The following is a 144,179-nucleotide window of genomic DNA, read 5'->3' as shown; positions in this document are numbered from 1 at the left end:
GTGGGTATAGGCAGTTTATCAGAGCTTTTGAGAAAAATTTTTGCTTCAAAGAATGAATAGCGTCACCATCCCTTCCTCTCATATGCCTGCCTTAAACATGGATGTGATGCGTGGGAACTATGACAGCTAACTTGTAATGACGAGAAAAATGAAGAAAGAACTTCAGTGATGCCATCCTGACATCAGTGGGCAGCTAAACTAATACCAATGGCACCAATCTTTCAACCGCTTGTTACACAAGAAAAATAAGTCCCCTATTTGCTTAAGCCACTATTAAGTGTCTTCTGTTACTTATTGCTGAAAATATTCCCAATACAATTTATAAAAAGCTTTAAAGATTTTTGAAATGTTTTACTTTTCAAACTGGTTTAACCCCACACTATTTTGTAAAAGACACATTCTGTTATCTGAAAGTGAATCATCTTACCTCATTCTTCCACAGGTGATACCGCAGGGCAAATGCAGTAAAGTCTCTTGGAACACAGAAAAACTTGCATTCTGAAGTGGAGCCATGAGAAGTATTTTTGACTTGTTCAAAGTCTTTATTAATCAATTCCAGAATCAAAGGATCAATAAGGAACACTGGTACATTTTGGCTGGATGTTAGCATAATAAATTTTTTAACTGCACGCTGTTTGAGAGGAAAAGAATCCCCTTAATTCTTCTAAACCAATACAACAATCTACCTTATTAAATTTTTATTCATTAATTTTATAAGAATATATATGTTTCACTCAGTAGATTCATAATATAAGGTAAAATATGCTATAGCAAAAACATATGCAACACACTATAGAGAATAGTAAGCTACTAATTAACTGTACATCCAAAGAATAACAAAATCTTCACAGAGGAAGTCGTATCTGAAATGAAAACTCTGGGCTTACAAATTATTCCCTAGGTATTAACTAAATCTTTCTGAGCCAAAGTGGGAGAGGAAATATCAGATGTCAGTTTTTAAAAACTGGTCATGTCAACCTTTTCAAAATCAAAAATCAATTGTATGTGCCCCTTTTCTTCATATTTGTAATACTGCTTAATAATTTTTCTAAGCAAAAGATTCAAACTAAAATATATTGCCTGCTTGACTATTCCCATATATAGTTTGATTTTCTAGTAATAATGTAATATTTTAAAATATAATTCTTTTGGGCAGTAAGTAGAGTCCCCTACTGAAAATGTAAATTTCAAAATTAGAATAGAAACACAATAATCACACTCAAGAGTAAGTAACACCAAAGAGCAGCAAAGATAAATAGAATAACTGGTGTATGTCACTGCTTAAAAACATACTTCAATGAAAGTAATAATCATTTCAAAGGGATGTACGCCATCAAAAAGGTGCCTCATAGAATTAAGGGTAAACTCTTATTCACAAAATCTGAAGAAATACGTAAAATATATACAAGATATAAATAGATAGGATATTAAGAATTTTAAGGATAGAAAAAATGACCATAAAAGACTCTCTCTCTTTTTTTTTTTTTAAAGATTTTATTTACTTGACAGAGAGAGACATAGTGAGAGAGGGAACACAAGCAGGGGGAGTGGGAGAGGGAGAAGTAGGCTTCCCACGGAGCAGGGAGCCCGATGCAGGGCTTGATCCCAGGACCCTGGGACCATGACCCGAGCCAAAGGCAGACGCCCAACAACTGAGCCACCCAGGCACCCCAACTAAATTGAATTTAAATGAAAAATGAGATAAAGCTAGTAGTAAGTCTCTTACCATTTGTTTTTAGTTCTGAGTATGCAAATACCAAGACTACAATAATCTGTGCTCTAGAGGAGTTTATTATCTCTTAGTGGGAGAAACAACTAAGTAAAAAGTTAGAGAAACAACTCATGCTAAAAGATTCAGTAACTTAGATAAAATGGACAAATTTCTTTAAAAACACAATTAACAAATGACCACAAGATGAAACGAAAAATCTGAATTGCCCTATACCTATTACCAAAATTGAATTTATATATATATGTTATATATTCATATGTATTTGTTATACATAGATATATATATTTGTTATATACCAAAACAATAGCAACAACAAGAAAAAACTCCAGACTCAATGGTTCACAGGTAAAATCTATCAAATATTTAAGGAATAATACCAATTCTACAAAAACTTTATCAGAAAACTGAGCAGGGAGGAATCCTTCCTAACTCGTTGTATGAGGCCAGTATAATCCAAATACCAAAACCTAACAAAAATATTACAAAACAGAAAATTATAAACCACTATAAAGATACTAGAAAATAAATTCCAGTAGTCTAAAAAAAAAGATAAAAAAAAAAAAAGAAATATCCTGACCAAGTAGGGTTTATGGCAGAAATGAAAGGTTAGTTTAGCATTTGAAAATCAATCAATGAAATTCACCATATCAAAAGAATAAAGGGGGGAAATCCTATGATAATTTCAATACAGAAAAAGTATCTGACAAAATTCAATACCTATTCATGATTAAAAACTCTCAGCAAACCAGGAATAGGATACTTTCTCAATCTGATAAAGAGTATGAACAAAAAATCTGTTTCTGAGTTGTGGGAGTTCTTTATATATTCTTGATACCCTGTCTTTTGTCAGATACGTGTTTTGCAAATATTTCTTCTTCTGTGGCATTTCTTTTCATCTTCTTAATGGTGTCTTTCAAGGAGTAGAAGTTTTAAATTTTGATCTTCTAATTTATCAATTTTTTTTTCTTTTATAGTTGTTGCTTTCTGTGCTTTACACCAGGAGAATAAAAGAAATTATTTTGGAAGAAAGATGATGATGTGACAGACACCTGCGCATATAAGGTGCTTAATAAATGTTTGTTGAGTGAATCTCTTTCAGCTTAGTGTTAAATAGAAACATGATGAACACGTTTATGGCTTCATTACAATTATTGATATAAATATAGATTAGGGCAGGGTAGAGGAGAGATTCTCTAACTCACCTTCTAAATATGCCTTCCAGGTTGTTATCAATGCAATCATCAATGCTCCTTGGAAAAAGATGTCCAATTGACTCTAAATCCAATTAATTCTAAATAAACATGACTATTATCATCTGACCTTCATTTTGTTTGCAAGAAAGAAAAATGTCTTGTTGAAAACAGGGTATACTAAGACTATAATAGTCTATTCATCTAAAAGGGCTTGGTGGGACTTGTTCTTAGTGAAAGGCTAGCTCCTAATAATCATTCCCTTTCCTAAGTGCTCTCAAGTCATTGTTTAATAACTCATTCTAGAATTTTTTTCAGGGCTCAGTATCACACTTACTGATCAGATTTCACTTTTCCTTCCTTTTAAAATACTATTACAAAGTATTTTAGTACTTCTCCCCTTCCACATGATTCTGCAATTATAAAGACTAATTCTTAGCACCATGCAATGTAATTAACAAAGAGAACTCACTGAATGTAGTGAGCTGTTCTTTAATTTTTGCTCATTTATCTTGGAAGTAAACCCTTTAAAAAAAAAAAGTTATTTTCTCCCACCTCAGGATCCTTCCCTGAATGAAAAAGATAGGGCTTCCTGTTCCCCTCAGACTTCCCTAAGTCCACAGAGCAAACATCTGCTATTTTTAATAAATTAAAAGTTCATCTTGATACTTCATAACTGAGGAGCCTGGTATAGGATATCCCAGACTTTACTTTTTAAATAGTAGTTCAAAACCAATTGGTGCCAGCAAGGACCTAAAATTATTACTACTTCATTGCTGCTTCATGATTTTGAAAACCCACTTCCTATCTTAGAAGCTTCATGTCCTGGTTAAAGAGATGCCAAAGACTGAGGTCATCCACAAGAAATAACTAGTCATATCCAAAATACATACAAATAGGATAAATGTAATTTTTTATTAGTAACTAGTAACCTAGCATTGTTTTTCATTCAAAATTTGCTTAGAAAAAAGGTAGGAAAACATTTTTATAAATGTATAGGCTCTGAAATTTATAAATCAAAACAGGGCTATATCGTACATACTGCTAGTTTTCCTTATCTTAAAAAGGAAACCAGCTGAATAGATTTTTATTCCTAATCATTATTTTCCCTTATTCATAGTTCAATTCTGATTCATATATTTTTTCATTTGGGGATGCACCATAGTTCAGTGAGTGAGAATTTTGAAGGCAAACACTTAGGAATCTGGACTCAGCCACTTATTAGCCAACTAACCTTAAACCCTTTAAGTGAACTAAGGATAACAATATGTACTGACTTCATAAAGTTTCCATAAGGACTAAATGAGATACTGCATGTAACACACTTGACACAGGGCCTACCCCTTCCTCTCCACCACCTACTCCCACTGCCCACCAAGACAGCTATTATCATCATCATCATTCAACAAATACTTATTGAGTACGTAAACAAATGAACCAAATGAACACTGTAAATGAGGAATTTCATTCGTGCTTATCATACATACCCACTGTGTGCTATCAAATCCATTTCGGCTTCCTTTAGATTTTGATAAACCAGCTCCATTCTAAGAAGATAAAAAAACATTTTAGTAAACTCAAAGCTATCTTTCTCTGACTTATTTTGCTTGGCATACAGAGAACAAACTGGTTGCGGCTAAAGGGGAGGAGGTGGAGGGATGGGCAAAATGAGTGAAGGGGAGTGGGAGATATAGGCTTCTAGTTATGGAATGAATAAGCCACAGGGGTGAAAGGGACATCATGGAGAATACAGTCAATGGTACTCTAATAGTGTTGCATGACAGATGGTAGCTACACTTGTGGTGAGCATAGTGTAACTGTTGAATCACTGTGTTGTACTAATGTACTAACTAATGTACTAACTGCTGAATCACTGTGTTGAAACTACTGTAACATTGTGTCAACTATACTCCACTAAAAAATTAAAATTAAAAAAATATTCAGGTCTATAGAATCAGAACGAAGAAAGCATTATCAGTTTTCATCTGATAAGCCCCAAAATACTTTTTTTTTTTTTTAAAGATTTTATTTATTTATTTGACAGAGAGAAACAGCGAGAGAGGGAACACAAGCAGGGGGAGTGAGAGAGGGAGAAGCAGGCTTCCCACTGAGCAGGGAGCCTGATGCAGGGCTCGATCCCAGGACCCTGGGATCATGACCTGAGCCGAAGGCAGACACTTAACGACTGAGCCACCCAGGCACCCCAGGCCCAAAATACTTTGAAAGTAATAGGAAAAAGAATGTCTGATGGTCTAGAGACAATAGGGAGAATGTTTTAAGCTCAAAGAAGATCCAGAGAAGTTTCTTATGCCTTGAGTAAGTTCTTTACCTATAAGATATAGCTGGGAGGATGCTGAAGAACAGTAAGAATAGCTTTATCCTAAAAATGAAATATGCCCCAAGTTCCTAAAAAGGAGACTCATCTCCCCACTAAACTGCAAATTTAAGGGTAGGGACCAAGTCCAATCCTTCTCTGTATTGACAGTGCCTAGTATAGTGCTTGGTAATGAGTAAATGTTTAATGATGGTTTGTTAAATGCAGGGAAGGAGAGTGGAAAAGAGGACGAGATATATTGAGTAATTAAGGTAAAGCCAGAACTGGTCTCTCCTCATAAGCTCTGCAACTTAGACAATAACATTTTCATACCAAGGGATATTTGAGATTAAACCACGAAGAGACAGCTTTGTAATCTTCATCCTTAAAAAGAGACAGCAAACTGTAACACAGCCCTTGTTGCTCACCATAGCCCTCCATTAGTAGATGAGAATGAATTTCTGAGCTGTTTGCTTTCTTTGCTGGATCATTCTCATCAATATATAAATATGATATTATTTCTCCTATCTTAAAACAAACAAACAAACAACTCCTCTTTTCCCAACGAACAATTTTCTGTCCTCCTTTAAGCAAAATCCTTAATGGGTTGTCTGTTCTCACTGCTTCCGATTCCTCTCTTCCCATGAGCCCACAAGATTAATTTCACTCTTCCAAGTATTCATCAAGATCACCAATGACCTCCACGTTCCTAAATCCAATGATCAGTTATTACTCCTTGTCTTATTTGATCTATCAAGAATTGTTGATCACTTTTGTCTCACTCAAACATTTCACTTGGCTCTCAGAATCCCGACTACTTCTGTTTTTCCTGCTACTTCTCTCTGGCTGCTCCTTCTTTTTCTTATTTGCTAGGTCTTCCACCTCCAATGTATTGGCGGGTCCCAAAACCCAGACCATGAGACTTTTCTCCCTCTTTTTACTCTATGTTCACTTTCTTGGTAACTCATTAACTCTAATGGCTTTAAACACAATCTATACGCTTACAATTCATATTTCCAACCAAACCAGTCCTTTGAATTCCAAACTTATTCAACTATCTATTCACTTTCTTCATCTCGATGTCAAATAAGCATCTCAAACTTAACATGTATGAAAAAAATTCCAGATCTCTAACCATCCCTCAAGCTTGCTTCTCCTAGTTTTCCCATCTCAGTAAACAGCAACTTCCCTTTTCCAATTATCTAAGCCCCAAATACTAAAGTTATCCCTGACTCCTTTCTGTTTTTTATACCCAACATCTCGCCCATCAACAAATTCTGACAGCTCTACTTTCCACTTTTCATGAACTCTGCCATTAGCTCCCTTGTCCAAGCCATCACCGTCTTATGTAAATTACTAGAACTGCCTTCTAAATGATCTGTGTTAGCCCTTGACCCAATAATCTGTTCTCAACAGAGCATCCACTCTACTACTTTTTTTAAGTCAGATCATGTCACATATCCGCTCAAAACTTTCCTATGGTTCCTAATTTCACTTAGAATAAAAGCAAAAATCCTCTATAGCCATATTCATCTCTTTGCTGTTCTTAAAACTGCCAGGCATGTTCCTGCCTCAGGACTTTTGTGCTTCCTTTGGTCTCTAGGTAATATGCTCCTCTTCTAGATATCCACATAGCTCATCCTTTTCAAATAGGCTATTTCCTCTATTTGCAATGGCCTTCCCATCCTTCTTTACCTGGAGAACTTATACTCATAAAACCAACTCAAAATATTATTTCACCCATTAAATATTCAATCATAACCTCCCTAAGTAGGTTATTCAGCTGTTTTTCATTCCTTATAAACTTTGCACTTATCCAAGCTTGAAGGGCCAAGGATAAGGACATAGGAGGATCCAGTTTTATAGGGGCCTGAAAATTATACAATTTTGGTGGTCCTTTTTAAGAAAAAGAATGCAAAAATATCTTCTGCAAACTTTACCAAAATATATAGCCCTGCAGTTTAAATTTCATTTATCTTAATGGCTAATCTATCTCTGGTGAGGAACAGTTACTGGCACCCAGTGGCTACACTGTAGCTGTTTCGGAGGAATGCAGTCCCTATCAAGCAATGATCCTAGAAATAGAGAACCAAGAGACTAAATAACCTGACCACTCTTTCCTCCTGGTCTCCAACCTCTGGGTGATGCTTCCCATTGCCTAACCTCAACTAGAAAAGGCAAGGGAATTCAGCTAATGCAGTCCGTAGAGGTCAGCTTCCTGAGGCCCACAGTATGGGGAAGACAGGATCTTGAGAAGCAGAGACTATCTACCATACCATGGTAAGAAATTTGGATCTTATTCCACAGGTATGCTATGCAGAGAATAAGTGGATCAGATCTTAAGAAAAATAACTGTGACAGCTGTACAGAAGAGGATTACAAAAGCTAGAGACTAAAGAACAGAAGAGTTCTTAAACTGTAACTAGTAAAGTAGGCAGAACAGGGTTTATCAATTGTGCTTTGAAGAAGTAACATATTGTCATTTGCTTGTGTGTCTCTTTATAGGTTTCTCTCCTTTCTTTTTTTTTTTTTTAAGATTTATTTTAGAAAGAGCCAGAGAGCAGGGGGAGGGGCAGAGGGAGAGAGAGAATGTCAAGCAGACTCTGCACTGAGTGCAGAGCTGGACATAGGGCTTGATCCCTGAGGATCATGACATGAGCTGAAATCAAGAGTTAGACACCTAACCGACTGAGCCACCCAGGTGCCCTAAGGTTTCTTAACTCCTCTCCTCTTCAATCCCAAATTTCCCCAATTTGTGACTTCTTAGACAGCAAGGATTACACTTGACTCATCATCTTGGCTCACAGCCTAGTACTGTGTTTGGCACACAGAAAGCACTCAATGAACACTTGAGAGAAGGAAGGGGAAAATGAAGGGGGGCGGAAATCAGAGGGGGAGATGGACCATGAAAAACTATGGACTCCAGGAATCAAACTAAGGGTTTTAGTGGGGTGGGGGGTGGGGGAATGGGTTAGCCTGGTGATGGGTATTAAGGAGGGCACATATCACATGGAGCACTGGGCGTTATATGCAAACAATGAATCATGGAACACTACATCAAAAACTAATGATGTAATGTATGATGACTAACAGAACATAAAAAAAAAGAAATAAATGGCTGAATGTTCTAAAAGAAATGCTATATAAAATAAGGAGTTTTCAAATAAAATTTTTAAAGCCTAAAGATACTCCTATAGGATAAAGTAAAAATTATGTGAAGTGAATAAATAAATGGAAAGATGGAATCAGATACCAAAAAGGAGGGTAGAAAAAGTCTGGTGGCTACTGAACTTCACTGATAAATGAGTCAAATTAAGATATGCCATTAAAGAGAAAGTATTTGGGATATAGGAGGTGAAGATTCAAGGAAAAATCCTTTCATTTTTTTGAAAGACAGTAACCGACAATCAGTTTCTTACAGAAACCAAAAACCAGAATTCTTAATCTAGCATGATCATTACTCATGCCTATAAAGAATCAAACAGTAAGACTTAAAAAACTGATCTTTTTCAATTGTTTATAAATTTGCAATCCTGGGGCACCCAGGTGGCTCAGTCAGTTAAGCATATGCCTTCAGCTCAGGTCATGATCCTGGAGTCCTGGGATGGATCCCCACATCCGGCTCCTGCTCAGCAGGGTGCCTGCTTCTCCCTCTCCCTCCTGCTCCCCCTGCTTGTGCTCTCTTTCTCTGTCAAATAAATAAATAAAATCTTAAAAATAAATAAATAAATTTGCAATCCTAAGGATCAGAAACACTAACCATGGTAAATTCACCAACCCTCCAGGCAGCCTTCCCCTTTGGTATCTCAGTGCCTTTCCTTCCAGTACATGCACTGTTCTTTTACTTACTCCCAAATCACTGAAGTTCTTAGTGAATAAGACTCATAAATGTGATCTGAGACAGTGGGAAAGCTTTATTAATATGACAAAATAATTTGGCAGAAAACCTAAAGTCTAAAGTCTGGGAATACATGGAAGTATTTTTTAAATATCCCTCAATTCTAATGTAAGAAATTTTTTCACATTTCTCCTGAACAATGGTGGTAATTGGCGGGGTGGGGTGGAGGAAAGGACAGGAAGAGAGGGACAACAGCACTTATCAAAGTTTATCCTACTAGATCAGATTATCAGAGGGAATACTCTTCCTCCAGCAATGACCCATATATTATCCTTCAGAGCGTAAGAGAACCAGCCAATAGTCAAAGAAGATTTTTTTTACAATCATGTTTCTTGCATGATTTTAACAAGCAACTGACCAACTCAAAATATTTCAAAAATCTTTGTTGCACATGATCTAAATGGCTACCAGATTAATTTCCATTTCTAATAATGGCATATGAAATTGTTCACTGTGAATGACTATTGCCAAACTTGAAATCCAAACTTTCCACTCTCTCCTGGCCTTCTAACCAAACACACAGAGGTTACTACATATAATGCAAAGAAAGATATCCTAGCACAGAACCCTGTAAGTGGCTTTCTAGGTAATGAGAATAGCTGAATACTGCAGGCACTGGTTGTTGCTTATGGTTCTAAGTCAAGAACATCACTAAGGTTTGGTTCACTCAATACTTTATACAAATAGTCTGTTGGCTTTGTCTTCCTTCCACTGAGGCAGCAATATTTTATAAGTTTCTACTGTGATTCATAATACCTTAAAGCAATTTCATTTCATACCTTATAAATGCTATAGTATTTTGTTTGAACGTATTTGTATGATACTCTATGAACGAAGACATTTTAGGACCTGAACTCAGCAATCTTTAGCAAGAAGCTTAAGATATCTGGGCCCCAGATAACTCATTTATGAAAAAATGATAAATGTAGGCTCATGAGAAGCCTGTAATAATTAAATACAATTTTATTTATCAAACAGCAATGTAAACCTTAAAAGGACTAGAATAGGTAAACTATTAATAGCTATCATCTACTGAGCATCTACCATGTATCAAACACTAAGTTAGATGCATTTCATACATTATCTCAACCAGCAATGTTGCTATTAGCCCCATTTAAAGAAATTGAGGGTTCAAAAAAGTTAGGTGACTTGTAGTAAGCCAAACAACCAAATGAGGATTTGAACTCAGGACTATCTAGGCCCCAAACTCAAGAATGAATGCTGTTGCCTCTTCTATCAAATTATGAGTTCCTTGAGAGTAGGACCTGTGTTCTATTTATCTCTGTATTCCTGTAAAGTGGCCTGTATATAACAAGTAATCAGTAAATACAGATTGAATGAACACACAGAATTATAATCACACAGTCCTGGTTGGTGCAGTAAAAAAATAATGAACAACTGACATTCCCTAGGGGATCCTACAGACACCCCTTCCTTTGTGCTGCAAACTGTCAGCCAATTACCTAAAAATTGGAGCTCAAAGAAAATGCTCACAAGGCCATCACACAAGTTTATTTCAAAGATCTAGAGGGTTGTTCTCTGGAATCTGAAGAGTCAAGTCCACCCATGTAGGTAGTTGTACCCGACCCAAGAGATATAATATACTAATTCCTTCTCTTCAATGCTATCAACTAACTAGATTATTCAGACCTCATTTAGAAAATCATAGAAAGGCTAAACTTGTCTAACCAGCTAGGGCCAAGAGAATTCAGTGGTGAGGCCCTAGAAATGGTCAGAAGTAGGCCTCCTTAACTCTAAGATAGCAATAACCCTTCTTCTCTAACCAATGATAAAAGAGTACTCTCTCCTGAAGAGCCTGAAAAGCTCTGCAGTCCTTCTCAACATTTACTGCTGCAGGCATTTACTACTACAAGTAGGCCGTGATCACAGATAAAACCAACTTTTCATTCTTGTCCTAGCTTTAATACATAATCTCAAGTGTCCTTCTAAATTGCCTTGAAATTCAAACATGACCTAAAATTATGGTTTTTACATTGATGTTGCTGACCTATAAGTTGGTGCTGATCACAGCTACCATTCTGTAATCTTCTGCTAACAAATCAAACTAACTTAATTGAACTACAAATCATTTTATTTGTGTGAATTTTCTTTATCTAACAGAGATTGAGAATATGAGAATGTTGAACAAATGAGAAATGCTATTCAGATATAATCAGTAAACAAAGTTTACAAAACTGAGTTCTCTTCCTATGTCACAAGAAACTATACTAGAATACTCAAGATGAATCTGTACTTCCCTGAAGTTTAAGTGAGATCTTGAAGTTTAATAAAAAGCCAAAAATTATATATCTTCAACAAAATTGAAAAAAAATTTAAAAGTTGAGAGCTTCAGGGGCGCCTGGGTGGCTCAGTCAGTTAAGTGTCTGCCTTTGGCTCAGGTCATGATCTCAGGGTCCTGGGATGGAGTCCTGCATTGGGCTCCCTGATTAGCGGAGAGCCTGCTTCTCCCTCTCCTTCTGCTCCTCCCCCACACCCTGCTCGTTCGCTCTCTCTCAAATAAATAAATAAATAAATAATCTTAAAAAAAAAAAAAGTTGGGGGGGCGGAACAAGATGGCAGAGGAGTAGGAGACCTGGATTTCGTCTGGTCCCAGGAATTCAGCTGGATAGGGATCAAACCATTCTGAACACCTACAAACTCAACAGGAGATCGAAGAAAAGAATAGCAATGACTTTCTGAACAGAAAAGCGACCACTTTCTGGAAGGTAGGATGTGCGGAGAAGTGAATCCGAGGCGATATTTGGGAGGATAGATGGTGGGGTAGGGGGCCTCCATGGGCCGCTTCTGGCAAGTGAAAGAGCAGTGGAGCACAAACCTCGGAACTTTTAGAAGTCGGATCCGCTGAGGGACATTGCTCCAGTGGCTAAGCAGGGTGTGGAACCCTCGTGGGATAGTGTGGTCTCAGGACCATCGAGGTCACACAAAGACCGGGGGTGCCTGAGTGTGGCAGAGCTCCCAGGGATCAGAGCAGGGAAGCCGGCTGCAGAGACAGAGCCGAGGAGCGGGCTCTCAGCTCGGGGTTGCCATTAACCGTGATTCGCGGCACAGTCAGGCCACTGCTCTTCCAGCAGGGACCCAACAAGCGGCAGATCTGGGGAGACTCCGCTTCCTCCCCTGGGAAGGAGCTGCCTGGGAGCTCAACGCAAGGATCGGCTGGGTTTGGAGACTCCACACGGGGTCGTGTGCCAGAGATAGAAATGCTCGGTCACAGGCCGGGTGAGCAAAGAGTGCAGCCGGAGACCAGGGAGATGGGAGTGTTTACTGCTTTTCTCTGGGGGCGCACGGAGGAGCAGGGCCCCAAGTTCTCAGCTCCTCCGGGGCGGAGATTGGGAGGCTGCCATTTTCACTCTCGTCCTCCAAAGCAGAACGGAAAGCTTGCAGGGAACAAAAGCTCCCGAGAGCAAACCTGAGCACATTACTTAGCCCGGACCGGGCAAGGGTGGGGCAATTCCACCTCTGGCAAAGACATTTGGGAACCACAGCAACAGGCCCCTCCCCCAGAAGATCAGCGAGAACAGCCAGCCAAGACCAAGTTTACCGATCAATGAGAACGGCCGAGCGCCAGCACTAGGGGAATACTGCACATAGAATTCACGGCTTTTTTCCCCACGATTCTTTAGTCTTTCAAAGTTAATTATTTTTTAACTTTTTTTTTTTTGAATTTTTCTTTTTCCCTTTTTCAACCAACATCTTATCAATCCCTTCTTTGAAAAAACATTTTTATTTTTCATTTTTAGAGTCATATTCTATCCCTTCATAGTAGTTACCCATATTTTTGGCATAAGTTGTTCTCTCTTTAAAATTTTGAGATACACTTTCTTCTAACAGATCAAAATATACCCTAAATCTCTAGTGTATGGCCTTGTTCTAGTCTCCTGCCTGATCACATTCTCTCCCTTTTTTTTTTTAATCCTCTTCCTTCTTTTTTCAAACAACTTCTTATCTTATCAGTTCCTTTTATAAAATCTTTTATAATTTTCATCTTTAAAGTCATATTCCATCCCTTCATCGTATTAACCCTTATTTTTGTACATATATAAGTTTTTCTTTCTTTAAAATTTTGGGAGGCACTTTCTTCTAACAGACCAAAATACACCTAAAATCTAGTGTGTGGCACTGATCTATGCACCAGCCTGATCATATTTCATCATATTCTGGGTTTTTTTTTTTGTTTTGTTCTGTTTTTGTTTGTTTTTATCTTTTTCTTTTTTCTTTCTTTCCCTTTCTTTTCCCCCGGTTTCAGGTCTTTTCTGATTTGTTTAGAGTATCTTTTCTGGGGACGTTGTTACCCTGTTAGCATTTTGCTCTCTCATTCATCTATTTTCCTCTGGACAAAATGACAAGACAGAAAAAATCACCTCAACAAAAAGAACAAGAGGCAGTACCAACTGCCAGGGACCTACTCAATACGGATATTACTACGATGTCTGGAACTAGAGTTCAGAATGATGATTTTAAAGATACTAGCTGGGCTTGAAAAAAGCATGGAAGTTATTAGAGAAACCCTTTCTGGAGAAATAAAAGAACTAAAATCTAACCAAGTCAAAATCAAAAGGCTATTAATGAGATGCAACCAAAAATGGGGCTCTAACTGCTAGGATAAATGAGGCAGAAGAGAGAATTATCGATATAGAAGAGCAAATGATGGAAAATAAAGAAGCTGAGAAAAAGAGAGATAAACAACTACTGAATCACGAGGGCAGAATTCGAGAGATAAGCGATACCATAAGACAAAACAACATTAGAATAATTGGGATCCCAGAAGAAGAAGAAAGAAAGAGAGGGGCAGAAGGTATATTGGAGCAAATTATAGCAGAGAACTTCCCTAATTTGGGGAAGGAAACAGGCATCAAAATCCAGGAGACACAGAGAACCCTTCTCAAAATCAATAAAAATAGGTCAACACCCCGACATCTAATAGTAAAACTTACGAGTCTCAGAGACAAAGAAAAAACTCTGAAAGCAGCTCGGGAGAAGAGATATGTAACCTACAATGGTAGAAACATTAGATTGGCAACAAACCTATCCACAGAGACCTGGCAGGCCAGAAAGGACTGGCAGGATATATTCAGAGCACTAAATGAGAAAAATAAGCAGCCAAGAATACTATATCCAGCTAGGCTGTCACTGAAAATAGAAGGAGAGATAAAAAGCTTCCAGGACAAACAAAAACTAAAGGAATTTGCAAACACAAAGCCAGCCCTACAAGAAATCTTGAAAGGGGTCCTCTAAGCAGAGAGCCTAAAAGCAACACAGACCAGAAAGGAACACAGACAATATACAGTAACAGTCACCTTACAGGCAATACAATGGCACTAGTTCATACCTTTCAATAGTTACCCTGAATGTAAATGGGCTAAATGCCCCAATCAAAAGACACAGGCTATCAGATTGGATAAAAAAAAGACCCATCGATATGCATCTGCAAGAGACTCATTTTAGACCCAAAGACACCTCCAGATTGAAAGTGAGGGGGTGGAAAACCATTTACCATGCTAATGAACACCAAAAGAAAGCTGGGATGGCAATCCTTATATCAGACAAATTAGATTTTAAACCAAAGACTATAGTAAGAGATGAGGAAGGACACTATATCATACTTAAAGGGTCTATCCAACAAGAAGATCTAACAATTGTAAATATCTATGCCCCTAACATGGGAGCAGCCAATTATATAAGCCAATTAATAACAAAAGCAAAGAAACACATCGACAACAATACAATAATAGTGGGGGACTTTAACACCCCCCTCACTGAAATGGACAGATCGTCTAAGCAAAAGATCAACAAGGAAATAGACTTTAAATGACACACTGGACCAAATGGACTTCACAGACATATTCAGAACATTCCATCCCAAAGCAACAGAATACACATTGTTCTCTAGTGCCCATAGAACATTCTCCAGAATAGATCACATCCTAGGTCACAAATCAGGTCTCAACCAGTACAAAAAGACTGGGATCATTCCCTGTATATTTTCAGACAACAATGCTTTGAAATTAGAACTCAATCATAAGAGGAAAGTCAGAAAGAACTCAAATACATGGAGGCTAAAGAGCATCCTACTAAAGAATGAATGGGTCGGGGCTCCTGGGTGGCTCAGTTGGTTAAGCGACTGCCTTCGGCTCAGGTCATGATCCTGGAGTCCCGGGATCGAGTCCTGCATCGGGCTCCCTGCTCAGCGGGGAGTCTGCTTCTCCCTCTGACCCTCCTCCCTCTCATGCTCTCTGTCTCTCATTCTCTCTCTCTCAAATAAATAAATAAAATCTTTAAAAAAAAAAAAAGAATGAATGGGTCAACCAGGAAATTAAAGAAGAATTGAAAAAATTCATGGAAACTAATGAAAATGAAAACACAACTGTTCAAAATCTTTGGGAGGCAGCAAAGGCAGTCCTAAGAGGAAAGTATATAGCAATACAAGCCTTTCTCAAGAAACAAGAAAGGTCTCAAATACACAACCCAACCCTACACCTAAAGGAGCTGGAGAGAGAACAGCAAATAAAGCCTAAACCCAGCAGGAGAAGAGACATAATAAAGATCAGAGCAGAAATCAATGAAATAGAAACCAAAAGAACAGTAGAACAGATCAACAAACCAAGGAGCTGGCTCTTTGAAAGAATTAACAAGATTGATAAACCCCTGGCCAGACTTATCAAAAAGAAAAGAGAAATGACCCAAATCAACAAAATCATGAATGAAAGAGGAGAGATCACAACCAACACCAAAGAAATACAAACAATTATAAGAACATATTATGAACAACTCTATGCCAGCAAATTAGATAACCTGGAAGAAATGGATGCATTCCTAGAGATGTATCAACTACCAAAAGTGAACCAGGAAGAAACAGAAAACCTGAACAGACCTATAACCACTAAGGAAATTGAAGCAGTCATCAAAAATCTCCCAACAAACAAAAGCCCAGGGCCAGATGGCTTCCCAGGGGAATTTTACCAAACTTTTAAAGAAGAATTAATACCCATTCTTCTGAAACTATTCAAAAAAATAGAAATGGAAGGAAAACTTCCAAACTCGTTTTATGAGGCCACCATTACCTTGATCCCCAAACCAGACAAAGACCCCATAAAAAAGGAGAATTAGAGACCAATATCCTTGGTGAACACGGATGCAAAAATTCTCACCACGGGATGCCTGGGTGGCTCAGTCGTTAGGCGTCTGCCTTCGGCTCAGGTCGTGATCCCAGGGTCCTGGGATCGAGCCCCACATCGGGCTCCCTGCTCAGCGGGAAGCCTGCTTCTCCCTCTCCCACTCCCCCTGCTTGTGTTCCCTCTCTTGCTGTGTCTCTCTCTGTCAAATAAATAAATAAATAAAATCTTTAAAAAAAAAAATTCTCACCAAAATACTCGCCAATAGGATCCAACAGTACATTAAAAGGATTATTCACCTCGACCAAGTGGGATTTATCCCTGGGCTGCAAGGTTGGTTCAACATCCACAAATCAATCAATGTGATACAATACATTAATAAAAGAAAGAACAAGAACCATATGATCCTCTCAATAGATGCAGAAAAAGCATTTGACAAAGTACAGCATCCTTTCTTGATCAAAACTCTTCAGAGTATAGGCATAGAGGGTACATACCTCAATATCATAAAAGCCATCTATGAAAAACCCACAGCAAATATCATTCTCAATGGGGAAAACCTGAGAGCTTTCCCCCTAAGGTCAGGAACGCGGCAAGGATGTCCACTATCACCACTGCTATTCAACATAGTATTAGAAGTCCTAGCCACAGCAATCAGACAACAAAAAGAAATAAAAGGCATCCAAACCGGCAAAGAAGAAGTCAAACTCTCACTGTTTGCAGATGATATGATACTTTATGTGGAAAACCCCAAAGACTCCACCCCAAAACTGCTAGAACTCACACAGCAATTCAGTAAAGTGGCAGGATATAAAATCAATGCACAGAAATCAGTGGCATTCCTATACACCAACAACAAGACAGAAGAAAGAGAAATTAAGGAGTCGATCCCATTTACAATTGCACCCAAAACCATAAGATACCTAGGAATAAATCTAACCAAAGAGGCAAAGAACCTGTACTCAGAAAACTATAAAATATTCATGAATGAAATTGAGGAAGACACAAAGAAATGGAAAAACATTCCATTCTCATGGACTGGAAGAACAAATACTGTGAAGATGTCAATGCTACCTAGAGCAATCTACACATTCAATGCAATCCCCATCAAAATACCATCAACTTTTTTAAAGAAATGGAATAATCCTAAAATTTGTATGGAACCAGAAAAGACTTCAAATAGCCAGAGGAATGTTGAAAAAGAAAAGCAAAGCTGGTGGCATCACAATTCTGGACTTCAAGCTCTATTACAAAGCTGTCATCATCAAGACAGTATGGTACTGGCACAAAAACAGACACATAGATCAATGCAACGGAATAGAGAGCCCAGAAATGGACCCTCAACTCTACGGTCAACTAATCTTCGACAAAGCAGGAAAGAATGTCCAATGGAAAAAAGACAGTCTCTTCAACAAATGGTGTTGGGAAAATTGGACAGCCACATGCAGAAGAATGAAACTGGACCATTTCCTTACACCACACACAAAAATAGACTCAAAATGGGGCGCCTGGGTGGCTCAGTTGGTTAAGCGACTGCTTTCGGCTCAGGTCATGATCCTGGAGTCCCTGGATCGAGTCCCGCATCGGGCTCCCTGCTCGGCAGGGAGCCTGCTTCTCCCTCTGACCCTCCTCCCTCTCATGTGCTCTCTCTCTCTCATTCTCTCTGTCTCAAATAAATAAATAAAATCTTTAGAAAAAAAAAATAGACTCAAAATGGTTGGAAGACCTAAATGTGAGACAGGAGTCCATCAACATCCTAAAGGAGAACATAGGCAGCAACCTCTTTGACCTCAGCCGCAGCAACTTCTTCCTAGAAACATCGCCAAAGGCAAGGGAAGCAAGGGCAAAAATGAACTATTGGGACTTCATCAAGATAAAAAGCTTTTGCACAGCAAAAGAAACAGTCAACAAAACCAAAAGACAACCGACAGAATGGGAGAAGATATTTGCAAATGACACATCAGATAAAGGGCTAGTATCCAAAATCTATAAAGAACTTGTTAAACTCAACACCCAAAGAACAAATGATCCAATCAAGAAATGGGCAGAAGACATGAACAGACATTTTTCCAAAGAAGACATCCAAACGGCCAACAGACACATGAAAAAGTGCTCAGCATCGCTCAGCATCAGGGAAATCCACAAATCAAAACCTCAATGAGATATCAACTCACACCAGTCAGAATGGCTAAAATTAACAAGTCAGGAAATGACAGATGTTGGCGGGGATGCGGAGCAAGGGGAACCCTCCTACACTGTTGGTGGGAATGCAAGCTGGTGCAGCCACTCTGGAAAACAGTATGGAGGTTCTTCAAAAAGGTGAAAATAGAGCTACCATACGATCCAGCAATGGCACTACTGGGTATTTACCCCAAAGATACAAATGTAGGGATCCAAAGGGGTACGTGCACCCCAATGTTTATAGCAGCAATGTCCACAATAGCCAAACCGTGGAAAGAGCCAAGATGTCCATCGACAGATGAATGGATAAAGAAGAGGTGGTATATATATACAATGGAATATTATGCAGCCATCAAAAAGAATGAAATCTTGCCATCTGCAACGACGTGGATGGAACTGGAGGGTATTATGCTGAGCAAAGTAAGTCAATCAGAGAAAGACATGTATCATATGACCTCACTGATAGGAGGAATTCTTAATCTCAGGAAACAAACTGAGGGTTGCTGGAGTGGTGGGGGGTGGGAGGGATGGGGTGGCTGGGTGATAGACATTGGGGAGGGTATGTGCTATGGTGAGTGCTGTGAATTGTGCAAGACTGTTGAATCTCAGATCTGTACCTCTGAAACAAATAATACATTATACGTTAAAAAAAAAAAAGAAGGGCGCCTGGGTGGCTCAGTTGGTTAAGCGACTGCCTTCGGCTCAGGTCATGATCCTGGAGTCCCTGGATCGAGTCCCGCATCGGGCTCCCTGCTCGGCAGGGAGTCTGCTTCTCCCTCTGACCCTCCCCCCTCTCATGTGCTCTCTCTCATTCTCTCTCTCTCAAATAAATAAATAAAATCTTTAAAAAATAAAAAAATAAAAAAATAAAAAAGAAGAAGAAGGTAGCCGGAGGGGAAGAATGAAGGGGGGGAAATCGGAGGGGTAGACGAACCATGAGAGACGATGGACTCTGAAAAACAAACTGAGGGGAGGGGAGGGGGGTGGGAGGATGGGTTAGCCTGGTGATGGGTATTAAAGAGGGCACGTTCTGCATGGAGCAGTGGGTGTTATATGCAAACAATGAATCATGGAACACTACATCAAAAACTAATGATGTAATGTATGGTGATTAACATAACAATAAAAATAAATAAAAAATAAAAAGTTGGGAGCTTCAGCATCTATTACTCTAACTACACCTACTATTTTTAAATAAAGAATTTTTTTCCTGTTGGCATAAACTACTCGTATTCCTTACAGATACTATTTTATCTTCACACTAATAACATACAAGAAGCATCTATACTTCCAGTAGCATCCATCCCCAACAAATTATAAATAAATGGAAGAGAGGAACCATTTCTCATTGCTTCTATCACCCTGTCAAAATGCCTGGCAAATGGCGACTTTTAAATAAAGTTTTGAATTAATAAAATTTAAAGCTCCATTTTATAGAATGCAAAATTACTTGATTAGGAATAGCTTAATGTAATTTCCATATTTTTTAATAAAAGTAACCTTTGGTATTTCAGAACTTAGATATCATCATTTCTACCTATTTTAATAGTGAACATAAAAAACAAGAACTCTAATACAAATAATACAAACTTTGCAAATTTAATAGTATACAGGTTTACTGAACTTTATTTAATTTTATGCCTTATTTTGTTCAATTCTGCTTAATGAATATGGTGCTTATTACTAAGGCAATTTGTATGCCATGGACATGATATAACAAATACTACTTCTGATTATAAAATTGAAGATAATAATAAAAATAATAGCTCATAGGGGTGCTTGGGTAGCTCCAGTTGGGCTTGTCCCAGTCTTAAAGACTAATATGCATTTATTTTCTGTCAGATCTGCAAGTCAGCCAGGAAGCTATGCTTTGGTCTGCTTCATAAATCCCATCCAGGGCCCAGACTGGAGGGACAGGATCTACCCAGGGCACATTCTTCTCCTGGCAAGTCAGGGATGAACAAAGGGCAAGTCATACCATAACAGCCCCTTTGAAATTTCTGCGTATGTCTATAACATTCCACCAGCCAAAGTAAGTCTCATGGTCAAGGTCAACTAGGACAGAGAAGTATCCTCCCCTAGAATGGGAGGGAGAAGTACACTGTACTAAAATAAACTAATTTGCCTAATGATGAGAAAAGAGAAAAAATATTACCTTTGCTGATAAATAGTGCTTGTAGTAGTACAACTGAAACAGTAGAAATGCAGAACTTGTCAAAGTTAAAAGCGCCAAAATCACGTTCTTATTGATTCTACTCATTAGTCTAAGGTGCTCACTTGGTTGTCTTTTGAGAATAACCGTGTTCGTTTCATCTTTTTTGAGTAAGAAGATAATCTTGCTTTCTGTAAACAAAAAAGATATTGTAAACAAAAAAGATATTTCTAAAGAAACAAAACCTACTTTTAATTTTTCCACCTCTAATAACCAGCACTACAACAAAGAAAAAGTTACCTAAAGTTCTACGGAACATTCTTTGATTTACTAATTTCCTCTCCTAAATAATTAGATATGAGACCAAACATGAAAGAACAAAAATATTTATCATGGCATTCTACAAATAACAACTGCAAATAACAAACATAAATGGGATATCTGTAAAACCTGACCAGCAGAGATTTGGGGGCTTTTCCTACAGTTTCTGATTCAGTAGATGTGGCATGGGGCTTCTGAATTTGCATTTCTGACAAGTTGCCAGGCCATGCTGATGCTGTTGACCATATTAAGAACCACTTCCACAGAAGAAATTGAGAAAATTTTTGGTCAAGAAACATCATCTGGGGTGCCCGGGTGGCTCAGTCGGTTAAGCGGCTGCCTTCAGCTCAGGTCATGATGCCAGGGTCCTGGGATCGAGTCCCGCATCGGGCTTCCTGCTCAGCAGAGAGCCTGCTTCTCCCTCTCCCTCTGCTTGCTGTTCCCCTGCTTGTGCTCTCTCTCTCTCGCTCTCTGATAACTAATCTTTAAAAAAAAAAAAGAAAGAAAGAAACATCATCTGTATGATAGCTTTTTGTTGTTTTTTTGTGATCTAGGATATGGTCAGTTTTTATAAATACCCCATATATGTTTTCAGTTTTTTTGCAAATGTAAAGTGTAAAGATAAAAATTTTTATTCTTTCATCTTTGGTTGCATCTATTTAAGATAAGAAATTTAATATGTTCTACTTCTTTGTACCTCCTATGCACTATTTGATTTTGGTTAAACATATTATATTTAGTTCTTCAAGTGTTCATCTTTATTCCTTTAAATATACTAACACCTCCATTACTTGATGTCTAAACTTTTGTCCTTTGTTCTCCAGCTGACAAATAAGAGGAAATCAGCAAATTTATACTTACTCTCCTGCTTTTTCTCCTCCTTCATTCTTGACTTTATTAGTTATATCTACCATGTAACAGTTCTATTATACTCTGTTACTACAAATCTCACAGTTAATTTGTTCTTGTTCATCCTACCTTCCTGCCAATCCTTTTGCTGAATCATCTCCATTCATCTACTGGATGGCTGATATTCATCTTCTTATACTTTATCAAAAAACTTATAGATACTATTTACCTTGAGTTCTTACATTGTTCAAATACACTTGTCAACTGATAGTTCGGCTGAGATCATACTTTCTTTCCCCTGATGACTTATAGGCTTTGTACCACTGTTCTATAATGCTAAATATCCCCTTGACAATACCTGATCCTTCCCCCAGGACTCCCCTACAGGTAAATTGACCCTCTTAATGGTGTGAACAGAGAATGCACTCTTTACCTCTGAAATCCAATTTTTTAAAAACTAGATTACATATTGATGTTGATGACTGTACAGTTGACTCTTGAACACGGGCCTGAATTACATGGATCCACTTATATGTGGATTTTTTACAGTACTGTAAATGTATTTTCTCTTCCTTATGATTTTCTTAATAACATTGTCTTTTCTCTAGCTTACTTTATTGTAAATATATGATATATAATACATATACAAAATATGTGTTAATCAATTGTTTATGTTATCAATAAGTCTTCTGGTCAATGGTAGGCTATTAGTAGTTAAAATTCTGGGGAGTCAAAAGTTAACACAGAGATTTTCAACTGCATGGGGGGGGGTCGGTGACCCTAATCCCCACACTGTTCAAGGGTTAATATATACTAATTTTTATTACATGCCCTTTTGATCTGTAGAACTAAGATTTCTTTAGTGGGAAGTTTCTTAAGTTATATGTTTGAATATTTTTCTCGTCTAATGTTGAATTCTCTATTTCCAGAACACAATTGGGCTTTTGTTTCATCTCTTTTCATTCTCATTTCACTTTGTTCAACTTTCAAAAGCCTGTCGTCATGGCCTTTTCTGACTTCTCAACAATGTTAATTCTTTTTGCTTCCAATATGGCCATATATTTCTGATTTTATTTTTCTCCTTTTCTTTCTTGAGCTCTGCCAGAATATGATTTATCAGATCCTGTTGTCTTACTATTTCTCCCTGGTCAATAAACTTTGTCTATTATTTTCAAGAAGGGATTGTTTCATCAAATTTGTTAGGCCAATACAGTTTTCTCATGGGTTCTTTTTCACTTGTTTTTCCCTGTTTCTTTTTTCCTTTTTTCTTGCAGCATTTTTGTGTAGATACTGTGCTTGTTTCCTTTTTATTATTTACCTGTGAACGATGTGAACTCTACTAGGATCAGTTATTTGCAAGAGGACTGTGGAAGGAAGAAGCAGGCTTGGTTCTAGACCAGAAGATAGTCACTGATGTACAAGAAAGCATTTATGACAGAGTGTTTTGCACATGTGTGTGTGAATGAGAGAGAGACAAAGAGAATGTATCTGAGAACAAGACAGAGAAAGCTGTTTAGCCATCACTTCTTGCCTCACCAAGAAAGTGTGTTCCGCAAAGATGGCTTATCTGTGTTTTCTCATTTGCCCTTCCTTTCCTGCTAGTTCATGCAGCCAAACAATCCAAGGACGCTCTCACTGCCTTCCTATACATCCTGACCCACTATAAACAGATGATCTCTCACACGTTGCTCTGCAAGCTTTGAGATCTCTTCCTACTAGCATCCTCTTTTAATCTCTTTCTGCTTACATTTGATAACCATTTCTCAAATATTTTGATTTGGGGTTATAGGATTTCTGGTCTCATCAAAGATGTAATCTCTGTCTCTCATTCTCCTTGTTGTTTCAGGTAATTTCAGATAGAAGAGGGCATAAATGTCTCTACTCTGCCATCTTAAAAAATCAAAAGTCTTGGTTTAGAGTTTTAAAACAATACAAAGGAGCTTCCAGAGCCGAAGCCTACATGAAGCAAACACGATATTATATAAAGTCAACAAACTACTTAAGAGAAATGATACCAACAGTAATATAGAGCAAAAACAACTGAATAAATCACAATCATGTTCTGTTTCCTCAAACTATAAAAACTAGCAACATATATAAAATAACACTGATGATGATATTAGTTTTTGCTGTCAGTTAAAATCTGTTAAAATAAAACAAATACTCTGATAAAAGTAGCTCACAAGATGACAAGAAGAATATCCTTCATTTTCAATATTTCAGCTCAGTTTCTTGTAGTTATATTAAATGGTGCATCAACATATTGTATACTGATTCCTATGTAATTTTCTAAAGTGGCATTCAGAGTGTGCCGTAACTGAGACTCTTCTATGCCTGAATTAATAAATAGAAAGAAAGCATAAAAGGCCTATATACACTACTATAGAAACATAAGGTCCAAATTATTGTCTTGTTCTCTTGTTTGGACATGTCTCTAATCTATAATTAATTCTTAACATAAAATAAACCTCCAACACATATCATCACTTAACTCTACTATTATTATCAAGATGATATCCAATTAACTTTACTTATTTTCTATAAATGCCAAGGCAATTCAATTGCAAAAGAAGAGTATTCACCTGTCAAAACATTCCTTTTCACTAGCACAATCTCTTTATTAGGAATGTAGTTACCACTTTAAAATGAAAAATGTGATACTTAAAAAAAGAGAGGCCAAGACTTAGTGATTTTTCCTCTAAAATATCTCTGGCATCAATTCCCTCTTCTTTCTTCACTGTCATTCTAATTTAGACTCTAACTGTACCTAATACGCTAATTTTAACTGAAGCCCCAGTCTCCACTTTCTACCTACCCATAACCTCACCTACACAGTGACAAATATACCAAGTTGATGATAGATGAATTAAGTTATGCCATGATAAAAATTTTTCAGTGACTCTCTACCACCTACAAATGAAGTTCCAATTCCATACAAGAGTATTCACAATCCGACTGAACACAGGCAAATTCTGTAGGCTTCTCCCACTTCACACACTCTTGAAATTTTTGCCCAAGAATTCCTGGAATACATACCACACTTACCTGCCTCTGCTTTTGCTCATCCCTCTTGTGTGAAATGCTCTCATCCATTTCCATAAAACTAGCTCAACACCTCTTTTCATAACTCCTCTTGGGTAACCCTTTTATAAAGTCTTTCATGCTCTTCCGAGTCAAAATTAATCTCTCCTACCTCTAAACTCCTAGTTTTACCTTCCTGCTGGGAATATTTACTGTCTACCTTACAAGCACAGATGCCACAAAAAGCTAAGAGCTGGAGATAAAATGATAAATAAGATACAGTTTCCTATTTTCTAAGAGTTTAGAGATGAGTAGAAGTTTTCAAAAGAAGAACGGTGATGTTGATGGTGATGGAAGGTGTGATGTACCTAAAGAATAGCATGGAAGTTTTTTCCAAAATGCACAAACCCCATTCCTTACCACCCCCACATCTAGTTTGTGATAGACCCTATCAGAGGCAAATATGGGGGCAATGTAAACAGTGTAATTGTTATGAAGGAGTAGGCACAAATTACTACGGGAGCACAAGGAGAGGCTTTTACCACCTTCCATTTTGAATTATACTTATTAGTACCTATGAATCATTCCCCCTACCAGTCTAAAACTGGCTGAATTAATATAAAGAAATAACATGTATGCTAAGTATACTCAAATACATTGCACAACGCTCAAGAGTACACAAAATTATTTTTTAAAGTTTCTATTTTAAAAAGTACTCTGTCCTGCAGGAACTTCTATGTTAAAGCAAAATATGAAATATGAAAGAATGATTTTTTTTTTTTAGAATTTAAAGCCCATACTTTGTTCCAACTCCTGAACAAGAAACATTTAAAAATAACATATGGAGATCTATGGCAAAATAGAAGCAAAATAAAAACATTCTTTGTGTATACATTTCTTTTTACATGTTATATTTTACCTATCATAATAAAAGTTCTGGGGAGGATAAGTAATGTATTTTTTTTACTTATACTTAGGGAAAGCTTCCTAAAGAAGACAGTATATCATGTCTAATGAAAAAGAGAACAAGTATTGCAGAGATAATAAATTAAAACGAGGGGAAAATAAAGGGAAAAAAGCAAATGTTTTCAGAAAAATATATAATGCGACACTAAGAGGAGTTAGGAGGTTTAAGTAACTCAAGTACCTTCAAGTTCTAATGCAAATATGAGAAGCTAATGTAAGTATGGTATATTACAGCACAGAATGTGTCTCAGATGACATGGAAGCCTGCCATCACTAGTGCCATAAACTGAGAACTGGCAATGAAGAAAGGAATGGGTATATCTGCTTCCCAACGAATCTTTAATGGGTTATACGTGTCAGAACTATCAATCCTCTCGTTCTTTGGGCCTGGGGTAGCCAGAGCCCAAAACTGGTCATCTCCAGCCACGAACGAACACGTTCTTATATCCTTTATTATCAATTTCACTATGTGTCAAGACATGAAAAAGTTTGGGAAAAAACTGGTGGTAGATCAAAGCTATACACAAATGTGAAAGGAAATGTACAGGATGCGGAATTCAAGACAAGTTCCCAGGCTCTCTCTACAGCCAAGAGCAGCATTTCATGTTCTTTCGGCTTCCCATTTGCCCGTTTTACATTATTTGGTTTTTTTTGCAGATAATGGCAATGAAAGACTCTGACACCTGGCTTACCTGACATCCCATGACCACCACCACCACCACGCCTTTGAGAATCATCAGTAAGGATCTGTCTGAAAGAATGTCTAACTGCCTGACTTTTTTATTCCACTTTTCCCTACTCCTGCCTTCTGGATCATCTCTCTTGACATTAGAGGCCCTCCGACAAGAAATATCAGCCCTGACACCTAATTTAGGTTCACAGATGCTGTGTGCTAGCCTGTTCCCCTCAATGCTGCTAGGTCCCAACTTATTCAGGGACATGAGAGAAAGGAGAGGGAGACATGGGTGGTATGAATCAGACAGAACTGAAATTCAAATATGGCTTGCACTGCAAAATAAAACAGGAGGCTAACCTACAGAGAAGAGGGCAGTGTAATTAGGCAAAGGCACGATTACAGAAATGAGGCAGCATTTTAGAAAGCACAAAGAGAAAATGCTTCTACAAATGTATTCAAGGTTAAGACATGAAAAAAAATCAACATTTCCAGCTGCTATAAGCAAAAAAAGGCCCAGTAGCAATAGATGCTACCCAATCTTCCCTAAATACTGCCGGTCTTTCATATTGGTCATTTCCTTTTCTTTCAGGGCTAACTTCTTGAGTTATCTGTAGCCTGGGGGTTAAGGTTAGATTGCACGGGGTTAAGGTTAGACTGCACGGGGTTAAGAATTCTCTTTAACTGCTTAACACTCATTTACTTCTTTTTTTTTTTTTTAAAGATTTTTTATTTATTTATCTGAGAGAGAGAATGGGAGAGAGAGAGCATGAGAGGGGGAGGATCAGAGGGAGAAGCAGACTCCCTGCCGAGCCGGGAGCCCGATGTGGGACTCGATCCTGGGACTCCAGGATCATGACCTGAGCCAAAGGCAGTTGCTTAACCAACTGAGCCACCCAGGCGCCCCAACACTCATTTACTTCTTAACCCTCTGCAATATAACCTCTACCTCAACATGCTGACACCTGGGATTTAAAAAAAAAAGAAATTGGTCTATTTAATGCTCCAGAAAAATTGCAAATATATAGTGACTCCGTTCTAAATGACTAGGGAATGATAAGGTTCTGCAAAGAGTGTCTGAAATGATAAACCTAGATAAGAAAGTCTACCTAAGAAAGGAAGTGAAGATAGGAGGGGACTGATATTACAAGGGCAAAGTAAAAAGGTGAAGAAAGCCATGTCGTCTAATGTGCCTACGATACTCTCCTGGATATAAAATCCAGATGGAAGTTCTCTTTACATTCTCCTGTTCTTAATCATTTTATTAGGGATACTTCCCATAATCTACTGGTTAATTACGACTTATAAATATTCCAGCTGACTGCTGGATATGTCTTCTTGAACATTCCACTAACACCTAAAATGAATCACTGTCCGCCTTCACACCAGATTTCTTCCATGACTTGACCATCTATTCTGTTAATAGTATCCCTATATTCTCAATTACTTATGTTCAAAACAAAATAGTTTTTGTGGTTCTAACTCTATATCTAATGAGTCAACAAACTGTGTATCCTTCTCAGTGCCTCTAAAAGCTGTCATTTCTTTTCCATTTGCATATAGTTAGCCTCATTTAAAGGCCTTATTACCTCTGTCTAGATAGAAAGCCTCCTACATGAATATCCTACTACCAGTCTTTCCTCAAAATACCCATCTTAGGGATCAAAGTCAAATTATTTCTAACGTACCTCTTTGTGTCACTTCCTCTACTTTAAGACCTTCTATGGCTGATTTTGTACTATTCTTTTATATGAATCCGCTGATACAGTACCATCCCATCTGGGTGCCTTGCCTATGTGAACATCAATTGACTTTCAAATATTTAAAAAAAAAAAAGTTATAAAAAAAGCTTTTAAAAGTCTTTCATTCTGAGTCAATTAACAAGTACTCATTTACTATAGCTTACACGTTATAAGCTTTAATTATGTTAATACCTTCCCATTTTTTGAGTAACAGAATGGTGTTAAGCCAAGTTATTTTTAACTGAGTAGAGTCTTCCCCTCAAGAATGCGAGTACTTAATTGCTTGGTTAACGTGTGGGTACTGAGCTTAGTAAAATTATACAGCTAATAGAATCAAACACAGGGCTCAGAATGTATCAAGTACTTAAGACAATATATAAAGTGTGAACATATGCACACATATAAAATCTGGATGGCTATTCACCAAAATACCAATAATGTCTAGGTGGGGGAAATGGGTGATTTTTTACATCATTCTTTATGCTTTTCTATACTGTCCCAATATTGTTATAATGATCATACATTATTTTCATAAAGGCAATGAAATTATTAATAAAAACAGATGACAATGGAATATTATGCAGCCATCAAAAGGAATGAGATCTTGCCATTTGCAACGGCGTGGATGAAACTGGAGGGTATTATGCTGAGCGAAATAAGTCAAACAGAGAAAGACATGTATCATATGACCTCACTGATATGAGGAATTCTTTTTTTTTTTTTTTTTTAAAGATTTTATTTATTTATTTGAAAGAGAGAGAGCACATGAGAGGGGGGAGGGTCAGAGGGAGAAGCAGACTCCCTGACGAGCAGGGAGCCCGACGCGGGACTTGATCCCGGGACTCCAGGATCATGACCTGAGCCGAAGGCAGTCGCTTAACCAACTGAGCCACCCAGGCGCCCGATATGAGGAATTCTTAATCGCAGGAAACAAACTGAGGGTTGCTGGAGTGGGGGGTGGGGTGGGAGGGATGGGGTGACTGGGTGATAGACACTGGGGAGGGTATGTGCTCTGGTAAGCGCTGTGAATTGTGCAAGACTGTTGAATCTCAGATCTGTACCTCTGAAACAAATAATGCAATATATGTTAAGAAAAAGAAAAAAGAAGAAGAAGAAGAAGGTAGCGGGAGGGGAAGAATGAAGCGGGGGAAATCAGAGGGGTAGACGAACCATGAGAGACGATGGACTCCGAAAAACAAACTGAGGGTTCTAGAGGGGAGCGGGGTGGGAGGTTGGGTTAGCCTGGTGATGGGTATTGAGGAGGGCACGTTCTGCATGGAGCACTGGGTGTTATGCACAAACAATGAATCATGGAACACTACATCTAAAACTAATGATGTAATGTATGGGGATTAACATAACAATAAAAAAAGTTAAAAAAAAACAAATGGTGGGTAGTAGCAGTGGTTTAATAACTGCCACATTTGCCAGACAGGATCTTGATCTTTGCAACTTAAAAGCATGGTCCTCAGACCAGCAACATCAGCATCATGTTGGAGTTTGTCAAAAATACATAGAGACCCTACCACAGACTTACTGATTTAGAATCTACATTTTAACAAGATCCTCAGGTGATTCTTACATATGCTAAAATTTGAAAAGCACTGACCTAGAAGCTAAGGCCCTTACATGCACGAATAATAGGAACAACATCTGCCTTGTTCATCAGTATATCCTTAGCACCCAGCAGTGCCTGAAACACATAAATATTTGTTGAATAAATAAATATGTAATGATATTACTTCTGAATAGACAATGGAGATTATATTTATTTTCTGCCAGTGTTCCCAGAAATGGGTGCTTAATATTTGCTGCAAATGCTGTTAAATTATTTTAATAACAACGTTGGCCTCAACAACCTACTATGGCTACACGTAATCTTTTTTAAAACGAGCCCTTGCTCATTGCTCTGAGAGCCACGTGTCTCCTTCAGTCATTTTTCTGGCCACCCATAAATGGGCGCATCCCCTAGTTACTCTAGAATCTATCCCTCAAAGCAAATTTACTTCCAGATTTTTAACTACCACCTCTGAGAGAAAACTCACTATTTAAGTTCCAGTCTATGAACTCCATCTGCCTATATTTCCAACTCTATTTCCTACACCTCAAATTCAGTATGTTCAAAATGAACCATTTCATTCTCCATCAACCATCTCCCTCCCCCATTTCAGAAGGTTGTTCTCCATTCTTAGACTCAAGTTTTACAGGCTTTAGAGGAGAGACCACCTTGTCCAACAATATCATTTTACAGAGAATAGGTTCTAGAAGAATTAAATGATAGCCCAAGAAGCTAATTCTTGGCAACCTCCAGAGCTACAACCTGAATCACCTTACTGCCAATACATTATTGCATGTTAGAATTCTGATAAAATGCTTATTTTTGTCAACGGCACTTAAATTCACTTTTTCAAAACCCAGGTTCTAAGAATCAATCACCTAGATACAAGAAATCAAGTCCTATATTGCTGACATGTCTCTTACTCCTTTTTCTTCCTTTTCACACATACTGCACTTTCTTTCCACTTGGGGTTCCTTTGATATCCAGTGCCATCCTTCCCAAGTCCTCTATGCCCTTGAAACCTAGCCAGAAACAGACTCTAAAATATGAATGCCTCGGGGCACCTGGGTCTCTCAGTCAGTTAAATGTCCGACTCCTGGTTTGGGCTCAAGTCATGATCTCAGGTCATAAGATCAAGCCCTGAGCCCCTCCACAGGCTCCACCTCAGCGCAGAGTCTGCTTCAGATCCTCTGTTTCCCTCCTCTTCTGACCCTCCCCCACCCTCTAAAATAAGTTAAATAAATAAATAAATAAATAAAATATGAATGCCTCTTCCTTGACTTTTCTATCTTTACCCAAGGTGCTCAACAGAGATGGTTCCTGATGATTCAAACCTTACCCAACCCCAGAGTATCCCAGTCTTTTCTACTAGGCCTCCCTCATTTCCCAATCCCTAATGCACTGCTCCATCGATCATTTTGATATCTGTTCATAGGCTGACCTTTATTCTTTGGAAACCTGCTATCTTCAAAAGTAGAAAGAACCTGACATCATGTAGGTCCTCTTTTTACATCTGAGAAAACTAAGGCCCTGAGAGAAGTGACTTGCCTCATGTTACCTGAGAAACTGATGGTGATGAATTCTGAACCCAGTTCTCCTCACTCCTATTCAAAGCCTGTAACAACCACCTCTACACATATCCAGTCTTTCCAGACATCCCCCCAACTGACAGTGCAAACAAAAGGCAGACATCAAAGCCATGTGAAACTTTAGCATGGCTAGCAGCATCCATCCATTATGAAGCACAAAAAGGGGTTCAGTAAATATTCCTCCAAATGAACTAAAAGTTGAACCCACAGGGAAAGCATCAAAATGAGAGATGGTTAATTAAATTATCCCTCTCTAAGATCATGCTAAGTGAAATAAGTCAAGCAGAGAAAGTCAATCATCATATGGTTTCACTTATTTGTGGAACATAAGGAATATCATGGAAGACATTAGAAGGAAGGGAAAAATAGGCAGGGGGTAACTGGAAGGAGAGATGAACCATGAGAGACTATGGACCTGAGAAACAAACAGGGTTTTAGAGGGGAGGGGGGAGGGGGGATTGGTTAGCCCGGTGATGGGTATTAAGGAGGGCACGTACTGCATGGAGCACTGGGTGTTATACGAAAACAATGGATCGTGGATCACCACATCAAAAACCAATGATGTACTGTATGGTGACTAACATAACACAGTAAAATTTAAAAAAAAAATTATCCCTCTCTATAAAACTGTTGTAGTTCCCCAGTGCCGGTGGAAGAACTCCACAGTCAGAGAGCAGCAAGGTCCTTCCCGGTTGAGACCCGACGTTAGCAGCCGCCACATTCCTAGCCTTCCCTTCTCTGCACCCATTCCTCCAGCCATTACCCGAATATGTACGCGGTGCTGCCCAAACCCAGTCGTTCCTTTCATGCTTCTGCACCCTTGCACACATTGGGCCCACAACCTGCAGTGCTCTCCACCCCCCCACCCCCCAGTGCCTGTCCTCTCGCAAATCCTGAGATGGCTTTCACGGCCCTGCTCAAACGTCAGGCAAAGTCCTACGAGGGTCTGGATCGCTCTCCAAAACTGAGCCTGTCCCAGGATGCGGATTTTACTTGCTGACACGCCCAGGAGCGTGGGAAGGACTGCCCCAGTGGTGAACTGACTCAGAGTGCCCCCGCCCCGCCCGGAGCGCGCTCAGCCTGTGGCCCCCTCGGCCGCTGGGGGGCTGGGGGAGGTGGGTGCTCAGAATGCTGGGGGATGCCCGGTGAGGGCACCAGAGCCACCGACGATACCTGTCTGAAGGCACCCTCCCATCCCCCGCGACCAAGAGGCGTCATCTACACCTTACCTCACCCAACAGCGGCGGCAACTCCGCTTTACGGCATTCACAGCAACTGCTGCAAAAGGTGCCGTCAAGTACAGAGCCGTGGCTATTGCGGTAGCTGTCGGAGACGATCGCATTGAACTGACTCCGACCTCTGCATGTCTAGGGCTCCTGCCACATTTTCACCGTCCAAAGTTTACTGATCCCTGAGGATTTCCTAGCTTTCCAAAGCCCTTTCCATCGCCTGCCTACGTAACAACTGCAGTGAGGCGACATGAGATTTTAGGAGGTGGGGCAAGAATTGGAGAGGCACCAGCTGAGCTGTTTCTTAAAGAGTGAATTTGCCCGATAAAATATAGGATGCCAGTTAAAAATGTGAATTTCAGGTAAACAACGAATAGTTTTTTAGTCCGTGTGCTACGCAGATTCAGAATAACTCCTTGAATTCTGTTTAGGGTACCATCAGATGAGATGGGGCTGGGGATGTAGTGCGAAATAGCAGCTGCGTTTAGTTCATGAGGTTGAGGTGCATGACATCCAAGCTCCAGAGGACTGTTACACTCCGGTTTACGTCTGGAAATAGACGCATACAGTTCCGGCCCTGGCTTTTTTAATTCACAGTGTAATCCAAAGGATTGTTAAGAATCAGATATGTATCAATTTTGACGTGAATTTTGGAAACTATAAAGCACTAAATACTGTAATTTTAAGTTGTTTTTACAAAAATTACTATTATTAGTCCATAGTAAAAACTAAAAACTCTAAACTTTGTTCCTTTGGAACAGTATATAATGAAAAGTTTTAATTTCTCATTTCCTCTTACGTTTATTTTTTCCTTCTAAAAATTTTCTGTGTACATAAAGCTTATTTTGTAGACGTCCTCTTAGAACTAGTTCTATAGACTTAGAATTAGTAGTTGGTAGATTAATCAAAAAAGATAACACCCAAAGGAAGGAAGTTATCAAAGATTAAAGGGATCACTGGACACAAGTGCTAACTTGACACACCTAAGATGGGAAAATTTGAGCATCAAAATGAATAACTTCCTGATTGAAACACTACAAATACATAAAAATTCTTGACTTCATAATAATTCCTTAAAAATGAAATACACTAGTCATGATTAAGGTTAGGGCATCAGGTCACTATTGTAAAACTTGATGAGGGGAAAGACATCAAGCATTTATCCTCTTTTTTTTTTTCTTTAAAGATTTTATTTATTCATTTGACACAGAGAGACACAGCGAGAACAGGAACACAAGCAGGGGGAGTGGGAGAGGGAGAAGCAGGCTTCCCGCTGAGCAGCGAGCCCGATGCGGGGCTTGATCCCAGGACCCTGGGACGATGACCTGAGCCGAAGGCAGACGCTCAACGACTGAGCCACCCAGGCGCCCCGCATTTATCATTTCTTGCATGAACTGCATTTCAGTGTAGCCAACATGCTAATGAGAATTCTAGCTAATAAATGAATTATATAGAACAATCACCATTTTGCTACTCCTAATGAAATAATACAAAGTACAACATTTAATAGATGATAAAATTAAGGTGAAATGTTGATGGGAAACTTTTAAAAAATTTTTGTAATTTCTTTATGGGGAACTTATTATAGGTGGATTAGACTGGCACCACCTGAACCACCTCACTGATCGATCTTACGATTGAGTCTAGGACAACCAGACATTGTGTATTTCATGAGGTGATGCAACAGAAAGTACACACCACCCGACCTGTGAAGGATTCTTGCCTAAAAATTGAACCCGATATAGAGAAGCAATCAGCTAAATTCAGAATGTGCGATATTCTACAAGATAAATGCTCCAGTCTCTTTATCAATGGACTTTAAAGAGGAGGGAGGGAGGGAAATCAGAGACTTAAAGAGACCTATAACCAAAGGCAGTGTGTAGACCTTGTGTGGATCCTGATTTGAAGAAAGCAACCATAAAAAAGACATTTTGAGGGGTGCCGGGTGGCTTAGTTGGTTGAGTGTCTGACTCTTGATTTAGGCTCAGGTCATGATCTCAGGGTCGTGGGATTGAGCCCCCCATCAGGCTCCATGCCCAGTGTGGAGTCTGCTTGAGATTCTCTCTCTCTCCCTCTGCCCCTCCCCTACGAGTTCACTCTCACACACGCTCGCTCGCTCTCTCTCAAAAAATATATATATATTTTTTTGATGGGGCGCCTGGATGGCTCAGTCATTAAGCATCTGCCTCTGGCTCAGGTCCCGGGATCGAGCCCCGCATCGGGCTCCCTGCTCTGCAGGAAGCCTGCCTCTCCCTTTCCCTCTCCCCCTGCTTGTGTTCCCTCTCTCGCTGTCTCTCTCTCTGTCAAATAAATAAAAATTTTAAAATCCTAAAAAAAAATTTTTGAGACAAAATTTTAATATGGACTGAGCCATTAGATGATATTAAGGAAGCGCTATAATTTTGCTAAGAATGCTAATGGAATGTGGCTGTGTTTAAAGGAATAAAAGAGTAAGTCATCATTGATGCATATTGCAATGCTGATAGGTGAAATTTTTAAAAACTTTAAAAAAGATACAAACATGGCAAAATATAACTGATAAAATATAACTGATAAACCTGTGATGGGCATAGAGGGGTTCATTATCAACAATAGCCTCTATCTACTTCTCTATATATTTGAAAATTGTCTATTGCATGGAGCACTTGGTGTTATAGGAAAACAATGAATCATGGAACACTTCATCAAAAATTAATGATGTACTATATGGTGACTAACATAACATACTGAAATAAAATAAAATTTTTAAAAAGATTAAAGGAAATGGCTGAAACAAAAAAAAATTGTCAAAATAAAAATAAGGGAAAATTATCAGGTTCTTAGAGTACTTTTCAAATGCATAACAAGTCTTGTTCCATGTAAACCTAAAAAAAAAAAAAAAAAACGGCAGTTAAAGCAGAGGATTACACTGGCTGATCCTTTGACTTGAGTCAAGATCTTTTAAAATACAAATCAACTGATTGGAGCCTCTCACTGTTTCTCCTACATAAACCACAGACATAATAATGTATCACCTACTATTTCTACTTTTTTAAAGTGGCCCAAGAACTTACAGAAACAAGTGAAGGAATCAACTCAAAGAGTCCTAGTTTTGTTTTTGTTTTTTCTGCAATCCTCCCCTATCATTTACAATTATCTTGGACACAACTATCTTGTCAGTGACTTTTTTTTTTTTTAGCTCTTTATCTTTAAAGTTTCCTCCGACTCTCATAATTTTTCATACTATTTCATTGGTTTATGTCATATTTAAATTCTATAATTACAACAATGACTGCCACTAGCATAAACAGGTTTGGGAACAAACAGCTAACAGGAAGTAAACACGTAACTTGACTGGTGGGAGCAGTACTTCTCCAGCATACCAGAGGGGAGCCCAGATGTAAGCCTCCAGCTGTCAGTATGCTTTAACTTGGTCAGCCAATCCAATTGGACAAAGGGTACAAGAATGGGTAAAAACAGCCTCTATTATAGGCAAAAAAAATCTTTAAAAAAAAAAAGATTTTAAAGAGAGAGAGCACCTGTGCATGAGCAGGGGGAGGGGCAGAGGAAGAAGGAAAGAATCTCAAGCCGACTGCCCCACTGAACGCAGAGCCTAACTTGGGGCTCAATCCCATGACCCTGAGATCATGCCTGGAGCCAAAATCAAGAGTTGGACACTTAACTGAGCCACCCAGGCGCCCCAAAGATCCAGCTTCTAAAAATTACTCGGATGTGGGATTACACACACATCCCGGCCCACCCTAATATTGTTGGTCCTGGGGCAAGAGTATAAATGGAATCTAACTCTGACATATTTTTAAGCGTCTAAGTCAAGAACCATCAAATAAATATGTCCTTCTACCTTGGCAAATATTCCTTCTCAAAGAACAGAAATCTAGGATCGAATTTGGAATTCTTATATACTATATAAAGTGCAGCACAGGAACTAGGTCTGCTTGCTCTTCCCACAAGGCCCTGAGTCAGTCTTTTACTAGTTTTAGCTTACCACGAGAGTCCTGGTATGCACGCATGCAGACACCCCAGTCTGCACATCCAAGCTCCATCCACACTATTCACGAACTGCCATTCCTTAAGTGTAAAGTATACATCTGTAGCACAGTCTGTCCTCAGGATGATCTGAGAGGCCTGCATCTGTTCTGGGATCAAGCTTTGGGCTGGTCAGGCAGGGAATTCTGGGGCTCTGGCTATCTGGTGCATAGTGGGTAGAACATGAACTTCCAAGTGAGTACAATCCCTTGGTTCCTTCAATTTTCATTCTGTGAAGAGAGGCACAGCCAGTGTGAGGATCAGGGCAGGGACCCCTCTTGCCCAAGTCTAAGTACACACACACCCCCATGGTGTCATACTATATATACTGTTAGACTTGCTTTTTCCATTTCATATCATGAATACCTTTCCATTAGTAGCATATTCTGTAAGAGGTATGTAGGGTTACTTGGCAGCATCACATTCTAACCACTCTGGTGACCTTGTGCAAAAAGGGCATAAGCATACTACTAGTATCATGCGGTGTAAATGTAAAATAGGGTTTAGTAAGGGAAACACTTGGGACAAAAGTAGAGTGCATCCAATTTCCTGAGTTTTTATCCCACAGAGATTCAGACAGGCACAGAAGTATTGGTATTTTCTTTTTTTTTTAAGATTTTATTTATTTGAAAGAGAGGCCACGAGAGAGAGAGAGAGAGAGAGAGAGAGAGCGCACAAGCAGGGGGAGTGACAGGCAGAGGGAGAAGCAGGCTCCCCATTGAGCAGGGAGCTGGATGCGGGGTTCGATCCCAGGACCCCTGGATCATGACCTGAGCCAAAGGCAGACACTTAACTTACTGAGGCACCCGAACAGGACTGGTATTCATGGAAAGGACTCTGAGAAAACCAACTCCTGTAATAGTTTACATATTCGTAACATTTACTGGGGAAAGGACATGCAGAATATATCTAGACAAGTATATAACAATGTAGCTTGTTAGTGCAGCAATTTACAAAAGGGGAGCCTTTGGAATTCTGGTAGCCTATTCTTTTCTTAAATTAACAATTAGGTTGCTTGTATATTGCTCTTGTAATGCTGCAATGAGTACTGACTTATTTGTAAGAGAAATACCTAGAAATGGAATTAACTTTTCAAAGGTATGTGTATTTAATATTGCAAAACTGTTCTCCACTACATCTTCTATATGAGGGTACTAGTTTCTCAGTATCTTTGTCACGCCCCTCTCCCTATGACTCAAAACTATCCAGTCTCCTCCCTTCATTCTTCTTTTGGTGAAAATGATCTTAGTTACAGGAGCTCCAGTCTCATGTAGTCATTGATTGGTTTTCTTTTTTCTCCTAAACCGATTTCAAGTTAGGAAACACATTTTAAAAAGCCTTAGATTCTGGTTCTCTTTTAGCTATAATCTGCCAAAATGTAACCCAGGATGGGACAAGCTCCAAAGACAAAATTAAGTTCTTGATTTATATTATAGTTATAGCATGTTTCATCTTCCATTTATAGCTGCACTGTACAAAACAGTAGCTATTAGTAAGATGTGGCTATTTACATTAAAATTAATTACGATAAAAAATTCAGTTTCTTAGTTGAACTTGTTATATTTACAGTGCTCAAGAGCTGCCTGAGGCTAGTGGCTATCGTGTTGGACAGCACGAATACAGAACGTTCCATCACTGCATAAAATTCTGTTGAACAGCACTGCTCTAAAATATAAGCTCTTGGGGCTTTTTATCTTCTCATCCCCAAAAGCACATCGTAGATATTTAATGAAAGTTGATAGAAATGCAAGCACTGAAGCAAAAGAAAGCAGAAAAAAAGTTTAATTTTTAGATGAGATATTCCAGGTGCTTTTGTAAGAACTTAACTCAGTCATTCTATACAGAACATACAATCATTTCAACATACAAGTTACTCCACTTTGAATACTCTATGTTAAAGTTAAAAAGTTTCTAGTTTAAAGTTTAAAAGGCTTTGTCTTGTTTCCAATGATAATGCCATACGCTTATTAAAACACTAGTTTGCAGAATTGAGTACATTTTAAATAGTTCATTAGAAATGTTCTTCATCTGTAACTTAAAAGTTAAACCTGAGGAATTAAGAATTTTTATTATCAGAACTGCATAGCAAAACCATGTCCAGATAATAGACATACCAAATACTCAATAGATCAAGGTAACTTGTAAAGCATTTAATAAATCCAATTTAAAGCAAAACATGTTAGGAGAGATACTAAATGATATCCAGGTTAGCAAAGTTTTGAAATGCTTCATATTTTTTTAATGCAACAAAAGTGTCAAATGTTAAGTGGACACATACATCTAATATTATTTATCCCATGACAACAAACTGCTGAATATTTGGTTGTTTGGAAATAATTATTTGGGCTAAATTCACTCTGCATGTGGCACTGAGCAGTCATAAATTGAAAGTGCAAATGCCTGAATGGAAACACAGCTTAAATCATTTACTTATGCTACTATCCTACACTGACACACTAATGCTGCGAAAGATGTTTACAACTGTACAAAGTCTTGATATAGAGCAATAGGCTTGATGAGAAAATACAAAAAGGCCACAGGTCATACTCAAATTAAAGAATGTTAAAGCGCATTTTGTTCATGTAGGTTTTTTTTTTTTTTGAAGTCCTCGTGATACCACTTTAAGCACATGCTTTATTAAAAGAGCATCTAGAAGTATCCCAACACTTAAATCCATTATTAACTGAAAATACCTTACATTTACATAGCATTTTACTGTGTTGAAACAATTTCACATACTCCATTTCATTTCACAAATTCTCACAAATGTGAGATAAGCTGAACAAGTTACAATTATTTTATGTAAGGCAGTGGAGGCCCAAAGATGAGAAATAGTTTATGGAGAGGTCATAGATCTAGTTAGTCTACGTATGGTAGAGCTAAGGTGATTAATTTTAAATTTAATTAATTACTTCAAAAGAAATGAAACCAAAATACTTTTTATATTATATCCAAAAATCTTAAAGACTGTTGGTTTTTAATGTAAATTGCTCCAAAACTTTATTATATATCTGACAGTATGAATGAGTTATAAATTTGATTTTAAAGAGTCTCCCTTAAATGGTAAATTAGACTCTGTGCTTTGGTACCTTAGAGATATTGAAAATGTTAAAAAATATATACATGGATTCTTACTGCCCTTAGGCTCTCCAAAAATTTCCAATACTAATAAAAAGGCCTTTTAACCACTCACTTACAATATGACTTATTTTAAAACTGTTCCAAACTTATGAAGCTCCAAGCCAAGGCAAACACATTCACCCATCTTCTGCCCACATACTGTGAAATCCTCCACATGCCCATTCCCCAGGACCAACTTACAGTGAATGGGTATCATTAAGAAAATATATCAGGTTAAACTAACATAGCTCAAATGATTATGAATCAAAAGTCAGTACCTTATATTGACCCAGAAATAACAAATACTGTTTTAATTTAGTAATTGGGTAGTCTGAGGAGAAAAGTACCATGGCAATCTCTATTATTTATTTATAAGCCAGTACTAACCTTTATATGGCAAGACCAACAATATCTTTTCAATAAAAACAACATATACCAAATGCAATCCATTTAAACTCCAAATTACTCAAAAAGCTTTATGTATTTACATTAATCAAATATTCCAGGTAACAAAGCATATCAGGGTCACAAATATTTGCAAAATGTGAATACTGTAAGATACACACAAAATTAAAACTATACTGAACATGAGGTAATCGTTCTGAAATGATAAAGGAAACATTCATGATGTATTATAATGTTCCAGTACCAGCATTATGAAATGTACATTTTGGTTAAAAATAGCAAAAAACTTTATGGTTATTTGGGTGTTGAGTAAATGTATGCTGACTATACACTTCCCTAAAAGAATATATCCAGTTTAAAATAAAATCAAGGAAGTTTTCTAGACCAATTTTATGTGACTATATAAAAGTGAACCATATTATAAGCAGTTAATTTGAATTTTTTATAAACTATAAAATTACTTTTTAGAATTTCTGACTTATTAACAAAACATTGTTTTTAACATACAAACTTTGTCACACTCCTCAAAAGTAGCAAAACTATATGCACAGTAAATCAAACTTCACTAATTATGGAAATCTAAATACAAAGCATGGCCGCCGTATCGCACTTAAATATCTGTCGTATGAATTAGCCAATGAATGGACACTGATCTAATAAATATGGGTTTTTAAAAAAAAGAATTGTGATTAAAAAAATTTAAAATAAAAAGGATTATGATGATTTGAAAATACAGGCCTTAGTATTTTTAGCCTGGAATCCACAATATTTTATAGTAAGAAGTCTACAGTGTCCTCTTCCAGAATTAATACTCTTTGAAATACTCATTTCCTGTGTATATCCTTTTCCAATTTTTTTCCATGTTTTCAAATGAAACAAAAGTAACTATAATTTTAGAAGTATAGGTAAATCATGAAATGGAGTATGTTAGCCTTATTAAATTCTCATTACAAATTATTTACTTTTATTATTTGTACCACAAAAGATCAGTCACAAAAAATTCAAATTATACATGATACTGTTCATACTTTAATAAATGAGCAAATAAAACCAAGCCAGTATGTTTCTTTAAATGATAACATAGGAAAAATTACTGTTTGCAGAACAAAGTAGGCCACATCTAGCTATACAGTGGCAGTTAATGGTTTGTTGACATGGTACAGATGCCATCAATAAAACCCATGTACAGACAGGCATACCTCTAATACTTTCCTTTTGTTTACTACACCTGGAACCTTCAAAGAATCACTGTATATTAAATTTCTATGTGCACTCAGTTATTAAATGCTTGATATATACATATTTACCAAAAGTTAAAGACATATGTGACACGGTAAGCCCAAATAGTCAAAATGAATTCTAAAAAAATTCTTTTCTAAAGTGCTTAAGGCAATTCCTTCATTTCTTTATCCAGTTTACTGAAACCGGTTTGGGATTCAACTGCTAAAAGGGAAATGCAATACTAAATGCATGTTTTTATAAGACAATTTTTTTATACCTGTGATACATCCATTACCATCAACCTCTCATGCATTTCTTTTACAGAAAGCAATCATGTTTGACCTGCCAAAACAAACAGTAAATAAACTAATAAAAAATGTCTGGAAGAGTATACTATCTTCCCATAATGCATTAAATTGAGCAAAAAGGCTCAATATTTTTTAATTCAAATGACAATGAGAATGTTATATATTATCGTCAAGTTAACAGTTACCTTAATGTGAGACTATTTAAATAGGCACTATCGATTATTTTCTAGTTCGAAAATCAGGGTGGCAAACTCTTCCAGTTTAACTTAACATACAAACTTAAAACCCTACATGTCTTGTTCTTTATATTTAGAGACCTTTAAGAAGAAGTACAGTAAGAGGAAAACCTCAGATTCTTATTTTGAGGTAATAATTGTTATTACTTCAAATAAATTTTCCAAATGAGTATTAGAAAGTTTTATATGAAGGGCTTCACATGATGGCATGAGCACAGGAAAGACTCAGGCGCACTCCTCCAGCCTGACTGATATCCCCGCTCCTCCATACCCCTGCGGCAGAAGGCTCTCAGCAGTGTAACAGAATGGTCTCTGGCTTAAGTATCAGTTGACGCCGCCTGGGGCATGGAGCAGGAGCACGCTCAGAGGAAGAAGGCACTGAATTAAAGAGAAGACACAATTACGTAAGATCGAATAGTAAAAAATTTTATACAAGAATTTCTGGGGGCGCCTGGGTGGCTCAGTTGGTTAAGCGACTGCTTTCGGCTCAGGTCATGATCCTGGAGTCCCGGGATCGAGTCCCGCATCGGGCTCCCTGCTCAGCAGGGAGTCTGCTTCTCCCTCTGCCCCTCCTCCCTCTCATGCTCTCTCTATCTCATTCTCTCTCTCAAATAAATAAATAAAATATTTAAAAAAAAAAAAAAAAAAAAGAATTTCTGGCAAGAATTCGTCTGTGTCATTTTTGCTAAAACACACATATGTAACTGTTCACATTAAAGCAGCTCCACCACTAAATTACTGCTTTCAGATTTGATTCCATGAAAGAGAACTGTAACTTTCTGTTTCCTTAGGTCCTGGAATAATCCCACTGTAGGGAACAGAACATCCAAAATTTTTTTTCAAAATCTCTAGGAAGATCAAAAACCAAAATTATACTTGTTTGGAGAATCAAAAGGATATCTATTGACATATTTCATTCTCTCAACTGCCTTATAGTCGTTAAAACTACCAATATGTCATGAGACAACGGTGCAGATATAAATGTCTTCTGGAAAAATAATACCCAGTTCAAATAAAATTTCTCATTTAGGTTTGCTTTACCACTGAACAAAACATCCTATCAGTAAGCAGTAAACTTTAAGAGAGAATGAGCTATACCTATTCCACAGGCCTTTCTGTAAAAGGCAACTCAGCTATAAGCAGCAATAGTCACTTCTTGGGAGAAGGCTGTCATAACAATACACTTATAATGAGAATGAAAGAAAGTCAACATGAGAAAGAAAAATCCAGAGACCACTTAAAAATGCTCAAGGGATTCTTAAATACTGTAATCACAACTTTCAGTTTGGCTCAAAGAACTTGTATTATAAATTTTAACCAATTTTTTAAAAAATAGGTATGTTCTACTCAATAACCATGGATTTTACTCTTTGTTTAACACATTTTCCCTAAGTTTGGGGAAGATTCTTCTATGATGATTTTTGGAAGAATTATACCCCTTTAGAAAATAAATGAATGTTGTAGAAGGATTAAAAGAAAAATAACCTCTGAATAGTTATATTTGAAAAATTCATGTGGCAAATAAGGCAGAGATATGTAGACATTTTTCAAAACACTTGTTTAAACCATTCCAAATCTTATTAAAAAGCAGACATAAATGACTTCAGTATAGTTTCAGGCACCTCCCTTTATAAACTATCCTTCTGAGATAAAACTTAAATGGTGTAAGCTTTTCTACCTTATATATAACTTCAATAACATTTCATTCCTACTTGAAGTATTAAAGATCAGTACAATTATCAATTATTACCAAATTCAAGTGGGAATTTTACCAAGATAACTATTAAAGGTAGAATTAAACTAGACAACAAAATCAGAAAAGAAAGCTTTTAAAAATCTTATCCATCATCCAAAATGACGGAACGAAATCTAATTAAACAAGGCAACAGAGAAAGCATATCCCTTTGCCACTATCAGTGCAGCAGGTAAAAAACTAAAGTATCGGTGATTTTAAGCTATTATGTCTAGAAACTCTCCTATCCACTCTATTTTGAGTTTTAACCACAAGAGAAATATCATGGTATTTGGGAAAGAGAAAATGATACACAGTCTAGTCAGTAAACAAAAGAGGATAATTTAGCAAAACTCAACCTACTTACAAAAGGAGAAAAATAAACCATTGTAAGAAAATCTTTTTAGCATCCCCAACCAATTACTTCAATTTTTAGAAAACCTTAGAAGACTGTATTTTTTTTAAAGCTTCAGTATAAGAACGTAGGTAGTGATGAGATAAAGAAAAAGTATAGAGAAAAGACGACAAGCTTTAAATGCTTTCCTCTCAGGTCCTAGGGCTACCATATGTAACTAAACAGAAGAGCCAAAGTAATCCAAGAAACACAAAAATGAGTTTCTATATAACTATTTAAACACTGCCTTTCTTCCCATTTACTCTTCAAAACATCAGTTTCTTGCTTTCGTATCTGCTTGCTTGATGATACTGCACAGTAGGTTCCCGTGAGTACTTTGCATTAGATGCTTAATGCTAACACATTCCAGGCCTTAAAGCAGAGCATAGCAAACCTGATTTCCACCACTCATAAATTTCTGTGATTAGTAACTGCACAGAAAAGGTCACCCAATCAGAAGGGGGTAAACATATTCTGAGTAAGCATTACTGAGTAACATTGTTTAGGCTGCTAGCTGAACCAGTCATTCCATTTTCACTTTTCTGAAGTGTTCTCACAGCACTTGGAACCTGCATCCCAGTATTCAAAGAAAGTCCACCACACCAAACCTGAGGAAAGACAAAACAAAGCTTCAGTCAGCTTTCAAATCAAATTAGAACTTAGGTGATCCTTAAAGTTCCATTTGAAAGGCAAAATGCCACATATGTGAACGTCAACAAGTTCCAAACTGATAACCTTCATATTTGAACTAAGGGGAAGTGGAAAGGCTAACTCAAGAGTCTTTTAGAACCACCGAGGCCACAGGAAGTCTTTGTGGTAGCTAGCAGAACCCACTGGAGCTGCATATAATAGAAGGAACTAAGGGCTGCAGAAATTTAGAGATTAAATTTTTTTTAAAGATTGTATTATTTATTTTAACAGAGAGAGACACAGCAAGAGAGGGAACACAAGCAGAGGGAGCGGGGGAGGGAGAAGCAGGCTTCCCGCAGAGCAGGGTGCCCGATGCGGGGCTCGATCCTAGGACCAGGGATCATGACCTGAGACGAAAGCAGTCACTTAACGACTGAGCCACCCAGGCGCCCCTGGAGATTAAATTTTTAGGATTAATAGGCAAAAGACAATGGCTACTATTACTGATGCTAAACACCACAACTGGTGAGCAGGGAGCCTGCTTCTCCCTCTCCTCTCTCCCCTGGCTTGTGTTCCCTCTCACTGTCTCTCTCTCTCTGTCAAATAAATAAAATCTTTAAAAAAAAGAAAATAAACTTTACAACCGAGAGAAGTGCCCAAAGAGCCAATTTCCTCATCCCAATTTTCTGTAGATTGTGATAATGGAGTGCGGCCTGAAACTATAGGAATCTAACACTCCTGTGTTAACAGAGTAAAATCCATTATCTTTTTCCCTAACTTGTTAATAATAAGAACCTTTTGTAATTCTTTAAAGACTTCTAAGAAAAATGTAAATAGCAATATCCAGATAAACCATATTGCCATAGTCTATTAATTATCATAAATGTGAGTAAGTTTATGAAAGATGAAACTGCTTTGCCTGTAAACAGAGTAGATACCATTCAATAAGATGAATGACAACGGATTTGGAACAGGCTCAAATGAATTAAAATATGAAAGAATGGATCACTTAAATTATCACCAATGCCTGGTTTGTAGCTGACATAGCTTGAGACAAGGGACCTCCTAGAAACTGTTGAAGTATTCCTATTCCCACCTTCAATTATATCCTGAAGTGTTTAGTATTTACTAAGTGATTACAGTAATGTACCAAAGAATTTATTGACCTGTGAAATTTATAGCTGTATGATTAACATTTCAAATTTTTAAAACTAGCAGGTTCAGTAATGATAACTCCCAAAACACAAAAGCAGCTCTGTGACTATAAAACCACTACATTACTTTTTTGGAAATTATTTAAGTGATTTACAAACCTATTTACTCAAAACATCTAGCACAAAGGTGCAAGGGCAAATCAATGAAGAAAGGTTAGTCTTTTTCAGTAAGTGGCACTAGAATTCTTGGAATCCATATGCAAAAAATTAGATCTCAAACCATACCTGGTACCATATACAAAAAACAACTCAAAGTGGGTCACAGACCTAAATGTAAAACCTAAAACCATAAAACTTTAGGAAGAATGCAAAAGAAAATATCTTTGTGAACTTGAGTTAGGCAAAGCATGATCCATAAAAGAAAAAAAAATGGATAAACAGGATTTCATTAAAATGAAAACCTTCTCTTCAAAATGTTCAGAAAATGAGAAAAGCCACAAACTGGGAGAAAATATTTGCAAAACTGTTATTTGATAAGGGACCCATATCCATCATACTTAAAGAAATCTTAAAACTCATTAATGAGAAAACAAGTAACCCAATAAAAAATGAACAAATAGTAGATACTTCACCAAAGAAATTATACACATGGCAAATAAGCACATGAAAAAATGCTCAACATCATTTGTCCTTAGGAAAATACAAGTTAAAACCACAACAAAATACCATTACATGCTATTAAAATTGCTGAACAACAAAAAATCTGACAATATCAAGTAACAGCAAGGATGTAGTAAACTTTCATATATTGCTAGTAGGAATGCAAAAGTCATACAGCCACTTTGGAAAACATTTTGGTAGTTTCTTTTAAAGTTAAACATGCACTTTCAAGTGATCTAATATCCTCACTCCTAGGTATTTACCCAAGAGACATGAAAATGAATATTCACAAAAAAATCCATTTGCGAATGTTTACAGTGCCTTTATTCAAAATTGCCAAAAACTGAAAAGAATCCAAAAGTCCTTCAATTGGTGAGTATATATCATATCCACTAGAAGGACTAAAACTTAAAAAAGATACTACCAGGGCGCCTGGGTGGCTCAGTTGGTTAAGCGAGACTGCCTTCAGCTCAGGTCATGATCCTGGAGTCCCAGGATCGAGTCCCGCATCGGGCTCCTTGCTCAGCAGGGAGTCTGCTTCTCCCTCTGACCCTCCCCCCTCTCATGCTCTCTCTATCTCATTCTCTCTCAAATAAATAAATAAAATCTTAAAAAAAAAAAAAAAGATACTACCAAATGTTGATAAAAATGTGGAAGAATCAAACTCTAATATACTGCTAGCAATTAATTAGTATAACCAACAACTCTGAAAAACCCTACGAGAGTTGATTACACACATATCATACATCTAGCAACTCCAATCTTAGTTACATACCCTGATGGAAATATATACACACATTTACCAAAAGACATGAATAAGAATATTCACAGACATTATTCTAAACATCCCCAAGGGGAGACCACTCAAGAACCCAATGATATATAAATGATAAAATAGTCACATAATGGAAAACTATACATGTAAATACAATGGGAAACTATATAAGAATGAATACCACCACACAGAACATGGATAAATCTCACAAACATAATGTTGAACCAAAAAGATATTGTAGGATTCAATATACAAAGTTGAAAAGGAGGCAAAATGAATTTATGGTATTAAAACTCAAGATAGTGGCTGACCAGCAGGGGCTAGAAACAGGTACAAGGGGGCTTATGGGATTCTGGTTATGGTCCATTTCTTGATTTAGACACTGGTTACAAAAATGTGTGTAGTCCTGTGAGATTCATCAAACTGCATTCTTCTAATTTGTGTACTTTTATGTAATAATATTTACTTCAATAAAAATACCAAAAATATACAGACAATCACAGATTTGGGAGAGGTAGATTAGGGAAAGAGGGAAGAATATGAAAAAAAAAAAAAAAGATGTTTGGCTTCCCCAAATATATAGCACAGATTGTTCTCCTTAAAGTTATCAAACCAAATAAAATATAAATTGGTACTAACCATGAAACCAGGTAGTACTGGCTGAGTAAATTTCGTCTTAAAGGAATACAACAACTGTTTTGAGCTTGCATCATAGAAAGAAAGTTGACCTAAAAGGAAAAAAAAAAAAAAGCCTAATTTATTACACAAAAACATTTAATCAAATCTAACATATCATCATGGGTAAATGTAATAACACATATTTTGGCACTTTTTTTGGTTACAAACTATGAGGACTAGACTCAGAAATTCTCACTTGAAAATCAGTAATCAGTAGTAGACATGTGTAAGAAAAAGCCCAAATCTAGTTTTCTTTCCTGATTTTCAGGATCTCCATAGTGCTTCCATAATCTGGCACTACTCTACTTATTCAACTATAAACTATTTATTTTATCATTATTTAACAAATGGTTTCCTTAACTTAGTAAAAACCAGGCTATTTCTTCTTCATTTTTACTATAACCAGCCTCTGTACCCAAATCCTATCATCATTTAAGGCTTACTTTATTAAACCTTGTCTTCTAAACACTTGAAGCCATATTCATTTCAGTCTCTGAAATCATAATTATCACTGCTTCAGTTTTGTTAATTTTTAAAATACCTCACAGTCTTTCAACATGACCATGCAACTAAAATAACTGTCTTTCTGACCACCTAACTGTCCAACCTGATGGTCTCCTTACATCTGTTACCACTTCTTGAAATTCTTGTCCCATGACTTCTCTGTATCTCTAACCCTGAGGATATCTTCTGTCTCCTTTTCTCCTATTCTGAATGTAGATGCTTGTCCAGGTTCTGTGTTCTCTCTACAATGTCCCCTTAATGACTCAGCTGCCACCAAACAGAGAAGAGAAACTAATATTTATGTCTACCATTAATGCACTGGGTTCTTTATATACAGTACATCAAAACATTAAGCAACCTATGTATGGTCACAAAGTAAACAGCAGAGCAGTAACATTTAATTGTTCTTCAGTAGCCACTCTGTGATGCAGTGTCTAACATTTAGCTTCAGCTCTACTTCTCTTCTGAGTTCTAACAATGAATTTCTAAGTATAAGCCAGCCATGCCACACGATTGTCCTGCTGGCATCTCCTCTTTCCCCAGACTATGTTCCCCATGCTGCAGATGACATACCATCCTCTTGACCACACTGGCTGGAATCTCAGTCATCTTCAACTCTTCTTTGTTTGCTCTCCAATTCATATTTAGCTTTTGAGTCCTATGACTTCTACTTCTCAGAACCACCAAATCCATTCCTCCGGATTCCCCACTGCTCAGGCCCTTGTTACTATTAATCACTCAACAAACACTTATTAAGGGCTTACGAGGGGCACCTGGGTGGCTCAGTCGTTAAGCGTCTGCCTTCAGATCAGGTCATGATCCCACGGTCCTGGGATCGAGACCCACATCGGGCTTCCTCCCTGCTCAGCAGGAAGCCTGCTTCTCCCTCTCGCACTCCCCCTGCTTGTGTTCCCTCTCTCCTGTCTCTCTCTCTGTCAAATAAATAAATGAAATCTTAAAAAGGGGGGGGGGGGCTTTCTATGTAAAAGCACTTGCCAGGCAATAAGGATATAATACCTAACAAGACAAACATGGTCCTGCTTACACTGCTCAAAGACTGACTCCTGAAAAGTCTTACTCTATGTTTGCGATCTCTTCCACATTTAACCACTTACTCTCCAATAGTTCTAAAATTAGATTATCATCATATGACTATAGTTTTTAAAAATGCATAGAAATCCCCTTCCCTCAACTACTATAAAAAAGACGAGCCTATTATTATTTTTCAAGGCCCTCAGAATCAGATTCCAACCTACATTACTAGGGATGGATTGGGCAATTTCTAAAGCCCATTCCAACTTGAAAAATCTGACTCCACCACTCTTTTCAGGTAATAAAAATAAGGTCAGGAAGGAATTAAAATGGACAGAAAAAAATTTAATGCTTAAGACAAAAATTAAGAAAATCATTCTTTCAGACTTATTAAGCGTATTATAGATGAGTGCTTTTGTAAGGCTTCAGGCAAACATCACACACCCTTCCAGTCAATTCTAGAGCTGAAATTATGTTTGTGATCAAATCCTAGTAGGTCAAAACACCCTGACCACCACATTAATGTAAACTGTATATAGACGATTACCAGTGAAAAGTACTAAAATATAAGCAACTATGACAAAATGACTTATGAGAAAATCAGTAAACTTACCCCCATCAAAATCACAAAATACACCTATTCTCTCAGGAACAGTAGCATCCAAGGCTTTGACTTTATTATTATGCTTTGCTGCAAATGTGTTCTGTAGCCAGTTGTTGACATGGATACACCAACTAGTGTTTGTCTTTCCTAATTGGTCAAATTTCCCCAAAGTCTTGTATGCTACTCCCACACTGTAGGATTTACAATCCTTCTGGGCTTTGACCTCCCAATAATGTTGTCCACTTTCAATAGCAGTGTCTCCTGCAAAAGACGAGAAAGGTAAATTTGGCTCTAACTTCTTCCTTATAAGTCACATAGATTTTTACCCATCTCTCATCCCACAAAATGGCACAAAAAATCTGATTCAGAAAAAATAACCATATTAACACACGGACACTAAATGCAGAGTATTTGCTATAACTTTACTTGTGTATTTACTACTAATTTTTCTGATTTATAAAAGGCTTTAGAACTTTTCTTCCTTACTATCTCCTCAAAAGATATGCATATATTCTACTGGGTATTTACCCCAAAGATACAAATGTAGGGATCCAAAGGGGTACGTGCACCCTGATGTTTATAGCAGCAATGTCCACAACAGCCAAACTGTGGAAAGAGCCAAGATGTCCATCGACAGATGAACGGATAAAGAAGATGTGATACATACACACACACACACACACACACACACACACACACACACACACACACTGAAATATTATGCAGCCATCAAAAAGAATGAGATCTTGCCATTTGCAACGATGTGGATGGAACTGGAGGGTATTATGCTGAGTAAAGTAAGTCAATCAGAGAAAGACATGTATCATATGACCTCACTGATATGAGGAATTCTTAATCTCAGGAAACAAACTGAGGGTTACTGGAGTGGGGGGTGGTGGGAGGGCTGGGTGGCTGGGTGATAGACATTGGGGAGGGTATGTGCTACGGTGAGTGCTGTGAAGTGTGCAAGACTGTTGAATCACAGATCTGTACCTCTGAAGCAAATAATACATTATATGTTAAAAAAAAAAAAAAAAGGAAGAAGATAGCAGGAGGGGAAGAATGAAGGGGGGCAAATAAGAGGGGGAGACAAACCATGAGAGACTATGGACTCTGAAAAACAAACTGAGGGTGTTAGAGGGGAGGGGGGTGGGAGGATGGGTTAGCCTGGTGATGGGTATTAAGGAGGGCACAAACTGCATGGAGCACTGGGTGTTATACAAAAACAATGGATTGTGGATCACCACATCAAAAACTAATGATGTAACGTATGGTGATTAACATAATAAAAAAAATGAAAAAAAAAGATATGCGTATACATAGAGCACTACATAAATGAAACAATCAATGATTAGACAAATTGAACCCCGCCAAAAGTAATCAGGCTTCAAGAGGGATAAACTTTGGCAAATATTCATTCAGTACACAGGCCACTCCAACTCTAAGTGAGTGGAAAGCCCACGAGTGTGACCGTGATGCCTTTAATATCAACTGACATAATGAAGACTATGTGTATCCTACCCAGCACTGTGTATGATTCCCCAGTGAAACGATCTCTGCTGCCTCTTACTGCTGGTGGCCTGGAGCCTATGGATGTCCGTTTGGGGGATGGTGTGCCACTTCTATATAAACAGGAAAAAAAAGAAAAACAAATATTCTAGGTTATAAATGTTTCATAAACTAAAATTACAAATCATGAAAGGAAATTTTGAAAAGATGTTTAATTATGTTGCACAAATAACACCATTTACTTTTATCTGAATTATTATCAAACAGAGTTGTCAATTATGAACACTGAAATGTAAGAAGTCATCAACACAAAGCAGGCTGAACACTAATATCATGCAGACTGAACAAAGCTTATATAAAGGACACACAGTTGATATAAGAAACAATGCCAAAATGAGACAAGATAAAAAGGAAAACAAAAGAACCGAAAGGAAGAAAAAAACTCAAGAAAGGTAATAGATTATAGAGCTTACATTTCTTGCAGTTAAATTTAAATTTTAAAATGCAAAAATACGATTATAATGAAAACTAAATAACCTTTTCATAAGCAGTAAATATTTTTGTTCTGGATCTTTTCTTCTTAAAAAGAAGAAATAGTAAATGCCCAAATCCATGCACAGGATAATATAAAATATTATAAAGCATTTCTCCTACTAAAATGAACAAGATTCAACCTGATCTCCCCTTACATCAAATTATATGATATGATAAACAGGACAGTATTAGGCCTTTCACTAAATCTCAAAAACGCAAAATAAATCAAAACCCAAATATGCCTAAAAAATAACATTTCAATTATACTGAATCACTGCATTTAAAAAACAAAAAAATCATAACTTACCAGTAGTAAAGAAATAAAGGGAAAGCATGGAGAAAAGACAAAAAACATAACTATTAAGAGTAGCAGTTTAAATTTCAAAGAAAAGTTAAATAAGGAGGACTCTTCCATTGCAGCTTCTAGACTTCCAACCCTAAGAACATTTCTGCAAGCAGTACAGCAGCTATTACTGTCCTAGGTCAAACATGATCCCTCCCACCTCTCCCCTTTAACAATACCTTTGCAGCTTGACTGTGTAAAAAGTCTACCTGGACTCTAGATCGTTTTACTAGTTTCTGAAATGATCTCTTTGCCACCCAATTCATCTTGTTCACTATTTCCAGATAAATCTATGTGACACGCCTACTTTAAAATCTTCAAGTATTCTTTCCTGCCTACAAACAACTTAGCTTGGCATTTCAGATTCTTCTGGATTTGGTCCCAATCCACTTTTCTTGCCTTCTCACCCCCAGAGAGCAGCTAAATGTAGCAGCTAAAGTGTTCCTTAAACTCAGGCAACCTGCTTCAGTGCCTTTTCTCTTGTTCCTCCCTCTCTCAATCCAAGTCCAAATGGCATGCATTCTTCTACTTTCTTGAGAACCAGCCTAAATACTATTTCGTTAATGAAAATCTTCCAGATCTTACCAGGCTAAATAACACTTCTGAGGAATCCAGCTCCAGGCCAAAATCTTACGTGTAGCCTTTCAGGCCCAACCATAGACAATTATAAAAGGCTTTTAGTGACAGGCCTAGGAGGGCTGCCTTTCCCATACCAGACTTGGTGCATAGCTAGTTCACCACAGTTTCTGAAGGGAGATGCAATTCACCTCCACCCCAAGCCAGTGCTCATATGTGTATCTGCATTCCTAGCTTAAGCACCTCTATTCAGACTCCCCCTTATGAGACCTTTTCAGCTGCCTCTGTATAGACCTCCTTACAGGGGACAGGGGTGAGGTGTGTAGTCTGAAGACACTCTCTCCACTCCATCTCGATACTTTTCCACTTCTAATCTTCCCTCTTCTCCCTTCTTCTTGGCCTTGGTCCATAAAACAACAGGAAGAGCATTCTATTTGGGGCTCTCTTGGCAGTGAGATGATCCTCCAGATAACCACCATTTGCAATCTTTGATTTAACTGACCCTCACCCAGTGCCATTCTGTTGGGAAAATGGAACACTGAAGAGAGCTAGCAGCCTTTCCTTTGAGGCCCCTTGCTTATACTATCACGTAAGTGAATATAGGCTTGATTGTTACTTTTAGTTTGACTCAATGTCCTAACTGATCACCTTAAAACCTGGCAGCTCAAGACATCTTTCTTCCTCAAAATCCTTTATTCATGCTTACCGTAACATGTAATCTCTACCTTGTATTATTGTTATTTGATTATAGATATGTATCTTATATACATAAGCTAGGGCAAATTTCTTAAAGGCAGGAACACTGTTTATCCCTAAAGCCCCACCACATCCAGCTAACACCTTACGTGAACAAGTATTTATGGAAAGAATAAGTGTATATAACATTCCAGAAGTACCCTACACATAAAATACCCTTAAAAAGGAGAGGAGAAAGAGAAATAATATGATCTGAACTGCTAAATACAAGCAGTCTATAAAAATCCCAAGTGACCAAATGAAACTCATATATAAATCCAGCAACATTTTATAATTTATAATATGCTAACGCTGAAGTCACTTTCACTAATAATGAGCAGATAAACCAGAAAAAAAGAAAATAATTTTGAAAAGGGAATACATTCTGGTTTCTTCAAATTAGCACATTATTAATCATGCAATTTGAATTGATTCATCTTTCTGAGCACTGTCCTAGTAATTTCAGTAATGACCTTTATGTTTTATCCTTGATACTTCTGAAACTGCATGATCACTACACAATATAGAACACTTCAAACCTGCCTCGTGTCAAATACAAATAAAAACAAAGCTGTAATGTTAGATATAGTGAATACAGCACAAGAAAGATGCCAGGTATAAGTAAATGTAGAAAAAATCAGATGAGGGAAAATAAGAAAGACTTTAAAGCAGAGCTTATTGTTTTGTTACCATATACAATATAATCTAAACAGTATGCAGCATACTCTAATACTGTAAATTCAAAACATAAGCTACCAATACAGACAGTCTACACAGAGCAGTATTTTAGCTTATGAAAGCGCTGCAATGGCTTCTGCTTATTGGTTAAAAGAAAAATTAAAGTTATTCAGCCAAGCTAGATATACTAAGTCCTAGAACCAGACAGACATAGATCATCACCTTGTATGTTTCTTCAGTGAAGTAACATGGACACTGTTAGATAAAAATAGGCAACTGTTAAGAGACTGCTTTACAACTTAAATTTAACAGCTTATATTAAAATTAGATCAAAAGTCTGCTGAGAAATTTTTTTTAATTCACTGTTTTAACTCACAGTGATACTACTTTATTTCAGTTTGAGCAAAATTTTCCTCTGTTAAAAAAGAAAGAGGGGCGCCTAGGTGGCTCAGTCATTAAGCGTCTGCCTTCGGCTCAGGTCATGATCCCAGGGTCCTGGGATTGAGCCCCACATTGGGCTCCCTGCTCCATGGGAAGCCTGCTTTTCCCTCTCCCACTCCCCTTGCTTGTGTTCCCTCTCTCGCTGTGTCTCTCTCTGTCAAATAAAATCTTTAAAAAAAAAAAGGAAAGAGGCTCCCATACTTTGGAGACTGTCTAAGTAAGTCTGACAACAACAAAAGGTCCCAAGACTTCCTCTTTGGTTCATAAGGTTGCTGATCAGGGGCAAGACAATGGGACAGTACATGCTAAAAGCTGTCATTTGAGGCAGACCTTCAGGTAAGACAGGTGATCTATAAGTCTAAAATTCAGGAACTTCTCTCTTAAGCAGTTCAAGTTGCTGTAGATATAACTTTAGAGAAATGGATTGCCGAAATGTGTAAAAAGAGGATTAGGAAAGAAAAAGTAATAAGAAATGTTATAACAAATTCCAGTATTGATAAACAGTATTATATTCCTCACTACTGTGGTGTTATTAACCTATCACAAATCATAGTTATTGTCAAGTAAGAAACAATGTACAAGCAGGTGTCCACATAACAGATCTAATGAACTGGCTTACCTGCCCTTATTCTCTTTCCCTTTCATTTTATTTTCTTGACCTTTTCCTCCAGTAGGATCCCACTCTACACAGGTATCTTCAACTCTCAGGTTCAAATGGGATGATGAGTTATCCAAACTGAAGTTTAGTGCTGTCCAAAACAATATTTCACTTTTTAAAAAATATAGAACATATCCATATTCTGAAGCACAACTATCATCACATTATTTTCCTACTTAAGTTATTCAACACTATAGATAAACTTTAATAAAGTTCAAATTCCTAATGCTAGCATTTAAAGTACCCAAAGATAAGGCTGTAATTTACTAACTCCTACTTTATTGACCATTGTTGTTCTCTACATATCCTGTAACTCCAACCAAATACAATGTACTTGCATGGCCTCTGGTGTCTCTGCTATTCCTTCTGCTGGAATCTCCATCAGCACATAATAATCTCAACTTTCTGTTATTAGAATATCAGTTGATTATCAGTTGATTGCTACGACTAAATAGGAAGAGGAGCTGGTAGACTTGAGGATGCGGAAAAGGTGATGTGGTGTAAAAAATTATACAGCCTGGCACAAACACATTTTCTCTGAGGCTCTAATACTTAATATTTTCATATTTAAACTCTCAGTAGTTTTGAATTAAAAAGCACAGAGAAACAGCCTATCAAGGAAACTGGCCCAGCTGATAGAGCTAGATATGACTTAGATGGCAAAGACACGGGGAAAGGACGACTTCCATGAAAACAAATCAAAAAACTCAAAACATCACAGGAATAAAAGGCACAGCATAGAGCATATAGTCAGTGGTACTGGAATAGCATTATATGATGACAGATGGTAGCTACGGCTTGCAGTGAGCACAGCACAACCTCAGAGAAGCTGAATCACTATGTTGTACACTTGAAACTAATGTAATGTTGTGCCAAATTTTAAAAAATAATTTAAAAAATGAAACAAAACTATGCTTTTCAAATTACTTGGTACTTTGGGAAACTATCTATCTTACTCATAGACTTACTCAGAACTGCTAGTTTAGGAAATCAATGTAACAAGGTATTACCTTCTCTCTTTGAAACTGAAGGTAAATCATTAAAATGTATTGATTAAGCTAAATAATGCAGAATTCCTCATGTTCTCAAATGCAATTCCTAGAATCTCTGCCTTAAGCAAGGTATCATCTACTATATAGTTACCAACTAATCTGCTTCTGTTAGTTATATTTTCCTTCAAAATTTCAAATTTCTGGTAATTACTCATTGTAGTGATACTCCGTTACAACCCTATTTCACTTAAGGATATTACTCGATTTAGCCAAAGCTTCAGTGTATCTACAAAGTATGCATCATCAAACAACAAAATAGTCATATACAGAACCTAATGTTTACCTAGTAAATTAAAAATTTTTTCCTTCACTATTCTGTAAAGAGCACTTTAATTTTTTATTTTTTAAAGATTTATTTATTTGTCAGAGAGAAAGAGAAAGCACAAGCAGGGCGAATGGCAGGCAGAGGGAGAAGCAGGCTCCCTGCTGAGCAAGGAGCCCGATATGGGACTTGATCCCAGGACCTTGGGATCATGACCTGAGCTGAAAGCAGACCCTTAACTGACTGAGCCACCCAGGAGTCCCAAGAACACTTTAATTTCAACTATGCATCTGACCACTGTTCATTGTCTTTATTTATAAAATAACTTTCTAAATACAAATCTAATGACCATACTACTTCTAGGAAATATCATACTAAACAAGTTGTTAACTTTTCAAAATTTGCAATGTAAACAGAAATGAACTTACAGAAAGAATATAGTTTTTCAATACAAATGACAAAAAAATTCCTTAACAAGGTTACTAAATAGGCATTTAATAGTTACGTCATAAGTAGGTTACCAAAAAATTAGGATTAAGCAAATCTGAGACCCTGCACTATCAAGAATGAACTGTCTTAAGAAAAGAGGGTTGGGGCGCGTGGCTGGTTCAGTCAGAAGAGCATGAGAATCTTGATCTCGGGGTGGTGAGTTCGAGCCCCACACTGGGTGTAGAGATTACTAAAAAAAAAAAATAAACTAAAACAAAAAAACCCAGGGTTTATTAACCCCTATATTAGCTATTAGGCAATACATGTGAGGGTATCTACTGGAGAGAAAGAAAAAGTAAGTATTACTCTAAAGTGCAATCAATTCTTAGCTGCTTGTTAAGATCTAAGGCTTTATTTTTTTTTTTAAGATTTTTTTATTTATTCATTCGAGACACAGAGATAGAGAGAGAGAGAGAGCATGAGCAGGGGCAGAAGCAGACTCCCCGCTGAACAGGGAGCCCGATGTGGGGCTCGATCCCAGGACACTGGGATCATGACCTGAGTCAAATGCAGACGCTTAACCATCTGAGCCACCCAGGCACCCCGATCCTAAGGCTTTAAAAAAAAAAATAAAGGCAAGAAAAAAATCCTAAGGCTGTTCCCTAATGTTTAATATGATGAGAAGGGTGGAGTCATGAGTGGCAAGAAAAGATACAATCTCCAAGCCAACTGAGACTAGACTTGCTAAATACCACAGCATGCAGACAGAAAGGCACGGGCTTCAATCCCAGAGGTATAATCTTTTATCTTGCTCCCTTTGTTTTGTTTTGTTTTGGACACTATCCCCTTTATGGAACCTCAACTAAGTCACTGAGTCTCGCTAAGCTAACAGGGATATGGTGTAGTTTAAAAAAAATTAAAAAAAGGACTGGTCTCAAAAGTGAGGTCTCAAACATCAGTCCTCTCTCTCACATCATCTCTAAATAGAGACAGGTATTAGTTTCTGTATCTTTAAAAGTCTGCGAAAACAAAGTACCAAAAAATTGAAGCACCATTATGCTTCATGTGTTTGTGATGGTGGCTGCTTTCTTGGTACTCCGTATCATAGCCACTATCATTTCAAACTAGAGAGTAATTTGTGATTAATATTGTATCATTTACCTTTACAAGGAAGTAAGGGATAAAATACTTAAAAATTCTATACATAAGAACTTAGATTACTCATCACATGTGACAGTTCCAATGACAAGAAACAATGCTACATACATTGGAGAGACAGAAATGAAAAATGTTCAGTTTCCCACATTGAACACCATTAAAAGGCAGGATATCAAATTTTGGTAGGATTCCACTATTTAATTTCCATCTCCCTTTCCCTCCAGTTCTTTGTTCCATACATTTATTTCTACGGTTGGTCAAAAAGCACTACAGCAAGCCAAAAAAATTAGCAAACAATTGTTCAACATGTCATTTTTTAAAAATCTGAACTTTTCCTCTGGAGCTCTTCCTCTCATTAGTAACTACTCCAGTGACCTACAGCCATGTAAGGGACAAATTTTATTCTAGGTCTCCCTGAAGGTCAGAATCAATGTTTAGTAGGTCTCAGGGTTGAGTTTCAGTCTATCCCCACCCCAAGAGGTTTACCCCACAGTGAGAACTCTTTTTCTTTCTTTTATAATTCCAACACAACCAACTGCTGGGATTTTTTTTTTTTTTTAAGGATTTTATTTATTTGAAAGTGAGAGAGAGAGCATGAGCAGAGGGAGGAGCAGAGGGAGAAGGAGAGACAGACTCCCAACTGAGCAGGGAGCCTGATGTGGGGCTCAATCCCAGAACCCTGGGATCATGACCTGAGCCAGGCAGACGCTTTACCAACTGAGCCACCCAGGCGCCCCTCACAGTGAGAACACTTGAAAGGACTAAAATCAACTTAGTCTTTCTCTACAAACACTAAGACCAAGAATTTGACTACTAAGATTCAGACACTGCCAATAGGAGCAGCCAGCCCAGCTCCAAGAAGACTATGAGCCAGCTATTCATTTTCCTGAATCTGTGGAATTTGTATAGAAATGTACATGTTTGGGGCGCCTGGGTGGCTCAGTCATTAAGCATCTGCCTTCGGCTCAGGTCATGATCCCAGGGTCCTGGGACTGAGCCCCGCGTTGGGCTTCCTGCTCAGTGGGGAGCCTGCTTCTCCCTCTCCCACTCCCCCTGCTTGTGTTCCCGCTCTCGCTATGTCTCTCTCTGTCAAATAAATAAATAAAATCTTAAAAAAAAAAATATACATGTCCAAGTTTGGTCACTAAATTTATCATAAAGGGTAAAAAAGAAGGAACAAAAGACATAAAAAGATACAATACTCCTGAGGGAGAATAATAATGTAATTTTACCGGACAAGGGCTAAAAACAGTTCAAGTTGTGTAGAAAAGATTAATCTACGTCAATATGACTATACTTTGAAATGGTTAAAATTTCTAAAGAAACCACAGTAACGTCTCAGTTTGATTGCAAGTAATTTAAAGTAATTGCATTTCTCGGCTATCTATAGTTCTTGAATAAAAACATTTGGTAATCCAAACAAATTATTCAACTTAGTTTTTTTACCTTTGTGATGCAAATACAGTCTTTTGAGTTTGCCTTGTCAATAACTTATGGACCTCATATTTTGTTTTATTCTGATATAATATTTTTATATCACTTCCAAATCATATCAAACTCTGGTATGCAAACCCATTCAAATGATGTATGAACTAGAGGTCAGTGGAACACTTGAAGGCCCAAGTACCTCAACAATGTGGAGAATGTGATTCTTTTTTTTTTTTTTATTTTTTTAGTATTTATTTATTTATTTATTTATTCTTAGGTTAATCCCCATACGTTACATCATTAGTTTTAGATGAAGTGTTCCATGGAGAATCTGATTCTTGAAGTAAACCCAGTCAATTATCATCTCACAACTGACAAGATCTCTAGCATTATGGCCTTCCAAGTGGTAAATATCTTAAAAATCTTCTATGTTGAAATACGTTATTCTAGAGTTTTTACTAAATACAAATTGCTCTGAAGACTAGAAGCACCCAGGTTCCAAGGCCCACAATAAGGTCTGGCACAGAACTTGGAAACAGATTCTTAATTACACCTTTCCAAGTTAGTTCTAGGGATCGTGGGAAAGTCATTTAACATACTTAAACTTCACTTTCTTCATCTGCAAAATGGGTATCAGTAATATCTAGACTACTGATCTCTCAAGATGGTTTTAATGATGAAATGGAGAACTCTGAGAGTGCTTTGTAAACAGTAATAAAAATACAATGTTAATTTCTAGAATAAGGTTTAAGAAAACATGGGGCACCTGGGTGGCTCAGTCAGTTAAAGGTCTGACTCTTGATTTTGGTGCAGATTATGATCTCAGGGTCATGAGACTGAGGACGCATCGAGCTCCGCACAAGACGTGGAGCCTGCTTATTAAGATTCTCTCTCTCCCTCTCCATCCACCCCTTCCCCCCTCCCTCTCTGGAAAGAAGGAAGGAAGGAAGGAGGGAAGGGGAAGGGAAGGGGAAGGGGAGGGGAAGGAAAGGAGGAGAACCTGAACTAAACTGAAATGGTACTTCCCTATTATTGAGCCATAATCCATTCCCTGAGAAATCTGTAGGCAAATCTCATTGATGCCTATGTATTTATACTAGATTGCAAATTATAAACTAATATCCACCAGAGCCATCATCTCGGTCTATTTTACCCATCTGAACACCATCATAAAAGATGAACTAATGGGGGTGCCTGGGTGGCTCAGTCGTTAAACATCTGTCTTCAGCTCAGGTCATGATCCCAGGGTCCTGGGATGGAGCCCCGCATCTGGCTCCCTGCTCAGCGGGAAGCCTGCTTCTCCCTCTCCCACTCCCCCTGCTTGTGTTCCCTCTCTCACTGTCTCTCTCTCTGTCAAATAAATAAATAAAATCTTAAAAAAAAAAAAATGAACTAATGAAAACCAATTTTGTAATTCTAATTTTCCCATCTTAAAATTCCTACTGCTGGGAACTCCAAGTGTGTGTATGTATGTGCACATGCAGTGGGGAAGAAGTGCTACCACACATGAAATGCTTCCTGTCACAGTCTTGAATAACTTCGGATGTTAAGTTTTGTTTTATGCTGTATAAATATCTATGATCTTACCTTTGGTCTCTAGAGTCACTGGATCAGAATACTCTCCAGCTACAGCTTTGTTACAAGCTCGTACTCTGAAATTCATATACTTTGAATCAAACTTCAAGCCTGAGAAAATGAAAATGGTTTTCAGATATGAAAAATAAAGGGATCTACTCCAAAAGTATGAATATGAACCTTCAAACAGACACTTTCCCTCCTTGGAACTATTTCTTTACTCCAGGAGAGTACATGTTTATGTTAAAACGATGGTAACACCTCAAATAAGAGGAATCATGATTTATCTATTACTTTCTTCCAAAGAAATAAATTATATATAGTTTTCAATGTGGATTTTTTTTAAACCTAGTGATAAAAAGGTACTCTCAAGCCTTGTTAAAAGTGATGTTTTATTCAAGGAGAAATTTAAAATAACATTCAGTTTCTGGAAAGAAGACACCCTAAAGAATTTTTATATTTATGAAACATTGTCTTTTTATGTGAAAAATGAATTTAAAGAGAAAGTAGAGCATAGGAATTAATAGTAAACTCTGAAGTTAGTCAAGTCTAGATTAAAATCTCAATCCATGGCGCACCCGGCTGGCTCAATCGGTAGAGCGTGAAACTCTGGTTCTCAGAATTATAAGTTTGAGCCCCATGATGAATGCAGAGATTACTTTAAAAAATAAAATAAAATCTTTAAAATTTCCATCCAAAAATTACTAGCTATGGGACTGTCAACAACTTGACAGAGGCAGTTTTTGTATCTGCAAAACAGAAATCATAAAACCAACCTCATAATTATAAATATTAAATGAGATGTGTCGTGTAATACACTTCAGCCCAACTCCTGACAAATAGTAAGTGCTCAATAATGGTAATGTTACTGCTCATGCATAAGAAGTGTTGAAGAACTCTGGAAACATCTGTCCATTTCAAATACCCAAAGTCCCCTATATGTGGAAATACCTTTTGTGTGTGTATGTAAATACCTTTTTAAAGACTTTTAAAAGGCTAACACAAATTTCTAATACCAAGTCACGGCCCTTAAGTATTACTGTGAAGGTAATCATAAAAAGGTAAAAGCAACAGTATTCATGGTACCACTGAAATGTAGGGTAGTATGTACACCAAGAAAATTGACAGCTTTTTTATTCTTAGAAAACCAAGGTTAAAATTAAATGTTATTCTGAAATAGTGTTTCCAGAACACCCCTTCATGTTTGTTTTACATACATTGTTTTACCAGATCACAAATATCCAGAAGTAATTAAAATGAAAGTTTTCCTGATATTTTAAGAGAAACTTACTTCTATAATGAATTATAGGGAAAGTCAGCGTGGCTAAAGAAACTTAATCTTTTAAAGTAACTCAAAATATTTTTCACAATTACATTTACTGTCTGAGAATGAGATTCATGAAATGCAGTCCTTTTACCTGATAGTGTATACTCGGTACCCTTAATATTATCGATTACTTCCCAGCATCGTTCATCCTTTACACGTGGAAGTCCATCAAAATTAGTTTTCCGATGTTCCAGTATAAAATGATCAATCTTATTATCTTCTTCTGGCATTCTCCAAGCTACTGTTACAGAATTGTCAGCCACCAAACACTCTATTGGATCTATCTCTGGAGCTTTAGGGACTGAAAAAAAAAAAAAAAGGTTCATTTCATTTATTATAGTAATAATCCAATATTTATGTTTGTCATTCAAACTGCTTTTCATGTTGCTTTTGAATGGTACAACTGAATGAGGCTAAGAGAAAGGGTAACCTAATAAATGCAAAATAACTATTTTTCAAAGTTCCACTTAAAAATTCATGTTTCAAGTTTTTTTATAGACTTATTCAAAGTTTATTAAAATCCTAGTTGGCAAAAAGCAATTCAAACATGCCAAAGATAAAGAATCAAGAATAACTTGTTATTTCTCAACACATACTTCTTAATCTGCTACTTCAAACAGCTGTAGAATATATATTAAATCACTGAAAACAAAATAGAAAACTTTGCTTTGAATCCAATGATTAAAGTAATTTAAGATAGTTTCAATGTATTTTTAAAATCTTATTTATAAAAGAATTGTAATTTCTCATCACTAAACAAAAATGAACTCCCCATACCCCCAAAAATACTTTAGGATTTTTAGATGTTTCTGCAAAGAATTCTATGAGTCATTAAAATTAACCAGGGTAAATGAGCCATAACTAACATGTATGAACAGTAATTCATTTTTTTTCCATAGAAGAGATTTTCCATAGCTCCTCAACATCAACAGATGTTCCATTTGCAAAACAAGAGACTTAATTGAAGAACATGGTCCTCCAGTGACATAGATGTGTCTAAAATATGTGAAACTGCAGATATTGTAGTTAAACATTCTGTCACTAAAAAGAATTTTTAAAAGACTTATTCCAAGTATACAGGGCTGGTTCAACATTCTAAATCAATTAATGTAATCGATCACATTAGAAGAAAAATCACATGATCTTATCAACAGAGAAAAAATATTTGACACTCATGACAAAAACTCAGCAAACCAAAACACAGAAGAACTTTACTTGATAAAGAACATTTGCAAAAAAGCTACCGTTAACATTATACTTAATATTGAGAAACTAGATACTTTTCTTCTAAGGCAAGTCCCCCTTCACCACTCCTATTCAACACTGTACTCCATGGAAGTTCTAGCTAAATGCAATAAGATGAGAAAAGGAAGTAAAAGGTATACAGATTAGGAAGGAAGAAATAAAAGCTCCTTTGCTCACTGATGGCATCAATGTCAATGTAGAAAATCTGAAGAATCAAGGAAAAAAAAAAATTCCTGGCTAACAAGCCATTATAGCAAGGCTGCAGGATACAAGGGATGTACAGGCAGAGTAGAGGGGAATTTTAGAGCAGTGAAACTCTTCTGTATGATGTCATGGTGGATACGTGATATAATACATTTGTCAAAACCCAAAGAACTGTATAACACAAAAAATGAACCCTAATGTAAACTAAGAGCTTCAGTTAATAATAATGTATCAATATTGGTTCATCAATTAAAACAAATGTGCCACACTAATGCAAGATGTTAATGATAGGGTAAATTGGGGGAGAAGGGATATATGGTAAGTCTCTGTACAATCTACTCAATTTTCCATAAACCTAAACCTGTTCTAAAAAACAAAGTATTAATTTTTTTTAAGATTTATTTATTTTGAGAGAAAGAGAGCATGTGTGTGTGTGTGTGTGTGTGTGCACGTGCACACACAGTGGGGAGGAGCAGAGAGAAAAGGAGAGAGAGAATCTCAAGCAGACTCCATGCCTGGTGCAGAGCCTGATGGGGGGCTCGATCTCAGGACACTGAAATCTGACTTGAGCCGAAATTGAGAATCCAGGCACCCCACAAAGTATTAATTTTTAAAAACGATGACAACAAAAGAATTATATACAGAAGTTAAAATGCAAACCAATGTGGAACTTAACAAATAATAAAGTAAACCAAGTATTTTACATCTTAGATAAAATAATCAAGACCAAGATGAGTCATTGGTGCGCCTGCGTGGCTCAGTAAGCTAAGCGTCTGACTCTTAATCTCAGCCCTGGTCTTGATCTCAGAGTCATGAGTTCGAGCCCCATAGCCTAGCATCAGGCTCCACCAAGCTCTTTATAAAAAAAAAAAAAAAAAAAAAAAAAAAACAAGATGAAAAGAATTTGATGTAAATTTTACATCTTCAAGTCTAACTAGTAACAAAAGGAGGAAGGGAGAAAAATGGGACAACTGATCTCCCTTAACTATAGTATCCAAAGTTCAATTCTTGTATGTGTGTAACTGTACAATAACTATTTAGAATCTGATATGCCTTATTAGTAAGACAAAAGACAACCAAATAAGTATTTATCATTTGTCATTACTGTTAATTTCCTTTTCTGTTTTGTAGGGTTCTTGTCCCTATAACACTTAAGAGACACTAATCTCTATTATTGAAACATAAGTGATACAGATTACTATTCATTGCCAAGGGGATAAACCACAGGCATTTATGAACTTAATATGCTCTGCACTGCCTACATGTGAGGAAATGTAAAGGCATATGGCATGTAGCAATTTCATAATTTTGCTGAGTCAAAAACCTGTACTTAAAGTTCCAAGAGGCTAAGAGAAAGCAAGAATCATTTAATTTGTAAGCAGGCCCAGCTAACACTCCACTGTCTACCTCTTAATTCAGCTGCCATTCCTATAAGAATGTACTGGAAAGTAGATACTTCTTTCTTATGAATAATGGTCCGCAAAAGAGAACAAACTGCTGAAGTGGTAACTAAGGTAAAAATGAAAAAAAAAAAAAAAATCCAAGAAAGTGGGGATAGTTGGGGGGAGAAAGAAAATTTAGATAATTTAAGACTGGTATATCAAATTAAGGTTTACTTGGGTCTAATATGTCGAAAGTTCACCCAAGGTTCTATACAGAAGTAAGAGAAGCGTTCATCAAATGAGGGAGAGAACTTCAGGGGAAGATGAAAGGTGGTACACTTGTAACATAAAATATTACTTAGGAATGCAGAACTCTCTTTGAAAATGAGAATGGAAAGCAATTTCCATAAAGTAACACTTAACTGGCAATAGTGTGGAAACTGGCTCAAGAATTTGACATTCTCTGCATGTGAATGTGAAAGGACAAGTGGCATCAACCTTGCCACAGACATGTTTCTCTTCTCAGCTGTAGAAGCTCAGAGAGGAGAAGGATATAAATTCTTAAGTTTCAATGTATAAAAAATAGCTTAGAGTAGAAGAAAATGACTGTAGTTATTACCACCCATCATCATCACTTCCATCTTTCAGACTCAAGTTAAGTCTACAACTCCTGTTACTATACATAATACAGTGTAGAGTTTTGATTTTTGTGGTGTTTATGGAATGGATTATTAAAGGATAAAGGTACTCATTTTTCTAAGTTAATCTGACTCCGTCTTATGGAAAATTCTTATGCTATAGCAGAATAAAAAATTAGTGATAGGAGTTCATCTTTCATAAATTTTCACAACCTATTATATTTTTCCTTTCAGATGAAACTCCTCCACAAAAGGATTTGTTTTTATTATACCTCATTGCTTTAGAATGTCTTAACAGTTTCCCAAAAGAAGAAATCCTAACTGTGCATGCAATCTACTTGACTATATAGTAAACATGGCCTTGGTCTATTAAGCCGTCACAGAAAATCCAAGAGAAAGAAAGTAATGGTGAGAAGATTGCTTTTTAGTTTTTTTTTTTAATCAAAATAATAATACTCATGTGTATATTCACAATCCACCACTCCTGACTCTCCTTCTGAATTTAGAAGTAGTGTGAATTACAATATAATAGTAATTCCGAAAGGCCAATTTATAGGTAGATATCCACTGACAAGTATACCTTCTTCCTCTAGTCTACACCTATGGCTCCTTCTCTCATCTTTTCCTTCCATAAACTCCTCTAGAACTTCTGACCTGTACCACACAAGTTAATACTTCACTTATACTACCCTCATTAGTTCCATTATAGTTTCATGACTACTAACCTGTCTTTACAATCATATTTTAAAGTCCCTGACCAAATATTCAGAGAATGGTTTCATTTGAACAACATTCTCTATTCAAAAACAGCTAATCTCCAAAAGTTAAAGCCAGTTCTAACTAGAACCTGTAAGTAAAAAGCACCTGTAAATAAGTAAAAAAGCACCTGATCCCTCAAATCACCATGTCCAAACTGTTTTAGCTATCAACCTAAGACCATTACTTCATGTTAGCTAAAAAGAGAATACCAACAAAAGGTACTTAGTTGGCTCTCTCACACATGTGGAAAATAATTGGGACTCAATTTCAAATGGTTTTGGCTACTGGAATATCCTCATACTAATACTCTAATAAACCAATATTAACATATTATTACTGGAAATAAAAGTCCATCTGAGTCAACAACCACAACTATACTAGTAATGACAGCAACTAACATGCACTGAGTGTTAAGTATGTGCCAAGTACTATTTTCAAGTGACTTAGAGGTTTCAATTCATTTAATCCTTACACAAACCGTTGAAGAGTAACATCACATTTTAAAGATGAAGAAAATGAAACAAAGTTAAATAATTTGTTCAAGGTTCACAGCAAGTAACTGGCAGCCAGGATTCAAGTCCAAGTCTGGCCCCAAAACCCACTATGTTAACCATCATGACATATTGCTTCTCTCTGCAAAACTAATAATAAAAGATACCCCTTTAATGGGATTCTCAAAATGGAATTTTTACTACCAGTAAAATAATTCTCTAAAACTAAAGACTAGCGGGCGCCTGGGTGGCTCAGTTGGTTAAGCGAATGCCTTCGGCTCAGGTCATGATCCTGGAGTCCCGGGATCGAGTCCCGCATCGGGCTCCCTGCTTGGCAGGGAGTCTGCTTCTCCCTCTGACCCTCCCCCCCTCTCATGCTCTCTCTATCTCATTCTCTCTCTCAAATAAATAAATAAAATCTTAAAAAAAAAAAAAAAAACCCAAAAACTAAAGACTAGCAAATTTAATTATTCCTTAGCTGAATGAAGGAAAAAACCCACACTATACTTCTCAGTATTTACATTTCAAAGTTCATTACAAAAACAAAAACAAAAACACTTTATATGTTAATATATGTATATACTTACCTGGCAAAAACTTCAAAGTTTGCAGCATCTGTCTTTCCTGAGAAAAATCCACCATTAAATGAGTCATGTTGTCACTGACCTTTGGTTTCAAAGAAAGGCGAAAGGCTGAAGCCATTGTTACTCTACGGTAAACACAAACATAACTTTTAAAAATAAAAGAATGGGGAGTATACCATATTTAATTTATAAATGAAAAGACAGAAGTCATTTCACTTTAGTGATTTCAGAAACGTTATATAACAAAGGTAACAAAGCTAAAAAGAAATTTGTTCTGAGTCTTTTGAAAATTAACTAAACTGTAAAATGTTTTTAAATTTAGACAAAGCAACTTTCCTTCAGGCAGTTTTATAAAATTACACACAAAAATATCACAAGAGAAAATATCCCATATAAATCATCATTAACAGACCCAATAGGTATCTGAACCTCTGTACACTCAATCTCACTGACTTCCTGATGCCAACCTCACTCCTTTTCATATGCCAAATAACGAACTGTATATTCTCCTTAGTAGTCACAGCTACTCCATGTATCTTCAATTAAGAGTAAAAGTAGCCTGACCAAATACTGTACAGCCTGGTAGCTGCTAAAGATAGCGCATGGATGAGAAAGGAGGGAAGTGAAATCACTATTTTGAATACCATGCTAGTAGATGTCACCCTGATATATCGACATCACCTACATGGAAGGATACAAGGAGAAACAGCCTTTTGAAACCATATGCCATGGAAATAATAGTTCAACAAATATTTAATAGATGAATGTGGTGTAAAAAACAACAAAAGGAAATCCCCCCAAAAAAAGAAAGAAGCCATACCAGACCTCATTTTACCCAAAGTATGGGGAACTGTTCTGTCAATGAAAACTGGAGATCAAAAGAAATTCTCATATTCAAATAATTTGTCATTTTATCTCAAATTTCAATTTTTCATATTACAGTAAATTCCCAGAAGTTATCACAAATAGCTTCCCTTAATATCTCTGGTCAAAGAATGATACAAAAGTACTATTCATGGATGTTGTCCTGCTAGCACACAATCTGGGAGTAGTAAATAGAGCTGAGGAACAAAGGGAATACCAGGCCTCGTCATTCAGATCTGCCTAATCTACCCAGGGATACGTGGTATGAAAGATACTAAACTTGTTGCTATATTCAGTTATTTTGGGATAAAAAACATCAAGCTGTTGTTGTATTCAGTTATTTTATTTCACTTTAAAACTAGGAAAGTAATCACTTTATTAATAACAACGAGTCAACAACAGCTGATCTACTGATCAAGAAGAACCTGCTATAGTGAAATACAACTTATGGGGAAGTGAACTCACTGAAAGTCAAGCATAATGCTGAATATTTCACACACATTACTTTAAGCTGTTGGTTCTCAATGATTAAATTTCAGAGTATATAGTTAGGAACAAAGGCTAAGTCTTACTTTGTTCTTTAAAGTCCCAAGTATCTTTCGATTTGAAGACTTCTTAAAGAGCTAGATTCAGATAGGTACTTAGTAAATGACCACGGAATCAATGAATGGGTTTGAACCTACTTGGATACTTCTAAACCTATTTAAATGTTTGTTGAGAACTGTTGGAAAAACATATCTGAAAGTGTTTCAGGGAATTTAAATCTGAAACTTTATCTATAAAACTTCATTTTAATCACTGTGGCCTCAAAGAAAAAGAATGTCCTCCAAAAGTGCATTAGAAAGGTCTATCAAAACCTAAAAAACAAGAATGACCTTTATTTTCTAGTCAATGAAAATTTCAGTCTCCATAAACCAACTTAGATGTACAACAATGCTATAATCTTTCAAAAGGCTGAATTTTTTATTTTTAAACTGAATACATTTAGATAATTGTGCCTGAAAGCCCAAATCACCTAAAATCCATAGATAATTCTCTAACATTACAGGATCCATATGGTTAGGAATGTTTTCATTCACCTTGACTTTCTTGGTTTATTTCCTATAGTACAGCTGAATACAAAGATCCTTCCCCCTTAGTTTCCTTTTTACAAAGAAAAAATAACTGCAAAACATATAGATGAACACTTTCAATTTCCTCAAAGTATCTAACTTGACTCACCCTTTCATGACCCTTTTCTTCCAAGAACCGTAAGTCCACAACAAACCTCAACTAATCATCTTCCAACATTACTAAAAGCATCCGTAAATACATACCAGTGATTTGTAAAGTTACAGAGATCTGCTATTATCTTTTCATTGTAGTTGCTGAGTTTTTCCTGTCATTCCTACTGTTTTTCCTGCATAACTTCTATCACAACAAATGATAAATATTCAGTTCTCACAGATGCTTTCATTTTTATATATTTGATTCCCTGCTCAGGTGTTACACACTCCTCCTTAAAATTCCACTTCTGCCCTCAATATAAGGGAATGATCCTTTCTTCCCTTAGTAAAAATTATTTTACTATGACTATATAATTATCTTTATATCATAAATGGCAATTATGGAATTCTAGAAGCCTGTTTCCTCGGAGAGTACCTAATATTAATATATATGTAATACATATATATCAGAGAAACCTGGACATTTTGAAGTTAAAAATCAAGTTTAAAAAATTAAGCCAAGACCCAGAAGTGTTCTTGGGCAGTAAGTAAAAATTTCATGGGTAGCCAAAATAAATAATGTATAATTTGGGGGGGGGGGGGGGAGTTTGTGCTGACAGAGAAAAGGAACCCTGATTCCTGCTATCACCTGGAAACTGACGAAATCAAGCCAAGAAATGGGCTTAGAAGAGGCAAAGAAGTCAAGCTTCACTGAAGCTTTGCATTCAACCATGAAAATTCATCATTAAATTCTGACAAACAAATCTGGATAGAGAAAGATGTCAGGGGTAAGGATAGGATTCTTGGAAGCACAGAACCATACAGATTCCTAGGAGAGGACAAGAGAAGATCTTGCAAGGGTCCTCGCAAAGTCCTTGGATAGGCCAAAGCCTGATTAGGAAATGACTTTTAATCCAGAAAATCAGAGACCATAGCAAGACTTAGTGGAGTAAGTGGCTAAACAGAAGAATAATCTAGCCACAGTGAAAGATGGATTACATGTAGCAAATTCCAGCAGACAACAACCCAATTATACCTTATCCAAAAAACTGACCTACCTACTAGCATCCACTCCTCATACAGCCAATACTTTTCACCTTCAAACTCTCATAATCACCTTTCTACATCTAGGACTGATAAGATGATCCATGTCTTTAACCACTCCCTGATATAAAATATACCAAAACTGCATAAAAATTAGTTTTTGTGCTAAGAGTGCTATGAGTGCCATGTGAATCTTGGCTCCAGTCAAACAAAAGACCATCAGAAAAACAGAATTGAAGACTTCAGCCAAAATTAACAATAGACACACTGGTTTTCACACAATCTATGATGAATAATTTTTTGAATTACCTGATGAAGAATAAATAATTTAATCTAGGATTCAGAGTGGTGCTTTGAAGAGCTATGCCTTTCAGAGAATCTCATAATCCTCAAAGGAAGAAATGATAATCTCACTACAGTTGAAGCTCTGTGATTAGCCAGGAACATCAAAACCATCCTCTCTGGGGTAACTCAATCCAGAACTGCCAGCACCTCTTCTGGCCCTTTGGTGTTTTCATTAGTGCAAATACTAAATTACCTTTCTTAATCCTGGCTCTACCAATGAGAAAGACCTTTTAAGACAGTCTCATCATTTTCTTTCATTTTCTCTTCCCACACGTTAGACAGTAGTGGCATGAGAAACAGAAGAGATGGCACCAGGAACAGGATGGAATGAGAATACAAAGGTGTTAAACAGGAGGGCAGTCAAACAGGGGAGCTTTAGCTCTTAAGGACTATTGAAAATGCTATGACTTCTCAGAAAATAAGACATACTTATAAAATTTGTGAACAACAAAAAAACACATTCCAGGACTACGTATTTTTTAATTATCCAAAATGGGTCTCTATCCATTCATAGCTAATTAAGAACTATACTAAAACTAAGTATATTATACCAGAAATGAAATTCTTTTGGGAGTACATAATTGTCCACAACTATGTTTTTAAAAAAATCTTGCTGATATATTGTTTATTCCAGAAGATATGCAAAAGAGATTTTCTTTTTTTGTACATGGCCATTAGGTATTTTCATTTTAACCAATGAAAGTCTAATAAGAAACTGTTCTTGAATTTCATTTCTGACTTCAATATTGATACTTATATAAAAACATAGGTTTTATACCATACCTATCCTTGATCTGTCTGGCAGCCTTGGAGCAAATCAGGGAGAAGAGAAAGAAGGCAGTTAGTGCTTTTCATGCAAGTTTCAATGGCAGTGACATGCAAGAAAAGTTAGGATATAAACCCTGGAATAGATTAGTTCACAGTCACCAAAACATGAATTACAGGAAATCTGTACAGTTCACATCAGCTTACATAATGTGATGTTAGAACTATATTTAAAAAAAAAAAAAATCCAGACCCCATATAAATCACCTCAAAAGGAGGAAAATTGAACACTTCAAACTAATTCCAGATGACTATATACATTTTTCCTTACCTTAAGATCATCAAAATATACCTCCACTTCCAATTCAGTCTGACACTCAACTAGAACAATCAATCTCCTTCATGGGGCACACATTTCTATGCAACCTAATGGTTTTCTTATACATTTTAAATCTGCTCTCCAATTTTTCTTCAATGATCTCTTTCACCACTTCATCATGGTTGTTCCAAGTTTTCTCTATATGCCTTCCCTGGGCAAAGACTTTGCATTCTGAGAGCTTGCCTGCTAACATATAAAACTGGGCTGCAGTTCTTCAATCCTTTACCCCAAAGAATAAAGTTATAATGACAAAAATTCAGACAAGGAGAAACCAGAGAAATACTTCTGGCAATAAGGTCTTCCCCTGAGATGACTTCATAGAAGCTGCTAACTTAAACCTACTCGGCATGAGATATCATTTTTTTTTTTTTTTTGAGAATGCTAGCAGAAGTTTAGGAAAGGGCATAGTTATCACTTGGTGCTGTACAGTATACAGAAAAACAATGAAAAATACACACAAAACCCGCTGTCCCCTTCACATTTATATACAATATATTCAACAAAAGCTTTTTTCCCCCAAACTAACCACCATAATTAACAACGCATCCAACGTAAAACATGGCTGTTTTGCTCTACACCCTACCTAGGCCTAGCATAAACCTTGGCACATGGTAATATTAATAATTATTAAATTTAACAATGTTTCTATTGCCTCTCTTCTTCAGTTCTAATCTTGTTCTTATTTGGTATTGGTCATTTTTATACCCATCCTAAAATATTCTGATCTGAGTACCTTTCTACACAAAAAACCAGAACTGACATTTAGGAGATCAGCATATGACACATTTCCAACACTACCATAATCAATTGTGAGACCTGTATACTAATCATTCTCTTTCCTTTATTAAGAAATTTTAGTCCTTACTGTTTCTACAGATCCTTTCCAAGCTCCACATTCTACAGCAAACAACCCAATTTGGTGGCATTAATATGTGTCTTAAGTCATAACACTACTTTGGTACTAGGAATAAGAAATGTTAGGAAAGTCAATTACACTCATTTTTAAAAACTGTCATTACAGCTAGATTTATAACCAAAGATTTTAATATAAATGTCAGGAGAGAGAAAAAGGAAACTCCTCTGCTCTTGGTGTTTCTTTACCTACGGAGAAGTGCCACTAGCATTACTCCTTTAGCCTCTTCTATTCCTTCATTTCTCTGGGTGAGGTGAAAGGACTTAATCTGATTATGATTTGAAAGGAGAAACTAGAAATAAGTAGCTCAGCTATTTTTCCCTCTTTCTGGCAGCTTGCTTGTCTACAGAGAACATATATTCTGTTCTTTCCCTCTACGTAGGAAGTTTCACAGAAACAGGCTCTCACACACATACACAGAGCTGACGTACCCTTGTATTGACCACACCTAAGTGGGCAAGTTTGACTAACTCTAGGATTAATATTAGAACGCTTGCCCATTGATATAAGCTAAATTCTCCAATATCATTTGATTGGTATTTGGCCTCTTATCAGCTTTATTGCTTTATCTTATTTCCTAACTGGTTTAGAACTTGGTTAGAAGAATGTTACTTACCAATCACTCTCAAAGAACCTAACAATATGAAGACCATAACTGTCTTTTTTTTTTAACAGAGATTTTCTTTCATCTTTTAAGAACATTATACACTATATATGTTTAATTTCCTTACAACAATTTTTTAAAAGTGATCTCTATACCCAATGTGGGGCTCAAACTCATGACCCTGAGATTAAGAATCACATGCTCTACTGACTGAGCCAGACAGGCACCCCCAATACTGTCTTTTAAACTGACCATAATGATTCAATTTTGTGTCTAGTATTACTTAACTTAGTAAGGTGCCATTTTTTAGTGTGTCTGTGTACAAGTATGCACATGTGCACATGCATGTAAAGCTTTCTTATCATTTAATGTACTAGGCTGCTTGTGACAAACCAGAAAAGGAGCAGATGAAAAGCCAAATAATGTTGGAAAAATTGTTGTCTTGTGCATTTATATATAAACATACCCAAGTGATCAAACTGAAGACTCAGCGGTTCCTCTTTCATTTAGGTTCGAATTTAACAGTATATACACTGTATAAATGCAGAAGGGGTTGAAAAAGTTATTCTGTGCAATGATAAAAGGGTAGAAAGTCTCAAATTCTGAAGATACTTCTCTAAAAGGGCCCAATTTTAAGAAACATCTTAAATTGGAAAATAAATTGTTTAATTTTTTTCTGGAATTTCTTCTCCCAAAGTAGAAATCTATCCAAAAGATACACATTACTGTATTGCTTGATTCCTCTAAGTTTCAATTTCAAGAGTGATGCGTTTTTGTCAATTAAACATCTCTGTTTACCAAGTGCCAAATGATTCCAGAATTTACCACTGCTCTATCTCTAACATATTTATTTGCATCTATATAATTCCACTTAGTGAGTTATGAACAGGTCTCAGTTGAATCTTTAGATTTTGGGGTAATGCTACTGTATATTATTTGAAAGCCTTCAAGAAACATTAGCTATATTACCCTGCTCAATATCACTATTTTCAATTTCAATTTTAATCACTATTTCTATTTCAATCTTCTACTGAAATCTTGTTTGCCAACACTTCATTTCTCTTTATTCAGAGATGGCTTCTTTCTCTCTCATTCCCTTCCTCCATCTCTCTAAATGTTTTCAAAATAAATCTTACAATTCTGATCCTTTATCAGTTTTAGGAATCTGTCACCTCAGACCAAACTTCCTGTAATAAGAGTACAAGTAGGAGTATTCACAAATGGTTCTTCATAATTACCAATAAAGTATAAAGAATTTAAGCCAGATCTTTTCCCAATCTCTCTTGTTTTTAATCTCCTCTAAGTAGATATAGAAACTATTTTCTTCCATGAATTGAGCAAGCACTCTAAAGGTTAAGATCTGATTGTTTCTATATTTCTTCTTGATATCATCATTTTTCTTTTCTTTTATTTTTTTAAATATTTATTTATTTGACACAGAGAAAGCACAAGCAGGGGGAGCGGCAGGCAGAGGAGAAGCAGACTCCCCGCTGAGCAGGGAGCCTGATGCGGAACTCGATCCCAGGACCCTGGGATCATGACCTGAGCTGAAGGCAGACGCCTAACCGACTGAGCCACCCAGGCGCCCGATTTTTCTCCTTTTATAGAAAGATGTTAGATGCAAAGTACCCTAAAATAACTCTACTGTGGAGCAGCTAACCGAATACTATTTTCTAAATAGTTAAAATGGGAATAATAATAAAATAAAGAAGTTTCAGATCTTCCGTATTGTACTCAATGAATCAGTCACCCAAAAAAAACAAAATTTGAGATTTCCAAATTTCTTCCCAAAGCAAAAGTTCTAAAACTCAGCAAAAAATATGGAGCATGAGACCAAGGCTTAAGAGATCTGAGTTTCATACAACACTAACCAGCAAGTCACTTAACTCTTTTAGGATTCAGTTATCTCATCTATAAAGTGATGAGCGCTAAAGTATCTTCGAACTCTAAAAGTCCATCCTAAGCCATCTTATTTGCACACAGCAACTTTTAAAATTTATCCAAAATAAATTAAGCATTTTAACAATCTAATTCTCTGAAATATAGGCTGAAATGAAGAGGCCGCAAGGGAAAAGTTAGTTAAAATCAGAGTATTAATAAAAAGCAAGAAAAATAATATAGTTGACCCTTGAACACAGGTTTGAACTGCGTGGGTCCACTTATATGCCCAGGATTTTTACAGCACAGTGTTGTAAATGTATTTTCTTTTCCTTATGATTTTCTTAGTAATATTTTATTTTCTCTAGCTTTATTGTAAGAATGCAGCATATAATACATATAACACAAAATATGCGTTAATCGACTATGTTATAGGTAAGTCTTCTCGTCAAAAGTAGGCTATGAATAGTTAAGTTTTGGGTGAGTCAAAAGTCACACACGGATTTTAAACTACATGGAGGTCAGTGCGCATAATCCCCATGTTGTTTAAGGGCCAACTGTATATCTGTTTCTGAATAACAACAGAGAAAAAAACACTCACACTGTCAAAATGATGAATCTAGCAAAAACTAGATTTCAAAATTGGCATTTGCCTGACAGAATTTGTCTTTATTTTAATTTGCAGTTAAGCCCAATAGAGTTCCTACTAACACTCTGAATGCCACACAACACTGAGAAACTTTTCAAGTCTTTTCTGTATGTTCACATAGTTTTATACTTCAGATTTTCCTACTAGATTTGGGATAGAAATTTTTGTAATGTTTCCTTGAGACAAACTGAAAATGACTAAGGGGCAAACATACAATACTTTCCCAGTATTTTTTTACAATACATAATTGAGAATACTACCCTCACCCCCAAGATACTGTATTAAGGGATGACTTGGGAAATGAAAGCGACGTAAGAGAAAGTGAAAAAGAGATAGCTTCAAAATGCTATTTTCCTTTTGGCAAAAATACCAGCTTTAAAAACAAAACAAAACAAAAAAACACTGCAAAGCAGTTGATTCCATATGTTAAAAGTTTTATATTTTCTATATATTTACCTGTTTATATAAAGAACTACTTTTCAAAAACTATGATCATTTTAGTCTTCAGAAAGCTATAGTAAACAACTTGAAATAAACTTTTAATACAGTACTGCATACATCTGTTCTATGACTAAGCATACTTATATAATAGGAAACTATATTTCTGTAAGACATAAACACCCACAAATGAAATAAAGGTGAAAAATTAGTCTGGGCTACTCTTAACAAATATTTACATTTGTTTTTAAACTGCCTTCATAACTGAAACATGCATGCTTTCAGTGAAGGTCCTCTCCTCTCTCAGCATTCCTGACTTCAACCCACAGAAAACACTTCTGCCAACACCTCTTCCCTTGAAAACATAGTGAGCTTCTACCCCTCGTCTGCTCCTCCCTCCCAGTGGTCAGAGGATGACACTGACCGGACAATATGCCAGTGGCGAGTGACTGTGAGTCTGAAGTGGAAAATACACAAAATCCATTCTCCCTTTTCATTTGTGATCAAGTCAGAAGACACTGTTCCCCTTTCACCCCACTCTGTACTTTTTATTCCACTGAAGGCTCCATGTACAGGTAACCATTCACTCCCTTCTAGTCTGACAATTGGGTTATGTGTGGCGAGACAGTGAGGAAGTGGATGCTTAGTGACTTGGAAATTGCCCCACAGACTCAGCTCTTTTCCTAAGTAGAATTCAAGTTCTAAATTCAGGGGTGGGAGAATAGAAATACTAATTTTGTCAAACGATCCAAGCAATGCTCTGCAGGCCAGTTATTAGCAGAGAAGCAGGTTTGGTGGGGTTTTGGCTACTTGTCCATCCAGAAATAAAGCAAATGATCCAAATTTCATATGCTGGTGATCCTTCTTCATATATTTACTATCAACCAAACTTCTAACAATTAAAAAAAATAGTGAAAATAAAACCAATTTGTAATGCCAAATTTTAAAAAATTACTGAAAGTATGTTCCAAAATCCTTTCCCATCTGTGCCATTTTTACTCATTTTCAGATTGTCTAATACTAGTAAACAGCATAGCTTCATATTCAATTCTCATGCTGAGGTACTGCAACGTGATCATTTAAATATCAGTATTTAAAGTACTCTTTTTGAAGATAATGAAGTCTAAAAAGACTCATGGACTGGATTTTAGCCTATGCTTTTTTTGTGCCCATGAACTGTTCATATTAATCTGATTTAATCACTTTAATATGGGATATTCATAAACAGTACACCTTAAAAGAATTTCTTTTTCCAAATATCTAACAACATACTAGATAATTATTCTTCAAATTCCAATAATTAATCTTCAAAGTCATATTCCCTATTCTGTCAGCAATTTGGTCTTTGAGGCAAGCCTATAGTCCATGCACCTGGCGAAACAAGGGATCTTGGCTCTTGACTTGGAATCAAACCATTATCTGGATACTATGTGGATGTACTAAGAAAATAATTGTAAACAATTCCCAGTTAAGCATTTTTCTTGAACAATAAACTCCAATTTCTAGGTAGGTAACACTGACAATTTATTTCACCACATTTCCAAACGGTTTAAGCTATTAAGCAGTACTACAAAATGCTGGAAAACCAAAAATATAAAATAAGAAGCAACATGGAACACTGAGAAAATATGTTTAAACCACAATGTAATTTATTTTATCAGAACCTTTACAATTTACAATCAGCTGGGAAAAAGTTTTAACAAAGTGGGAAAGGACAAAGGAAAGAGAGAAAACAGTAGCCTTTGAGAGGAAGGGGAGAGGTCTGAAAATAATAGAAAGGGAAACTTGGGAGAAACAAACTTGATCACAGTTTTTCCGAGCATCAATCCCTACTTAAATGAATTGGATTCAAGTTGTTTTTGACTACTTCTGTCCATGTTTTATGGTTTTCCTGTCTTCTTCCTCACTCTCAGGCTCTCAACAGTTAATTCTTGCTGCTATGATTATGCCTGTCATTAACAGCTGCCCCACTCCACTAGAAGGGGACTCTGTTAACGACAAGGAAACTAAAGAAAAAACTAAAAATTTAGTAGCACCATGTAATATAATAGTCACTAGATTCTGAGAAACTATCATGAAAAAAGAAAATGAATTCCTGCCCATAAACTCTATGACACTAATTCTGATGACTCAAGACATTTTTTACTTTTTGTTTTTTTTTGGCTATGTTCCAGATATTTGAGGTTATCCCATAAAAGTCCTCTGAATAGGTGATGGATAACTATATTCTAAAGTTCTTAAAGTATGATACATTTTCCTCATAATTCCTATATATAGCAAGTCCTACCAAGTGCAAAGATGAACCTACTTACAATCTACCTCTAAATTCAATGATTAATTAGTTCACGGATTTGTAGCAAAAGAACTTTTGTTTTAGTTCATTTCATTAAAAGGCACCGATTTTTAAAATTCATTTTCAGAATGCAGGGATGTAAGCCACCAAATGTTACCTTCTCAAGGAAGATTTTTTACCTTCAAGTTCACAGAAAAATCATGAAATTAAAGTATTAGATGAACACAAATGGATTATAAAGCCACCTTTCTAAGACTAATGAAATTCACTACATAGTCCACAAAGACCAAGAAATTAATATCAAATTCAAATATCTTATCTTGCTAAGATTACTACACAATATATATTTTCCTAATTATATAGCTCAAGCTGCCACTTCTCTCACACCATTTTTTAATATATTCTACATCAAATAGAGATTTGATTTGATAATTTAGTAATCATTTAAAAATGACTCTAGTTAAAATAAAAATTAGAATCTAGAATTCAGAATCTCTTAAATACCAGGATTTAGCTTAAAACATTACCAGTCTTATTATTCTACTGTTTATACTTCATACCAAACATACCCTTCAAATAAGAACCTACATTTTCATATTTTAATAAAACATTCAAACAATTACACTAAACAGTGGGACATTTAATAATAAATTTAATAGCAAACTTCACTAGGTTACAGTGCTCATATGCATCAAGTGATGTTTTCCCAATCAGCTCAAAGAAGGAAAGGAATATAAAACTAGATTTTTAAGAATGTTAATAGCAATATTAATCTTCTTTCCTTAGTCATGAAACATTTATAACAAAGGTATGACTCAGCTAAAATACACAAGTACCCTTAAAATAAATGACCAATAATTGGGATGTAACTGAAAAGGAAAATAACTTGATTCATCTGAATAAAGCATTAAAGAGAAATTAAATAATTTGTTCATGACCCTAAAGACACATACATCCAGGTGTCCACTTTGTAATAAATGAATAGATAGCATTTTACTTAAGAAATACAAAGACTTTTTTATTAGAAATGACTTAATAAATCCAAAACTGAAAGGGAAAACATCATTTTTTAAAATAAGGCTCTCCTATTTAAGTGGTTAGTTTAGGTTTTTTGGCTGGTTTTTTTATACCTTTGAAAATTCTTCAGGTTCCTTTATATCTAGTGACCGTGTTGCAAATTCTAGTAGTTCTTCCGAGTTCTCCAAGGCATTATTACATTGACTGAGCTGACTCTAAAAAACAATAATAAATCTTTAAAATAAAATTTCCTATTTCCATGAAAACCTTAAATATATACTGTTATAATGAACTTACAATTTTAATAGCAAAAACTTAACAAAAAATATTTCAGGGAGCTATTAAAATAACATATTCACTAGTCATATATGTAACAAATTTTAACTGTCCTTTATATTGTACTTATCATCTTTCCATAATTTGTCCAAAATAGCTTAACTGCATACAGATACAGATACAGTCATCATTTAAAAACACAACACAAAATAAAGCAATTATGAATAGTTCAGGTCAAATTTACTTAAAGATTTTTCTCAGTCAGGGCTGTCAGAAATCCATCAACAATTTATTTTTTTTAACTATCAACAATTTAAATTAAAATATCAAAATAATCCATCTGCAGAAAACATCCTCTATAAATGAAGACTAGGCTACTTGATGATATTTAACAATTTAAACTAAAGTTTATGAATCAAGTTACAGGTACATACACTTGAGCACAATTTTAGTACTCCATTCATCATATTACTCAAGTAATACATACTACCATAAATGCTAATTTATAGTTTCCAAAATTGGATAACATAGGAATCACAAATGCAAGTGCCAAGATTTCAAAAAGAATAAAGAGGAACAAAAGATGGTAACTGTTACAGTGATGTGCCCTGTTAGAGTGATGTATTAATTTCATGTACCAGTCGTCTTTCTTATTCAGTTCTCTGTCACTCTATCATCTGTGGTCTAAAACTAAGCCCAGTTGTGCAAAAATATTGTTAGTGATACCTTTAAACAAAGAAACAGATCTATTTCTGAGTTTTTTAATGTACCCAAGGTTCTTCTTCAGAATATTAGTATCTATTTACTACTATCTATTCCATATTCAAATCTACTTAGGTATCCCTTAAGATCAGCACTAAGGATAAACTATGGCTCATTTTATTGGTTTCTGAATGTGTTATATCTCTGGAAAAGGAGAATAATTTTGCCATATTTTGGGTTAAAAGAGGTTTTCATGTATTATTCTAAGAACCTAACCACAATTTCCTAAAAATCCTACTATTCCTAGTGTTCCTCTTATGAGTTCCAAAGAATAATTAACAAACCACCATTTGAAATATCCCATTTGTATAAGAGCTTTATGAAAAGTTTAAGCAAAATCAGGGAGAACAAAATGGTAGCTACAAATGGTCTACACAGGATCACTAGGGGAGACTAAGTTAATGTAGTATATTAAAGTAAAAAATAACAAAAAAAATAAGCAATATATCTCAAGAAACTATTAAAGTGAAAGAATCCAATCTGAGGTCAAAGTTTAAGATAAAATATCTTATTCTAAGAAAATGCTATGGGCGCACCTGGTGGCTCAGCTGGTTAAGCATCTGCCTTTGGCTCAGGTCATGATCTCAGGATCCTGCGATCGAACCCCATATGGGGCTCCCTGCTCAGCGGGGAGTCTGCTTCTCCCTCTCCCTCTGCCCCTCCCCCTGCGGGTACGCTCTCTCTCTCTCTCAAATAAAATCTTTAAAAAAAAAAAAAAAAGAAAGAAAATGCTATGAATTTGCTTTCAAGTCAAGAGGAAAAGTTTAGGGGCGCCTGGGTGGCTCAGTTGGTTAAGCGACTGCCTTCGGCTCAGGTCATGATCCTGGAGTCCCGGGATCGAGTCCCGCATCGGGCTCCCTGCTCGGCAGGGAGTCTGCTTCTCCCTCTGACCCTCCCCCCTCTCATGTGCTTTCTCTCATTCTCTCTCTCTCAAATAAATAAATAAAATCTTTAAAAAAAAAAAAAAAAAGAGGAAAAGTTTAAAAAAAGGGTACAAAGGAATATAATTTAAAGACAGTAACTTGTCAGTTATTTAGAGTGATAAAATTTTAATGAAAACAACATGCTATCAAGTTTATGAACCCAAAAGAACAGAGATGTTCTACTGTCTCCAACTAAAGAAAGAAATGGCATTGGTAGCCAAGTTGTGATTCTTTTTAATAATTGGTTTTTAAACTATCCCAAAAAAGCTTTATGGTTTGAATTACCATTAGGCTGATACCATCCTAGCTATTCCTTTGAATCATAACACAACAATGAAGTTATGTTCACTAAGCTTGTATTTCAACAACTCAGTCTTACTTTGCAGCCTACTGTCATCTCAGTATCTCTTCATCTCCCCTAGATCACTATTCCTATGAAAAAAAAAAATTGCCAAAATTTTGTGGCATTGAGAGGCAAGTATTAAGAGTTATAAAGGATAATTGGATGTACAATTTAAAAAAAGGAAAAAAAGAAAACAATGGAATCACTGGAAAACACAAAGATCTCAAGTGATGATACAGGAAGAGAAAATGGTCCTAACATCTTTGCAGTCACCACTTCCAAACAGTATCATCTCACACCCATTAAGATGGCTACTACCAAAAAATTTAAAAATATGGATGAATGGGTGATGGTGGTCAAGAGGTACAAATTTCCAGTTACAAAATAAGTCCTAGGGATGTAATATACAGCATGGTGAAAAGAATTAATAATATACTGTATATATTTTTTCAAGTAAGCTCTAGGCCCATTGTGGGGCTTGAGCTCAAGACCCCAAGTTCAAGAGTCAAATGCTCTACCAACTGAGCCAGCCAGGTGCCCCTACTGTACTGTATATTTAAACATTGCTAAGAAAGTAGAACTTAACTTATCAAACTTCACACCCAAGATACAAATGATCGTCAAGAAATGGGCAGAAGACATGAACAGACATTTCTCCAAAGAAGACATCCAAATGGCCGACAGACATGAAAAAATGCTCAACACCACTCAGCATCAGGGAAATGCAAATCAAAACCACAATGAGATACCACCTCACACCACTCAGAATGGCTAAAACTAACAAGTCAGCAAACAACAGATGTTGGCAAAGATGTGGAGAAAGGGGAACCCTCTTACGCTGTTGGTGGGAATGCAAACTGGTGCAGCCACTCTGGAAAACAGTATGGAGGTGCCTCAAAAAGTTAAAAATAGAATTATCCTATGACCCAGCAATTGCACTACTAGGTATTTATCCAAAGGGTACAAACACAGTAATTCGAAGGGGCCCGTGCACCCCAATGTTTATAGCATCAATGTCCACAACAGCCAAACTATGGAAAGAGCCCAAATGTCCATTGACAGATGAGTGGATAAAGAAGATGTGGAATATTACTCAGCCATCAAAAACAATGAAACCCTGCCATTTGCAATGATGTGGACGGAACTAGAGGGTATTATGCTGAGCGAAATAAGTCAGTCAGAGAAAGACAAATACCATATGATTTCATTCATATGTGGAATTTAAGAAACAAAACAGATGAACATAGGGGAAAGGAAGGAAAAATAAAATAAGATGAAAATTGAGAGGGAGGCAAACCATAAGGGACTCTTAACTATAGGAAACAAACTGAGAGTTGCTAAAGGGGAGGTGAGTGGGGGAAAGAGATAATCAGGTGATGGGCATTAAGGAGGGCACCTGATGTAACGAGCACTGGGTGTTATTTGCAACTGATGAATCACTAAATTCTACCTCTGAAACTGATGAAAAAAAATATGACATACATTTAAAGCAATAATTTGTGAACAGTCTCAGAAAAAAAGAGTAGATCTTAAAAGTTCTCATCACAAGAAAAAAACGTATAACTGTGTGGTGATGGATGTCAACTAGACTTACTCTAGTGGTCATTTTGCACTATGTATAAAAACTAAAATACTACATTGTACATCTAAAACCAACATAATGTTATAGGTCACATCTCAGTTTATTTTTTTTAAAGATTTTATTTATTTATTTGAGAGAGAATGAAAGCGAGAGAGATCACAGGAGGGAGAGGGAGAAGCAAACTCACCGCTGAGCAGAGAGACTGACACGGAGCTCAATCCCAGGACCCTGAGACCATGACCTGAGCCATAATACTGAATAATTTCACTTATATGAGGTATTTGGAATAATCAAAATCATGGAAACACATTGGTGTTTGCCAGGTGTGGGGTAAGGGGCAAACAGGAAGTTGTTGTTCAATGGGTATAGAGTTTCCGTTTTAAAAGATAAAAAGTGCTAGAGATCTGTTACACAACAATGTCAACAGAGTTAACACTACTGAACTGTACATTTAAAAATGGTTATAAGGGTAAATCTTGGGTTTTTATCACAATTAAGAAAAAACAAGATATCTATAACCAAAACAAAGTTAATAATCATTTTTCTAGAAGATAAAAGTAGTTATTCACAGAAATTCACCGATTTTTGCTGTCAATAAATCAAGTATTAGACTAAAATTATTCATATTTAAATATGTTAAGTGATCTCACCTGTAACTCTTGTGACTTACGAGCTTGTTCCTGCTTGATACTATTAATCATACTTTCTTTCACCTCATCCAAAATAGAATATAAACTATCAAATTCTTCATCTAACTCCGAAAGTATGTTAGAAGAATTCTCCTGTTTAATAAACAAAACAATGATTTTACTGAAGCTGTCAAACACTGGAAAACTAAAAGATACGCTTAGCAAAGGAGAAAACAGATTCACAGTATAAACTACCTCAGGCTAAAATCATATAAACAACAAAATTCTAGTATGTGACATAGGCTTTAAAAATAAGTAGGGTGCCTGGGTGGCTCAGTTGGTTAAGCGACTGCCTTCGGCTCAGGTCATGATACTGGAGTCCCAGGATCAAGTCCCGCATCGGGCTCCCTGCTCAGCGGGGGGGTCTGCTTCCCCCTCTGACCCTCCCCCCTCTCATGTGCTCTCTCTCTAATAAATAAATAAAATCTTTAAAAAATAAATAAATAAATAAAAATAAGTAAACCCTAGAAGCTGGCTGCTAATGCTGACAGCACTATCGCAGTTATGCTGTGAGTTAAGCAGCTTTTTATGGACTAGCCCATATTCTTTTCACCTTTTAGAACACTGTTTCCACAAGACAACGTGAAAGGTTGTTTTAAGGATGCCAACTTGTCCAGACCTTCAGGTTCCAAGGCAGACCCTAAGCCAGTGGTTCGTGACCCTTGTTGTGCATCAGAATCATCGATGGTGCATTTTTTTTTTTTTTTAAAGATTTTTATTTATTTATTTGAGAGAGAGAGAATGAGAGAGAGCAAGCACATGAGAGGGGGGAGGGTCAGAGGGAGAAGCAGACTCCCCGCCGAGCAGGGAGCCCGATGCGGGACTCGATCCAGGGACTCCAGGATCATGACCTGAGCCGAAGGCAGTCGCTCAACCAACTGAGCCACCCAGGCGCCCTCGATGGTGCATTTTAATAAAAATATTCGAGATTTTGATTCCATAACTGAAGAATAGTGTGCACATACAGGGACGTGGCTAATTTTGTGAACTCTTAAAATCTTTCAGGTTGTCTAAACCAGTGCATTTACATAAGATATACAGAACTTAAAAGACCAAGCAATTCCTTACTGGATGTAAGAGATTTATCAAACACTGAATTTTAGTGCTCGAAAGAACTCAGAAGTCATCTACTGACTAGAATTTGTAGTCAAACTCCTAAATTTTAGGAGTTAAAATACAGAAAGGTGACTTGCCCAAAGCCACACAACTAGTTACCGGAGGTAGAATCAATAAAGCATTTCAAGCCTGCTGACTTCTCAGAGTTCCTCACTGCCTCAATTAAGCAAGATGCTGGTATTTCAACAATAACTTAAAATATGTGTGAAATCTCTAGATGAGCAATATCCCACACTTGCAGCAATTATGACACAGAAGAAATTATGTTAGGCATTTTTCAATTTTTTTTAAAAGATTTTATTTATTTGTTTATTTGACAGAGAGAGACACAGCGAGAGAGGGAACACAAGCAGGGGGTAGTGGGAGAGGGAGAAGCAGGCTTCCTACTGAGCAGAAAGCCGGATGTGGGGCTCGATCCCAGGACCCTGGGATCACGACCTGAGCCGAAGGCAGACACTTAACGACTGAGCCACCCAGGCACCCCAGGCATTTTTCAATTTAGATGAATCATTCAATTCAGAGAATTGGCACTGGTTAAGAGAACTAATATGTAGAATCTACTGTAATAACATAAACCAATCTTTTGCTTATAATTTTTCTTTAAACATTTATTTATTTGACAGAGAGAGATACAGCGAGAGAGGGAACACAAGCAGGGGACTGGGAGAGGGAGAGGCAGACTCTCCAGAAGAGTAGGGAGCCCAATGCGGGGCTCGAGCCCAAGACCCTGGGATCATGACCTGAGCCAAAGGCAGAAGCTTAACGACTGAGCCACTCAGGTGCCCCTTTTGCTTATTAATTTTTATAAAAGCCAGACATCAACTCACTGGAGTCTTACCAAAAGTGGTGTTAATCATTTTACTAATTGACTTACAGTGATAAAGAACAAGCTGTGGCAAAAGAAATGTGCAGTCTGGTAGGCAAAGGACCTAAGTCAAATCTCGCATTAACCACTTAGTAACAGTGTGACCTCGGACAAGCCACTTAAATTCCTGGACCTCAGTTTACTCATCAGTAAAAAGAGAATGGACTACTCAAACCAATGGGCACATCCTTACAGTCTCTTGCCTACTACCTCTTATGCTCCCATCTCCAGGGACAAGAATGTAGCTAAATTCCCCCTCTATTTTTTTTCTGGATTCTAAGGTAGAATACTAATAACTTACTAACCAGAAAAATAGTTTGGGCTAGTTCACAGTCTTTTTCCAGATGTCAAATGTGATGATTCTCTTATATATAGATCAAGAGCCTTAGGACAACGAGCTTTGCTTATTTAAAGACAGTAGATTCATAGATTCACCAAATTTTCCAGTAAAATAGTTTGGGAAAGACAGTTAAAGTGGTGAAGATCTTAATCAACTAACTTCAATTACAACAAAATCAGAAGTAAAGGAAATACAAGGACCATAAGGTTTAACAGGCCAAGACCCAGGCAATAACCTAGGTTCAAACAAAAACCACAGAAAAGGATTTACTGTCAACAAGTGTCCTATAAATCTTGTTTACTTCACCAAAAAATGACCATTAAATTCACTAAGGCATATTCATCAACATTCGATTATATACAGTATGGATTATCTCCCCAAACCTGGGACCATTTCCTTAAGTATTCCTCTTTCTCATTAGGCACTTTTTTACTTTTATTTTTTACTTTCTTCCAGTTCTATAAGCAGACCTCTTACCATCCACATTTTCCTTCCACTACTATTTATTGTAAAAGAAATGGTTAACTTCCCAGTACTCCAAAAAAATATAATTTGTTCTTAATTGGAATTACAAAAGACAAATCTACAATGGAAAGGGTCAAAAGTGAGCACTATAATATTCCCTACCAACTACTATTGCAGTCTTCTTCTTTCCTTACTATTTGACCTTTCCACTGACAGTACAGAAATAGTAAGGAAAACATTTTTATTTATCTACCATTTAAAAACCTTACTCTTGAGGCGGGCGCCTGGATGGCTGAGTTGGTTAAGTGTCTGCCTTCAGCTCAGATCATGATCCCAGGGTCCTGGGATCGAGCCCCACATCAGACTCCCTTCTCAGCCAGAAGTCTGCTTCTCCCTCTCCTCTGTCCTTCCCCTCCACTTGTGCATGCACGCTCTCTCTCTCTCAAATAAATAAAATCTTAAAAAAAAAAAAGCACATGCATTTAAATAAATAAAAGAAAAACCTTCCTCTCACCTCCTTTAATTTATAATCTAGAGTTAATGTAGTATATTTATACTTTTGATTTGGCCCAACAATCATTCACTGTGACATATTACACAAACATTTTTAAAAAGATTAATACCTGAACTCCTTTTAGTGTTTGATTTAGTGTATCAATAAAGTTCTGAATTTCATCATTTTTATTTGCCAGGGTTGAAATGATCCTTTGTAGAGCTTCCTAGGATTAAAACAAGAAAAACACTTAGCATTATGATATTTTAATAAGAGAGTTATAAACCGTAACAATTCTCTAAACAAACCATATAAGAGGAGAAATGTAAAGTTTCTCATTGTTAAATTTCCAAAGGCCTATAATTACAAAAGATGGGATATGTATTTGTGCTGTTTTACAACCTCTTATTTCTAGGGTACATTTTACTCACCACCATACCGTTCATACTGAAGATGATCAATATTATTTAATACTAATAGTATTATTTTAGGTCACAGGGCCAGGGCCAAGGAATAAAACCAAATCCTTAAATGTTGCAAAAACAAATGGAACTTTCTAATATGATATTAGGCTATAAGGAAGAAAAACAAAGAGGCAGTAAAAGTTGACATTTTATTTATTTATAAAAATAAAAAACACTTTAGAAATATGAACGTAGATAAATTTGTAGCTAAAATTATAATATTCATTGCAATATTTACAGATGCTGTAAACTCATAAATAAGTTAAGTAATTTTTGTAGCAAATACTTCAGACTTTTTGATAGTGCTTCCTATTTAAATAAAGCACTTGGTTATTTAATCATCCCACACTCTCTAGCTCAGTGCTGTACAATATAATTTTCTGCTATGATGGATATATCCTATATAGGCTGTCCAAAATGGCAGTCAATAGCTATATGAAGCTAACGAGCTCTTGAAATGTAGACAGAACTGAGGAACTCAGTTTATTGTTTTTAACTTTAATTATTTTCACTTTTTATAGCCACATGTGACAAGTACTGTCATATTGGACAGCACAGGTCTAGTTGTTCAGTAACTCTTCATGGGTAGTAATAGCAAAATCCATACAAGGTACTTGTATTTTCAGTAAAAATCAAATGCAAGTACTTGTACTTTATAATTTTCCCAGAAGCACAAGCCTTGTTTCTGTAAGCACTTACAAGTGTAAATAATTTAATAATAAATAATGTTTAATAAACATTATTAAATCACTTTGTGATAAAGGTTCTCCTCAAAATATAATCGGACATTGATAAAGAGCTATATATAAAGAGCTCAGGAAATAAACTGATAAAGGGATAATATTTTAATAAATGTTCATAAGCCCTTATAGTAGTAAAAAATTAAAAATAATCACAACAGTTCTCATTTCTCACAAGAATCCCTGGAGATAAGGAGGTATTATCATCATCCCTGAGGCTGCCTAGGGCTCTCTGCTGTATTCACTTACCTATACTATTTCTTCCCATCCTCACTGCTGGTGGTATTTTAGTATAATAATACAGTGAAATTATGCTATGAAAGAAGATTAACACCAAGAGTTAGCTGTTTATCCTGTTGGTGTTCCTCCCAGAAACAGGTGCACCAAGATTTGAATACAAAGACAACCAGCAGAGGGGCAGAATGAAGCTGGGACTTGGGGCAGGAGTGGGCATAGTTGTAGGGGCAAGAATGGTAGTACAGAGATGTAGAAAAGGAGGGCAGTGGACTTAGTCTTCCAGTTATTCATCCAAGGTTGGTTCTATATCTATTTAAAAACACAAAAGAAGAGTAAAAATGGTTCTGCACAATCACTGGACTGTGTAGAGTAACCTTCAATTAAGACTGGGCTCTCTCAGTTGAGCATTTGGCTCTAGATTTCAGCTCAGGTCATGGTCTTGGGGTCATGAAATCGAGCCCCAGGATGGGCTCAGCAGGAGTCTGCTTGGGATTCTCCCTCTCCCTCTGCCCCCTGACTCTTGCTCTCATTTCCTGCTCTCTCTCTCTAAAATAAATAAAGAAATCTTTAAAAAGAAAAAAAGAGACTAGGCTCTTTTTGGTAAATGGACTATAGCTGCCTCCCTTTTTATTGCTCCTAATGGCAGGGGTCCACATCCATATGGTACAGATGAGAAAATGGTAGTAAATGCTAGGAAGTTAAAAATTATGCTCTGTCTCCAAAATCCATGCAGTTTACCTCTTTAGAATACTGTCTCTAAGTCTAACCAATTTGCCCATCATATGAAATATCCATACAATAAATTATATATTCTTTTAAAATTTTGGTTTGCTAAGACTCTTCATGACATAAAACTGTTAGAATTTCCATAATAGAGAATCATTGCTTGAGGTTAAGCTCTGTCCAGTGCTAAGCATACTCGTGAACTTCAAAGTAAAAATGAAAAGTCTTCTAGGAGAAATTTTATCCCATGAAAAGGAGGAGTTAGGCCCAATGAATTCAACTCAGTAACTAAATTTCAATCACCAGGATATATGTGAGTTCAATAAACACTGAAGGAAATTTCACAAAAAAAACTATGAAGCATTGGTATATAAAAAAGGCAGAACTAGTTCAGAGCCAAAACAAAACAAACAAACAAACCCAAAAAACCTCTCTAGTACAAAACAGCTTTCCACTTTTATTTTTTGTCTAAATTTAGTAACAAACTCTGTATTTCGGGAATTCTGCAGCAAAAATTCTTTGGAGATAGCTAAAGCCTATTTGTCTCAGCTAGGTAACCTCTAAGCTCCAAACATTTTAATGAGAAGCCTCCTACCATTTTAAAGCTCCCTGCTATTTACTGGGTATAGTCAAAAACATCTAAATGCTTTAATTTTTATTAAAGTTTTCAAGCTAAATCCTTTATACTCTTAAGAGTTACCTACTTACTGGGGCGCCCGGGTGCCTTAATTGGTTAAGCGTCTGCCTTCAGCTCAGGTCATGATCCCAGGGGCCTGGGATCGAGTCCGAGTCAGGTTCCCTGCTCTGCAGGGAGTCTGCTTCTCCCTCTGTCCCTCCCCCCACTTGTTTTCTCTCTCTCTCTCTCTCTCTCTCTCTCCCTCTCTCAAATAAATAAATCTTAAAAAAAAAAAAAAAGTTACCCACCTACTGAAAGTTATTAGACTCTGTTCTCACAGTAATGTTAGAGGGAAGAATATAGCCTTTATCAATTGCAACATTCAACAGAAATATAGTGAGGGCCAAATAGTAGCCACATCAAAAAAGTAAAACTTAAGTGAAGTTAATTTTAACATTTTACTTAACCCAACTGATCCAAAATATTATTTCAACATGTAATCAAAATTTAACAATTACCAAATTCCTTCTTTCCTTCCTTTTTGGTACTAGGTCTTCAAAATTTGATGTGTATTTTACACTTACAGCACATCTCAATTCAAATGAGTCACATTTCCAGTGCTCAATAACCAAATGGGGCTCAAAGCTACCATACTGGACATAGCTTTAGAGGCCTAAACCATCCAAATAGTCCATATGTTTCTAAGACTGGGACAGGGAGGGCAAAGAGCCTATATACATCTGCTTAACTTGCAGTTAATAATAAACAAAAGCTTTCTGAATTTTTTCTTGGAATACCAGAATTTCTATATATGTTTACCATATGCCAGATTCCTGAATTATAATAGCTGTATGTGAATATAAGCTAAAATGTTACAACCAAATTCCTTTACCAGAATTTCACTAATTTCTCAGCTTTTATTTATGTAAATATTACCTTTAGAAATGGAAAAGTAATATTATAATATTACCACCTCTCAAAAACAAACAAACACACAAACAAACAAACAAACCAAGGCATAAGCAGCTCTCCTTTCAGGATCCCTCTAATACCATAACAAGAGAAAGCTACTCTTCTCTCCTGTAAAACTTATACTGCTCATTGGTTTTGGTTGGAAAAAACTTAAAAGTCCATGTCAAGGTTGGTATCTGACAAAAACAAAGCTGCACCTGAAGACAGCTGACATATAAGTTATACAAACTTAATCATCAGGATCCTTCGTGTATGGTACTGCCCCATACCTCCAAGATATAATATCCTGAGATTACAGCTAATCTTATGGTTAAAGACTATTAAAAAAAAAATCTAATGGTAAAGACTATTCCCCTTTCATTCATTCAAAATTCTGCTATCACCAGAAAATGAAAAATGACCTTTCTCAATTTGTATTGGCCCATGAAGTGTTACTGGCAATATTTCTGGAAAGAAACCCTATGATCTGTGTGTTAAAGCTTTTGGGGTAATGGTATTCTATATGAATTACCTAAGGCTTTAAAAATACCATACTCCCCCAGAAAGTGGTGGGGAAGGAAAGGTCTTTAAAGGCTGATATACTATTTCAGGGAAACATCATCTCATTCTTTGAAGAGAAAACGCTTTATGGCTCACATTTTGCACTTCACTGGGAGTTCTAGTACAGAATGAGGGTCTACCACAGAACACCTAAATAAAGGGCCCGCATCCTGAGAAAAACAGCTTACCTTACTGCCAAAGTAACAAAGACTGAAGTCTGAGATTCTCAGGGTGGGGGTGTTACTCCAGTCTCTAGGTAAGGAGAGCTTTGGAGCCTTTGCTGTAATATACACCACTGAGATGCTATACAAATGGACAAGCCAGCTGTAGAGGGCTTTGGAGCCTCAGCATTTAAGGTCACCTGTATTTTAACAGCTACCAAATGTATTAGAAAACATGACTGCAGTGGGGTACCTGGGTGGCTCAGTCAGTTAAGCGTCTGCCTCCGGCTCAGGTAGTGATCTCACTCAGCAGGGAGTCTGCTTCTCCCTCTCCCTCTGCCCTCCCTGCCCCATGCTCACTCTCTCACGTGCTCTCTCGGATAAATAAAATTTTTTAAAAAAATAAAAGAAAACATGGCTGCAGAAGAAATGATCATCCAGATGACTAAGAGTCAGAACCCAAAGCAACCAATGTGACCTTGGTAGCTAATACAGATAAAGTGCTGCCTCTACCCTAAGCTTTTCTAAGAAAAAAGGAAGGTATCCTGAAAGTTCTGCAAGGATAGACTGCTGAAGGGCTCCAGAAGCTCTGAAGCCACTTGCCCTTTAATCTGGAGAGAATGATCAATTGCAAAAGACTATAATTAAGAACTCACATTTAGTATTCTCCTATAGTAGAAGTTCATCAGGAAGGGATGAGAAATAAATTATCTAGGGGACCAGGGCTTCAACCATTCTGGTCCTCACAAGATCAGGGACTGGCTAGACTAAGGGTGAAAATGGCATGAAGACAGAAAGAACTAAGGAACTTGGAGCTGAGCAGAACTGGGAAACAAACTGCAAGTAACCAAAATATTTAAGTACCACCACCAATACCAAAACTTATAAAAACTAAAGGATTAGGATTCCATGAACTGAGTTCTGAAACTTAACTCCAGCTTGTGTATGTGCTACGCAGCTAAAGTTTTCTGTAGGTGGTAGGACTCAGAGAAGAGGTGTATACAGGGATAGTGTGTGCCTAATATATAAAAGGTATGCAACAGGAGGCTAGCTGAATAGGTATCAAATCCAACATAATTTTGTTAAAGTGTTTTCTAAATATGGCCAGCAACATGCCAGGGCAGGGTATCTATATTCAGAAACTTAGAGAAAGAATTTTAAAGTTTTAAAGAATTAAAAGATACATAATCCTTTTGAGTTTTCTACCCCACTTTATCCCTTTAGGGCCTCCACAATTAATCAATAGCTTTTATAATGGAGACACAGCAATGATAAAGAACTTGAGGAGGAAGCACAAAGCCAAAAGCCTCAATGAATGTAATGTAAGCTCTGCATAATCGGAGCACCATCAGATACAGAGCCTCTCCTCTGAGCTCCAGAACATTTTCATCCAACTGCTTACTTGGAATCTCCACTTGGATGTCTCACAAGCAGTTCAAAACTCAACATGTCATTATGTCCCCCACTAAACCAGAGCCCTTCTCTAGTGTTCTATCTCTGCAAATCGTGGTACTAGCTGCAAAATCAGAAACTAGGCCATCATCATTACATCCTCTCCTTTCATTTGTTCTCTACGTGTAGTCACCAAGTCCTGTGAATTTTACCTCCTAAATAGTTCTACAATCACTACTACTATCTTAGTACTAGTCATATCATATCTCAACTTACACTCTTGTAAAACTTAACTGGCTTGTGATCCATTCTTTCTCCCCAATAACCAGTTCTGTATACTGCAGCTAGAATAATATGATAGCATCACTCTTCCTGCTTAATAGTTGGTCTTCAGTGGCTTTCCACTGGTCCTTGGATAAAACTGAAAATCTTTAACATGACCTGTTAACACAACCTTACATAATCTGTAAAACCCTGCATGATCTTCCCACTGCCTACCTCTCCTGCTTCAACTCACACCAGATTTCTTCTTCCTTGCTGCATTCCAGCTGCGTAGCCTTATTTTTAACATGCTTTGTTTCCCACCTGGGAACCCTCACACCTATCAGTTCCTCTGCCTATAAGCACTGTTCTAAAACATATACATGATGTATTGTTAAAAGAAGTTCCAACACTGGGGCGCCTGGGTGGCTCAGTCATTAAGCGTCTGCCTTCGGCTCAGGCCATGATCCCAGGGTCCTGGGATGGAGCCCCGCATTGGGCTCCCTGCTCAGCGGGAAGCCTGCTTCTCCCTCTCCCACTCCCCCTGCTTGTGTTCCCTCTCTCGCTGTGTCTCTCTCTGTCAAATAAATAAATAAAATTAAAAAAAAAAAAGTTCCATCATTAAGACAAGTTCCAAAAAGGTATTTATGGAATGAGCTCAGTGTGATATATATTAGCCTCAGTTATTATAAAACCCTGATGATGAAGGAAGACATCTGCTCTGTGGGATTCTATCATTGTGAAAGGATGCCTACAGGAGTCTCAGATTTCATCTCAGACCTCAAGTCTCCCACCACGTTCCAACATAATTATATTTTGCAAGACTTCAGGTGGCCATGACTAAGGGTTCTAGGTGATATAGGTCTGAAGATATGCTTTGCCAAATACCAATTCTGCTGATCACAGTAAAATATATAGGACATATATCTCCAAAGGAAGGTGCACAGGCAATCTCAGCCATTATCCTTTGGTCAAGATCCACAGTTACCAGGATCTCAAAAATAAAACTACTATATCAAGATTGAGCCAGTCAATTACTTGACTAGGGAAATAGGCTAAGGTAAGTGCTATGCTAACAAAAACCAAAAAAAGTAAGGGCGGGGGAGTATACACCCCAGCCAAGCACAACTGCAATCATTCCCATGGAATGGATCAAAAATCTAGGATGCTGGGATGTACAAGGCATGAGGTACCCTCTTCAAAGGAGCATAGCTTAATGTTACGCTTATAGTCACAATAAATCATATGAAGTAAAAGCACAATAGCCTCCGAGCAAAATAATAAATAACACTTTTATACTCTTAAGTGCCAAGGACCATTTTAAGCTCTTTACATAAATTAATTCATTTAATCCTCTCAAGAATCCTATGAAGTAGGACACTATTATTATCCCCATTTTCTAATTTGGAAGCTGAGGTACAGAGAAGTTAAATGATAGTTTGCCCATGATCTCAGCGCTAAAATGTGGCAGCCTGGATTCAAATTAAGGCAGTCTGACTCCTGAGTCTGTTGCTCTTAATTATTACACTGTACTACCTAAAATAAAGATCAGAGATACATGAAAAGAATATCTAAGGGCACCAAAAAGACTAAGATTTTACTTCAAGATTGTAAAAACTAGAACTGATCAAGAAATTGTAACATGTACCACCCTGCCAGATACAAGGGCAACCTTACTGCAAGTATATCATCTTATACATGTGAGAACATGATGACTTCCAACATTTGAAATGGCATGGTTCTACTGGTTTTAGCTTAATATATGTGAAGATGACAAATTCAAATGCTGAGTCTTAATTCTGCTACATCCAACAAAAAACTGCCAGCTTGGGTTACTTACTTGAAAACTATCCAGTGTAACCAGCCCCTGAAATTACGGTGCAGAAACTTCCTGTTCTTAGAACCAGTGGCAGAAAACCATGATACCCAGGCTTATATGCTAGTCTGAATCTGAGGACCTCCATGACCATGTGGTCATAATTAGAGAAACACTTTGACACCTGTGTTTCCCACCAGCACCTACTCACACCAAGAGATTTCTGATTCAAATTCTACATTAATATTCCAGACCGCTGAAATACACAAATCTGTAATCACAGCAAATATCACTAGCCAATCTACCATTTAAGAGGGTCAAACTATTTTTATGGTAAATTTCAGTAGTATTCACTAAGCACCTTCTAGGTGCCAAGAACTGTGCTAAACTGTCAACATGGAGTATCTTTTTAATCATCACAACAGATTTTTAAGAAGTACTATCAGTCTTTGCATTTTATGGTTGAGGAAAAGGAAGGTTAAAGAAGTTAAGAAATTTTCTCAGATCACACAGCTATCAAGTGGCCGTCACAACTCAAATCTAGGAAGCTGCCTGTACTTTTATACGACCCTAGGCTGCTTCCACTGCCATGGAGTGTACAAAACAAGCACAGGATTTCTGCAATCAGAGCAAAGGGATCAATGAAACCAGGATACAACATTCCTGGGAAATATCCTAATGCCACCAGGAATGATGCCACTTGCATCACACCACACCATAGACTTCTCCTTTGAATTAGGTAACAAGAGTTAAATTCCACAAAGTTCTATCCAGCTGATAAGCTAGACAACCAGAATCTCACCAGCTCCCCATAGCTCTGGCAACACAAATAAGAGTATTTGCTCAGGGGCGCCTGGGCGGCTTAGTCGTTAAGCGTCCGCCTTCGGCTCGGGTCATGATCCCAGGTCCTGGGATGGAGCCCCGCATCGCATTGGGCTCCCAGCTCAGCAGGGAGTCTGCTTCTCCCTCTCCCACTCCCCCTGCTTGTGTTCCTGCTCTCATTGTCTCTCTCTCTGTCCAATAAATAAATAAAATCTTAAAAAAAAAAAAAAAGAGGGGTGCCTGGGTGGCTCAGTCGGTTAAGCGTCTGCCTTCGGCTCAGGTCATGGTCTCAGGTCCTGGGATCGAGTCCTGCATCGGGCTCTCCCTCTGCTGCTTCCCATTAGCGCGCTCTCTCTCGCTCTCTTTCTCTGTGTCAAATGAATATGTAAAGTCTTTTAAAAAAAAATTAAAATTAAAAAAAAAGTATTTGCTCAGGTGTTATGTGAAGAGCTAAAAAAGGAGAATTATATATTGCTGAGGAATTCAGGAATCTGATCATCATAAATAGCTAGATGGTAGAAAGCCATGCCCTCTCTTAACACTACCTATTTACAGAGGCAACTGAGGTGATCCACAGGAAAAAAATCTAGTAAAAGACCTGGTAGGGAATTCTGCCTTTAAGCCCTGAGCCCAGCTGTAAGACATCAGGACAGAAGAGGTACCCTCCCACCTAGGATTTGAAGAAATGTAACGAGTGACAAGCTAAAGAAGCCTTATCCATGCACAGTGACCTTTGAATTGGTTGTTCCATTCACTGAAGTCTAGGAAGCTCATATTCAGCCAAAGAAACCAGAGGTCCCACCATCTAACTGAGGGAGGTGCAGTGGGAATGAAGATAGGGGTTACTATAAACTAACAACCCTTCTGAAGGGCAACTTGGCAATACATACCAAAAGATTTTTAAAAGTTTAGAAACATTGACTCAATAATTCCATTTCTACTAAATTTATTCTAAGTAAATAATTTAAGGTATAACCAGAGACTTGGCTACAAGATGTTCATCTCAGTGTTATTTATAACACTAGAAGGTTGGGACCAACATAAATATACAACAAAGAGTACTGATTAAAAACCAAGCAATAGGGGCGCCTGGGTGGCTCAGACGGTTAAGCGTCTGCCTTCGGCTCAGGTCATGGTCCCGGGGTCCTGGGATCGAGCCCCACATCAGGCTCCCTGCTGAGCAGGGAGCCTGCTTCTCCCTCTCCCTCTGCCTGCCGCTCCCCCTGCTTGTACTCCCTCTATATATATAATAAAAAATAAAAAATCTTAAAAAAAATTAAAACCAAGCAATACATCCATACAAAGAATTCTGAATTAAGTGTAGAATAATACTAACACGATAAAAGATTTATATTAAGTGAAAGGCAAACTATAAAGCAGTATTACCATAGCATGATACCATAGTCTTCATAAGTTTCTATATACATGTAAAAAACTGGAATGAAATACTATAAATGTTAAAACAAGTTATCTCTGGGTGGCAGGATTATGGGTGATTTTCATTTTATTTTCATCTATCTATATTTCCTATTTTCCTACAATAAACTTTTTATTACTTATATTTATAACGTAACAAAAGTACACAGTGCTAACACCTTGTTATAAATTAGCTCAAAATATAATTAGCTATCAATCAACAAGTATCAATAACTAAGACCAGGTTCTATCAGAACCCTGTGGCTCTGAGTGCCAACTGAGAATGTAAAACATACAAAAAGAAAGCTGGAGATAAAATCTACCAACTTTAAAATATTATCCACCCTAGGTTGGAGTGGATTATCTATCACCATGGCAAACATTCAATATGTGTTTACTGCATGAATAATCCTGCTTACATTCAGTCAGGCATTGCAAAGAAGCACTGTGTTAAAATTAAAATTAAAAAAAGAAAGAGAGAGAGAGAGAAAGAAAGAAAGGAAGGAAGGAAGGAAGGAAGAAAAGAAAGAAGGAGAAAGAAAAAAAGAGAGAAAGAAAGAAAGATGGATGCATGAATCTGCTTCACCATCGACCTCTGAACTGCCTGGGTTGGAACTGCATCAGTGTACTTATAAATGGATTTTCTACAGTTCAGTACTGTAAATATATTTTTCTTTTCTTATAACTTTCTTAACATTTTCTTTTCTCTAGCTTACTTTATTGTAAGAATACAACATATGATACATATACAAAATGTATGCCAAATGACTGTTTATGTTACCCATAGGCTTCCAGTTTACTATTTCAGTCAGCAGTAGGCTATTAGTAGTTAAGTTTTGGGGGAGTCAAAAGTTATATGCATATTTTCAACTGTGTCGGGGAGCAACTGTAGCACCCCTAACCCCTGTGTTGTTCAACTGTTATTTCCAATTTTTTAAAACTCCCAAGTTCAAAAAAATGAACATATCTGTATTTAAATATAGTGATCAAGAGTATGTCAGTACGGTCCTTTGAAGAGGGTATCTCATGCCTTATATCCCAGATTACTTTGATCCATTCCATGGGAATGACTGCGGTTGCATTTGGGTAGGGTATATAAAACTCCACTTGTACTTTCCTGTTCACGGCTCTACTTTAGAAAGCTAAGACCCTCCTTCAAAAAAGAAAAAGAGCTGGAGAGAGGGGATACAGATACACACACACACACACATATACACACACTAGAAAAATAATGATTTTATCAGGGCATCAAGACAGACCAAATTCCAGGGTTTTTATAAATCATGTTCTATTACTTTCTATCAACTATTTTCACTAGATTTAATTAGCTTCTTTAAAAAAAAAAAAAAACTACTTTATAGGGACGCCTGGATGGCTCAGTCGGTTAAGCGTCTATAGGGACGCCTGGATGGCTCAGTCGGTTAAGCGTCTGCCTTCAGCTCACGTCATGATCCCAGGGTCCTAGGATCCAGCCCAAGGTCAGACTCCTTTCTCAGCAGGGGCTCTGCTTCTCCCTCTCCATCTGCCCCTGCCCCTCCCCCTGCTCCTGCGCACATGCACGAGCGTTCTCTCTCTCTCTTTCTCTCAAAGAAATAAGTAAAATCTTAAAAAAAAAAACTATAGGGATTCATTCCTATTAACATCTTAAATTTTAATTACTCATATCACCATTAAAGACAAAGGATTCAGGAAAGAAGGGTGGTAATGAAAAAAGCTTGGGCTGTGAAGAAAGACTGGGCTTAAATTCCGACTATCACTTGCTAGTGTGCAACCCTGAAGAAGTCAGTTAGCCTGTGAGTTTGGTTTTCCATATAGATGTGCAACTGGAATATGAGCTATCATGAGGGTTTAAAGCAGTCTAACACAATACTGGATGCAGAACAATACTCATCAAGGGCCCTTGAACAACACAGGGGTTAGGGGTGCTGACTTCATTTTTCTTTCCTTTCTTTAGGAAATATTTTTTTGACTGAGAAGAAGAAGTAATTTTGGAACGTGAAAATGGTTGGTTTTCTGGATATGGTGGAGGTCTCTGAATTGCTAAGGTACAATATGAAGGAAAAGAAGAGCAAATACCAGGGTAGAGGAGGAAACTGGGATAAGGAAGCCATGTGTATACAGCTACTTGCTACAGCTTGTCATGCTTTAAAACTCCCCCTACTCTGGGCACCTGGGTGGCTTAGTCGTTGAGCATCTGCCTTCGGCTCGGGTCATGATCCAGGGGTCCTGGGATCGAGCCCCGCATCGAGCCCCACATCGGGCTCCCTGCTCCGCGGGAGGCCTGCTTCTCCCTCTCCCACTCCCCTTGCTTGGGTTCCCTCTCTCGCTGTGTCTCTCTCTGTCAAATAAATAAATAAAATCTTGAAGAAAAAAATAAAAAGTAAAAAATAAAACTCCCCCTATTCAGTTCAATCTCCCCAGTCTACATTTGTCCAGTCTTGCGTAGTCAACCCTTACCTGTCACTACCACTTTCCAAGTAGAAAGTAAAGAATATGCAGGAAAAAGTGGGAGAAACCAAACAATTTACCATGTATGCTCTTGGCAACCTCTCCCCCTTCCTCTCCACCATTATTATCCTACAGCATGTACCTTTCCTGGAAACAGGAACCCCTATGAACACAAATGATCTCCTGTGCAAAACCTTAAACTCAAATTCTAAGGGCCAAGATTCTAGAAAGGTGTAAATGTCTGTTGTTTCATTGGTTTCTTTGAACATACGCATTTAATCAGGTACAGAAACCTTTGGGATTTTATCTTAAAACCACTTAAGGACATAATCAAAAGGTTTGAGTATCAAACAAAGCCACCTATCCATAACACATCCTGTTCGCAAAAGTGTCCCAGAAACTCGATATAAACAAAATCCTTCTGTTTATTTCTAGGAGATAATACTGTGGTTTTCTGTATCCAACAGTATGCCTTACATACCCAAGGCAATTATGTTTTCCTCCCCTACTCTGTTGCTAACACAACACTGAAGTCCAAGTTATTTTCACAGACAAAAAAGCAGCTGGTCAAGCTAATCCATCTGCTGACTAGCCACCATCAAGCTTCTGTAAGACTGTCCAGTTAACTTAACCCCTATTGTCAGACTGCATGAGTCAGAACTCCCAATCCTCTTTCAATTAGGATTTAACAACTCTTCTTTGACACCACCATTTGAAATCACTTATTACAGATAAAAGAACAGAAAACATATTTTGAAACTTAAGGACAAAGGTTAAAAATGGTAGATTGGATTAGAAAAATAGTTATACAAATTATCAACAAAAGGAGAAAGTTATTTTGAAGTTGAGATTATGAAATTCATAACAAGAGCCAACAGTACTTAATGTGTGCTAGGCACCAAGGATTTTTAAAAATTAACATGATCCTCACAATAACCCTTTGAGGTAAGTACAATTGTTATCTTTATTCTATAGATGGGAAAATAAGACACACAGCAAATTACCCAAGCTCATTCAGCTCATAGTTGGTAGTAAGACTGGAGACCTGGCTCCAAAGCCATGCTCTTAATAATTTAAAGCCCAAATCCCAATGCCTTACTAATAGGTGTATATTCAAGCCATCCTCACCATTTGCCACTTGCAGTACCTTACCATTTTCTTTACAGTGACTAAAGTACCATCCCTGCTACTATTTTCATTATAACTTTTTATTTTATTTTTATTTTATCTATTTATTTGAGAGAGAGAGCATGACAGAGAGCAAGAGCACAAGCCGGGGGAGGGGTAGAGGGCGAAGGAGACTCTCCAGCAGAGTAGGGAGCCCGATGCGGGGCTCAATCCCAGGACTCTGGGATCACGACCTGAGCCAAAGGTAGACACTTAACCCACTGAGCCACCCAGGCGCCGGTCACTGTAACATTTTATAACAAGGAAGAAAAATCATGCCAGGGGTGTATTACTTAAAAAGAAATACACAGTTCATTATTAGTTGAGGTATAGAATTGATTCTGCAGTAATTCATGAGAAAAAGATGCTAAAATTCATAGCAATAAATTGGTTATAAGCATTAACACCAGATTCTCATTTTAAGCTATAGAAGAAAATAGTTTTTTATTAGAAATATTATTTGATACCAACAAATGAAATGAAGTTCAACACATTTTCTAACATTGAGAAGGTTATTTTCAAAGTTACCACAAAGAACACCTAATTCTTTGCTACCTCTGGGGAAACTGCTCGTGGTACTTGCAGCTACTCAAAAACACCGTGTGGAATGAGACCAGGTAAGTTCAGATCTTAGTCTCACGGCTAGTGGTAGGACCTTGCAGGAGCCACAAATTCCAACTCTTGAGTCCTTATTGAAGTGAGGGATAATGCATGCCCTGGCAAAATAAGATGATCCATTTTAAAATACTCTTTAAAATTATATTTTACAACACAGAGAGTATTTTAGTACCTTGTCTTTGTAAACTTTAAAACACTTTTTCATAACGAATTATTTTACCTGATTTTTACAGTAACTCTATAAAATATTCTTACTTCACTGTATAAACGAGGAAATAGATTAATCACAGTTAAGTGATTTGCTCAGTATCACAGAGCCAGTAAACAGCAGCATGGAACCCAAGTCTCTGCCCTTCCACTTGCCCAGAACTAACAACATCCATTCAGCTATCATATGACTTTTACCTGAAAAGTTAAATAAGCTGTGAAATGTTTTACCAATTTAGGCAGAGATGTTTATTTATTTATTTATTTATTTTAAAGATTTTATTTATTTATTTGACAGAGAGACACAGCGAGAGAGGGAACACAAGCAGGGGGAGTGGGAGAGGGAGAAGCAGGCCCCTCCCCGAGCAGGGTGCCCTATGCGGGGCTTGATCCCAGGACCCTGGGACCATGACCCGAGCTGAAGGCAGACGCCCAACGACTGAGCCACCCAGGCGCCCCAAGGCAGAGATGTTTTAAACATATATATACTCAAAATACACAAAACGTAATTTTTTACATATGTCTAATAGTCATGGAAATGAAAATTGAGTATACCCAATTGAGTTTCAAGATGCACGCATACAATTAAATCATATGAACTTTAATAAAATACTATAATAGTCAATGCTTAACACATCACTACACGATTTTCCCGTGTCCCCAGTGCTCCTTGAGGAGGTGAACACTGTTCTAGTAAGTTTTTCCAGTGCTTTCCATCTAATAATAGAAAATAATGGCCTCTTGAATATGCCCTTGTTTTTCCCTGCTACATTATTAATAACACTTGTGTTCGCCTCCTATACTATACTTCAGTTACTATCATCTAACAAAGAGAACAGGGGTGGTTGATTTCTATACAGGGATTATGACTGAATATTCATAACTCTAATTGTATTCAAAACACTGGCTATGTTCTCGAAACATTTTTTTTCCTTAATTGAAATTACTAGTTCTGTATATCCTCTCCCTAACTTGTTCGGAAAGTATACAACAGGCCACACCAACCGTTAAGGTAACTGTGACTAGCAACAAACCAGTCGAAGAGGGTGGGACTGCTGTCTCTTCTCCCAGTTCAACTAACACTAAACACCAAGACCTGCTTCCGAACGGGTCACGAGGCGGGTGGGAGCGGGGGGGCGCCGAGATGTGGTTCCTGACCTAAAGCAGTACGTACTGGGCCAAGAAAGACGGCTGAGTCGATAAAGGAGCATCAGCTTCGGCGTCAGCAGGTAGACCCCGTGCGCCTCGCTTTCTGCTAAGGAGGGATACACCCGCGCTCGCATGCGGGGAGGCTCGAGAATCAAAGGGGGCCTAGAGCGCTGCACAAAATGACTGAGAAATGGGGACAGCTCCCTTCTTCCCCTCAGGAGGCAGGGCCCAGGGCCAAAGGCCAGCTTGAGTCACCCGGCGCGGTCCCCGCAGCCTGGCGGGCGCCGCTTTGCTCTCACGGGGAAAGGAGCGGAGGGTGGGGGGACCCGACAGCCTCGCCCTCCGCCGGCGCCGCAGCCAGCCTGGCCGGGCCAGCCCCGCACGCCCACCGCCCACCCGGCCCCGGGCGCCCCGCCCACCCTCCCCCCAACCTCGGCGGCCCCGCGCCTCCTTCCCCCACTTACTTTCTGGGAGTCCATGGCTAGGGACGAAGTCCGCTGGGCCCCAAACCGCGTCGAAAAATCGTGCGGCGAGGCGGACGGAAGTCGGGCGCGCCAATACCGTCCCCGCGGCCACCGCTTTCCTCCACCGCCGGCTCAGCCTCAACCTCAGCCTCAGCCTGCACCGGCGCCGCCCGGCCCCGCCCGGTCCGCGCCCAGCCCGCGCGCGCGCCGTCGTCGCGCCGCGGTTGCCAGGGTGAAAGGGCGGCCCGCAGGAGGGAGGGCGCCCGGAGCGCCCTGCGCATGCGCGCGGCCGTGGGACGGGATGGGGCGGAGGGTGTCCGTTGCTGGGTGGGAGGGGCAGAAACCAGGGAGTGCTCGCCCTTTAGGGCCGCGGGTCCATTGACTGAAGCTTTCCTTCCTTCCCGCATCATTTTTCCTCCAGCATGCGCGCTATCGCTGCAGGCCTTGCAATGGATCACTGGGCATCCAGCAGCCGGGCCCGTGGGGAGGGCAGGGGAAGGAAAGGTCTGACACTTGAGATAGATCAGCCGCCTCTCCATCCTGCACGCATCTAAAGCACCCCTGACACTGGCTGCCCAGGAGCAAGGAAAGGGCTGGGGTAGAGGATGCAGTGGAAGCATGGGAAAGGCCTGTAGGGACGTGTCAGAAACATGGGTAGTGGAGCCTAGTAGACCTTTCCCAGAGAGCCCTCGTGGGTATCGTGCTGTGATTCTGAGCAAGTCACTCTCCCTGGTCCTATTTCATCTTCCTTAAAATAAGATTGATAATGCTGACTTTGCAGAGCGTTGTGAGGATAAAATAACAGATTTGAAGTGCCCAGTACATAATTAATGACCAGTAAATTATAGTTGTTGGTGGGGAGCTAGAACCTGCTCAGTCTGGCCTGAAGGGACCATCCAGACTGTAGAAAGCTAGGGGAGGTGGGCTTGAAAATGTTCTTCCCCAAACAGAAAGGCCTCAATCCTCCATTTCGATCTGTATCCGCAGCACAGGGCCTGCCACCTAGTATGCCCTCAATAAATCCTTTTTTTACTGGACAGACATGTACAAGAAACAGGACGAAGGGCACAAAAGGGAGAACCGGGACTTGGCTCAAGCTAGGTGGACAGTGCTTGAAGGCAGGGCCCAGGGAGGGCTTATGTGCACAGTTTTGCTCCCACGGCTGAAAGGAGTAATGGCATGCAAACTTGCAGAGAGATGCTCCGTCTCTTGGTATCAAGGGAAAGGAACCTCCTATCCAAGCCACCCCGATTTCATGAGGAGCAATGGGCAGCCAAGCAGCCAGCCTCTCGTGCAGGGCTGCAAGCATGAAGGCCCTTCTCCACACTGCGTACTCACTGCAGCTGAGTCAGTTTCCCATGAGGGAGAAATGCCCCCTAGGGATGTCAGAACATTAGAGGTCAAACTGCAGGACTGTGAGCGCCCTAGCCCTGTCCCTGCCTTCTGCTGTGGGACACATCATTAAGGGCAAGAAACAGCATTTAGTGCTGTCCCCAGTTCTCTTGCTGCAAGGACTTTACTTCAGAGAGCAACCCCTGGACACTTTATGACCGATAGGTATAACCACAGGAGGAGACAGAAGGAGGCTTTGGAGACAGCAAGTGGCTGCTGAAATGTGATCGCCAGAATACTGTCACAGGTCACATCCCAGTAGCTCACTCCTGGCTCCTTGCCTCCTCACTCCTCTAGTTCTTTCCCTGCAGCCCAGCCAGGAGCCTGCAGCTTTGGACAAGAGCTCTGCCCCTTTTGACTTCTGCCCTTGCCAGATCTCTATTTCTTCAGGCAGACTGACTTCCCTGCCCAGCTCACTCAGGCCTTCCGCTTGCCCTTATTCCTGTCTCTTCTGGCTGTGACTTCTGTCTTCCCCTGCCTATCCGGGCTCTCTGGCAGCAGTACTCACCTGGCTGGGCATTCAGTCTGCACCCCCAACCCACTCCCGCTGCTTCTGGCCTATGGGCAAGTCCTTTGCCTTTTCTGTACTGATCTTTTCACAGCTAAGTCAATTTGGAAATTTTCAAAAGTAGCTTTACTAATAAAGTAAAGCCACTGTTCTCAAATGTAATCCCCAGACCAGCTGCATCAGCACCATCTGGGAACTTGTTAGAAGGGCAAATTCTCAACCTTCATCCCCAGACTAATGAAATCGGAAACTTTGGCATGAGGGTCCAGAGAATCTGTGTTTTAACAAGTCCTCAGGTGACTGATGCCACTAAAGCCTGAGAACCATTGAACCAAGAGAAAGAAAGAAATTGTTAAAAAAAAAAAAAGAAAAAGAAAGAAAAGAAAAGAAAAGGAGAAGCAACTACAGAGGCATAAAAACAGATGATGTTCTAACCGTTAGGTTTCTATTTCTGAGATAGCATATCTAGTCATAGGTATTTATTTTGTTGAGGTTCCTGGGCCTCCAGGAATGCCTCTCTGAGGAAACATCAAGTTAGGATAACCTCAGGATTGACACTGCTGATGTGAAGAGTCTGGCAAAATTGTCTCTTCCAGAACAAGGTTCTCTGTCCTCTCTTGACAGGAGTCACCCCTGCACCCTGAGTACCTTCATAAATTCTGGGATTCTCCCATCTCTTGGGAGAGAAAGTTCCTTTCCTTAAGTGTTGCCAACAGTGTTCCCCTTTGGGAGTCAGTTTAGGGCCACAGGCCTGGAGTCAGCAGTCTGAATTTAAAAACTGACACCAACGCCTACCAGCTGTGTAATCTTCAGTGGGTCTTTTCACCTAGATAAGCCTCGATTTCCTCATCTGTAACAGTGATCATAATAGTAGTCATTCCCAGTTATAGTTGTTGTGAGGATTAAGGAGATTACATATGTAAAGCATCGAGCTTAGTACACATTTAACAAATGATAGCTATTACTATTATTACTCCCTTGTACATCATATCCTTCTGTGTCACCCTTGGATGGCTTTCTTCCCCTCTTGGTCTTTGAGGCCTTAGAAGTCCTATTCTCACCCCTAAGTCCCATTTTCATTGTTATCCCGGCTTTTCTGAAGCATAATCTCTGGCCAGATGCTGCTCTTTGTTGAAGCCCCAAATCTCCACCTGTTTCTCCCTGTTAATATCTGGCCTGAATCTTAGCATACACCACCTAACCCAGGAAAACCCTGAGTGTCTCTGAGCCTCAGTTTCTTCAGTTGTGAAAGAGGCATCATAACAGTACCACCTACAGGGTTTTTGAGTTGATGAAATGAGATAATTCATGTTAAGTGTTTAGCAGCACCTGTCATGTAGTAAGTATTCGTAAAATATTAGCGACCCTCTCTTCCCAATCACAGAAACCTAATTCTTCTTTTTCCCTGCCTCCTTCTGACTAAAACAAACTCAACCAAAAAGTCCTGGAACTCCCTTGAACTCCGAGTACTAATTTCTGATCCTAGTAACTCATCGTAGACATTTAAGCTCTCCTAGGAGGGAAAGGATGACTCTGCTCTGCTGTGAGCTGGTGATCTAGCTCCATACTTGGAGAACTCCAAGCAAAGTGGGGAGCCATCCATGCACACAAACACAACAAAAAGCCTGGGAACCGTGTGAGAAGGGACACAATTAAAGGCGCCTGTGAGTATTTAGCCTGGAAAGGAAAATTTTCTCATGTCAGAGAGGACATGATCATTTGCTTCAAATCTCTCTAGGGCTGTGGTGTGGAAGAGGCAGGTGACCTGTTCTCTAGCATCCCACCGATAGAATTAGACCCAATTAGTGCATTTCCAGTCAACAGAAAGTCCAACTTTCTAACGGCCATACAGAGCTGGCAAGGACCTCGGTGGCAGGTCCCAGGCATGTGCTTGGCAGAGCTTTCCTAGGGGGCACCAGGCAGTGGAAGGGGAGATGGCAGAGATAATTTTTAACATCTTCCTGAACCCTGAGGTTCTGTCATTCTGCAAATTAGAAGCCAATGACTATTCATTCCCTTTCTGACTCAGCTTTGCAATTGTACTCACCTCTGGAATGTGCTCTTTATCTCTTCTACCCACCCCTACTCTCTTATGCTCCATTGCAAGAGGCCCCTCTCCTTCCTGGGATAGGGCAGGAAAGGGGCAGTTAACTAAACTGAAGCCATTATGATGTTGCTGCGTCACAATACCTTTTCCGTGTGTGATGGCTTGTTTTCTGCTAGGCACTGGAGACACCGAGATAAGTGAAGTCTGGGAGACACAGGTGTTTCCATCACAGCCTGCCTTGGCTCCTGAAATGCCGTTGGACACATCTTGTTCAGAGAATGACCGAGCACAAAGCCCACCCTCCACCACACCCCCCGCCAGAGTAACAGGCTCACTGTTCCTAGTGAGAACATTACTCAGCAGCCCCTCTCCCTCCGCATATACTTTGAGAATGGTGTGGATCAGAATGAGACTGAGTGATGGCGACTCGGGAGGTAAAGGGCCCTAGTGAATTGACCACGGGCTGAGCACCCAGATTCTGATGCCAGACTGAATTCAAGTGCCAAGTCTACCACTTACCAGCTGTGTGGCCTTCGGCGATTGGGTAACCTCTTTGTACCTCAGTGGTCTTATTTGTAAAATGAGAGTATTAATAATACCCAGCTGAAAGGTTGTCATGAAGATAAATGACAGGGTATGTAAAGTGCTTACCTAGAATAATGCCCGATTTATGGAAAGTACATAATATATGGTAGCTATCAATTATTTATTTTTATTTTTTGAGAGAGAGCATGAGTGGGGGAGCGGGGCGGGGGGGCAGGCAGAGGGAGAAAGAGAGAGAGAACATTAAGCAGACTCCATGCCCAGCACGGAGCCCAGTGAGGGGCTTGATCTCACGAACCTGAGATCATGACCTGAAACCCATCTCTCATTCCGCAGGGCTTTTCCCTAGCAATAGGAGCTTGAAGAGGGAAGGTGCCAGAACCGAAGCTGGAAGGGGGAACTTAAGACAGCAACGAGAAGGGAAGATAGGACCCTCTCCAAGCCAAGGAAACAGCCTGCGCAAAGGTGGGAACCGAGAAGAACAACTCTGGGGAACGGAGATAGGAGATGAAATGAATGGAAATAGGAGCCCTCAATGCCCCAATATCGGAGAAGTATTAAGAAAACATTGGAACATACAAGTGATGGAATATTCTGCAGCATGAAAAATTATCTTTATGAAAAATACATAGCAATGTGGGAGGAAGCTTATATCACAATTTAAAAACAAAACAAAAATTTTAGCCAGAGTTTTTTTCAAAATTTAAATGGATAATGTCTACTGTAGGAAAGTAAATAACACATTTATAAATTTTTCTTTTGTTTTTAAGTTTTAACTTAGGTGCAGTGGCATCATATATGAAAGCTGAGCCTGGTTTCCTGTTATCAAAACTTTTACTAAAGAAGAAAAAAAGAAGGGGCCCCTGGGTGGCTCAGTTAGTTAAGCGACTGCCTTCGGCTCAGGTCATGATCCCAGGGTCCTGGGATCGAGTCCCGCAACAGGCCCCTGCTGAGCGGGGAGTCTGCTTCTCCCTCTCCCACTCCCCCTGCTTGTGTTCCTGCTCTCGCTGTCTCTCTCTCTGTCAAATAAATAAATAAAATCTTAAAAAAAACCTTTTATATGTTTACTTTTCTACTTATACAAAAGTGAATCAGGGGCATCTGGGTGGCTCAGTAGGTTAAGGATCCAGCCCTTGATTTCAGCTCCGGTCATGATCTCAGGGTAGTGAGATCAAGCCCCTCATTGGTCTCCATGCTAAGCATGGAGCCTGCTTAGGATTCTTTCTCTCCCTCTCTCACTACCCCTCCCTTCTCCCCCCCCACCCAACACGCTCTCTCTCTTAAAAAAAAAAGTGAATCAAAGAGTGGGGGGATGGGTGAAATAGGTGATGGGGATTAAAAGCACATTTATCATGATGAGTACTGAATAATGCATACAATTGTTGAATCACTATATTGTACACCTGAAGCTAATGTAACACTGTATGGTAACTATACTGGAATTAACATTTAAAAAAAAACTAAAAAAAAAAAAGAATCAAAGACAAATTGGCTTTGGGATATAAATTCAAATTTGGCATGACTTCCTCATGATTAAAAAAAAAAAAAGGCAAGGTGTGGAAAGAGAGATTAGTAGGGGTCAGATCGTTATGGTCTCTAAATTCCAGGCTGGGGTGTTGGGATTTGAGCATGTTGTAGGTGGGAAGCCACTTACAGGTTTATGAGCAAAGGGTTATTTTAGGAAACTTGATTTGGCAGGAGGAATAGGAAGGACATGAGTGGGATGAGTCTGGGACCCAGAGGCCCAGACGTCTCCCTTCTAGTCCCTGTCCCTTAACCTTCCCGGGTTAGATCCCCAAACCCTCCACCCCCCCATCCCGACTCTGCCACCACCACCACCATTAGAATACAGTGCTTATCTCAGCATTATACATCTTTAAGTAGTTTTTCAGTCCTATGGAAAAAATAATAACTTGGCTTTCTTCCCAAGTCACCTGAAACAGGGATCAGCTAGCTTTTTCTGGAAACACCCAGAGAGTCAATATTTTAGGCTTTGCAGGCCATATGATCTCTGCCACAACTACGCAACTACACCACTGTAGAGAAACAGCCAGAGACAACACATACAGGATTGCACATGTGTTCCCATAAAACTTTATTTACAAAAATAGGTTGGGGGCTGGATTTGACAGGCCATAGTTTATCAACCCTTCATCTAAAAGCACATCGTGTTATTTTTCTTAGAAAATAATTCCATGGTTATTCAGTGCCTCTAAAGCCTCCCTGAACCACCCCCCCCCCCGGCGACATTGCCATACACAGATAGCCCCGTCCCCGTCTCTAGTTATGAGAGCACAACCCCTCCGAGCCTCTCTCTTTCTGTTTCCTCATAGGCAAAATGGAGAAAGTAGGTGCAACCTTATAGGATTTTTGTGAAGATTAAATGCTTTCAAGCATCCAGCCTAATGACTGGCAGGGAACAGGCATTCAGTAAATACTTAGGAACCCACACTGGCTCTATAAATAGTCTGAATGAGGAGAATTCCATTGTGAATCCAGCCTTCGGGCCGGTAGCGGTGCTGGAGAGAGAAGCAGCAGATCACACAAACATACACGAGGCTAGATAAGAAGGCAATGCTAACTTTGAAGACACTGCCGCAAGACGGATTTGTATCAAATACTTCTGATGAATCATTTATTAGGCAGCCCCACTGTGCCAAATCCACTTGGCTGTTGGTGGTTCGGCAACATGGTCGCACACTTCCATCGAAGTAATAAGATCCTGCTCTTCATCCACAGACTCTCAACAGCTGGTGAGTGGGAGATCCTCGCTCATGTAAACAGCCTCTTCTGAGCTCATTCTTCCGGGCTCATGGGACCAGTCACCTTCGCTTCAGCTGAAAAATAAACACATCAAGAAAATGAATGCTTCTCTCCTAGGGGAACACGACACAATGAGAACCAATCAATAACACGAAATAGCATGGGGTCATCTTTAGAGAAGACACTGAAATGTAAGAAGGCTAAGTACACACACACACACACACACACACACATATTAACAAATAAGAAAAGAGCCTGAGTTCAAATATTGATCTTATGCCCTTACCAGCTGTATATTTGGGGTCAAGTTATTTAACATCCATGTCTACATTTCCACCTGTATAAAATGAAGGTAGTCATGGTATGTTCCTTTACAGTTGTGAGGATTAAGTGCATTAATATAGAGTGCTTAGAACAGTGCCTGAATAATCATAAATGTCCGGTTAGTGTTCGCCAATATTGGTATCAGCATTATTCTTTGAAAAAGATGTTTCAGGGCGCCTGGGTGGCTCAGTTGTTAAGTGTCTGCCTTCGGCTCAGGTCATGATCCCAGGGTCCTGGGATCGAGTCCCACATCGGGCTCCCTGCTCTGCGGGGAGCCTGCTTCTCCCTCTCCCACTCCCCTTGCTTGTGTTCCTGCTCTCCCTGTCTCTGTCTCTATCAAATAAATAAATAAAATCTTAAAAAAAAAAAGAAAAAGATATTTCAGAATAGCTGAAGAATGCAGTCAAACAAACACATAATGAATCAAATTCAAAAGGAATCTGAAAAATCTGAGGCTGTGATACTCTCAAAGACCCAAACCTGAAATTCAAATGAGACTTCGGATTTCTCTCTCCTGTGACTCAGCAATAGGACAGGTCAAACCAGGATAACGGGTGTTCCCATCGTTCGGTTCAATTTCAGAAACGGTGACTGAGTAAAGTGTACCAAAGTTGATAGCTATATGCTGTGGTTTTTATAAAAGGATATCCTTATTCTTAGGAAATAAACAATGAAATCGTTAGGACTAAAGGGCCATGATGTATGCAAATTATTCTCCAATGGTTCAAAAATATTGGGTGTACACACATTCATATATATACGACACCCAATTAATATATATAATAGGGAGAGAGAGAGAGAGAAATGTTTAATAGGTGTAACAAGAGTCTACAGTGTTCTGTGTACCATTCTTATCCCTGCAGCTTTTCTATAAGTTCGAAATATAAAAAGTTTTTTAAAAGCCATTAGGATGGGTTAAAAATAGAAAAGCAGCATTGACTCCAGCTCCACCATCAAATAAGCACAGGGCGGCTGCAAGGACAAGCAGAGGTGACAAGATGCCAAGGGAGCTTGGACTTGAACAAGGGGACATACAGTGGTTCTATGATTCAAATGTGCAGTGGAGTCAGGCTAAGATCGCCCCAGTACACGTCTCCCGGTAGACCCTGCTTGTCCCCAGGTGCCTAAAACCGGTTGTATGTGGCACTAAGAATAATGTTGCTTGAAACCCTTGCCCTGCGTTTCATTTTAGGGTTTTAGTCTTGAGACTTTTGTTTCACATGCCAATTATTGCCTGTTTGCTGATCCCCTGCCGCAGATTTCTCCCCATCTTCAATCCATTTTGCAAACTGCTGATAGAATAAATCCCCAAGTCATTGTTCTCACTGCATCAGTTCCTCACTCAAGAAATGACAATGCTTTCCTCTGTTCCAGAACACATTTTCTAAACGTTGCTGTCTCATCAGTTCTGTGTTTTATGATTTTATATATTTTGATTTGTAGTTTCAACTTTCAAGATTTTTTTTTCTGCCACTGAAGCTAACAGAAGCTATGATTAGACTGACATCCGAGAGTGGTGGACGTTTAGTTACCATCTTGTTGCCTGAACACTAGGCTCAGGCCAAAGTTGTAATTTGTCTGAAATTGAGATAAAAGTTTTTCCTCCTATTTTCTAAATTTAGATACACTTTTTAATTTTAGAATAGTTTTAGATTTATAGAAAGGTTGTAAAAATAATACAGAGAGTTCCCATATACCCCAAACCCTGTTTCCCTATTGTTTCCATCTTATATCACTATGTACATTTGTTAAAACTAATGAACCCACATTGGTATATAGTAATTAATTAAACTTTATACTTTATTCAGATTTCATTAATTTTCTTTAATGTCCTTTTCCATCCCAGGGATCCCATCCAAGAAACTATGTTACAGTTAGCTTTCCTCCTATTTTAAAATTGTAAAATATTGTTTAAGAAGCCAAATATAAATAATGTGTGTAGTCTGACTGAATAAGATTTTACACTTCACTTTGATGCAATCATTATCTTTTCTACTGCCCTTGGACACGAAAAAACTCACAGCATCTAACTCATCCTGAGGCATGATTATAACATTCAAGACTCCCTGAATTTTCCCTTTATGTCAGATCCCTTGGGAGCCCAGATTTCATGTCCAAGACTAGATCTAATTCGCTGATCCACGAAAGTTTTGTTTTCTATACAGTATACAGCAGTTCTCGACACAGGACCTCACACAGAGGATTTATTTATAAATAAATAAAAATAAATAAAAAATATAAATTAAATATATTTATTTAAAAATATTTATTTATAAAAATATAAATTAAATATAAATAAAAATATAAATTAAATATAAAATATAAATAAAAATATAAATAAATTAATTAATTAATTTAAAAAAGGATTTATTTATTTATTTGAGAGGTTTCCTGAAGTCTCGTGTTTAGTACAAACACATGATGCTAAAATAAGCTCTCACTACCACCTGTGGAAAGTAGCTCAGTAACATCACCTCCGGTGTTATCCCCTCACTGGCCATGAATATTAGAGTGTCCTTTATGGAAAACTATGGTATCAGCTGCCTTTAAGCTGCCAGGGACATTGCTCTGGTTCAATTTTAGGGAGTCTATTCACCTTGCTCATAGAGCTCATTAGCTCATAGAGGTAATGCCTCATTAATAGGCAAAGTTTAATTGCTCTTTCTAGCCTCCAATTTAACATTGGATCTGCATTCCTTTCAATACCCTCATTTTTCCCTGCATAGCTGGAGTAAAAAGAAAGCGTTCATGATAACATCTCACCAAATGGCCATATTTTTCCCACAAGGAGTGGGTAATTTCCCATTCTCTCTCTTAAGGAAGAGAAACAATACCCCTTGGTAGAAAAATTTTTTAGATGGCACCTGAACTTAAATACAATATCCTTTAGTATCCTACTAGCAAATAGTACCCTACCAGCAAAAGTCTAATAAAGATTTCAGATAATAAACATATTTGACAACAACTCTTTCCAAATGAAATGCTTGGCATAGAATTTTAAACAGCCAACATAGGATTTTTACCAGTTCTATTTTTTGTTTAATTTTTGATGTTTCCCTTGTCCGTTTAAAAACCCAGTATAAAATTAAAGTGAATTTTTACAAAAAGAAAAATTTATTCATAATTTCACCATTGTAGCATACCTATTTCAGGTTTATGACTTTCCTTTTGTTTTTGGCCAAGCCTGTGTTCTTTTTACCTCACATTATATTATAAACATTTCCTATGTCTCTGGTATTCACGTATATATATATATTTTTTAAAGATTTTATTGATTTATTTGACAGAGAGAGACACAGCGAGAGAGGGAACACAAGCAGGGGGAGTGGGAGAGGGAGAAGGAGAAGCAGGCTTCCCGCCGAACAGGGAGCCCGATGCGGGGCTCTATCCCAGGACCCTGGGATGGAGTCCTGCAGCAGATTCCCTGCTCAGCAGGGAGTCTGCTTCTCCCTTCTGCATTGCCCCTCCCCCCTGCTTGTGTGCACGCTCTCTCTCTCAAATAATAAAAACCAAACAGTGCTGGCAAAAAGTAGACACTAGGTACATATTTGTTGAATAAAAAGTGAATTTAAGTGGCTTCAAATTTTACCCTCATGTATTATTTTTTTTATCATCCTGCTTTCTTCTGACTTTTTTCTTATTCTACCTCCTTGAAATAAAAACAGTTGATCATGATTATTATTTTTTTAATGTAGAAAACATTTAGAATGATCAATTGTCTTTGATTATGATCTGGTATAATTGGTATGATCCCACGTAAATTCCTTATATATCTGAAATGCCTTTATTCTACCCTCACATTTATTTCATAGTTTGGATAGGTGGAGAATCTACAATGGAAACCATTTTCCTTCAGGATTTTGAAGGTGTCCTTCGATTTTTTTTGTAGTTACCAGGGCTGTGTTGAGAAAGCCACTGTCATTCTGATTCTTGATCCTTTTTCTATGTATAACATTTTCCCCCTCCCCTCCTCCTCTCCCTTCCTCTTCTTCCCTCCCTCCCTCCCTCCCTCCCTCCCTCCCAGTGGCCCCTCCCCTGCAACCTCTCTGGAGTGCCTGTAATTTGGATGTTGAATCCCCTGGAATAAATCTCTAATTTTATTTTTTCCACCTTGTTTTTACCCTACTTTCTGAGAGATTTCCTCAAATTCATCTTCTAACTCTTCTGAGTTTTACATTTTTGTTCTATTGCTAATTTTCAAGAGTTTTGTTTTTCTCTGAGTCTTCGTCTTTTAAATAACAAGCTATTTTTACTGTATAATCTTTTCTATTATCTATCTGAATTTAGTACTTTTAAAAAAGGATTTATTTATTTATTTGAGAGAGAAGAGAGAGTGGTGGGAGGGGCAGAGGGAGAGGGAGAGAGAGAGAGAGAATCCTCAAGCAGATTCCCTGAGCATGGAGCCTGACACGGAGCTCATTCCCGGGATCCTGAGATCATGACCTGAGCCGAAATCAAGAGTTGGCTGCTTAACCAACTGAGCCACCCCGGCACCCCTGAATTTAGTACTTTTTAAAAAAAATGTTTTCTTCTATCTTACTTCTGTTTCCTCCAAGTCATTTTGTTATTGTTTTCTCTTTGTTTTGATCTCTCTCGTCATAGAGACTTGCCTAGAGGGTCTGGTAATTCTTATTTAAGAATGGGGCCTGAGGGGCACCTGGGTGGCTCAGCAGGTTAAGCAGCTGCCTTGGGCTCAGGTCATGATCTCAGGGTCCTGAGGTCGCCTGGCATTGGGCTCCCTCCTCAGTGAGAAGTCTGCTTCTCCCTCTCCCTCTGCCCCTCCCCCTGCTTGTGCTCTCTCACTCACACTCTCTCTCAAATAAATAAATTAAAAAAAAAAAAAGAATGGGACATGAAAAACTAATTGGAAGTTTTTTATTTGTGGGTAGATTTTATCATTGAAGTGCTTCACTAAGGGTGATCTGGCTGCGCCTTTTAGTTGGAGAACTCCTTATTAGTTTCTTTAGGTATTTTCCCTTGACCTAGTCGGATTCCCCAGAGAATAATTTTCCAATTTCCTACTTAGTGGGCAAAAGCCCAGTTGCTAGAATTCCAGGAGCTATAAGGGGCAAGAAGGCCTCAGGTCCTCTCTTCCAGTATGCAGACTTCCCATTAATCCCCCTGATTTAAGTGTGGTAGCTCTGCTTCTGATGTCCCCTTAAATTCTATTTTAGCCTCTTCGGAGAATACCCCTCTAGCTGTCTGCTGGGGATAAGAAGGGGCAGTTATCTGACTTCACAGAATAGAGGATGGCGTCTGGAAAAATTTATTTTTTAATATACATTTTAAAATTTTAATTACAACTTAAATACAATAAAGTACACAAATTTTAAGTATACATGGCTAATGCTTTTTTGCATGTGTATGTATCCATGTAACATCCAGATTGACATATAGAATATTTCCAGCACCCAGGAAGTCTCCCTCATGCCCCACCTTAGTCAAAACACTCCACAAAGTAACCATTATCCTGTTCTCTTTTACCATAGATGACTTTTACCTGTTCTTAAACTTGAGTTAAATGAAATCACACTGTATGTACTCTTTTGTGTCTAGCTGTTTGCTCAATATTGTATCTGTATGATTTATTCATGTTGTTTCAAGTTAGTTGTAGCTCATTCTTTATCACTTCTGTGTAGTATGCTATTCTTTAAATATACCACAATTTATTAATCCATTTGACTATTGTGGACATGAATTATTTCCAGTTTTTACTATTTTTTTATTTTTACTTTTATTATATTTTATTTTTTTTGAAGATTTTATTTCACTCAGGTGCCCCTTTACTATTTTTTTTTAATTGAAGTATAGTTGACATAGAGTTTTTTCCTGTTTTGGGCTCTTATAAATCATCCATCCATGGGGATTATTAAAGATATCTTTTGGTGCACATATGCATACACTTCCATTGGGCACACACACAGGAGTGAACTTGCTGGATCTTAGGACATATATTTATTTTTAGCTTTAATAATATAGTCAGGTAAGTTTCCAATGTGCTCGCACCGATTTATTTCCCCATGAGCAATGAATGGAGTTCCCTCGCCAACACCTTAAATTCTAGCCATTTCGGTGGGTGGGTAGTAGTATCACACTGTGATTTCAATTTGCTTCTCCTAGATAACTGAAGATGCTAAGCATCATTTTATACGCTCACTGAGCATTTGACTGTCCTCTTCTGGGAAGTGCCTATTCAAGTCTTTTAGCCATTTGGCTTGTCTTTTTCTTATTCATTTACAGAAGTTCTTTATAAATTTTGGATAGGAACCCTTTATCAAATGTGTAATGGAAAATATCATTTTTCCAATCTGTGGCTTGTCTTTTCTCTCTTTTAATGGTGTCTTTGGATGAAAAGGAGTTCTTCGTTTTTTATTATGGCAAATGTAAGGCTCAATTTTAAGCAACTTAAAAAGGAAAATTTTCGTTTAAAATTCAGGGCTGTCTTGGGGCGCCTGGGTGGCTCAGTCGTTAAGCGTCTGCCTTCGGCTCAGGTAATGATCCCAGGGTCCTGGGATCAAGCCCCGCATCGGGCTCCCTGCTCAGCAGGAGGCCTGCTTCTCCCTCTCCCACTCCCCCTGCTTGTGTTCCCTCTCTTGCTGTGTCTCTCTGTCAAATAAATAAATAAAATCTTTAAAAAATAATAAAATAAAATAAAAATCAGGGCTGTCTTGGGGAGCCTGGGTAGCTCAGTCAGTTAAGCATCCAACTCTTGGTTTTGGCTCAGGTCATGATCTCAGGGTCGTGAGACCGAGTACCATGTCTCAGTGGAGTCGGCTTGAGATTCTCTCCCTCTGTCCCACCCCCGGCTCGTGTGCGTGCGTGCACATGCTCTTTCTGTCTCTCTCCCTCAAATAAATAAATAAATCTTTCTAAAAATCAGGGCTGTCTTTCTGGGTTTCCTGTAATGCACTGTAACAAAACTTGTGCCGAGCAGAAAACCATCTTTGTTCCAAAGTTAGGGGTTATGGTTTTTGTTCCAGCGGTCATTGTAATAGAACGTTACCAGACACAAACTCTATACCACGCGACTCTGATCTCTGGGATCCACCTTTGGTTGTTCTGGTAGACCACACTGCAACAAAGCGTTGGTCCCTAAAGAGAGAAGGACAAAACTTCCAGGCCCAGAGAACCATTGTCTCTGCTCCCCCTTCCTTATATCTTGTTTATTAATAACATGATATCCTTTTGGGTGTTTTCTTCAGTCCTGCAGGACTGAAGAACTACCTTCAACAAAGTGAAGTAGAAGAACAGGCATTCTTGTTATACACAAATGATAAGGTTTTATTGCTTCTAACAAGGAGCAGTCTGAACAGATAGTTGGCCTACAAGGTAATTATTGACAAAGAAAAGGCCTATAAAGCAACTATTCAAAAACTAGAGCCACCATTTAACTGTTTTTAGCCTATGAAAAAATGAGAGTAGAGTCAACTTACTGTTTTTGGTAACCTTGGAAAATGTTGGAAGTATGCCAGAAATAGAAGTCCTCAATCAAGACTGGTTTATTGTGCACAGTAGAGACTAGGAATTCAATAAGTATTTATCAGATGAATTTGAGGGTGCTGGGATGGACATGCGGAGTTATACCTGCTTAAAATTTACTAGGCTTCAAATTCTTTTAGCTGTATGATATGGACTGGAATTTGGGTCTTATTTGTCCATTTGTCTCTAGGAGGCTCTTGGAACTGGTGCAATTCTGAATGGGAATAATAATTATTTTTAAAATAATGTTTTCCAAATTAATTTATAAATCTAGTAGTCTTCTAAATAAAATTGCAGAGACCTTTTTGACAGTAAAAACTTACTAAATGATTTTATATTCAAAGGATAATAAAGGATATTAAGCAGACAGGGAATGTGGTGGTGGGGTTACTATTTTCTATAAGTAGTTCAAGGAAGGACTTATTGATAAGGTAACATTTATACTGAGACCTGAGACAAATGAGGGCATGAGACATGTGGGAGCAAGTACAAAGGTCCTGAGATATACCTGGTTATATGAAGAACAGCAGGTGCAGGAGGAGGTCTCCTGCTGGAACAGAGTGATTGAAGGGAGAATTGTAGGAAATGATTTGAGAGCAGCAGTAGGTGGGTGAGTGGGTGGAGGATGAATCATGTAGGGACTCTGAAACTTAATCAATTTATTCCGAGTGAGAAGGCAAGACTTTGAAGAGTTTTGAGCAGAGGACTGATGAGATCTGACTTCGATTTTAAAAGGATCACTCTGACTCTTGTGTTGAGAATAAAATGCAGGCGGACAAGGCTGGAAGCAGGAAGATGAGTTAGGAACCTGTTGCCATTTTCCAGGTAAGAAATAAAGGGTAGCAGCAATGGAGGAGGCGAGAATGATTGTATTATGGCTCTCTATTGAAGAGGAGAGTTGACAGGATTTGCTAATGGGCTGGGGGTAGGGCGTGAGAGAAAAAGCATGGTCAAGGACTAGTCACAGCTTTTGTTCCCAGCAAATGCAAGGGCAGAGTGTCTATTTACTGAGGAGAGTTCGGTTTGGGAATGTTAAATTTGACATGCTTATCAGAAATCCAAGTGGAGATGGCAGGTAGGCAGTTGGAAAGGCTTAAAAATGAATTTGCATTTCATCTGGAAGAATAATGGGCAAGAGTTGCTAGTAAATAAAATTTCAAAATAAAGATTAAGGTGGGAATTGGCTTCACAGATAGAAAAGTGCAATCTAAAACTACAATAAATAAAAGACACAGAAACCAGAGAGATCGATGAAACAAGAAATATGCCTTGAAACAGTTCCTACAAGGCTTCTCCGCATTTACAGATTTAAGCATTGATGTTTTTACTGTTGGCAATGAATTCTAAATCTTGGTGATTATTAATCGCTAACTTTGTTCAGGTATGCGGTTTTTCCAATGGAAACTTCTTTATTGTTCTTCCCTCAATATACATCATTATTGCCAAAAAATTAAAGTAATACAGAAAGCTGTGCCCTCAAATCCCGCCAGGTTTTGAGGTAATCCATTTTTGTTTTTGTTTTTTTATCCTTCAGGTCTTCCTTCTAAGGCATAATATGAATTGTGTGCCCTGTGGATGTGGAAGTGTCACTTAGCTGTGAGTGAGCCTAGCTAATATCCACCGTGGAGATGTGAATGCAGCTTTGTTTCATTTTTTTAATTAAATTCCCAGTAACTCATTACAGGTTAAAACAAATACAGCTTTGTTTGATTTTTCAGATTCCCAGTAACGCATTAAAGCTTTCTACACCATTCAAGAACACTGAGATTTATTAAAACATGGAATAACTTTACCAATATCACAGTCATAATCATGGTAGCTAATATGTACTCTATAGAATGCTTCCCAGGTGACACACCTCACGCTAGACGCTCTGTATGTGCCATTAATAGAGTCTTCTCTACAATCCCTCTTTTATAGATGGGGAAATTTAGGATTTGATGAGCTAAGTAATTCCCCCAAACCAAAAAAATAGCAGAGCCAGAATCTGAACCCAGGTGTGGCTGATCACAAAGTCCAAACTCTTGACTACTACTATACTTCTTGGAAATATTAAGGGGTCTATTGCAGATGATAAAACATCTTTACAAACCAGTGGGGGAAGGGATGAATTGTTCAATAAATGATTTGGTGGAAATTCGTTAAATATTCAATATGGGCCTCATTTTATATTATATAACGTATTATATAATAAAATTATTTCCAGTTATTAATAAATATGAAAAATGATAGATAAAAACCATTAAAAACAGAACATAAATCATACCTTAATTTTAAAAAGAAAAAATATGGAAAAAATAGAAGAATAGATAAGTATTTTATTAATTTAGGAGAATAAGGAAAACCTTGAACAGAAAATTGGAAAAATAACATAAAATAAATCAATTTGTCTATCATAAAAATTGAAATCATTTGTAGATAAAATATCACTAACAAAATTAAAAGACAAATTATAAATAAGGAAAAATATTTGCAATGAATATATGACTGAAAAAGTGCTAATATCCCTAATACATAAAAATCTTTTATCCAACAGTAAGGAAAGCAGTGATATCTCAATAGCAAAATTGGCAAAGGACATGAACAGAGAATTGACAGAAGAGGAACTATAAGGGGCTGATAAATAAATGCAAAATATTTAATTCACTAATAAAGAAATGCAAGTAAAAACAAAAGACTGTCATTCATCTTCTTGCTTTAGGGTTGTCAGAAGCGAATGAGAATGGTGTCATGATTATCTGCCAGGTGTGGGGAAGATGGGGGACATTCATAGATAGACCTTAGTAAATATTTACTTTAGTAAATTGGTACAACCTTTCTTGAGAATTTGGCAATATGTATCAACATTCATAAAGAAGTACCTTTACCTTTTGATCTAGTGATACCATTACCAGAAGTCTATCTTAAGGAACCAATCAGCATTATGACAAATCCATCTCTACAATCAAAAGACTATACATGGGCGCCTGGGTGGCTCAGTTGGTTAAGCGACTGCCTTCGGATCGACTGCCTTCGGCTCAGGTCATGATCCCAGAGTCCCTGGATCGAGTCCCGCATCGGGCTCCCTGCTCGGCAGGGAGTCTGCTTCTCCCTGACCCTCCCCCCTCTCATGTACTCTCTCTCATTCTCTCTCACACAAATAAATAAATAAAATCTTTAAAAAAAAAAAAGACTATACATAATCTAAAAGTTTAATGATAAAACATTAATATAAGGAAATATAAATCCACTATTATAAATCATGTTTCTGAAGAATATTTAAAGATCTGAAATATGTTTGTGTATATATACATACCTACCACATAAGAGAATTTGCTGGGGTTACTCAGGGCATTGCATCGTTCCTAATGTTATTTCTTCTTATTTGATCTTTGACTTACATTGGCATTTACATTCCTTTAAAGTCCTGAAAATGTAATATATTTTGTGGGTTTTATTTTTAAATTATAAGGTAAATAATTCCCTGACTGGGAGGATGTGAAGGTCTCTCTGCCCACACATTTTTGGTTCCTCACTACTTCTTTGCTTCCTAAGTCTTTTTCATTTTTTAAAATAACAATTAAATAATATCAACTGACATTTCCTTGGAATAGGAAGGACAGGATATGAAAATTTCTATGTGTATATGTTTTATTATCAAGTTTGTGGAAATGAGATATATATGTGGATAAATATTGTAGATATATAAATATATAGCAGGAAATAAACAAAAATCATAAAAGTAGTTAATTCTGGTTAGGGGGATACAGCATAGTTTTTCTCTCTTTTCTGGAAATATTTGCTACATATATTAAAAGGAAAATGTGTTACTTTGATCATCAGGTTAAGCCTTTAACTCAACAAGAGCCTTTTAAAAGTTCGTTTCTTTTTACCTAATAAGTCATTCAAGTTCCAGGAATGTATCCTTAACAATGGACAAAGATAAAGATTTCTATATAAAGGTGATCGTTTTAACATTATTAATAACTCTCTAATTTTGAGAGGGAACTGCTAAATTCAATTATAGGAGAAAGACTGAAGAAAATATAATACATAAAATGAAAGAAGATTATAAATCTACTAGTCCTATTTGCAAGGAATTTTTAATAACACACAATAAAATTCTCATATTTTACGTTAAGGGAAAACAGAGGATAGAAATTATTTAATATGTATCTAATTTACTGTAATCTTTTATTTTTAATATGACCTGAATTAGATAGATAGTAGATAGATAACACACATACACACTCTCTCTCTCATTTATTTATGTATAGTCATTTATTTACTTATTTCTTATTTTTCATTTTATCCATTTAACCATTTCTTTACAGAGACTGGGCTTGAATCCAGGCTCTGACAAAAAATAACTGTGAACTTTGGGCAAATTACCAATTTTCCCTTAGCCTCTGTTTTTTCATCTGTAAAATGAAGACCATCCACTGTGCAAGAGTAAATGAGGTAATGCATATAAGGACCCAGAACAATGACTTACTCATAAAATGTTTTCAGGAAATATCAGTTGATATTATTTAATTGTTATTTTAAAAAATGAAAAAGACTGGGCGCCTGGGTGGCTCAGTCCTTAAGCGTCTGCCTTCCGCTCAGGTCATGATCCCAGGGTCCTGGGATCGAGTCCCACATTGGGCTCCCTGCTCCGCGGGAAGCCTGCTTCTCCCTCTCCCACTCCCCCTGCTTGTGTTCCTGCTCTCGCTATGTCTCTCTCTGTCAAATAAATAAATAAAATCTTAAAAAAAAAAAATGAAAAAGACTTAGGAAGCAAAGAAGTAGTGAGGAACCAAAAATGTGTGGGCAGAGAGACCTTCACATCCTCCCAGTCAGGGAATTTTTTACCTTATAATTTAAAAATAAAACCCACAAAATATATTACATTTTCAGGACTTTAAAGGAATGTAAATGCCAATGTAAGTCAAAGATCAAATAAGAAGAAATAACATTAGGAACGATGCAATGCCCTGAGTAACCCAGCAAATTCTCTCATGTGGCTTAATAACTATGATAGTGCCACCTTGTGGAATTAGTGATGCATTTCACATCCCAGGGAATTTGAGATTTTATTTTGAAGTCATTTATACAGAAAGCCTAAATTCTACAAATATTCTCACCAAAACATTAACATGCAACAAGAGGACATCAAACATAAATTGTTCAAACATGTAGAAATGTAGAAAGTAACATTACAGGGAGTTTGGTGAACAAAAGAAATCACCATAATTCTATCACTGCAAAGCAGTAACATCATTTTAAGATTATTTTTATCATTTCACCCCACTTAAAAAATTTTTTTTTCAGTTTGTTTTTTTTAACATTTTATTTTTTTATTTGACAGAGAGAGAAGCACAAGCAAGGGGAGTGGGAGAGGGAGAAGCAGGCTGTCCGTGGAGCAGGGAGCCCGATGCGGGACTTGATCCCAGGACCCTGGGACCATGACCTGAGTCTAAGGCAGACGCTTAATCATCTGAGCCACCCAGGAGCCCAGTCTGCTTTTTTTCATTTGAATTTACATCCTGTGCAACTTTCTATGCCAGGAAACATTATTTTTATGACAAAATGGTACTCCATTTACAGTCTAATTAATTGCACACATGTACTATGTAGTACAAAATTCTGGTATGTATATTATTGAACGTGATGATTACAGTTTGATGGAGGTCAGAGGCATTAAACAAACAGCAGAAATAACTGCAGGGGGCTGAATCGTGGTAAAACGCCATGAAGGAAAAGAAGAGGATACTAAGAGAAGATAGTGGAGGTACACAGAGGGTGGAAGAAGGTCTTCTGAGGGAATAAGGGAGTAAGGAGGGAGTCAGTCTGGACTTGAAGGAGAGGGATGGCATGTGAAAGATGAGGAAGTATGTTCCAGGCCGAGGGGGGCAGCATAGTTGAAGGCCCTGAGGTGGAAAAATTCTCAGCAAGTACTGGGAACGGAAAGATGGTGGATGTGGCTGGCGCTTTTTGAGGCTGAGATAGCAGAAGCTGGAGGACATCGATACCACGGCAGGGAGTATGTACCGTGTTTTCACCCTGAGGCAGGTACATGATCTGATTCATATGTGAGAAAGCTCGCTCTGCCTATTCTGTGTAGGAGAATGGATCGGGGGACAAGAGTGTAAGATGAGAAACTAGTTAGGGGAGTACAGCAACAATCCAAACAGGAGGTGATGGGGTGGATATGAGATATAATGGAGTTGTGGGGGGCGGGCAATAAACTCTGCATCCAGGATGGCTGCTAGCATTTATGGGGTCGGAGGCAAGAGGACAACTGGAAGACCCTGTTCCCATTCTTTTCCCATCCCTTGCTCCAGCCCACACTGTAAGGGGCTTCTGATGCTCCCCTGTGGACTCCTGAACCCACTAGTCCAAGCTCCATCCACACCACCTGCCACAGGCAGGATCCACCCTTACAAGGAGGTACCTGGAGAAGAAACCTATTTAGGCCTTGTTGGAGGAGGGAGTACTAGGGACCTGGGTTTCTTCAGTGTGGTCTCAGGGGAAGGAAGGAGGCTTTGGGGGGGCCATGTCCCCTCAGTTCTGTGGACTTTTTGCCCTGTGAAGGGGTCCAGAGGGAGGAGGGCAAGAGTGAGGACCTGATGCTCAGTGCTACTTAAGGCAGAACTATTGCATCTAGTCAAAATTAACTTGGAAAAATCTTATAAATCATCCATAAAGCATATACTGTATGTTTTGTGCGTGTGACCCTCTATCATTGTTTTCTAATTTTTCCTTGTCCATGTTTCTCTGTCTCTCAGTTAACTTCATCCTACATGATGTTGATGGAGTCATCAACACCCACGTACCTACAATATATTTCCTTTGTATCATGACAAGTAAACCCTTGAAAGCGTTCATAACTGTTTCATACACTGGCTTTTAGGCTTGATGGTATCTATTGCCTGCTTGGGTTAATACAGCTGTATTAATCTGTATAGGACTTGGAGTAACAGTTGGAATAGAGGGAGGGAAATTTAGGAATGATGCTAGATTTCCAGCCTGAGCAACTGATTTAACAGTGCTTTTTACTGAGATGGGGAAGACCAGGGGAAGAACAGGTATAGATACATTGTAAATTCATTGATCTGATTCCCTCTTGTTGGACATTTAGGTTGCTTGCAATATTTTGTCATTAGGAACAACACTCTGATTTGTGGTGACATCTTTTTGCACATCTTTAATTTCTAAATACAGAATTACTTGATTAAGGGATGTGCACATTCTTTCGATTTTTAATGCGCATTGCCAAATATATTTTAAAAGAGCTGTTTCCCACACTGTTAACATTAGGGCAGATTTTGAACACTGAAGTTCTGAGCCTCCCTCCCTCTGTCCTTCTCTCCCTCCCACTTTTCCTTTGTCTATTCAATAAATAAACTTTTGTTGAGTACCTACTATGACCCACACAGGGCCTGAGATAAATCTAGCTTTGTTCCTTGTTGGGGGCTGGGAGAAGACTGGGGAGAAGGAAAAGCTATGAAAGACTCTAGAGTTTTGAATTGGGTGACTTGGATATCCTGCCCCAAACTTCTTCTTTAGCTCTGGAGAGCAATCTGAATAAGTTAAAATTCCTTCTTCATTTAGATTGGTGACGGCACTCTAAGAATTTTGGGAAAAAATGTTTAACTTCATGCAGACCACAAATAGGACACCGAGAACAGGCTTTGCCCCAAGGAACTATAATTTGGAGGGTATTATTTTACAGTGAGCTTTTAAAATATGATGCAAATTTTACTCTTAGCCAGTGGCCACATCATCTCACCAGGACTTGCGGGCAGCATTGCCCTAGCCAGGGGTCTGTCTCTTGGCATCTGATAGAGAAGGATGCAACAGGAGACCCCAGGTCAGGGCATGAGGCCCCTTTGTGCACACGAGGGCCAGCCCAAACTCTTGATTTGAAGTACATTTCCTACTACGTGGCTTGAGCACCTACGTTGCTAGATTTGACTGTGAGCTTGAGTTAAAAGAGGTGCTGGTGGACGTCCTTATGGTTGTCACTCAGGAGAGTCCAACCCAACAACACCATCTTGTCTCCTCTCAGCTGACACCTAGTAGAAGATTTCAGCATGCACAACACTATATTTACTTCTAGTTATTGGAAGACTTGGGCCCTATACAAGGCCGGGAAATACTAAGAACATACTCAGGTACCAAAGGAATTACAAGGAGATGCCTGGAGTATTATGAACCTAAAGCAAGAGTGGATTATGAGTGTTGTAGCTCTCTTTTCTGAACATGAGTCGTTGTGTCCTCATCTTTCAAATGGGAACTGGGGTCACCTGGCTGGCTCAGTCGGTAGAGCATGCGACTCTTGATCTTGAGGTTGTGCGTTCAAGCCCCACACTGGGTGTAGAGATTACTTAAAAAATGAAATATTTAAAAATAAATAAATAAATAAAATGGGAAAATTCAATGTCTCATGATGCCTATAAGAATTTAAAGAGATAATCCACATAAAGCCCATAGTACAGTAGCTTTCACTTAGGAAGTGTTCAGTAAATGGTGGCTGTTGCTGGAACAATGTACATCCTACTAGCACATCTGATTCATAAACTATTAACGCATCTTATTTATCAGACCATCTATCTGAAAACCAGAGGAAGCATTCCCAGGTATGATTTTTTAAAAACTCAACATCTGCCTTCTTAAAATATATGATGTGGTTACACCTCTGGAACCCTAGAGATTTGTTAGTTCATTCAACATCTGTGGAACACATTTATATACCAAAATTATGCTATCTGTCTGTGTCTTTGAGGGGGCCTTTGCAGTTCTTTGCTTGGTGGGGTATCAAACCAACCCAAAAGAAGATCTATTTAGACTGTGCTATTTAAATAAATATCATATTGACTGTAATCAGCTCAACTTTGCAGACTTCCTTACTTTGGAAGAAAAGAAAGAGGCATATACAACAGGGATGTGTGATTCCTAGTGAAAGGAAGGAGTCTCTGTAACTCCAGTCTTACTCCTCCATGCACACATTTCTGTCTCCAGGACATTCTTGTGATAACTTTACTTTTCCATTCCCAATAGGAGGCCAACCCTTCGTAAATAACAGAAGTTACAGATAACCATGACTTGTATTTAATCAAGTCCTATGACTTCCTCCTTCTTCCTTGGAGGCTAACAAGAAGTTAGAGACATTTGGTGTCTCCCCTCTCTTCCTGACACAATGTTGGGATTTAGATTGGTGATGGCCCTCTAAGAATTTTGGGAAAAAATGTTTAACTTCATGCAGACCACAAATAGGACACCGAGAACAGGCTTTGCCCCAAGGAACTATAATTTGGAGGGTATTATTTTACAATGAGCTTTTAAAATATGATGCAAATTTTATTTTGAGGGTCTCTTAGCCACTAAGAGGCGGCAGCAGGATATTTTCCATCCAGACCAGGGGATCCCGGATTGGATGGGCTCTGGGGACTGTGGCATTTGTCCTGAATAACAGCAGACAAAAGAGACCTCTAAGCAAATGATTGACAGGTCTCAAACAGCATGGGCACCAGCTGTTTGAAAAGACAGAGCAGAGTGTACTATGGAAGGTGCAAAGCACCAGATTCTGCTCTCCAACTGTCAGAGCAGGCGGCGTGGAAACAGGCTTCCTTCTACGAGGGCTCCTAACTTGGTTAGAAGGTAGGGATTACTAAATTAATTTCTATTAATAATTGGCAGTTGGGTGTACCTGTAAGTTAGCAGTTCCAGAGCAAACAAGATGCTTCCTGGAGTAAAGTGTGTTCAAACCTTTTAAATCCCAGCTTGGGACATAATAGTCTGTCCAAAGGCTCTTTCTCCTGACTCGTGTACTTCCTGAAAGATACTCCCTTTGTAAAACTATGGTGAAGGTACAGTCTCCTTTCCAACCCTTTGAGCTTATTAGACACGAAAATAAAAGTTGCCTTGAACATACTTTAAAATCCTGCAAGGACAAATAACGCAGAGTAAGGTTTGAGTATCATTGTTATCTCCCCATGTCCTCACCAGCTTTGGCTGCAGCCGCTCTTGGGCAGGTGTTTATATGGTTTTCATTAGTGCTGGTGGGGAGTACTGACACTGCAAACCAGCACACTTCCCACCACATGTCCTCATGCCAACATTAGGGTTCTTCAGCTGCAAAGTCTTTTTTCTTTGTGGCTTTTCAATCTTTTGTCACTTGGCCCTTTTTTGATTGTCATGCCCCCTGCCAAGCTTTGTTGAGACACAATTTGCCAATATCTCTGCATTTCCAGGATATTAAGAGTAGATGATTACAACAGAACAGAATATATACAATCTGGGGGAACTGTCCTCCTCCCCAAAATGTTATCCCTTTAAGTCAAAGATTAACTTTGGACCAAATCTTTGAGAGTAATGTCCTTTAGGCTGTTGACTTGGCTAGTAAGCAAGAACACTCAGTGTGTTAGGTAATACCTGTTAATAAGAAAGTCACCCTTGGGCATGAGTGGCTAAAAGACCCTCTCCTGATTTGGGGTCAGGCCAGTCAGGCACACGCTGCTTATCTGTGCAGATGGGGCAGCCCCACCCATGGGTCAAGAGAGCCTGGCTTTGGGGATCACATAGGAGTTATGGACCATGTCCAGTGGTGAGCAAATATTGACAGAACTGGATTCCTCTCGAAACAGCTGGTTAATGACCGTCGAGCTCAAACTCTTTACAGAGAGATTGGGACAGAAAATCTGTAAGCTAAGAAAAGGTCTCTTATTTAATTAACCTGTTTCAGAGGTGGTAAGCCCCATAGAACAGCACAGAACAGCATGAACTAATAGCCACTTACCACTCTTGCAGTCTGAATGCTGTGTGCTTCCTGGTCTTTTGATGATTCACTGGTATCAAGGGAAGGAGAGAAAAAAGGGAAAGGAGCTAACATTTATTAAGGACCTGCTGTGTGTTGGGCACTGGTCTCAGTCATTTTATACATATTTTTCTCACTCAATCCTCAAGGGAAGGTATTATTAGCTCCTTTGCCCATTAAAAAAAAAAAGAAGAGGAAAAGTTAAGTGACTTGCCAACATAATGGCAGGGAGGAGGCAAGATTCAAATTCAAGCCCATCGGTTTCCAAATCCATGCTTTTTCTGCTAGACCAGGCCAAATGTGTAAGGATATGCATGGTGTGGCCGAAGATGGAGCAGAAGGGAGGAGGGAGAAACAAATTCTGTTTGTCCCTCTTTCGTGAGGAAAAGTGTTGATTCTGTAGCATGAACACAAGCTGAGCACCTTACACTGTTGTGAAAAGCAACATGGAAATATATCCATTATCACTTATTATTTTGTTAAAGATTTTATTTATTCATTTGAGAGAGAGAAAGAGAGAGGGAGGGAGAGAGAGAGCATGAGCAAAGGGGAGCAGCAGAGGGAGAGGGAGAGGGAGAGGGAGAAGCAGGCTCCCCACCGAGCAGGGGGCCCGATGTGGGGCTGGATCCTAGGACCCTGGGATCATGACCTGAGCCGAAGGCAGATGCTTAACCAAGTGAGCCACCCAGGCGCCCAATCACTTATTATTTTTAAAAGATGAAAAATTATGCACAAAATAATGAATCAGTTTATTTCCTGCCTCTGGCTCTGACCACAAAGAATAAGTTCCCTAGCTGAAATTTCAGTAAATCCTTTCAGAGGACATCCAGAAGTTGTCAGCGTTTCATATGAACGTGACATAAGAATATTTGTTCCAAGAAACATGGAAGATAATTGAAGGACAATATTCTTCAAGAATCCATTGATTCTACCCAAAGCTAGTAAAAAGAGGAGAGAAATGTGAAAGCAGGTGCCCCCCACCCCGATACCTAGGGCTTGGGTATATTATTCATTGCTGTTGGAATTCAAACACTAAAATGTAGCACCCACAGTATTGTGGGCCCCATAAGAAAAAACACCTGTGTAGAGAGGGGTTGCGTGCTTGCTAATTGTTACTGTCAACCAGCAGGTGTCGCCAGAGACAAGCACATCTGCTAGGACTGCCTTCTCGAGGATGACCACCCCAAACCCTGCTCCAGCTGGAATTCCTGCTGCTCTCTAAGGTCCCATCCCTCGTGGAAGCTTCAACTGGTACAGCCAATATACACGCCCGGGGTTCTAAAGTTCATTGCCCAGGAGAGTCACTTGGAGGGCAGGGATTGTTAAAATGCAGATTCCTGAGCTCCAGCTGCAGAGATCTCATTCAGTAGGTATGGAGTAGAACCTTGAATAAACAATTTCCATTTTAAGCACCACCTCCCTATCCTCCCTCAACCCTCCATTGTGAGGCGCTTTGAGAAACACTGATTTGCACCCGCATACACTGCACAATATCATCTCAGAGCCCTGACTCAGAGATAGTCAGGCTGGAAAGGGATTCATTGGTTCATTCATTCACCAAACATGTACTGAGCCCTTACAGCTTGCCAGTCCTCCCTGGGTGCCCTCACAAAGTCAGGGAGCACATCCTCAGGCTTGAGATCACCACTGAGGGATCTGACATAGCATCCAGTCAAGACTGAAATTATCCTTTCTTCTATTTACCCCATCAAAGAACCTGGCTTCCATCATGAGAGGAAAAAAAGTCCTCCTTTCCCATAAAGAACAGAGTCCTCCTTTCCCATGTTTACAGAAATTCTGCCAATTAACGGATTCCTAATGGTTACTTTATAGGACATATAGTTGAAAAGGAATCTTGTTACCAAGATCCATTCTTTAAAACACAGACAATAATAAATCCATTATTTTAAAACAAAGACAAAAATAATGAAAATCAAAATGTTGCTGAGTATAGGTCCTACTGTCATGTTAACTTTGCAAATCCAAGATAAATAAAAACCCTAGTAGTAAAAGAGTGGGATAAATTACATTACTACAAAGAAAACATAAACTAAAATTCCATTAGAAACTTAAAACTGGCATGACATGGTTACCCACGGGGGGATTCAGGGAGAGTGCTTTCTTAGAAACAATGGAAAATGTGTATTCCAGTGCAGTCTATGGCTGAAACACACCATCTGTTCAGTGACCTACACTTAAAATGCCCTGAGCCCCCCTATTTTTTTTTTAACTACCTTTCTGACTTTTGATAAGTTTTTGTTCTAGAATGGACTTGAAAGGTCATTGAATCCAACTTTTCACTCCACATTCAATACTGCTTTACAACATTGCAGCGGCCAAAGTGCTTCCCATCCTCTGATGCATTCCTCTAAGGTCAAGAGGATCACTTCCTTCCCCAGAGCTCAGCCCATCTTGGGAATGTTCCAGTTTTTAGGAACTTCCTCCTCACCTCCTGACTGACAGGCAGGAAAAGCCAGTGTCTCCTCAGTTGCATGGGCAAGAAACCTGTTACGGTGGCCTAAACAAGGAAGCCGTTCATCTTTCTTATACAACAGGAAGCCCAGCAGACAGCAAGCCCAAATGAAGGATGTAAGGATGTCCTCCAGGAGCTAGGCTCCTTCTATCTTTCTGCTCTGCCATCTTTCACCTGTGGTTCTTGCTCCTGCTTGAAGATTACTGCTGCTTCTCCGGGCATTGCATCTGCATTCCAGACAGGCAGAGGGAAGGGCAAGCCAGGAGGATGGGGGGCACCTATATCAAGAAGGCAACACTTTCTTGGAATTCCCCCTTATATTTCATCTTGTGTCTCGTTGGCAAGAACGATGTCACATGACCACCTCAAACTTCAGTATGAGAAGGTGGGTATTTTAGTTGGGCACTTTGTTGACCAGAACATCTGGGTTAAAGTCATGAGGAAGAAGGGCAGAACAGATACTGGGTAGAACAATTAGCAGTCACTGCCAGAGCTAGATAGTAATAGGTGATTAACATGTTAATTGGCTGATAAAGTCTGTCTTTCTAACCATTAGAACCCTTCAGGGGCTTAGAACAAGATTATAGAAACTCTTCTTTCTCTGTAACATCCCTTCAGATAATTGAATACAGTGATCATTTCTTTTCACTTCCCCTACCCCAAGATGTCTCTTTTCCAAGTAGATGTCTTTTCCAGGCTTGTCTTTGAAAACACTCCCATTTGTTTATATTCCAGGTGCAGATTGACCTATAAAAACTAATGCAGAGTCATCGCCTTCTTCCTGCTGTACACCATGCTATTAAAAGAGCCCCAAATCCCTTGAACTGAAACATCCTATTGTCAATTTATACAGAGCACGCCTTGAACTCTGACGCTTGTGGGGAAGAGGTGGGGCAATGGGGACACACACCACTGAATACATACTCTCTGAAAGGCACTCTGCCATCTCCTTTATAAGACATACCATTCAGAAGACCCCAAGGCCATATCAACCTCATTCGGGCCATTGCAAGCCTGATTTTATGGACCCAAGGAAGCACTTTACATAATCATTGCTAAACTCCATGCTGCCAGATTTAGTCCATTGCTCCTGAGCTCTGGTTGTTATGCAGTGAACTACACAGCTAGCATTTTTAGCTCTAAGTCACCTTAAAATATGATCTATCTTTAGTATTAGTTAGGATTGTGTTCAGCTGTAATGGACAAAAAAAAAAAAAAAAACCACGAAAAAAAAACCCAACCAAATAACAGTAACTGACATAGAACAGGTTTATTCAAGAAGTGTGGAGGTTGGGGGCGCCTGGGTGGCTCAGTCTGTTAAGAGTCTGACTTGATTTTGGCTCAGGTCAGGATCTCAAGGTCATGAGATCAAGCCCCATGTCGGGCTCCACACTGGTTGAGGAGCCTGCTTAAGATTCTCTCTCTTTCCCTATGCCCCTCCACAACCCTCCCCACCATCCCCCCACCCGACTCACTTTCTCTCTGTCTCCTCACACACACACACACACACACACACACAGTCTGGAGGTGTCAGCTCAGGGCTGATATGATGTGCCAAAGTATCAGGGATGTAGGCACCTTCTACCTTGTTACTCTATTATGAAGTTCTGCCAGTTTCAAGGTCACTGCATTGTCCAGGATGGCTGCTGGACTTCTAGCCATCATGTCTGAATTCCAGCCAGCAGGGAAGAGGAAATCAAGGAAGAGGCAATGGCCCTTCGTTTAGACATTTCCTGGTAATTACATTTCATTTCCACTTACATCCCACTGGCCAGAACTGAGTCACATAGTCATAACTTAACTGCAAGGGTAGCTGGGAAATGTAGTCTTTGTTCAGAATGGCTGTATGGTCCATCTAAAAATCAGGTAAATGTCACCATTAAAGACTGAAAGGATATGGGGAGACAACTTGTAGTCTTGGCCACTCCTTTCCTCCCTCCCTTCTCCTGCCTGCCCGCCTGCACTCCTTCCCTCCCTCCCTTCCTTCCTTTTTTTTTTTTTTTAAGTAAGCTCCATGCGCAACATGGGGCTTGAACTCACAAACCCAAGATCAAGAGTCACATGCTGAGCCAGCCAGGCACCCCTCTTTCCATTTCTTCATCCACATCAGTGGGAAAAATATTAAACTGCCCAAGACTAAGGCAAAAGACCAACAACGAGTTAATATTTACTGAACATTCACTATGTACCAGGAACTGCTCTATGCATTTTACATGTAATAATGTAGTTAATAATCATAAAAACTCTCTTACATTGGACACTATTACTCTACTACATAGGTAGAAAACAGAGGCCTCGAGAGGCTGGAGCCCAAGATCATCTAGCTCCTAAGAGATACAGGTGTGCTTGAATTGGAGCTCATGCTCCTAATTAATCACTGTAATGCATTGCCTTAGGGCAATGTGTGAGAAATATAAACTTCTGTTTTATTTCAGCAACTGTTATTTCGGGGTTTTTTGTTACTCACATCTGGCGTCTGCCTCCTCTCTCGGAGCCCTCCTTTGGGTTGAAATTAATTAGCAAGCCTTAGGTTTGGTCCTTCAGTTAATGACTATTCCACCCATATTTCTTCTCAGGTCTGCTTAGCTTCTAAGAGCCTTGTCCTTTGTAATTTAGATAAACAGGAAGCACTCCCAGAACCAGGCTGATGCTGAAGAAAAATGGGAGATATGACCTAAATGCAGGGAGCAGGTGTAGCAGCTCAGCAAACACATGACGGCTATATGGAGAGCTTTAGTGTGGCAAACAAAGATCAAGGACTTTGGAGGAAGAAAGACCTCAGGTTGAATCCTGGATCTGCCATTTGCCACCAGAAAAACTCCTTAACCTCTTTGTCTCTCAGTTTCCTCAGATAAGACCCACTTTGCACATTTGTTGTGAGGAGTCAAATACACATACACACGTGCACAAGCACACATCTCCAAACCATATAGCACAGAATCGGGCACCCGGCAGGTACCCCTTGCTTTATGACTTTGATGAAGACCAGTGAAACTCCAATGCACTGTTGGAGCTCCAGACGTCCTTGAAGGAGAGAGAAATGTGAAAGATTAAAGGTTGAAAAGATAGTGAGGAAAATAGATTGTGTTATACTTAAAAAAAAAAACCAAACATCTTTTTTTGACTTCTGGGAATTTATCCAGAGGAACAAATACAACTGAAGAAAAAACATAGATGCTAGATTTTCAGAACCATCTCAGAACAGCTAAAACCAAAAAGCCACTACATGCCCACACTGGAGAAGGAAGAACTTAAATGTATAGGGCACAGCTGCTCAGTGAAACTCTGGGTAGCCATTTGAAAGGAGAGGGATTGAGCCCTTGTAGCAGCATGACAACATATTTAGGATCAGGCTTTAATGTAAGTGAAAAAAGGAAGACACAGTGATAGGACATATAAGGTTGCAACTTTGAATATATAACTATAACTATATACATATATATGCACATGTTCATTCCTATGTAGAACTAGAAATAATGTGTACAAAATAAAAATAGAACTGGCACAAGGTGGAATATTTTCAGTATTTTCATATTGCCTTTTCAACAAAAAAAAGCATTGTAAAATGCCACTAGGTAGAAAGTCAATATTCTGTATTTTCAATAAAAGCTACCACAATGAGTACTTCTAGTGCCCAGATCTTGGTTTCTAAATACCAATTTCCATTAAAAGGAACCAAGATTCCTTTAAGACATTAGTGATTATAGAGCTGAGACAGGGCAAGCCCAAGATGAGCCTGGACTATCTGGGTTGTGTCAGTAAACAGGGAAGTTCTCAAAGGCTCATAGAGTCAGGTCAAAAGGATACAGAAGCCAGTATGGATGTGCTCTTATTGGGCAAATGTGAGACAATTGGGGCATAAAGATAATGATGATAGAAAAAAAATTCATACTTTGATATTTATCCAATGAATAAATAAGTGGGAGAGAAGATAAAGTTCTTCCTTATAGCAGAACACCAACTAATAAATGTAGAAGGAATGATGATATTAGAAAATCACCATTAAGGCAAAAACCACAGTAGTAGTTGTTTCAGAGAAGAATCATGAATAGATGCAAAAGCCATGATTGGTTGATGAGAACCAGGATCTTTACATAGTCTCAAAATATCTCCCCACAAGATACTTATTAATTACAAAGGGAGAAATAGCAAATTTATAGTGGAGAGACCAGGAAAATCCACCTCAACCAAATGATGGAAGCTAACATCACCAATAATGGACAAACAGATCTTATGTGCCTCCTGAGATGAGGCACTAAGAAGAACACAACATGAATTCTGTGGTATCTCTGCCAATAATGCATAACTTAATTTAATCATGAGGAAGCTTAGGGGTGCCTGGGTGGCTCAGTCGTTAAGCGACTGCCTTCAGCTCAGGTCATGATCCCAGGGTCCTGGGATCAAGCCCCGCATCAGGCTCCCAGCTCAGCGGGAAGCCTGCTTCTCCCTCTCCCTCTGCCCCTGCTTGTGTTCTCTTTCTCACTGCCTCTCTGTCAAATTAAAAAAAAAAAAATCTTAAAAAAAAAATCATGAGGAAACTTAAACCCAAATTGAAGGACATTCTACAAAATAAATGGCCTGACTCTTAAAAAATGTCAAGGTTATAAATGACACAGACTGAGGAATTGTTCTAAATTAAAGGACATTAAAGACACAAGGAACTAAATGTAATGTGTGATCCTAGATTGGATTCTTGACCAGAATTTTTTTCCATAAAGGACATAAGTGGGACAACTGTAAAAATTTAAATAGTCTATAGAATACACACACACACACACACACACAGAATCAGAAACAGAGAGACAGACAAATATAGAGCAACAGAGAGAGCAAGAGGGACTGAAAATAATAAAGCAAATGTGATAAAATGCTAACATTTTGGGAATCTGAGTGTGAGGTATATAAGAATTCTTTGTACCATTCTTCCAACTTTTCTGTAAGTTCTAAAATTTCAAAATAAAGTTAAATGAATAATATCTACCAGTGTCATTAGTTTTTTTCTTAATTGTGTTAAAATACACATAACATAAAAATGTTACATTTTATAATTTTAAAGGGCACAATTCAATGGCATTTGTACATTCAGAAAGTTGTGCAATCATCACCACTATATAACCCAAAATGTTTTCATTATCCCAAAAGGAAACCTCACATCCACTAAGAAGTAACCTCTTCCCCCCATCCCCCTTCCCCTAGCCTCTGAAAACCACTGTATCTGTTTCCTGTCTCCATGGATTTGCCTATCCTGGATATTTTTATATACAGGTATTCATACAATATATGGCCTTTTGTGTTTAGCATAATGTTTTCAAGGTTCATCCATACTGTAGCATGTATCAGTACCTAACTCCTTTTTATGACTGGATAATGTTCCATTGTATGGGCATACCACCTTTTGTTTTTCCCTTCATCAGTCGATGGATATTAGATTGTTTCCACCTTTTGGTTATTGTGAGTAGTGCTGTGATGAACATTTGTTTACAAATTTTTGTTCCAATGTTTGTTTTTAATTATTTTGGGTATATATCTAGGAGAGGAATTCTTGGGTCATATGGTAATTCTATGCTTGAGCACATACTGACAAACTGCCAAATTATTTTCTATAGGGTCTGCATCAATTTGCATTCCCATCAGTAACATATGAGGGTTCCAATTTCCGCACATTCTCATCCATGCTTGCTATTGGCTGTCTGATTATAATCATCCTGGTGGATATGAAGTCATATCTCACTGTGGTTTTGATTTGCATTTGTCTAATAATACTTAATAACACTGAGCATCTTTTTATGTGTTTTTTGGCCATTTAAAAAATATATTCTTGGGGCACCTGGGTGGCTCAGTAGGTTAAGCAACTGCCTTTGGCTCAGGTCATGATCCCAGGGTCCTGGGATCGAGCCCCACATCAGGCTCCTTGCTCAGCGAGGAGCCTGCTTCTCCCTCTCCCTCTGCCTGCTGCTCTCCCTGCTTGTACTCTCTCTCTGTGTCAAATAAATAAAAATAAAATCTTAAAAAATAAAAAGAAAAAATTTAAAAATATATTCTTTAGAGAAATGTCTATTCAAGTGCATTGCTCATTTTTAAATTGGGTTGTCTTTTTGTTGTTGACTATTAAGAGTTCTTTAAATATTCTGGATACTAGACCCTTATCAGGTATATGATTTGCAAGTATTTCCTCCAATTATGTGGGTGCCTTTACATACTTTTTAAAAAAGTATCCCTTGAAGCCAAAAGTTTTTAATTTTGATGAAGCCCAATTTACCTATTTTTCTTCTGTTGCTTGGGTTTTGGTGTCATATCCAAGAAAACATCACCAGATCCAAGGTCATGAAGATTTACCCCTATGTTCTCTTACAAGGGATTTACAGTTTTAGCTCTTATATTGAGTCTTTGATTCATTTTGACTTAAATTTTTGCATATGATGTGAGGTAAAGGGCCGATTTCTTTTTCTTTAGCTCTCCCTTTTTTTTTTTTGAATGTAGATACCAAGTTGTGCAAGCATCATTTATTGAAAATGTTAAGGAAATGATAAATTTCCTCACTGAATAGTCTTGGCAATTTTGTTGAAAAACAGTTGACAATAGACACATGCTTTTATTTTTATACTGTTAATCCTATTCCATTGATTTCCATTATCTATCCATGTGTCAGTACCAGTTGTTTTGATTACCATAACTTTGTAATAAGTTTTGGAATCAGGAAGTGGTAGTTCTCCAACTTTATTCTTTTTCAAGATTGTTTTGGCAAAATGGAGTTCCTTGCAAAACTCCATATGAAATTTTGAATCACCATTTCTGCAAAAAAAAAAAAAGGGGAGCCATTGGGATTTTGATAAGGATTGCATTGAATCTGTCAACCAGGTTAAGTAGTATTATATGCTAACAATATTAACTCTTCCAGGGGTGCCTAACTGGCTCAGTCGGTAGAGCATGTGACTCCTGATCTTAGAGTTTTGAGTTCGAGCACCACGTTGGGCATGGAGTCTACTTAAAAAAAAAAAAAAAAAATTAACCCTTCCAACCCATGAACATAGATGTCTTCCCATTTACTTATGTCTTCTTTTCATTGCTTTCAACAGTATTTTGTAGTTTTTAATGTAAACATCTTGCACAGCCTTGATTAAATTTATTTCTCAGGATTCTATTCTTTTTGATGCTACTATGAATGGGATTGTTTTCTTCATTTCCTTTTTAGATTAGAAATAAAACTGATTTTTACATGTTAGGAATAAAACTTTAGAAATAAAACTAATTTTTATGTGTTGATCTTATGTCCCACAAACAATGCTTAATTTGTTTAAATCTAATTGTGTGTGTGTGAATTCATTATGATTTTCTATATATAAGATTGTGTCATCTGGGAAGAGAGATAATTTTACTTCTTTCTTTCTAATTTGGGTGCCTTCCCCCCCCCCCTTTTTTTTTTTACTGAATTGCCCTGGCTGGAATGTTCAGTATAACGTTGAATAGAAATGGCAAGAATAGGGGCACCTGGGTGGTTCAGTCGTTAAGTGTCTGCCTTCGGCTCGGGTCATGATCCCAGGGTCCTGGGATCGAGCCCCACATTGGGCTCCCTGCTCAGCGGGAGGCCTGCTTCTCCCTCTCCTACTCCCCCTGCTTATGTTCCCTCTCTTGCTGTCTCTATCTGTCAAATAATAAAATCTAAAAAAAAAAAAAAAAAGGAAAGAAATGGCAAGAATAGGCATGCTTGTCTTGTTACTGATCTTAGGGATTGGTACCTTGAGTCTTTCACCCCTGAGTATGATATTAGCTGTGTGGTTTTCTTTTCTTTTTTTTTTTTTTAAAGATTTTATTTATTTATTTGACAGAGAAAGAGACAGCAAGAGAGGGAACATAAGCAGGGGGAGTGGGAGAGGGAGATGCAGGCTTCCCGCTGAGCAGGGAGCCCGATGCGGGGCTCGATCCCAGGACCCTGGGATCATGACCTGAGCTGAAGGCAGACGCTTAACGACTGAGCCACCCAGGCACCCCAGCTGTGTGGTTTTCATAAACACTCTGTATCAGGTTGGGTAAGTTCCCCGCCTGCTACCACAGTGATTTTTCCCCCTAAAATGCTCAAATCATCAAGCACTCTCTTGCTTAAAATCCTTCAGTGAGTCTCCACTTTCTTCAGCATAAAATCAGGTCCTTGAGCATGGCACACAAGACCCTCAAGATCTGATTTCTGTTGAGTTCTCCAATTTCATGTCCCCACACCCATTCTCTGGGACAGATTCACAGACATGTCATTTCTTTATATACACTGTTCCTTCTACTTGGAGCAGAAACACTACCTCCCTTTTGCAAAAGGTTTCTTTCCCTTACCACATCCCATCTCCCTACCCTTCCCACCTTCAAGTAGTCTCCATGCTGCTCCTGAGTGAATTCCATTAGAGCGTCTGGCACACTATATTACAATAATCTATTCACCCCTTTGCCTTCCTAAACACTGTGAGACTTTGGAAGGCAAAGACTGGATCTCTCATTTCTGTATCCTTAGCTAATATAGGACTTGGTAAATGTCTTTGGAATAAACGAAGACTCCTTTCTGTTTTATTAATACTTAAGAATGTGTCTCTTAAGTCCTAACAGAGGAAGATCTGGGTAAGGATAAAGTCACACATTTAAAGACTCAGGAAGTTACATGTTGGGACTTTATCAGCTTAGCACCTCCAAACCCAAATTTGACAGTCATATGCAGATTAATTTTGCTTTCACAGTCACTTGAATAATGCATACACTTACTTCCATCAAAGAATAATATTCTATAAATCTTGGTGCTTTCCTTTCATTTCAGGTTGCCAGGAAGCTCAAAATATTAATGCCTTAATATGCTGTGACAATTAGTCCTAGAATCTAGCATATTTGTTTCTTCTTGCTTATCCTTTGCTCTTCTATTTTTTTTTTTTTTTTAGAGTTTATTTATTTATAATCTCTATACCCAACACAGGGCTCAAACTCACGACCCTGAGATCAAGAGTTCCATGCTCCACCGACTGAGCCAGCTAGACACCCTTGCTTTTCAATTTTAATAATCTTATTGTATATATGCCTTTTTGGAAAAAAAGTGGAGCATGAATATATAAACATACAAATACACCAAATATATTGCATTATTTCTTGTTAGTGTAGAAGTGCGCAGATGATTAACAATTAGTAGAACAGAGTTACAGCCATTGAGACAGAGTTTGCCTGCAGTTACCTAAACTGCACAGCCATTTTTAGGTTGGGATCTCTTAACTGAAACCAGAAATTGGGTGGATTTCATCTATCAGGGAGTGAAAAACTAAATATTTTGTTGGCACAGAGAAGAATTTTCAGACCCTTAAACTTCTCCAACTAACTCCTTCTTATCATTACAGAAATTTTACATCAGATAGCATTAAGAAGAAAAGGTAAATATTTCTGATATTCAGTGAAGTAGAGAAGCAGAGCCTGGATGAACTTGACCATCCGGTGCAAGCCCCTATCTTTAAATGCAGAGGTGACATGCACCACTCTGAGTGTAGAGCTCCACGATTTCTTTTTCTTTCTCCCCAGATCTAGTTGGTCACCAGGCCTGTTAGATTTCCCCCTGGAATATTCCTCTTCCCTTTCCTCCTCACTCTGAGGTCTCCCTCTTCCTGTCCCAGGCTCCTGACAGCTTGTGGTTCAGGTCTAAATGCACAGGCAAGACTCCTGTATCCTCTCCAGGGTCACAGTCACCTCTCGCTGCATATCCACATGTTCTTGGCTTAGGGCATGCTCAACAAGTGGTGTTCTTTCATGTTGCTGTATGATCACTGCTATTCCTCTGAGTAGAATCTTCTCCCCTCCCACCATCTCTCCTATCATCATCTGGCTAATTCCTGCTCATCCTTCAAGTCTCGGCTCAAGGTAGCTTCTCCTAATGACCCCAATACCTGCCTATGTGCTCCCAAAACACCCTGTTCTCATCCTAACCTTCACTGCTATCTCCCTCATTAGGCTGTGAGCTCCTTAAGCTCAGGGAGTGAATATTTACCACTGGGTTCCAACATTATAAATCTGGCTGACCAGAGGAGGTCTCAGGAAATGCTTGTTGAATTAAAGTGAATATACCTAGCACACTGCTGTAGACATGCTTATTAGTAAATGCATCTGAAATGGGCCTCACTCGTTACATTTTCCACAAAATGTGAGACATGGATCTCACCAACTCCCAGCAGTCTATGCTCTTTTTTTTTTTAAACCTAATCCTTCTAAATTTATTAAGTCCCTCCCATTCCTTCCCCTGATCTTTCCCATGTCTAATTAAAAAAATATCCTTAATCCATTTGGATTTGACTTAGATTTGTTTTCAAACTGAAAGCCAATTGTCCTAAACACCGTTTATTAAATGAACTCTTTCTTTCCTTATTCATTTGAGGTATATCCTTAGTTTTTATGAAATTCTTATAAAAATATAATTTGTTTTGGGAACTATCTCTTCTACTCCATTAAATCTATTGCCATATGGGTTTAGTTCCTATCATTTTATTATACTTACCTAGCTATTTGCTTTTTAATGTGACTATGTTTTTTCATATTAAGAAATTATAGAGGAATATTTTAAACATACAGATAAGGAAAGAAAAAATTAAGTTACCCACAATCCCGCAGAGATAACCATAATTATCATTTGGGTGTAAAATGGGTGGCTTTCTTAGCCGACTTCCACTTCACCACCTTGCCAGATTAACTGACATTCTGCACTCCCCTGTAGAAGGTACTGGTTGATGTCATAGCAGGCTGAATGTTCCTGGGGGCATGTGTACTCTGTTCACAGCCATCAGTGGACTATGCTTAGCAAGAGTCAGGTGTGTTTATTCCAACATGGTATGCCAGGTGCAGTGTTTATTCTAATGGTATGATTATTAATATTATACATATTGATAAAAACAACGAGTATGAAGAGAGTAATTGCAAAGAAAACTAAGTTGAATGCTTTGGAAGGACTATAAAGATACTAAAAATATTACTCTCAAATTATGTGTATGTGAGAATTTTAAACAATGGAAAGAAATTATAAAAATCTGGGAGTCCATACACAGCTGGCTTCATAAACATGTCTAAACTCCTGATCCACTTCTAAAAACCATATTTCATTTATCACATTTTTAGGTCGTTACATTATTGGTGTGGTTAATGCAAAAAAGACAACAAAAAACTTCAGAGGAGTCAATCATAAAAAAGAACTATACCTATGTCAAAGATTAGCCAATGACTATCTACTTGTATTTAAAATTTTTTTTCATTAATAATGATTCTCTTCATTCACCAAATTTTTCAATTAACCGATTACCAGTTCTTACAGAATTGCATCTACTGTACCTTCAGTCATTTAAAAATGTATAAAAATATTGATTTACATAAATGAGAT

The 144,179-nt window shown here is 38.1% G+C and overlaps 3 protein-coding genes across 3 annotated transcripts in view; all 3 read right to left on the bottom strand.

The window, feature by feature from the left end:
* FKTN (fukutin) overlaps positions 1–31,279 on the bottom strand; it is a 65,326-nt gene extending 34,047 nt beyond the window's left edge. The window contains exons 1-5 of the mRNA XM_021691473.1: positions 31,169–31,279; positions 23,299–23,427; positions 20,601–20,788; positions 4,410–4,469; positions 428–631 (exon numbers count right to left, since the gene is read on the bottom strand). Of these exons, the coding sequence (XP_021547148.1) occupies positions 428–631; positions 4,410–4,469; positions 20,601–20,705 (369 nt within the window). The 5' untranslated portion in view covers positions 20,706–20,788; positions 23,299–23,427; positions 31,169–31,279. The remainder of the gene's footprint in view (positions 1–427; positions 632–4,409; positions 4,470–20,600; positions 20,789–23,298; positions 23,428–31,168) is intronic.
* Positions 31,280–44,466: 13,187 nt separating this feature from the next.
* Positions 44,467–104,629, bottom strand: FSD1L (fibronectin type III and SPRY domain containing 1 like). Its single transcript, XM_044920561.1, has 14 exons — positions 104,494–104,629; positions 88,411–88,506; positions 84,963–85,094; positions 80,540–80,641; positions 72,274–72,296; positions 68,036–68,157; positions 62,821–63,030; positions 61,415–61,513; positions 55,460–55,589; positions 54,622–54,654; positions 51,546–51,646; positions 50,034–50,285; positions 47,846–47,934; positions 44,467–44,595 (listed from the first exon to the last, which is right to left on the bottom strand). The coding sequence occupies exons 1-14, from the start codon at positions 104,506–104,508 to the stop codon at positions 44,473–44,475; spliced, it is 1,527 nt and encodes a 508-aa protein (XP_044776496.1). The 5' UTR covers positions 104,509–104,629; the 3' UTR covers positions 44,467–44,472.
* A 6,449-nt stretch (positions 104,630–111,078) lies between these two features.
* SLC44A1 (solute carrier family 44 member 1) overlaps positions 111,079–144,179 on the bottom strand; it is a 194,922-nt gene continuing 161,821 nt past the window's right edge. Inside the window, exon 16 of the mRNA XM_021691110.2 lies at positions 111,079–111,820. Within this exon, the coding sequence (XP_021546785.1) occupies positions 111,806–111,820 (15 nt within the window). The 3' untranslated portion in view covers positions 111,079–111,805. The remainder of the gene's footprint in view (positions 111,821–144,179) is intronic.

Source organism: Neomonachus schauinslandi, chromosome 13 (genome assembly GCF_002201575.2).
Source record: "Neomonachus schauinslandi chromosome 13, ASM220157v2, whole genome shotgun sequence".
Lineage (NCBI taxonomy): Eukaryota > Metazoa > Chordata > Mammalia > Carnivora > Phocidae > Neomonachus > Neomonachus schauinslandi.
Note: the sequence above shows the minus strand (reverse complement) of the source record. Positions and strands in the feature narration are given on the sequence as shown.

Excerpts from the sequence above, each read along its gene's own strand:
- FSD1L (XM_044920561.1), bottom strand. Across the intron at positions 72,297-80,539 it reads AACCTGAAGAATTTTCAAAG|GCTGCCAGACAGATCAAGGA; the intron begins GTATAAAAAAAC and ends ATTTGCTCCAAG. Across the intron at positions 54,655-55,459 it reads GGGAAAGAGAATAAGGGCAG|TGTCCATGTTACTTCACTGA; the intron begins GTAAGCCAGTTC and ends TTTATCTAACAG.